The 117,432-nt window shown below is 38.8% G+C and overlaps 1 protein-coding gene and 1 long non-coding RNA gene across 9 annotated transcripts; one reads left to right on the forward strand and one right to left on the reverse strand.

Moving 5' to 3' along the window:
- Positions 1-21,931: 21,931 nt before the first annotated feature.
- On the reverse strand, positions 21,932-94,674 carry LOC121947483 (neural cell adhesion molecule L1-like protein). Of its 8 annotated transcripts, XM_042492558.1 has the most exons (30): positions 76,346-76,467; positions 73,593-73,663; positions 73,329-73,504; positions 72,871-72,979; positions 72,565-72,731; positions 72,302-72,424; positions 69,809-69,979; positions 68,517-68,555; positions 68,200-68,311; positions 67,807-67,988; positions 67,559-67,693; positions 66,612-66,752; positions 65,478-65,589; positions 64,614-64,777; positions 63,782-63,947; positions 62,685-62,809; positions 62,377-62,481; positions 59,395-59,592; positions 57,616-57,686; positions 57,302-57,524; positions 56,236-56,351; positions 54,704-54,908; positions 53,252-53,374; positions 51,336-51,518; positions 42,485-42,598; positions 42,031-42,192; positions 41,500-41,679; positions 40,209-40,281; positions 39,957-40,026; positions 22,368-22,432 (listed from the first exon to the last, which is right to left on the reverse strand). In XM_042492558.1, the coding sequence occupies exons 1-29, from the start codon at positions 76,358-76,360 to the stop codon at positions 39,957-39,959; spliced, it is 3,831 nt and encodes a 1,276-aa protein (XP_042348492.1). In that variant the 5' UTR covers positions 76,361-76,467; the 3' UTR covers positions 22,368-22,432. The 8 variants fall into 8 exon arrangements, with proteins under 8 accessions (XP_042348491.1, XP_042348490.1, XP_042348494.1 ...); XM_042492557.1 differs by lacking the exon at positions 39,957-40,026 and having other exon boundaries at positions 21,932-22,432; positions 41,548-41,679; XM_042492556.1 differs by lacking the exon at positions 39,957-40,026 and having other exon boundaries at positions 21,932-22,432.
- On the forward strand, positions 94,342-96,178 carry LOC121947486. The gene is made up of 4 exons (XR_006106080.1): positions 94,342-94,401; positions 94,590-94,746; positions 94,867-94,974; positions 96,077-96,178. It is a non-coding gene; the product is annotated as an uncharacterized LOC121947486 (long non-coding RNA).
- The last annotated feature ends 21,254 nt before the right edge of the window (positions 96,179-117,432 follow it).

Here is a 117,432-nt window from a genome sequence, read left to right on the forward strand (position 1 = left end):
ACCAAGGATTCACAGGTAGCAAATTTCACAGCTCATCATTGCAAAGATTGTGTTTCAAGCAAGAGTTAGCAGGAAACACAATAGCTCTGGAGAGATGCGATCTCCTCTGGGGCAAACTGAGGTTAATAATGATAAAATGCAGTGGCTTTCTTGTGTCTTGGGGTCAGACTGTGTGTTCTCAAAGTGGTAAGGATCCGTTAAACAGATTCATAAGCCAGACGAAAATTGAGTGATTTATGCGGGCATATAGCCAATACTGAGGACGGTGTGCTGATACAGAAAAAAAAGATTTGCTGCAACATCCTGGGATGTTGTTATCTATCAGACCTCCATGTGATTTTTCACTCTGAGCCTCATGGTGCAGCCAGCTTGATTCACTGTCAGACAAATCTTAGGGCTCTGACAGTCAAGGTTTCCTTGCCGAGGTTTGCAGTGAGCAGAAAACTTTCCAGCACTGTATATGTCATTGAGATTAAATATACATAGCTACTAATATGACAGCTAATTGACTGAAGGTCAGCCTGCATTATGTTAAAATAAAATGCTTTGTTAGATGTCATTTATAGTTGCAACATAATGAAAGCATGTGCAGCAGCTATTCTTGAGGAGTGGAGGAAGTTATGTGTCAGATTTATAGCCGGTCTGTGTGATGTGAGTATGCTTAACTTCTCCAGCACGCAGTAGCCCACATTCATTTAGGATTAAAGAAACATTTTAACTACAAAGTGACCATTCGTATATTGCTTGGTAATACCATGTTACCTTGAATTCATGAGGAGAACTTTTTTTTCCACATGCCTCCACAGAAAACAGCGAACCGGACCACGTTTAATAAATGCAAAACTATATCAAAACATCTTTTCACAAGTTTTCATTTTATTGAAGGCAAAAGTTACTCGTATTTTAGGGGAGCACCGCTTGAGTGACAGGCTGTCTGTGAGTCATTGCTACATCGCTACAATCTGTGAGTCAGACTTATCCCTCACTCCTTCACAGCTCCACCCTCTCGTCCAAATATGGTCACTTCAGATGAAAATGAAAATGAAAATGAAAATGAAAATGAAAATGAAAATGAAAATGAAAATGAAAATGAAAATGAAAATCCCCGGATTCAAGGTTTCAAAGGGGCAGTCCAACATAAACAAATCAATCAATAAATCAGTTTATTCACCGTTTTCCATGTAGGCGTGCAAGAAAAACTTTTTATTCACAAATTCAAGGCAACACGGCATAACTAACTGATAACCAAATGGTGATGTTGTGGTTGACGTTTTTTCCCTTAAGGCATTAAGCAAAGCAGCTTCTATATGGAGCAACTTACACAGAGAAATAAGTGAGTTTTTCTCTATGTCAAAAGGCTAAGCAGAAGGAAAACATCAAGTGTTGCATCATCCATCATAGAAAAGTAAAACAGTTTCATCTGAAATAATAAAGCAACAGCATGAATTTTATATACAATATATGATCCGCAAAAGGTACTAATTGACACATTTTTCCCCAGACCTTTTAAAAGTGCATGTGTCTATGAGCTCCACTCAGGCTAAAAAAGAAATGTCAAGCACATTGATTGGTAGTGAGAAGCAGAATGGAGATCAGGCACAAAAGTGGCACAAACTTTTAACAAGCGGGGAGTGTGATAAGATGTAGCTCCAGAATGATGTTTGAGCCACCATGCCTGCAAGACAGACTCTCAGTCACAGACACTGACATTCGCAGTTTCCATAGCAACATATCTTTGATTTCTGTAATGAAAATATTACTTTTTTGGGAGGGGTGGGGGGGGGTTTTGCAAAGAAAAAACGTTAATGCATCAATCAATGGGAAGGATTGGTTGGATTTCAAATGTTGAATGTGTGAATGTTTTTATAACGGAGGGAAAAAAAGACATTCTTTTTTTGTCTTTTGCCTTTTTGTCACAGAGGAATTTGACAAAGTGACAAACTTCAAATGGCTTTCCTGGATGTGTTACTCTGTGGTTTCACTTTGCTTTGCGGCTACAGACTGTACAGTAGGACTCTGCTTGCATCACAGCACGCCATATATATAAAAGAAATACAGTGATGCAGCCTATGTATAGCTGTATATTTTTGTGTGTGTGTGTGTGAATCAAAACCATGATTGGTTTCAAGGTTGGTGTAACTTACACTTTTAAAATCCCTGTAACACCAAAGGATGTGGTGTGTATCACTGAGCATTATCATCAGTGTGACTTCCACCACACCACCTGCTTTATGAGTGCGAGCAGTGTTTCCTTTGTGGTTTAGCCTGGAGCTGTGATCTCTAATATGTGTGCATTGCATTAAGACATATTGCACAAACAAACCAACTTGAAAATACACAGATCCAGGCTCACCAGATGTTCCTCTAGAGCTTTTGTTAGCACAATACAAATATATATATATTTAGTGAGCAATTGTCAACATCAGGACATGACTATGAATAGAGGCTGTTAAAAAGCATCGACTGCAACACATTCAAAACTGTTTCACCAGTTTGCTTGCCAATTAACACGTTTACTTCAGGTACCAACTTCCATTCATTACTGATCACTTTCCTTCAGACTGTTCTACAGCCCTACAAGATGTTCCGTGTCTACATCCATACTGCATAGAATCTGCTAGTACAAGTATATCTCATACTGTATTTAGTTTTTGTAAAGCTTTCTTAGCGTTAGCCACTTACTTAAAGGTCTAGTGTGTAGGATTTAGGGGCATCTATTGGCAGAAATGGTATATAATCATATTAAGTATGTTTTCATTAGTTTATAAATCACCTAAAGATAGGGATTTTTGTGTTTTCATAACCTTTGAATGAGCCGTTTATATCTACACATGGAGCGGGTCCTTTTTCACTGAGTCCACCATGCATGAAAGATTAATGGACAGGCCTACTGTCCATTACACAGGCAAAGGCTCAGGGGCCCAAAGTGTGCACTCAGATTAAGATGAGGAAGAGACTCAAAATGACCACAAAGAGACATTAAAACAACTACAAAGACACTCAAAACAACTATAAAATAGGGCAAAACAATTACAGACATTAAAAAACTACAAAGAGATGCAAAGAGACTGACGAAAACTACAAATAGGCGCAAAACAACCACAAAGAGTCTGAAAATGACTACAAAGAGATGCAAAGCAACTACTGTTTGACGCAACAAACTACACGGCCATTTGCGTTTTAGTGTGGTCCCGTGGTCATAGTAGTTGTTCTGCACAGTTGGCACAAAAGAAGTAGTTTCAATTCTGCAAGTTCACAAAAAAAACCACACACATATATATATATATATACATAGATATAGATGAATACAGATAGATAGATAGACATATACATACATATATGTATATGTATAATTACATGTGCATATATACATACATATATATAGGACTACTATGACCATGCAACCACGCTAAAATGCAATACATATATTCACACGTATATATATATTTATAAAAGGGCCAAATGTGAAGACATGGAAATAGAGATTAATTTAATATAAGTAAATCATATTTTGTGTAAATCAGTGATGCATTTATATTCAAGTGTGATAAAATGTACCTGCACTAATTATACTAACTGTATTACTTTACACTGCTTATATTACATGTTCAGAGTGACAAGATATTTATTTACTTTCTCAACTCCCATGAGGTTCGCCTGACAAATGACAGAGACTCCAGAAATTCATCGCATCTGACCAAGAACTAGTCTTTCACATAATCCCTTGTAACACAACAACTTGTTGTTTTTTGATCAAACAGGATATATGGTGGCCATTAGTGAGCGTTAGAGGTCCTGGTAGATGGATTTTGTTACTTTTGGACGCAGGCAGGCTGTTTCTCCAGTCACTGTGCTATGCTATGCTAAGCTAAGCAAACTGCCCTCTGGTTGAAAAGCACCATGTTTAGTGCACAGACATGACTGTGCTGTCACTCCATTTAATCCTCTGCCACAATGCAAATCAGCATTATTTCAGAAAATGTCAAATTTGAAAAGCGCGGGAAGAATCAGCCTCAACAGGTGCATTTTGAATCGTGTCAAGAAGCTCATTTACGGCAGGTTTGAGGAGATTTTATTCACAAATTCAAGGCAACAAGGCATAACTAATTGATAACCAAATGGTTATGTTGTGGTTGAAGTTTTTTTCCCTTACAGCATTAAGCAGAGCAGCTTCCATATGGAGCAACTTACACACAGAAATAAGTGAGTTTTTCTCTATGTCAAAAGGCTAAGCAGAAGGAAAACATCAAGTGTTGCATCATCCATCATAGAAAAGTAGAACAGTTTCATCTGAAATAATAAGGCGACAGCATGAATTTTATATACGATATATGATCCGGAAGAATCAGCCTCCACAGGTGCATTTTGAATCGTCCAGTGTCAAGAAGCTCATTTACGGCAGGATCGAGGAGAGTGACAAAGTGTGATAAATTCTATGCCATGATGTTTGATTAAACAAATGAGACGAATAAGACTGCAAACAGACCGCCTGTTCTTTTCCAAGCTGCTGTTTCACTTCATGAATATCAATGAGGAGGTGGTAGGGGGTTATTTTATAGTTGAAGATTGAATGCAGGGTCTGTCCCTCTGCCTGATAATGCCCCCCTGTTTGTCTTCTTGTGAAGATGGAGAGATGTTTACGCTTACAGCTACAGAGTCCTAGCATCACACCCAGCACCCCGACACAAACACAGGCAGAAAGGATAAAGAGAGTGAGAGGAAAACTAAGAAACAGAAGGATAGAAGAGCTTGAGTTATATTTGTAGGCAATGCCTGTAGCAGGGGCACACAGACACAAATAAACATGGGCGCGCGCACACACACGCAGACGGCACAGTGCGTGTTAATGCAAGACAGTGCGCGGGCCATGCCCTTCTTGTGACGGCAGCTCGGTGGACACACAGCATGCAGGAGTCATCGCTGGCTGCCATGGATAATTACCATAATGAATGTAAAGGCCTGGACACACAGACACTACTGCAAAAAATAGCCCACGAGCACTCACAAGAGAACAATACTGACTGCTGTCGTCTTGAAAAAAACATTAGACAAGTCAGGTTTGTGGATATGTGGCATACAAAGATATCTGCTCAATAATTCTGTCATCTTATTGACATTTTGTGCATTATTCATGGTCAGCGGTTTAAACTAATGATGATGGAAAAGCTCGAGAATATAATATATTTTGAGTGAGCTCAAATTTACAAAACTTGTATCTCTTCTCAAATGCTGAGATATTACCTCTGGGCTCTACAGGACATGCCTGCAATTGCCCTGCCATTGCTTTTCAAAGTGTAAATAATCTTGAAGCTTCACAGATCTTACAGCGTTGTTGAATAATGCATGCTTGAAATTACAGTTGCTCTGATAGCTGCCTCTGTTGTATCAGGGCATCCTCTCTCTCTCTCTCTCTATCTCTCTCTCTCTCTCCGATTGATCGCAGCCCATAATTCCCTCTGTCTAAAAAGTGGGATGTCAAAGAGAGGACTCCGATAAGAGATTTCTGCTTTGTCACCCTTTGAAAAAGGTCCCTCTATCTGTGGTCGCACTGCAAGCGGAAATTGCACACTCCACCAATCCCACAGTGTAAGGTTTAGAAATAATGCCTTCGGAAAAGCCTGAAATAACCACTCAGAATAAATACATACTGTTGCTGTAGGGCATTTCCTCTCTATTTAACCAACCAGTTTGTGGTGTTAACTATAGATTGATCAACCAGAGGTAAGTTCCACAACTTCCTGCATGTTTTAGCCCATAAACAAACCTATAATTCTCCTCTGAGGGCCGATGATGAGCATTTTACATGAGATGTAAAAGTGAGAGTGAGAGATAGGGATGCAAAATAGTGATTTTTTTTCAGCCAATACCAACAACCAATAGTTACCTGCTTCTCATGGCTGAATAAGATAACTGATAATGTCACATTTTTGTATTTTCAAAAGAAGTTCATAAACTGGGTGTATGAGCTCCGTGCCGGGGACAGCTGGAGAGAGCTGGCCTCACAGTGACAGGGCTAACAGTAGCACCACACCGTTAGCGCTACCTAAAGGAAAATTAGATATTATTATAATTTCATTATCGGGATAATACATAATAATAATAATAATTTCCTATTATCAGATGATACTTTATCAGCCCCGACATATTTCATGCATTCCTACTGGGAGGTTCACAGCCAATTTTAGTTGTACTCCATAATTTATCGTAAAAAGAATAACTAAAAAATATCACATTATTGCTCAAAACAAGACATTTCTATGAAGTAGTATTGATTCCTCTGTGACTTTTTTTCACTTTCATTTCTCATTTACACTTCAAAAGTAAAATAGATACAATTACTTTGGCTGACTGATAATGACATGTTTTTGTAACATCATATTTATAATTAATTATTTTCAAAGCTTAAATAGTCCCTCTCTTTGATATTAGCAAACAAATATTTCCATCAAATCTGCAGTAACATCATCCACCTAATATTTAGAAAGCAGCTTTATATATTTAATAAAATAATGACATTCATAGAGTCAGTTTGTTTTCAGATGTAGACCAGACTTAAAACTTCACTTTAAAGCTAAAATCATTTGGATTTTCCTCAAATCAAATGCCTTTTTGATATTATAATTGTTCTGCCTTTTTCCAAGCAATGTATTGTCACAAAGGTTAGCACTGCCAGCAATATGAATCTCCAAAATGAGACAATTAGAATATTTTTTAATCGCTGATATTTTTTTTAAATCCCGCTGAGAGCAATGAAACAAGATTGAGAGAAAGAAACTCCTCAACAAACTAACCAACTCCTTTCCCTGTGGTCTGCTGTTGTGTGAAAAACTACACTGAATAATGGGCCAATTATTCACTGTATAATTTTGAAACATTTTTCTTTGGGAAAATCACATTTGTTATTTTACTGCTAAAATAATTTGTTGACACTCTGTGTGCAGTACGACATGATGCCCCTGTGACCAAAGTAGTGATGAAGATTTGCAATTGTGTTGAAAGGCTCTGGAAAGTTTTCCCTGTTCTCTGCAGAACAGAAACCAGAGCACCACAGCACAGACAACAAATTTCTCTGTGATAGTGCTGTGGTTTTATGACCTGCTGTGTTGTTTTCTGATTATACTCCACTCAGTGGCATGGATGCTTTCCAAGAACTGTATATACCGCTGAGCTACCTACTGTCTAGGGAGAGAGAAACACATGGTCCTTCAATAAAAGATAATAGAAATGACAATAAGATTTACCATCTTCATTCATCTTCTTCATTACCATCTTCAAGATACTGGGAATAAGCCAACCCACAAGACTCACTAGCCCACCAGGTCTAGTGGAATACTGGTTATGTAAGGCAGCTGGGTAATTCATTACATTTAATAGGATGCTCTCTGCAGTTGTGCATCAAGGCTACTACTTATACCATCGTTGATAAGAGTTATAAAATCTACTCCTTATGAGTTCCTCTGTGAATCTTCTACGGCTAAATCTCCGAAGAACTCCCCCTGTATAACAAATATTCCTGTTGTACAATAAATCAAGTATACTGCATGCTTACACAATAAAACAAAAGCCTGTACTTCCATATATTTTGCAAACAGAGCTTATTTCTCTGTCTCGGTGTGCGGTGCCAGAGAGCAATGCCACCGCAGCCGCCTTTCTTGTTTCCTACAGCACTCAGCAGCAGACAGGAGAAAATTGGTCTCTGAGGACAAAAGCAGCATTAATGTACTGTAACTAAAAAAAGGTGCAGAGTACAGAGAAGTTTCTTTCCAAAGACATGACCCTGTCGAGGTGCTAGTGGCAGGCTGACACATAAATGCCAAGCAAATGCCTTCTCCCGGTGCTCTGAATGTTGTCTGAACACACTCGCTCCATCCAGGAATCATTACAAATTAATAATTACACCAGTGAGGTGTGAGAGTAGGGCTCTTTACTGGAGCAAGAAGAACTCAGGGGGCGAGAGGTCAATGATACTCTGCACTACCTCGGGATTTTTCCTTCATGTCCTGGTAAGGTCTTGTTGGTTTAGCAGCATGGGGCATTTATGTGTAGCCAGTCCAGAGCCACCAAACATTGCTTGCACAAGTCTTTTTACGTGCTCATCATTCTTCTGGGGCCTTTTTTCGCTATGCGCCAGAGGAATAAAGAGGGAGGAGGAAATAACTGACTGAAAATAGCTGTTTCGGGCGCGCAAAACATGTCCATCCACATACAGAAAATGACATATAGAAAAGACAGAATTTTACACTCCGCCTTCTATAGAGCAGAATTAGGCTCCATCACAGCTGAATAAGTATGATGGGAAAGGACAGTGAGAGGCTTTCTAGTAATCATGCATGTCAGGGGAGATTTCTCTCAGGCAGAAAATGTGGAGTTAAGAAGAAGGGTGAAGTACAAATAAACGAGGTAGGCAGGACTTGATGGATTCCAGAGGAGGATGACTGACCACTAATTGAGGAAGAGGTGCCCCTGCTGTGTATCACTGCATGTCGCCAAGACAATGGAGGGCAAATTAGGTGTCTTGCAGTCACACAGGAGATATATGGTGTGATGGAGTATAATGGAGGCAAATGAAATGAGGTGATTTAGACTAAAAGATGCAAAGGACACAGCTCCTTAGGGAAGCTCGCAGCCACTGGGGTGTGAAAAGTTATAAGAACTTGGGTATTATGAGCCCAGAAAAAAAGTCAAACACTGTGTCCTGAACTTCTTATCATGGACAGCAGAGATGTCAAATCCAACGTTACAGGTAAAGTCAGCATGGATGCCAGCTCCATCCAATTCGTGCCATGTCTACAGTGCTGTGTGAGTCATGAATGTGTCACTGAATGTGTATGTGTGTGTTTGCATGTGAGTGCAGTGCATATTAAAGTCAAGTTAAGTTTATTTGTGTCGCCCTAAAATGTCTCAGTGGGCTTTACGAGTTCAAACAGTGTAAGATCCCGTCCTGTACGAGAACAACTCGACAAAAACACACAGAGAGAAAATAAAACTTGCCACAAGGGGAAAAAAAAGGATTTCAGACAGAAACAACCCCTTTGCACAGCTAAGGTAGAAATATGTGTTTAAATGTTATACTGTAAAAAAAACGAACAGATATTTAAGATATTTAGGAGAAAAACAAAGCACAGTGCTATAATAATCCAACAATTGGATGATATTAGTTCAAATACCATATCAGTAAAGGGAAAAACAAAAAAAAATACAAAAAGTACATAGAATTCAGTCCAAGAAATGACTCCATTGTCTTTTATCTGTGCCTTATAAAACCTTACAGAGCTTTGGTTGAAGGTTTGGTTAGATTTAGGCACAAAAATGACATGAAACCACTGCACCACCAAAACTCTATGTCTAAACCAACAATAAATTCCAAGTCTAGAGACGCACTTTGCAGCCTGAGCTTACAACTGATGATACGATCCAATCTGATACAATACGATAACCCTTTATTAGTCCCACAGTGAGGAAATTCTCAATGTAATCAAATGTCATAAAATATAAATATACAATCACCTTCCTGTGTATTGCCTCATAAGGAATAACCAGAAAAGAGGACAAAATTAAAAAATTAACAACTAAAACCACAGCGGGCACAATAGGCAATATTGGGCTACAGAAATGAAATAGCCAGACACATCTTATAGAATCAAAAGCAGAATGAAACTCCATCAAAGCACACAACACAGACATATACATCAACTTCACAGTGACTGCCGCCATAATCCCACACACATAAGGAAAAAAGCAATTGCGATTTTTAAACACTGCATAGAGCACATGCACAAAACTTGATTGCTGATGTCCTGCACAGTTTAGTTACAATTAACAATTTGTTTTTGTACTCACCTGCCTGAACATCATTTTTCAGTCTGGCGTGGTTTTCCCCTGAAAAAGATGTAATAATTATCACAAGACTGCAAGTGATGTTTCCTCAGCAAGAACTTTACCCCAATCTTTTTTTTTCAAAAAACCAATTAATAAAAAAGTACAACCACAGGAAACATGTCTTTTTGGAGAAAATGCACGCCTATTTTTTACGTCACAACAGCCAAAGTATTTACCTGAGATATGATTCCCACTTTCTGAAATACCTTAAGCTCAATAAACTCTCACAAAAGTAACTTTAGCGCACCCATGATAAAGTATTATACAGATACATACACTACAACATGTGTACATATATCAGGTTTGCAGCAATATTCTGGTTTCAAAGTATACTGTGGTACAAATATTGACAGTTAGCATACTTTGTGCATTTGGTTATCTACAATATGCGATAAAATATGCGACTTGATGGACATTTTATGCAGACTTTAATTGTTTTTTTTAATGGTTTCTATATTTAATTATAATAATACAACGTTCGTTTAACTAAAACATACCTTTGTTTTCATTCCTTGGAGGGTCGCTGAAAGTGATGATAATAATAATAATTCTGTAATACCGTGACACCAAAGATATTTTTCTAGACGGTTATTGTTCTGTGTCAGTCTCGTTTTCCTGTTTGTGAGTTTTGTTTACACACAGTGTTAGTGACATCAGCTCCATGCTACAAAACTCGCACACAAGTTTTACCAGACCTGCAGAAATTCAACTCTAATTCCCACAAAATGTCACACTTAACGCTTAAAAACTCTTGACGTGTTGACGAGTTTTTACAATCATGCTAACTCTGTTTTAAAACGACAACATACCTGAAAAGGGGGGAACAATAATCACGAGGGAGTCATATTTCCTACGCCACAACTTTAAAGTACCGCGCGCACTTCCTTAGGTGTGTGTGGAGACAGAAGCAATCGATCTCAGCATCTTAGATTAAGACCACCTTGCAGAGCACAGATAACACTTTTTTACATCCTAAATGAAACAATGCGGTATAAAGTAATTTAAACATGTTTTATTGAATTTTAACCATGTGATCATTTTACCAAATTATATGATTCCGGTCAATCCTCATGAACTGTTTTTTTTTTTTTTTTTTTTAACCTTATTACAGATTTTGACATTACAAATCATGAACAGCCAAGGCTTTTTGTCTATGAGTGTATTGTCACTTAACACGTCACATGAGCGCCATTAAGCAAGAACAAGCTTAGTGCATCACTTTTTAGTTTCCCCTGGAGGCAGCTTTATTTGTGTAAGCGTGTGTTTTCTGTATTTGCAGCATAGGCAGTGAGCATGGTTTTTGGGGAGGAAGCACAGGACATGTTCCACAAAATATTTAGAACCCCCACCCCCTATTAAAAATATGAAAGTTGCTAGAACTGCGAGAACACGACTTACAGATGCAATAGCGGTGGCAGTATGCAAAAATCTCAAAAGCAATTGCCTAGTAAATAAACCTGAGCTTATTTTGAGTGTAATTCATTTTACAACAAAAAAAGACACAAAAATGCACAATAAACAGATGAATGAACAGAGATGAATTCAACTAAAAGCATTGTTTTACTATTATTTTATTAATTTATTTATTTTCAAATTTTCTATAGCCATCACCATAATATCATTATGGTGAACTTTTTTCCCCACAATAATTGTGTGATGAAAACCTGATTTTGTACCAGACATTGGTGAAACCTGCCATAAAAACAGATAGAAGATGAAGCAGCTATATGTTTTTTCTTTCTTTTTGTTTTTCCTTTTTTTTTCTTTAACTCATATTTTACCAGGTAAGTCCCATGGAAATCCATTTTCTCTTGTTCAAGGGACATATAACAAGTAGCATGTATAAATATTAAAACACCTACACACAACGACAAGTTTCAACCAATTCATTGACCTTTGTACCTATGAGAGCTTTACATTCAGGCTATGCATGTATTGATGAAGCAGAAAGCACCATTACATTTCCACCAAAATTTGATGCAGTTAAGGCACTAATTGGTACGTGAAAATTCACGAGGAAAAAAAAACCCTTCCCCTTTGCTTTGTAGTGTGTATCTGAACATGGTTGTGTTCTCTCAATCTGTAGCTGTGTGTTGTCAAATTGGTGAAGATGTTTTCTTAATTTGCGGTATGTTGAGTTCTCAGGGCCACCATAAAAATACTCATAAAACCTGTGGTTGGAAACACACTTACTGTATAAAGCACTTCCAATCAGAGAGAAGAGAAGCAGAGAATCCTGGGAGTAGAGTAGACACAAATGGTCTGTGGTGTAATATTAAAAGTTTTTGCTAATTAGTTAATTACAGGCAGTTACTTACTCACACAACATACTGACTTTAATTATATACACAACCTATAATTATAAGAGAACATTTTGACATCTGCCTTGTATCACCCTGTTCCCAAAGTGCTCTGCTGAACAATAAATCCTCTCTGAATCATTAGAGACATCAGATGCTGTCTCTGCTCTGACTCCCAAATAACTTTTGCTGGTTGCTGCCATTTATCTGAGAGTTCATTTAGTTTGCTCCCAAATGTTACAAACTATTGTCCACATGTAGCAGAAGCTCAGCGGCATTTTACAGAGAAATCAAGTTTGTCCATGCCGTGGTACTGCAACAAAACATTGTTCACTGCATTAACTATCAGCCAAAGCTTTTAACAGATAAAAGTATTTGAACTGTGCCTTCAGGGGACGACATGATTATAATAAAGATAGTAATAAAGAAAGACAGTGAGAGACAGAAAACCCCACTAAAAACATAATACCCATCTGTGCTTATTGCTCCTGTGTGTGTGAGTGTGTGTGTGCGTGTGTGTGAATGCTTAACAGTAATAGTACAGAGCATGCAGAGGGATCAAGTATTGTCATGGTGTAGAGGAGGACAAAGCCATTACAGTAATCAGTCTGCGTTGAGTAGAATTGAAAGAACCAAATATGGAGGCTTTCATGTTAGTGTTCCACCAGGATTTAAGAGTCGATTGTGTGATTATCTCTGGCCAAATGATGCCTTTTGCACATCTAGTTGCCATTTTCATCCATTATGCTTTCTGGCCTGTTCACAACAAATCATGATGTAAAAAGGACAACAAAATTGGGGGAAAATATCAAAACCTCACAAAAGCACATTGGGTATTACCCATGACTGTAAGATTTCTACTTTGCGAAAAGCCAAAGATGGACAGCTTAGGGAGGAATAAGTAAACAAACCCAATGACAGGTATCGGATAAGAAACATTAAGATATGGTGTCCCTGGTGAGAGCGGTCCAACTCAGACTCTCATAATTCAGATCTCAGATTGTGATGACTGCGGGCAACTTTCATGTCTGGTTCTAAAAAACAGAATTTGTGGCAGCAGTGCAGTCGCTCCAATATAACATCAGGGAGTTCAGCACAAGGACAGTGAGGTGTTGAAACATAATTATTCATAATGTTAACCAAATCAGAACTCAAAAACACATTATCAGTGTGTGTTTGAAAGGAGAGATAAATGGAGCCACAAGAGAATGTGGCTGTGATATCAGAATTAAAGCTTTTTCTGATGATTTTTTCATGGCAAAATATTACCTTCTAATTTTTTTGTTCAAGTTGACTTCTTCAGGGTCTATCAAAGTATTTAGTTTAACTTATGACATCGGTTATGGGTCTATAATTCCAATGGTGGATCGTACCCAAATATCTCGGACTGTAGTGCTTGGCAGTGATGTATTTACTTTTACAGCCCTTTACCAGTGGGAAAATACCCCACTAACATTTGGCTTTTGTATTTGAAGGCTCATTGTGTATGAATGGGGAATATATATGGGCAAGACAGGAATATAATTTTTTTTAGTGCTACAGTAGCCCAGACTCCCAAACCAAACACTGGCTCTAGATAGGGCCATTTGCTTTTTCACATTTTTGCATTAGCCACCATGTTATCAGCTGCTCTACAATGAGAGTGTAGGAAAAAAACACTGATTTTTTTCATGTGGAACCGTTTAATCAGTGTTTTTTCTTCCATATAATAACTGGGTCCATTTGTTTTGGAGGAGAAGAGACCTCTGCGGATAATGTGGCTCCTGGTAAAAACCTTCTGAACAATTAACACTGAAGGAATTCTAACTGGAAGCTCATGCTTGGCACATGGGGCAAGTTTAAACTTTTTGCCATCTTCAATCCTCCCCACTAGATGCCTCTAAATCCCCCTAAATCTTATACACTGTTACTTCAATGCAAAAGGTTAGAATGGGCAATTATTCCCAGGACAAATGATTCCTCAGTAGATACTGGTAGTTATCAGCTCCAGCACCAATCAGCAGTGATGGAAACATGATACCCAGTTTGATGCACTAATTTCTCCCTTTTTCTGGTGCAAAGCGATGATGCCACCACTAAATACTTTGTCCAGGCAGAACTCAAATATCATTCCAAATTCGTCTGCACCTACTTTGAAAGAGAGACTGAATAAGTAACAGATGTAAAAAAAAAAAAAAAAAAGAAGTAACCACTGTAACATTTTCACTGGCCTCCATGCTGCTTTCTACTAACCTGCGTTTCACCGTATTTTTGACGCTTAAGTTGGTACACACGCAAAAGAAAAAAAACAGAAATTCATGCTCGTCTACTGCAAAGCTGTGTATATGGCTCTGGTTTACTGGCAATTGGAGAGGAGTTTTAATGCATTAAAAAACCCTGCATATTCTCATTACTTTCTCATTGTGGTGAAAAAAGAATACTAGCCATGCTAGAAATTGGTGGCTCTAGGGCTGGTAAATTTAGTACAGATATCCATGATACCGAGAGGATGGAACTCTCTGACTTTGGTTCTCTCCTGATTTGGCCATGATCAGCTCACAGAGCACACAATAGAAGATCAACAAGTTATTTAGCACGACGAACATGACACACTGGCTTAGCACTTCAAAATGCATGACATCAATGTTTTGTGCATCTTTGGTGGAATTACAATGAGTCACACTATGAAACATGTTCACACATATGTTTACATGAACTTGTTACATTTGTGTGGAGTGCAAAGCACATCTCATGTAAGCAGGCATGAATTTTCACAGCTACAAGCCGCATTTAGCTTCTGAGAGAGCGACCATGAACCACTAAACCTACACTAACAGATACATGGCAAGTGAACCGATGTCACATACTACACAGAGTCTGTTAGACACACACAGATGAACATGACTCAGAAACTGGCTCTTTGTGTGTGTATGTGCATGTGTGTATAGCAGGTGGCATCTGAATCCACACTTGACATGTCCCCAGTTGGAGCTACCAGTATTAATGAAGCTCAGCTGTATCTATGTTTTGGACACAGAGGCGGGTGGTTACACCTGTCTTTCCAATGCGGCTTTTATCATTCAATCTGTGCTCATTAGCCTGATTACTGCTGCAACCAGGGAGGAACAACCAAGAAAGCATTTAAAATTTGATGGATGTTCAGATGAGTGTGTCTGGGGTTGGATCGGCGTAGGATGGCAAACTGATGTGATTGAAATGAAAATGTAACAAAACTTGCTCCGTCATTATAGCTACATCTGAAAAACCACATCTGACAAACAACTGTCATTGCCTCCATCAAAATAATTATCGTAATAAATCACAACTCTGCAGCTTCTCCTGAGAAATGCTAATGTCCTCCAGAATGATACTTTATCATACTTTATTTACTTTTTCAAGTGGGTTATTGCACCAAAGGGGTCCACTCTGACCCACTTACATCTCTGCATGATAATTTTTCATTTTAAACCTTAAGTCGAGTAAGCTTTCTTGGTTTATTTTGAAACATTTAAAGTCTTCCATGTTGCTGGGCTATTTGGTGGTCCAGTTCTGTGTTAAATTATTTGACATGTACACCAGGATCAAAAGCCCTAATGCATCTTATGCGGCCCTGTGTGTTATGCAAATGAAGGTGTTTTAATGAAGGCACGATGAATAATTCAGAAGTGGTGTTCCACGAGAAACGCACCGCAGGAACAAATTCATAGAAAAAAAAGAATTGCTTTGGAAAAATAAAAATTGACGTTGAAGTATCTCGCCCTTCTGTTTGATATCCAGGCCGCCTCATCACTTGCTTATTAACAAATGTCCGCAAACTGAAAAAAACCCCCATTTGATTATTTTGTAAAGCACAGGAGATGCACTCCCTCCGTGTCCACTTCTCTCTTGCTGTCGCCGCCAGCCTTTTGTACTTTAATAAGACTAAAACTGAATATCAGGGCGAGGTTTCAAACTCAATTTGTCCTTTTTCGGAGGGGTTGTTTGTACAATACCAGAGAGTGATTACTGCCTACAAAGAGAAAGAAAAAAAGGAACACACACTGCTGCACTTTGTGTTCTGACATTTTTTAAAATAGACCAATTGAATTGTTATTAACGAGGATTTTGATGCACTAAAAATAACATTAAAAACATCACTGCGGGTGAGCAGGTGGAGTGTTCAAACATGAACAAATAAGAAAGTCATTTTTGATTATGCTCCTTCAGCTCTGTGCAAGTTAAGGATGCCATTTTTCACAAGGCTCTGTCGCAGAGACTTCGTGCTGACTTACGTATTGTGTGTGGATTGTGGTTTGTGCCAAGTTGTTGCTTTGACAGCCTCAGGCTAAGAAAGGAAGGTGAGAATTACTCACCACCCACACAGCACTTACAAGTCTCTTATCTAATCCTCCAGCAGTAGTCTTGATGAAATCCTTTGCTGGATCAAACTCAGGACGTGGTGACCTAAAAGAGGCCAGACTGCATTCCTTAATGATACGCACACCTGAGTTGTTTTAAATCACCATTCATCAAGCTCTATTTTTGTGATGTGAAGTGTTGTCATTATCTTAATGACTACATAGCAGTGTGAGTAACAATTTCACCATCTCTACTTGCTGCCATTTACTTGCAGGAAGACACTTCCCTTATAAGAATAATGACTGTTTTTTAAATTGTTGATTTACCATTTGAGTATCAATAAAATAATACATGCTGCAGTGCATGCTCAAGTTTGTGTTAACCACAGACTATATTTCAGACCAAAAACCAATTACAAAAAACTCATTGACTTTGAGAAGTTGGAACTAGGAGTGCTAAAATGCTAACTCATTTCAAGATTTTAGGACTCATTCCTGCACTACTTTTTACTTTCACATGTTACAAAAAGTCTTTGTTATTTTTTGTTTAAAAATATGGATCACCCTTTATGTAATTCTCACAATAATAGTAAACACTTATTTTGTACCGTCAAAAAACATCAACTGACCTCAAAATCACTAAAAGATTAGCAAGACTTGTACCATTCTAGAAAAGATTTGAATCGGGGTGGCTTCTCATGCCGGGCTCTACGCTACAGTAATGTAATGCAGACACAATACAACTGAATGTCCCGGTGTCCACTTTGTCCTGTGCAGATGTCTCCAAAGCGCCCCCCTGGTCTCTGACACAGCCAGGCTGACTTTGTAATCATATTACCGATGCATGTCTCATTAGTTTCTGCCATGGCTGAGTGTCCCTGCCTCATCCTGCTCTACTCATTCCCTCTCTCTCTTTAACACACACACACACACACATCCACTCAATTGCTGGCTGGCATTTGAGAGTGTCTGGGCTTGCATCTAAAGCAGTTTACCAGGGAAATAATAGCCCTCTAAAAGGATTCTCTGTATGCAGAATCATCCCATTCCATTTGCATTCTAGTGAGACAAATTAAATTTTAGCAGAAGGTGAGTGTAGCACCATGTTGAGACGACAAAAGAATGAGCAGAAGCGGGAGGAGGTTGCTTGAGACCTAAATTAGATGGGAGTTTTTCGGGTGTTACTGTGGACTAGGAGAATTTTTAATTCAGATACTGATGCATGTAAAGTGGAATCTATAAAAGTTACAGGTTAGAGAGATTTAGAGAAAGAGATAAAATGCATTTTAGACTGTTCTAATATCAGCCTCATGTCTAGATGTTGATGTCTCGCTCGACGGTTGTCTTTTTTTCTCGATCGTCTGCTGTGGCACTCAATAAAAAGGTAGGCCCGAGCATTCATCCCACATCCACTTCAAAATATGCAGACAAAGAGTGAAGGCCATTGGACGAATATGCAAGATAAAAACACTGTCATTCTGCTTGAAAGTCAAGGTCATGAGCCTTGAGCTGCTTTTCTTCATCTCTGCTCTTGCTGAAGCAGGTTTCAATAAAGAGCCTGCAGTCAAATAACCTTCAATATGCAACCCCTGTTTTCTCCACCCACCCTTAACCCCTCTCTCTGCTAAAGTGCTCAAAGCTCGTCCTTGAGACTGTTTGCGTGATGCTCTCAATAGGCACGACTGACTGTTTGTCCCTTTAAGAAAGCGGGAGCTGTGACATTGGTTTAACTCTTGGTGGAGATTCCTCTGCAAATGCTTTAGCTGCATTCCTTCAAAAGCCGCCAGTGAGAGCGAGGTCTTCCATAGGAGCATCTCCGGAAATACCTGTCACAGTTCCCCTCTCAGTGAACCCAGCGGCGTTCAATATTGATGAGATTTTCATGGCCATTGAGCTACCTTCTTCTTGTGTGGTTACAGGGTAAACTAGCACCCTGAGAAAATGTAAATCCCCCCTGCATGCTACGGTTTTTGCACAGTATCCTGTCCTTGCATTCGGTTCATGCAACACTAAGTTGTTACAGCCCATGGTTACTGGGCTGATCTCACAGCATGTGTCAGTATGCTATCGATTTCCTCCCACCCGGCAATTTCCAGGGTACTTAGCCTAAATATCAGCTCCGATCAAATTGACTGAAAGGGAGTGATCCGCTCTGAGTCGGGATCTGTGAGTTTGTGTGCGAGCCGAGTAGCGATAACGTGAGCAAAACACCACAGCAACAAACAAGGCTGTTCCATCTAACATGGATTCAGGTGATGTAAACGTCCTGACCTTTTCTGGCTCCAAAATGGGGCTATTATCATTTTTTCTAAAAGGGTCACCAGCATGTCCGCAAAATCGATTTAGCAAAAAAGCTGCTTGTGTGACACTCAGAAGGGGGGGTTGACTGGAGTAATCTTATGTTGTTGTTTAGAGGTTTTAACGTTCCACGGAGAAAGCAATTTTAAAACGGATGAGGGCGTAATCCCCAACAATACAGGGATTATCTCTTTAAATGACCTTTATCTTGCCATGAGGCTTGGAGTGCTTTTCAACTCCACTATCCAAAGTCTGGTTTGATTACGGTTTCAATTCCTATTTATAAGCAGCCGGCTATAGTCAGCCTATACAGCTGCAAGAGGGCTGAGTTTTAAAAATGGAAGATAAGGGCCTCCAAGGTATTTTAGAGATAAGTGAAAAGTCCGGTGACAGAAGTGAGAGGATTTGAACAAAGCTGAAATAAAATAAAATAAGCATCGTTTTCTCATAATGGTTTGTCCTTTAAGAAATGCTCAGACTGTGACTGAGGGTGTGTGTAGGCATCTTCCTGCCTTTGAATGCATGATCAATTTAAATGTTGTGTTTCAGTCACAGTTGTTTGTTTTGGAGTTTCGGGACAAACAAATATGGTAAGTAAGGGGAAAAAACTTCCCTCTGAACCTCTGAGCTTTATTATTGAAAGGCTCAAAAAATAATGGAGTGAATTAGAGGGGCTGTTTTAGAGGCTCCCACCGAATGATGGATGAGTCGATCATCTCCCATCTTTGTTAGTTGGGATTTCTGCCTCATCAAAGGTGCTATATTTTCCCCTCAGAAATTGAAGGGGAGAGTGAGCACTGCTTTGTTTCAGATAATTGGAGCCATGGGACCTGGCTCCAATTATCTGAACCAAGTAATGGGGAAGAGATTGACTACAATGTTGACTATATTTCATAGCTGAACTTTCTTCCACATGACCACTTTTGTTCTTTTTGGTTTGAAGCAAAAACTGTCTTTACTGTCGACTATCGTTTTCTCATGTTGTTTACTGTGTGGGAGGATTCTTGTCTTTAATATCTTCAAAGGAACTCATGCAACATGCAGTCTGGTGGTTCAAGTTTCTTGGGTTTGAATTTCTCAAGACCAAATGTCCTTTTACTTAAATATAAAAGTATAGCATACAGTATACTGTGATTTGTCAAAGTTACACATCTAAGTGGATCTCTTTGGTTTTCAGGAATCGTCTTTGTTTTTACAGAGGTCTAAGTGATGAATCTTAAACATAAAGAAAGAAGCCTCTAACCAATAAAACATTTAACACTTTGTAGCCAGCACTGCTGCTTTATTACATCTGTTTAAGTAAGATTGTTGAATTGGACAAATCTCAACTTTACTTGAGTTATATCCTTGATGAATATTTCATCAATATGCATTATGCATGTGAGGATTTACTGCATGTATTGCATAGATAACGGGAAAAATATTTTTCGGGATTTGAAATGTGACCTTTGAGAACATCTCGCTTAATTCAGCCATGTTTGTCTCATTCCGATATTTTGTGAGCAAAATTTGCTGTATAATTTGTAAATTGAATTTTTAATCTGCATCAGGGAAGGATTTCTTTTTTTGGTAATGTATTCACGTTTTATGTACAGTGGAAGGACATCTCAACTTGCAAGTGTGAACTTACTAAATAAGTGGGTGCTTCTTCAAATTACAGAGAAGAAGCAGCAAATAGAAACGGATGAATCATTGCGACAAGTTTAAATAAAAACTAGGAAGGAAGTACCCAACATTAATAATTTCCACATAATAAATAGCCCAGCTGCCTGATAATTTTAAAGGAACATAGAGTGATTCATTCTGTGATATCCAGCAGAATAAAGGCCCATGATTAAAAAAGTCCAAAACAAGTGGGAGTATGACAAATTGCTTTAGTTTCAAAACTTCCTCTTCATTACTGGGTCCCTAAGGTGAAAGCTCCCCAATTTAGAGTTTTGACAAGTTCCTTAAATAAATGCATTCATGGTTCCACTCCAGAGATAAATGCAGCAATACACTTATCACTTTAACCTTCTCACTAAACAACTTTTATATCCTTGCTGTAATTCCATGGTTGGGGGAACTTGATTCATGAATATCTTGTTTATGTTGTGGTCTTCTAACAGCATTACAAAATAGTTCAAAAACATGTCTGATATTATACTAAAGGTCATCAAGATCGAATATCATCAACATTTTGGTTATAAACAAATGATCAACTTTTACACATTTGCATGTTAACACACAAAAGGAAATATATTTGTTAAAATATAAGGTAATGGACAGGCCGTGGCGCCCCCAAAAGTGGGGCTGGGGGGGACCATGGCTCCATGGTTACAATTCCTGGCCTCCTCACCAGCCTCTTCCTGGTGAAAATAATTGTAGTCTGACATAACTGTCTTTTAGAGCTGTTGCACGCAAAAGTAGTGGCATCTTGTGTTACTGCTACCTAAGGCACCCATTGGTGGCTACCATGTCGAAATCTCTCCCTATACTGAGGAGGGGTTGAGTGTGTTTAGACTCACCGCCAGGACACCGCTCATGCTTCATAGCCACCAGCTCTCTTGGACCGGGCGAATCCGCTGAACACACCCATGGATGCCGCTCCGTCGGTCTTGTTGTCGCTCTTTTGGTTGTTGTTCAGTGTGAAGGTGTATACACATTAAGTGTTAGTTGTGGTGAGCATGCCAAAAGATCTGTCTTTCCTCTTCTGACCTGTCTTGCCTCCTACTTCTGCCTTGAGGCATGCATTGTGCTAGCTCCAGGGCTTATCACTCTCACACACCTCTCCAGGTGACACTGATGATGGCTAATGAGTCAACTGCACTGATCCAGAGTGTGACTCAATGCTGACCCTGCCTTCTAAACCACACCCACATATACAAGACACTAAAATACAGATAAAGCTATCATAACATCAGTGTTCTCATTCAAATCAAAGCAGTATTTTTTTAAGACAAATTACATGATATTGATTCCAATGTTTGATAAATAAATAAACAGACTTTAGATGCATACGCATTACTGCAATGTTTTTTTTACCCACTGTGCACAATATACTGCTATGTTGACATTTTCAGTGTTTTCAATATTGTATGAAATAATTGTTGATATTCTGCCTTTTGTGAATGAATCATTATTATACAAAGCTCAAGATTTTGGCTGATAGGTACAAAAAACACTTTATTATCATAATTAAAATCTTGAAAAACTCAAATGATACATATCATTCTCTTACAGTATGTACAAAGTATCATATGATTTGAATGTGTGTATGGTGGGTTTATTCTTTTCTCTCCGGTCCCTGGGCAACACTTCTGCACATTTGAGTCATTTTATTCCCCCATATTTGGCTATTCGAGCTATATTTAATGCCAGGATAGCTGAATTTAAAGAGTATCTTGAAAGGATTTGAAGTAGACCGTTTCAACTGGAGCCTAGCTTTATGCAGTGACTGGTCTGGGTCCACTGGGCTCGCTAACAGAGCCTCGGTGCCTGCGCCCGGAATATTCTCCGATAAATGAGCCGTCCTCATTGAATTCTCCTCCACCGTCGGCGTAGTCAACCAAGCTGTCTCTGCTGACGCTGTCCCCCAACATGTCATCGCCATTCCGGGAACACAAGCTACTGCCCTTCAGTGGCTTCTCTTCGCTGTCACTGCCATCAACAACAACAGAGAAGGATGGTCAGGGTCAGTGGTGCTGTGTGTATTTTCAGGAGTAACATTTAAGGTACTAAGAGGCTGACACACAAACACACTTACACGATGGGCCTCATGCAGGAAGCTGTATGCAAACAAATCCTCCTACTTTGTTGTTCATATTCATGATTTGCTCTTTTGTTAGTATCCATTGATTTTTGGGATTCGCCAATGGTTTATTATTTTTACTCTTCTTTTAGGTGAGAGAACATTTTCATGTGGTCAAGAGCATGCTGATCATATTAATACATCTTGTACAAACATCTTGTTTTCACGGTCCACAAATTGTTTGCAAAATGCAAGGACATATACATTTTAAATACGGGGTATATAAAAATGCATGAATTTCCAGCCCACTCTCTTTCACATAACGTCAAATAGCAATGCTTTCTCATGCCCCCCAGTGTGTGATTCTGATGTCCAAGGCAGCTTTGGGGTTCTTTATGAGTCTCACGGGGCTGGCTTTCAACTAACTCCAATGTAAGCCCGTCCACAGTGATAACTGACGGTGAGAGAAACTGACATAGTGAAAAGAGCGAGAAAGTCCATGTAGGGTGGAAGTGGAGGACTTGGATGGTTAAAAAACCCAAGATTTTCACCCATGAGGCCACAGTTCATATCCCGTTTGAAACCAAAAGTTAAATGTTATTTTAACGTAACATTACGTCACTTACCTACGTCCTATCAAACTAAAAGTCAATGCTGCTTTACCATACAGTTAAGCAAATTATGTACAGTCATCACACATGGACATCACTCACTTACATTAGATACTTCCGTAACAAAAGTGCTTACTTTAAACCAAAACATGATCTTTTATCTAAACCTTACCGAGTAGTTTTGTTGGCTGAACCACTAACCACTGTTTCACAACATTAACCTCATGTTCCAATGTGTTTCAGCTGTGCGTCAAATATGTGCTCGGGTATGTGACGCCAAGGGTCGAGACAAAGTATCATGATTTGATGACCTCGGGATGAAAATTGGTTTAAATACATATACTGAGATCTAGAGTAATATATATTTAAAAGTAATTAAGATGACTGAATCATTAAGTTCATGTTCATGTTGTTAATGACACGGATATCATCCTTAGATGCTTCAGTCCTCTGCAAGGTATATCAAATGTACTTTGTTTACTTCAGAGAACGTATGGATTTAGAAGCCTTTTTTTGGTAGCATCTTTAATGTTCTTGAATACATGCACAAGGCACAACATATGCCGTCATATAATGTTTATGCGACATTACTTATACTAATAATAATCAAGCAGCCATTCCCCTCCAGTTTACGTTCAAGTGGGATTCATCATTCAGCACATCAGTAAGAGCAGATTTGGATGGTTAGAAATGCTTGGTGCATCTGTATTTCTTACTCATTTCAGAAGATTAAGATTAAATATAAGAGATATTTGACAAAATGTCACCACATGAGGCCCAATATTACATATAGCCAAACCACACAAACACAGACACACCAGCTGACAGCTTGATTAGTACATAGAGACAACTACAGTACATGCTTGGCCACGCTAACACACACACACACACACACACACACACACACACACACACACACACACACACACTCCCAGTCACAAAGCGAGTTCTTATGGTTTCAATACATCACTATGGGTGGTAGGCAGGAATGGATGCAGTGGCTGCACAGCAGGAAAGAAGCACGAGGGAGGCGGGAAGGGCTTGCTACAATCACTTCACTAATTGCTAATTGCCAAGGCTTCAGGACCAAAGGCAATTTCAAATCTCTTTAGAACCAGCGATGGAAATTGCCGGAGCGCAGTGAGAAAAAAGACGAGTGGGAGGTGTGTGTGCGTGTAAGTGTGTGTGTGTGTTTGGGGGGAGGTGGGGGGCTGAGATTGAGAAAGGGAGAAGGGGGGGGGGGCTGGAGAGGTGGGGCATATGCAATCCCAGACAAACAGCCTGTCATTCCTGGTATTCCCGAGGGGCCCACACGCGGACCGAGGAGATTAGATGCCAATTTGAGGCTGGGCAAGTGGCCAACTTGCAGGTGTCTCACTACAAGACGCAGGGTCACCTCAAAACACTGAGGATATTTTTCCTCCCTGTCCTCTTTTCTAATTCCCCAAACCATCCATGTTTGGTAACACATCTCTCGCTCTCTCCTTTGGTTTAGTATTCATAACACAGAGCGACTGTGTTCAGAGACGACGCTAAGGTGGCTGGTATATGATAGTGCCATTTGAGGCGTACTGTAGTTGACACCTGTGTCAAATACAAGCTCGGCATTTGGAGCAACATTTTAGAGCAGAGACATGGTTCAAGCTTAGATTACAAATCAGGTCTCCTTCATGGGGATTTTTAATAACCAATCTTATCTGTCCTATTTCATGAGGACGTTTACCATGCAAGCCACACAAGGTCCGCATTTCAACTCTTATCAAACCTTCTTTCTCTGACGACTCCAGAGCGCTGAAGATAAGTGGCTGTTATCTAACAGCAGCGGAATGCCATAGCCGCCGCAGCCCGCCCACAATGACTTTGAATACAGTGATAAAATGGGGCTGAGGGCTTTTAAACCCCAGTTCTCATTCAGGACCTTGGTTGGAATCCAGCTCAGTCGCAGCTGTTGCTGTGAAAAGGCTCCTTAAGCCTCACAAACAGGTAAGAGATGGAGGCACATCACCAGGTAGAAGGTAATTAAATTTGTCTTGCCATTGACCCATGCCGACTTGGTTTGGGGGCAGCACAGAAACGTCAGGTGGGAAGCAGGATTTCCCCCCTTCCCTTCTTTGCACCTAAAGTTGTATTTATTTTAGTTTGAAAGTGTCTGGAGGAAAACTGCTAGATCTGCTGCCATCTCCCTAATTGCACATGAAAAGGGAGACAAGAGCTAAGACGAGAAAAAAGGAGCAGTGGTTAAAAAAACCAAAAAAAAGCAATAACAGATAAAGAATCTGCAGAAAAAAATCACATCACACTATTGGCTACTCAAGATATGACACCTGCTGTTCTTGCAGTGGACAGAGGGGCAAGGCAGCAGAGGGCTGTCTCCAAAGAGAAATCATATAAAGCATAATTACCACTTGTCACTTCCCCAGACATGTAACATACAAGTGGGTGGTCTATTGCCGTCAGAGATTCAAAGGGCACCGGAGAGCCCTGAATCCAGCTCTAAAGCCAGGAAAACAACATCATAGTAAGGCTAAGGGCACTCTGGGGGGACAGTAGTCAGAACAGCCTCATGAAACCAACCATGAGAGGCATTTTAAACAGGTAGTTGAAGCCAAACATCTACATCAACTCTTAAACTCATATTAGCAGAGCTCCACCTGCCTATAAACATGGTATCAGAGGCAAAATTAATCGTGTATTTATTAATTAGGACCGCAGCATTTTGTATTTTCCTGGGTGTTCCATCCGCAAGGGTGAAACTTCACTTTTTCACTGGGGGGACCAACCAAAACCAGTTGGTACAGTAAAAATTTGTATATGTAAGGCAGTTCAAAAACTATGAAAAAAAGTAGTTCTGTACATATTTGGAAGTGGAAGTACATGTAATTGTAACCAGAACCTCAATAAAAAACAACAACATTGTGCTCACCAATATAATTGTTGATATCTGAGAAATATGCTGAAATCTCTGAACTCAAATTCCCACCTTGCAGTTATATGTCTCAGCGAACCAGTCAAGCTGCAGTAAGAGTTAACATCCATGTCTGTCCAGACTCATATGTAGCTATGACAGACATCTTCAACCCAGCAGTACAGATCAGAAACAATTACTGCAGTTTCAAGGTGGGCACCAGACCAGGCCCAGGGTAGGGTGACTGAGGGGGCTCTTAAAAAGTGCAAGGGCAATTTGTCATCAATGCCACTAATTTGGTATCTCACCAAATGTCTCCATTTCTGTTCCTGAGGCCAGAAAAAGATTTTTTTTCAGTGATGTTGACCTTTGATCTTTTGAATTTAAAACGTCATCACTTTCTGATTTTATCCTATTTGTCATCTATGTGAAATTTTGTCATAATTTGCATATGAAATATTGAGTTCTGGTTGAAAACATGTTTTGTGAGGTCAGTCATCTTGACCTTTGACAACCAAAATTGATTCAGTTCATTCTTGAGTCTAAGTGGCTGTTTGTGCCAAATTGGACGCACTTGAGACATTGCATTCATGAAAACACAATGTCTCTATTGCAGAGGGATTGAAGGATAGACAACCTGAAAACTTAATGTCTCTGGCCACAGTAATAGCCAGCGCAGAGCCATAACAAGCCAATGGAGCAAAAAACATGAGGAAGATGATTTGAACAAAATCAAAATCTTATCCAAACTTGGAAATCTAAACATAAGTTAATGATAAAAGAATTACCCAAACAACCAATTAAAAAATGTCTGCAGTTGTTTGCGGACACAATACCTGCAACTTTGAGTGACCATATTCACTGTATTGTGCACACACATACACAGTATCTAACACTTTTAGTGTGCTCACTTTTGGTTTTACCTCTAAATGAAGTAGTTTAAATAATCTGGCTGAACTGTGCATGGCCATGTCTCAGTATTTTTAAAATCTGAGTGTCATCAATTAAAGCAGTGAGTAAAATGTCAACATAAACTGACAGAAATTATGACAAAAGTTGCAAAAATAACTCACAAGTCATAAATCTTTACAATAAAATCTTTAAAAATGTATCTGTTCTTTTCTCCTATTTGTATCCAAACGCAGGTACATTTTATAAATAAGAAACAATAATTACCTCTCTGCATTTTCAGTATTTACTCTATAACCATCAGCTGTGTGTTTAATGGCTGTAAAACACAGGACACAGGGTGGCTACCACAGACAGCGTGCAGTCTATAGCAGCACAGCTCAGTCACACATCAACGGGAGACCCAGTTTACTAAAGACTAGTGACAGAGTGAATGTCAGACCATCCTTCAGCTGGTTACAAACAGCTGACCAGATGTGTTCATCAACTGCAGCGATAATTGGTTTATGTATAACATGTGCATCAGTGATACTTCCATTATTTATTACCTGTGTGTGTTAGACCTGTTAGTGATGCACAGCTGTTGAGTTCACTTTCACACTGAGTATCTTCTTTTTTTTCTTTTGTGGTACGCCACTAGGCTTAAGTACAATCAGTGAATGCTGCCTCCACCCAACTGAGTGTAATCAAACACAGAAAATGTTGGACGTCAATGGAATTTGGAGGGATTATTCTCTGTTTTGTACATTGTGCAGGAAGTATCCCCCATGGCAATTATGCCCATGTGCATCACTGTTATATCTCACAGAAAACACTACTTACAGTGTGTTTGAAAGCCGCCTCAGCATCTGCACAGCAATCATCGAGTCATTGGTATCGATCAACTACGCCACCCATTCACACAAACAGTCATTTGGAGCTATGGGACATTAAAAACTTTCTTATTACATCTTTAAGCTATAAAATCTATAAACAGGGCTGTAGACAATGCGTATCTTCCTGTTCAACAGAATTATAGTCTTGGCAAGAATCAGAGGGAAGCAATTGGCAGCGACCACACAGTTGTGACTAATCATGCTCTGAATAATATGATGACGAGCAGAATCAAAGCGGACAGAAGAGGCTATTTTAGGTGATTTCTGTTGCGTGTGCACAAACAAACGTGCCATTGTCACACAGTTGCTGCGGTGCTGTCAAGCAAAATAGGATTCAGTCGTTTTCCCTAAATTGTCACCGTAGCAGCTCAACAATGCAAACAATGGAAATTCAACAGCTATTATAAAGTACAACAGCTGTCTGCTTCAGGCTTAAAGGCTCAGTTTATTTCACCCATTTGCCATGCTAAGTCTATGCCTGTTTCACTGAATGTAAGATATTTTCCATCTGCAATTACTGTACGTTTAGAATCAACCTGTGTGTCTGCAGTAGAAGCTGTTAAAGCAATTAAAAATGTGGCCTGTATTGAAGATACTCCACAGCATACCCCCTTATTCACAAGGTGAATCGGGGGGTCTAAACGTAAATCTACATCTGTCAAAACACCAGGTAATCACAGGCTATACAACAACAGACAGCAGCGTTCATCCAGGCTCCTCAAACACATTTCTGCATTACAGATGCTTAAAACATAACCTTAATAGGTTCAGCAGGCAGCTGATATAAGTGCTTAAATAATTAAAAGCATTACAGCTGTTGTCTAAGAAATGTTTTACAAAGTGAAGTTACACTACACCCAATCTTTTTGCCCCATCCTGCTATTCACTTCCCATAAAGTCCTATCAACTGCAGAATTTAAGTGTCCTGTTTTGCAAGCTCTAGCCCTCCAAGAAACACATGCACAATAACTACCCAGAAGGCAGGAGAGAAATCAGTATTTTAGAGCCTTAAAAAAAGCAAGAAAAACTATAATCCAAGCAGAATAAACCTTTACATAAAATGATCAGCAGTAAGATTTTTTCTTTTTAGGTTTAATTATGTAAAATGATGTAACATCAGACCTTGACTAGACCTTTAAAGTTGTTCAGTCCCTGACGATACTGACCTGACCAGTTTTCACGAGCACTGAATGTCAATCAGTTTTTCAATATACTTCAATATACACTCTCAGTCTGTACGCATAGAAATGTAATTTGTTTGTGGGTGCACATTATAGAAAACATGTCCAAACATAGGATAATGCAACATGAGTCCACTGTTGGCTGGTACATAATGACAATTAGTTCCCTCTTGGATAGCATGGAGTGAACGTTCGTTCACACTCCACCATGTAAAGAATAAATAAAATGAGATAGATAAGACTTACACAAAAAGAATCTCACCTAAATAATTCAAAAAATTATTCCTCAACTATGATTACAATGACTGTGATTATTATAATTATAACTAATATTTTATAACAAACTATAAAGGCTCAGTTTTAGTGGATGGCTTAACCATCTAGCTTGACACTGTTTTACAATACGGCTTCCCCAGAGGGCAAGGAAATATTTTTAAAATCTAAAAGAAAGGAAAAAAGGAATAAATAATAATAAATAATAATAAATAATAATAATAATAATAATAATAAGGGTAGGTAGAAGAAAATGTGGAGAGAAAATACCAGCAAGATCTTTACTAATTTTAATGAATTGCTTAAATTAGTTTATTATCAGAATTTAACTTAACCTTGAGATTAGCTCAATCCTCCAAAACTCCCTTTGAGTTTTTAGATGCACTAGAAGCACTAGATTTCTGTCAATCTTACAATGTACATATGTTTTTTTTTTCTCTATAATCACAGGAATGCATTTTATTTGCTGATCTACTCTACAGGCAAAAGAGGTCCACACTTGTGTAGTATAAAGCAACAGGGGTCCACAGTTGGCTGGTACATAATGACACAAGTTACTTGTAAATATATCTAAACTAAATCATGTATTTTTTTTTTTTTGCTTCTAAAAGGATCTGTAAGTATGTATTTTTGTAACTGAATATAAAGGCTCAGCCGTTGTGGATGTCTTTACCATTTTATAGCTTGACACTGTGTTTAAAAAGGGAGCTACCCCAGTCCATTCTCATTGTTAACTTTTCAAATACATTCCCTCTGTCAGTGCTTTTGGCATACCTGCATCAATCTGGATCATGGCAGATGATGATGTGAGATGAGAACATAGCCGGACAGAGCCAGCGGCATTGTTATTATACGTCAGTAGACAGCCAGACAGCACGAGGCACATCTGCATACATCTTGCGTGGCTAGCATCACTTGAGAATATGGATGGACGTACTCAAAACTTCCATTTAACAGTTTTTACAAGCAAAAAAAAATGCCATGCAAGTTTTAGGTTTTATTTTTGAGGATTTAAAGTTTTTTTTTTTTTTCTATTGGGAAAAGAATATTAAAACAAAAATGTTTTTTTTTAAAAAAAAAAAAAGGAATAAAGTTTTTCATCATCATTGAATGATGCCTTTTCAGAGCCAATATTTGCATAAAATGAAGCAAATAATTTAAAAATAGCTTTGCTGGTCCAAAGTCTTCTTTGTAAAACATCAGAGCCACTCAGAAATACTTAGAGGGCAACTGAGGAACTGAGTGGATTAGTTGTGGGCAGACATACAGTGAAAATCAGATTTTAACCGGTTTAAATAGTTAAGAATTCTGTATAGTTGCAGTGATTTGACAAAATTGCAGGGTCTCCCAGAATTCACAGGAATCAGCTGAATTTGGCATTTATTGTTATGGTTGAAATCCAATGTATGTGTGCCCATCTATAGGAATCCATTTTATTTGTCTCCCACATTACAGAAAAGAGGTCCACACTTGAGTTGTATAAAGTGACATGAGTCCACTGTTGGCTGGTATATAATGACACAAGTTCCATCTTAGATATATAGTATAGAGTGACATTCCCATTTCAACATGGATAAATGACAAAGAATAGGAAAAAAAGAAGTTAGATGCATTATTGTTCAAAGAAAATAATCTTACAAAAATGTAATAATAAAATTATTTATTTTTTTAGGAAATTGGAGATAGAAATATCATTTTAGTTTTTTCGTACATTGCTTTTTGAATCGTGCACCTGAATAAGTTTTTGAGTTGCTGTTTAAGAGTGTGCTCCTTTTTACCTTGTGTTGAAAACACATTGACAACCCATCATGATATAAATGACTAGAGCAATCTTTAATGGTATTTATAATATGGGAGGTTTTGTGAGCAATCAGTTTGTCTCAGTTACAGGGATAAGTCAGTTAGAGGAATGATTAACCTCTGAAACCCTCTGTTCAACTGCTGATGAACTATTTCAAATTCTATAGGTTTTTGGCTGTACTTTTGGCTGTACTTTAACTTTAAATTCTAAAAAAGGAAAGTCAGTCCACACTTTGTCCCCTCTTGGCCTGTACAAAATGACACTTCTTTTTTGTTTTGTTTTTTTTTTTTTTTTATATTTTCTCCAATGTTTTAAATTAATCTTAAATCTGCATTAGACAGACAAAATTGTATATACACATTACTAGATCTCAAGAAAAAAAAAAAACAACTACAACTACTAAAACAACTAAAGAAATATAAAACAGCCAACAATACAAAAACTGCAGAACTAGGATCAAAATAGGATTCACTTTCAAGTAAAATAAAAAAAATAACGCTGAGAGATTTGGATTGGATTGTCTGCTGTGTACGACCTTTAAAGTCTTCTGTTGTAGGAGAGGGAACTGAGAGTTTTTAAATGGGTGTACTGGCATGCAAAATTACCAGCACATTTATGGATTGTGTCTTTAACGAGGCTGACTACTCATTTTGTATTGGATTAAATGATTTGCCATCTCTCTGTGTGCATGCTGCAGTGACCAGAGGGACTTATTATTATTCAACACAGTTTTGGTTTATATGAAGAATTTCAAATTCCTTAAAGGTTTTTTTTAGTTTATGATGTAAGCATTAAACAATCCTCCACATTGACTGAGTGGAGTGTCCAGCACCCATGTGCCTTTAAGGTTGCCTCTGAGAAATGAGTGACTTGGAGAGGGTGAGGGGTCAGCGTGTGCAGCTCTGTGCCAGGCCTTGATTCTCTGCAGTGTGGGGGTTGGTTTCTTTGTTGTTGACGATGGTCAATAGGCCATTCCACATTAAGCTTCAGAGATGCTAATTTATATTAGCTAGAATGTTACATCCAACTCTGACTGACTGCCTGAGACATGGGTCTGTCCCCTGTCCTGGGTTAAGCAAGTGGCACACAGTGCTTATTTTAGCTGGTACAACATCTCTGGATTATGGAAGAAGAACATCCTAAAAGTTTACAGATTGGGCATATAATTCTCCACTCAAATTCCCACTAGCTTGAATACTGATACAAAAGTAGTACTTTTTTTTTACTGGATAGTTAAATATTTGAACATATTTAATCACCTAATAATTACATGAATTTCATGGCAAACCATTGTGATGTTACATAGTTTATTGTGCCAAGTTAACATTTAATTGTTCTAATCATAATAAAAGGTTTGGTTTCAACTATAGGAGTAAAACAAAACTAAAGAGTAAGAGTGATCGTCTGATCATCATGTTAAACATATTCAGGAAACAGAAATAAAATGTCAGAATGCAACATTGAGCCAAAGAAAAAACATGGTGGATTATTGTAGTTTTGTAACATAGGTTTTGTTATTGATCTGTAATGTTGAATTTATGTAGTCCATTTTTCACCTCCTGAACCCTTTTCATTTGAGCTGCAGTGATATAAATTTAAAAGGTTTGGTCATAAATCAGTTTGAACTTATATATGAAAATAAATAGTTTTCTAACCTATAAAACATTTAATGGGGGCAAACGTGTATGCATGCTTAACACAGCGCTGAGAAACAAAGCATTTTTTAAGTGACTGTAAGATTTAAAACAGCAAATGCAACTTTAAAATGGCCTCCCAAATAATATGTCAAGATCCACTACATGGTATTTTTTAACAGTTTAACAATATACCATCAGTAGTGTATCAGTGTATCAGCGTACCATCAGTAGTTGCAATTTATTTATTAGTTATCAAGTAGTATTGACAAAAGTGAAATTAACAGTCTGTTAACAGCCAGCTTAGGAAAGATGACACTGACATGTAAAATTACCAGCACATTTATGGAGCGAAATGCATCCCTAAAGGAGGTTAAATATTCATTTGTTTGTGAAAAAATTGTTGTTCATCTCTCTAAGATGTTAAACATTTGATTCAGTGGTGCTCTGCATTATTAAGTAAGCAATCACATGGTGTTATAGATATATTGTTAGATTTATGAGCCTTCAGTTGATGAAGCTGACAAAAATATGTAATTTCCTCTACACTGAAGAGGTGGAGTGACCAGCACCCATATGATTCTCAGATCCTAACTTTGAATGTTGAACAGTGGAGACTGCTGCCACTGAGAAGTGAGTGACCTGCAGTGAGTGAGGGGTTTGACTCTGTGCAAGTCAGTCTGTGAAAATCTGTCAGGCCTTGATTCCCTGCAGTGCGGGGGATGGTTTCTTCTAGCTGACGATGGTCGTTAGCACATGACACATTGAGCTAAGGGGTTGCTAACTTCTCATATCCAAGATGCTGTATCTGATTTAGACTGACTGAAACGTGGCTTATTCCCCCATCCTGGGTTTAACAAGTAGCACACACTGCTTATCTTGGTTAGTACAACATCCCTGGATTATTGGGAAGAACACCCTGAAATTGTACGGAGTAGGCATACAATTCTCCACTTTAATTCCCATTTTAAATACTGTTTTTTTTTTTTTCAAAACTTGTACTATTATGGATATTTAAGTAGTTGAACATATTCAGTTACCTAATGATTACATCTGTTATTTCATGACATACCATTTTGATGTTGCACAGGTTATTGCCTCAAGTTTACATTTCATTATTCTAATTATAATAAAAGGTTCTGTTTTAACTAAAGAGGTAAAACAATACTACAGAATTAGATACTCTGTAAAGCATCTACAAACATTATTTAGATAGTTAAAATGTTGTCAATGGTTATTGATTGTATGGAGTAAAACTAATTTGGCCCTTTTAAATGTTTTTTTATAGGTGAGCTACATAAAGAGTACATGTTTGTGTCCTGATTGTGTGATTATCATTTTAAACACATATATGAACAGAAAGTCAATGTTGACATGCAACTTTGAGCCAAAGATAAATGTAGTGGGTTATTGTTGTTTTGCAACTTTTGTAACCTATTAAAAATTTAATGAAGGGCAAACATGTATGTATACCTTACAAAGTGCTTAGAAAGACATTATTTATTAAGTGACTCAAAAGATTTAAATAGCAACTGCAACTTTATAATGGTCTTCCAAATAGTATTTCAAGATCTGCTACATGGTATTTGTTAACAGTTTAACAGTTTATTACCATTAGCAGTTGCAACTTTATAGAAACCATCCAAACAATGTTTATAAACAGTTTTCAAACCAACTATTAATAGTTAACAAAGTGTTATAAATATTTGGTCTATCTATCCAAGAGATATTTATATTGTATAATTTACTTTTTTTTTGTTTTTACAAAGGTTTACAAATTAGTTGGAAACCATTAATACTTAGTTTATGTATTTATACAAGACTGTATAAGTCTTGGTATTTGACTAATAAAATAACAATCTATAACATTACTTATAATGGGTAAAGTTAATTAGTTATCATTTCTTCATTGGTTATCAAGGAGTATTGACAAAAGTATAATTAACAGTCAGTTAACAAATTATTAATGATGCCTATAATACAGTTTGCCAGCTTCAGAAAGATGATACCGACACGTAAAATTACCACATTTATGGAGTAAGATGCATCCCTAAAAAAGAGGCTGAGTATTCATATGTGTGAAAAAAAAAAAAATGTTATTCATCTCTGTATGATCTATGTACATTTGATTCAATGGCTTTGTGCATTCTTTAGAAAGCAATCTGTCTTTATTACATTCACACACAGTTTTATAGATATATTTTTTATATTTACTTGGCCTTCAGTTGATGAAGTGGACAAAAATATGTAATTTCTTCTACACTGAAGAGGTGGAGTGACCAGCACCCATATGATTCTCAGATCCTAACTTTGAGTGTTGAACAGTGGAGACTGCTGCCACTGAGAAGTGAGTGACCTGCAGTGGGTGAGGGGTTTGATTCTCTGCAAGTCAGCCTGTGAAAATCTGTCAGGCCTTGATTCCCTGCAGTGCGGGGGATGGTTTCTTCTAGCTGACGATGGTCGTTATGGTCGTGAGGACATTACACATTGGGCTTCAGGGTTGCTTACTTCTCATATCCTAGATGTTGTATCTGACTGAAACATGGCTTTTTCCTCTTTCCTGTGTTAAACAAGTGGATGTTGGGTAAGATAATGTTAAACTGTAAAGAGTAGAAATACAAGCAGAATTCCACATTTGTCGTCAATTGCACAATTGACTACAAGCTATTCAAAAAAAGGAGTTAAACATGTTTTTTCACATGAAGAAACATCTGCTGGGAAGTGACATAATAACCACATGTATGTAATATCACTGAAATAATTGAAAGGTAATTATTTATTAAGTGGCCCTCTAAAGCAGTAGGGCATCTTGGCTCTCAGTGGCTCTGTTTGTCTGAATTTTTAACGCAATGGCCATCAGAAACACATTAACATTAGTTAAACTTTAAGTGCTAAAGAGTTGTTTCAGTTGACAACACTGGAATGTAAAGACCTGTAAAGCTGAGTGTCAATGTAAACTTATTTTAGCAATCTCACATGCCTTCATGCATGCACACTCTCTGTGCCGCAGTGACAATGCTGTATACCAGCCCTGTATTTGCCAACTAATTTACAACTCTATGTGTTACCAACTATAGTTATCAAAAACAACCAAAAAATAGATATAACAATAATAAAAACTTAGTTCTGGGTTGCACAAACCTCTTTGAATGGGGTCAACAGAAGATAACTAGTGAAGGCCCATTCATAGATGTGTATCCTGCTGTGATGGTTTTGAGATGAGGTGTTGGTGGCTCATCACCATTTCAATGCCCATCAAAAACACTAACATACCAGTTAAACTTTAAGTGCTAAAGAAAGGTTTTAGTTCACAATACTGGAATTTAAAGTCCTGTAAAGCTGAGTGTCATTGTGAACTTATCGTATTATTATATTATTTATTATGTGCCTTTCACTTCATGCACACTCTTTGTGCACTGTGACAATGCTGCATGCCAGTGTGTGTAGTATATGTTATAGACTGTAGTCATTAAAAAACAAACATCTTTGAATGGGGTCTAGATTAGATAATGCTAAAATACACTTACAAACACAGGTGTTTCATCCATCACTAAAAAACTATTCATTTTGAACACAATGGAACACATTACAAAACAAGATATTTGGTGTTCAAATCCATTACCTATCATAATAGCATGAAAAAAAGGAGCCTTGAGAAATACATAAAAGAGACAAGGCTAAAAACCAAAAATGAATGGCCATGACCTTTGACCCATAAAGCTGCACTGCATTAAATACCAACATGACTGAAGGATATCACAAAATGAGCTCGGGGACACTAAAAACCACTGACAGTGGACACAGTTTATCACTGTATCTATAAATGCAAATTAAGACTTAACTATGCAAAGTGAAAGCCAGATATCAGCAAAATCCAGAAACACTGCCAACTTCCCCGGACCTGAGCTCATCTGTCACGTCACAGTGAATATTAAGACAAGTTATAATTGTGTTCACATTATAGCCTTTATTTTAAAAAGCTACAATGGGCAACATTTCTGGTGCCAATTTACTAAACAATGAGAAGCTTTACTGAATAGATACATTTTTGTATTAGATATTTTTTCTCTTTACAAAATGCACCTTTCTATTTCTTTTTCATTAATCTATGGTGGAGTGTGAATATCACTCTGTCCTATCCAAAAGGGAACTTGTGTCATTATGTACCAGCCAACTTGGGACCACCGTCGCTTTATTCTATATGTGTGGCCCTTTTTTCTGTAATGTTGATCAACAAAGAAAATGCATTCTTATGCATATAAATTGAAAGCACGCACATACATTGTAAAAGAGATCCTGTGCTTGTAATAACTCTTAATGGGAATTTCCAGTAAAAGTCTGATAATAAATCTATTTTTATGATTAATCAGCAAATACTGTTGCTGACCTTTATATCGTTTTGGTCCTTTCTGGGAAACCCTTCATTGTAAAGGTGAACATCTAAAGTAGGAATTCCAGTATGTTTTTTCCATGGCCAAGGGATCAGCCAGTATGTGTGATATCTCTGATCTAGACACTAGAGAAAGAAGTCTCAGACTTGTAATGTCATGAAGTATAAAGTCTGGAGCTGCTCCTTCTGCTCATCGAGAGCCTAATTTTGGGGACCAACAGAATGTTTGTTATCCCTTAAACCCAAATGAACTTTATTATATTGGTGTTGTCAGTTCTGTAACAGAAAATGTTCCCATATACTTATAACATTGTTCTGGCTGTTCTCAGTGTCATCTAGAAAATCTTTCACAATTTCATATCAATGGAGCAACTCTACACTTTATATCACATGACATCACAAGCACTCCAGTTTTTGGATATGGGAGCGAGTTGCCCATGTTTACTAATGTTTTTAGACTGCCTTAGATCATAGAAATAATATGTATGTATTTTAGAAATGGGCATAATTTCCCATTAATACAGTATCAAGCCATAAAAAGGTTAAGCCAGCCACTAAAGTTGAGCCTTTATATTCTGTTACACAAACATACTAAAAAAATCATATTTGAAGAAGAAATGTAACATTATTCAGATGAGATTTTTTTTCACAAGTATTATTAAATATGTTTGTATGTGCTTTACATGGTTGAGTGTGAATGTCACTCCGTGCTATCTAAGAAGGAACTTGTGACATTATGTACCAGCCAACAGTGGACTCATGTCATTATATCCTACTCAAGGGTGGACCTTCTTCTGTAATGTGCACCAACAAACAAGTTGCATTTCTTTAAGTACAGACTGAGAACACAAGTATATTGAAAACTTGATTGACATTCACTACTTGTGAAAACTGGTCAGGTAAGTATTTTGGAAATTGAACAATTTTAAAGGTCAAGTCAAAGTTTGATGTTACATAATTTTAATTTAAAACTCCTTTTTTAGTTTTCTTACAAAAGGAAATGGAGTGTGGACATTTTTTTTTTCTTTTTAGAGTGCAAAGTTCAAAGAGTACAAACAGAAGTCGACTTATGAAGGCCCATTCATAGATGTGTATCCTGTTGTGATGGTTTTGAGATGAGTTGTTGGTGGCTCATCACCATTTCAATGCCCATCAAAAACACTAACATACCAGTTAAACTTTAAGTGCTAAAGAAAAGTTTCAGTTTACAATACTGGAATGTAAAGTCCTGTAAAGCTGAGTGTCATTGTGAACTTATCGTAACATTTATTATGTGCCTTTCACTTCACGCACACTCTCTGTGCACTGTGACAATGCTGCATGCCAGTGTGTGTGTGTAGTATGTGTTACAGACTGTAGTCATTAAAAAAACAAACATCTTTGAATGGGGTCTAGATTAGATAATGCTAAAATACACTAACAAACACAGGTGTTTCATCCATCACTGAAAAACTATTGTGAACACAAAGGAATACATTACAAAACAAGATATTTGCTGTTCAAATCCATTAACTATCTGCCATAATAGCATGAAAAGATTTAGAGAACCTTGAGAAATCTCTGCATAAAAGGGACAAGGCTAAAAACCAAAAATGAATGGCCATGACCTTTGACCCATAAAGCTGCACTGCATTAAATACCAACATGATATCACAAAATGAGCTTGGGGACACTGAAAACCACTGACAGTGAACACAGTTCATCACTGCATCTATAAATGCAATTTAAGACTCTACTATGCTAAGTGAAAGCCAGATTCAACAAAATCCAGAAACGCCACTGACTTCTCTGGACCTGAGCTCATCTGTCATGTCACAGTTTGATTTCTTTCTTTTGGAAGCAAACAGCTTTTAAGGATTAGTCACAGACTTGTGTTAAATCATTTTATAGTGATTAACTAATTAAAATAAAATAAATATATTTATTTATTAAAATAAGTAATTATATTGCTGATCATTTTATGTATAATGTTACTCGTTTATAGATTTATTTTTCTGAATTTTTGGTGATACATTGGTAGTTACAATTGGTCTGGTCTAAATATACATATATATATATATATATATATATATATATATATATATATATATATAAAACAAAGACAACAATAAAGTTATTAACAGTAAATAGTAACTACACCCAATCTTTTTGCCCCATCCTGCTATTCACTTCCCATAAAGTCCTATCAACTGCAGAATTTAAGTGTCCTGTTTTGCAAGCTCTAGCCCTCCAAGAAACACATGCACAATAAAATTAGTGAGTAAGTGAGTAAGTTACTAACTTGCATGTCAAGGCTGAGTTTTACTTTAGTTTTGACCTACAAATTTGCATTGTCGGCTATTAGCCTGTTTTCATTCATTGTCCATAAGCGCTTGTCTTTGCAAGGTCGCGGGGAGCTGTCATCGGGCAGAAGGCGGGGTACACCCTGGACAGGTCGCCAGACTATCGCAGGGCCGACACATATAGACAGACAACCTTTCACGCTCACAGTCACACCTAAGGGCAATTTAGAGTCACCAATCAACCTGAGCTGCATGTCTTTGGAATGTGGGAGGAAGCCGGAGACCCCGGAGAGAACCCACGCAGATAGATAGATAGATATAGGGCCAAGCTGACTAACACACTCGGATCAGAATCTGACAAAAAAATAAAGCACATTATCAGCAACTAAAAGGGGAGCACAGCACAAGATATAGATATATATAGATATATAGATAGATAGATATAGGGCCAAGCTGACTAACACACTCGGATCAGAATCTGACAAAAAAATAAAGCACATTATCAGCAACTAAAAGGGGAGCACAGCACACATTTTTGTTGCCCACTACTTTTAACTACACGGTCTCGTTACCTAACCCAATAAGTGCCGAGAAGAATGGCCTCTGGGCTGATCCTGGTAAAGCTCATGAATGCATGGTTTGCTTTTGGGATGGGAGAGAAAAACATTACTGTGACACATGACAAATGAGTTTCCCAGTTGGAAAATATTTAGCATATGGTTATAAGATAAATATTGCGACAACACAATGCATTTCAAGTGGATAAAAAAGTGTAATTTCCTCAGCACACATTGGCACTGCGGCAGAGCAGGAGTGCAGCTCACCTGTATTCACAGAACGTGTCATCATTCATTCCTTGTGACTCTACATCGGGGTGGAGGTCCTCCTTCTCTTTCACTGCAGGGGGGGCAGGACACACATTTCAAAGAGCGGCACTTTCATCCATAGATGCGATTGCATATTACTTGCACTGTTGGGAAGCAACATCATTTGTAATGCTTCAAATCCAAATAACTATAAAGGATTATCTTTAACATATTTTCAAACAGGGGATCAATCTTTTGTTAGTTTTAATAAACCTCGGTGATTTTCTGTAACACAATTCTTACAGCAGACTAAACATTAATGCTTAGTAGGCGTACAGGAATAAGTGATCTGAACTTTTACATCACTTGAGTGTATGTAAAAGTTGAATTTCAAAAGTCTGGACTGAAAAGCTTTTGAGAAAAACTAAATATGAGAGTGTAAACATTCTATCAAGTCTGCACACTTAAAGCCTCTCTCCTGTTTGTCTGCCTAAAGTGCTACACAGCAGCTCTTTGTGTAAATATCCTTAAAAAAAATACCAGTTGCTTTCAAGATAGACAAAAGAGAGGTTTCATGAAAGGCGCTGGACGGGCAAAGGGGGAATCCAAAGGAGCCAATGAAATATTCAGTGCTTCATGTCAAAAGCTACTGCAGGCAAAGAGGTGGAGTGGTGGGGAAAAAATGAGAAAACAGGTTGAGAGAGGAGAAACTGTGAGTGAGGAGACACTTTGCAGGTAGGAACCATTGTGAGGCTGAATTTGGCTCTGATACAAGTCAGCACAAAGGCGCCAGGGAAGAGCTGGGAAGGTCTGCACAGGTGAAGGGTTGGTAAGTGTGGAACACAGCCAGCTGGCCCACTCGTCTGGGCTGACAAGGTATGTAATCAGAGGTACAGAGCAGAACTAACAGGGCCACACAAATTATTTCACAATGCAGTAAAGCTGCAAGCATCTTGTGGAGAGTTCATTTGGGGTTAATGATATTGGGTTTGGCATGCACCGTTGTCCAACATGCATGCATAACACATTTCTGAATGGGGGTGGGAGAGGGGTCAGGATTGAGGCCCACTGCACATTTTCATTCTTTCAGGAGGTCAACCAAAATTATACCAAAAGTCAAGCCAAGTGTCATCTTGTAAAACTGCTAGAGATTTTAAACTGATAATTAAACTGCTTATAACCAAGTTAGACTGATATCTCCTATGTTGAATTTCTCCTTTTTCTTCTATGACTGAATTACATTGAATTTTGGTTCATTTCCTGAAGCAAGATGACAAGGGGACCCAACCCTGGTCAAAGACTAACTGACCTTTTTCCATGGAGAACATGTCTTGTCGCTGGGTTGGCGGTGGCGTACCTGCATACTTGCCACCTTTGTTTCTCCGCACAAAGCAGGCCATGAGCACGACCAGGGTGAGGAGTGCCACGGCACACATGGTCCCAATGAACCAGCCCTGAGTGGAAAAGTCACTCCGCTGACCCTCCGCACCTGAGAACAAAAGCAGCGGAGAGACACAGAGCTCAATAATCTGCTTAACACGTCGGTCCATTTGAGGATGACAGCCCCCTCCAGCGCTCCCCATACAACTTTATCTTTGACTGAAAACAGAAAAACATGATGGATTCCAGTTGGAGAGGATGTTCTCACGTCATATTTGACTCACATTCCCTTCAGCTATAGCACTCTATCTCTACTGAAAGAATATTGGATCTGCAAAATACAAATGCAAGATGCAAAGAAAGTAAACAAACTTACACTCACCACAGTCCATATCTATCTGTCATTGATATGCGCAAATCACTATGTTCTATTGACTACGATGCGTCTCTCTCCTCTCACCTTTGACTCGAGTCTGGATAACATCTTCATAAATGCTAGCGTTATCGAGCAGCCTCTTGGCCATGAGGCGTACGGTGTACACTGTCCCAGGTTTGAGCCCATCAATTACGTGGAAACTTTGAGAAGCATTTACAGCCTCTGAAATCCACCAGTTACCATCACCTACACAGCCAAGCACAAGAAGTGCACAAGCAGAATTCATGCAAGCAGAAAAAAGAAGATAGGATGAGCTGTTGCCAAGAAAAAAACACATTTTAAACTGTGTTTGTTGTGCTAAATAACTTAAATGCATCTTAATACATGTTGAGGAAATCATGGAAATGATGGAAGTAGCCATGTGGGCTTAAAATATATTTTTAGATGTTTATATAAAACATTCCGGGTGCACCTACACATGATGCTACTAAAATTCCTATCAATGTTATGCAAGGCGGGGACAGGAAAAGTAGCTTACGGTTATTCATATAAGCCACATAAAGCTCCGAGTCCTGCTGCTCCTCTCTGGCAGTCCAGCTGATTTTGGCAAAGGTGTCACTCACATAAGAGCTTATGTTCAACAGCGCTGGAACTGATAAAGAGAGAAGAAATAGGGGGAGGAAAATAAGGAGGAAAGGAAAACACAGACAGGCACAGAGAAAAGGAGAAAGAAGGCAGAAAAAGAGGATTAGCAGAGGCAAATAGGTTTCCCCCCGCAGCCTGAGAACAGTGCAGCTAGCAGAAACCCTTCAAGACGACAGTTCAAAAGGCAACACTGGGGCCCAGACTTAATTGAGTGGAGCTGGATTTTGGCTCATAAAGGGTAGATATAGAGATCGTGGGCGGGAGTGACATGTAGTCTTCACTCTGACTTAAGCAAAGCTGGCATTTCCTGACGCCCCCCCGCCATGAGCGAATATCAGAATAGATTGATACGATTCTGTGTCTAGAATCCCATTGTTAGTTGAAAGTTGAAGGTACATCAAGATGAGATCACAGGGACCTCATTGGCTGCACATGTGTGAGTGTGAGCTGTATACCTAAAGGAGGATGAGTAGAATTGCCTGGGATAGAGCTGGGAAAGGAGAGAGAGCAGTTGTGGTCTGAAATGAAAGAGAAGCCTCAGATGTTAGATTCCTGCTGCAATGCTGTCGGGTCTAATACTCTATATTGTGCAACAAGCGAGCTCTATAGACTACATGAAAAAAGGATTGTTAGAGCAACGAAGAAAACTGGATTAATGGAAGTAACTGTGCAAATAGTAAACACGGTGTAACTGCAGCGCATAACATACTGCAAATTCAAACTGAAATTGCCACATTATGACAAAGAAATGTTCTGTCTCTCTTGAGTCAGACATTTCCCAAACTACATCCATACAACTACAAAGGACAAACCTTTACTGAGGCTACTCACTGCACCAACACACCTACAACCTCTCTACTTCTACTTCTCTGTTAGTGAGCTGCAGCAGCTACAGGCACTGATACATACTGCTCTGAACAGGGGCCACAGCTGGAGTTGGGGACAAATCTTCAGAGGGATAAAAAGAAAATGAAATACAGCAGAAGATTACAGATATATGGAAAGCCAGCTTTAAGGACGTGCACGCACGCACACACGCACACGCACACGCACGCACACGCACACACACACGCACACACACACACACGTGCATGTATATCTATACACACATAAATACGTGGGTAGTAAATCCTCACAAATAAAGTGCATGTGGCTGTATTTTGTAGTGTGCGGTGCTTCTTAGCGGTGTTTTAGACTGTGTTACTGGTGGACAGCTGCACCACCAGAGGGCAGTGTGGAGGACAAAGGTCAAACACTCTGTCCTGTAATGTGCTCACTAATGCAAAGCGTGCATGCTAAACAAGAATTGAGGATGTCGTGCATGTGCTTAGTTGCTGCAATGATGGACAATAATATACCACAATGCAATCCAGGTTTCCAAATGTGTATTTGTAGGTTAACTGATATCCATCGGAAAACACACATATCATTTGTTAAACTTGCAAAAACAGATTTTTTTTTACCACTTGGGTGCAGCTACTGTGTCTGTTTGCTGTTTGGTGGAGATCAGATAGCATACAGTGGCTTTTGAGAGTTTTTCCACTGACAACAGCTGCTTGCTTCGGGTGGAAATTCTGCTATGAGTGCACGAGAGTGAACTACAACGGTAAAGTTGTGAGCTCGACCAGAGTCCTGCATCATATTGGGTGCCAGCTGGGTGACCCACAGGAAACGTCAAACTTTGTGTTTACAAATATATTTTGTTGCCATGTATTGCCTTTTTCAACTTACCAATTTCTACAATTGAACAACAAGGAGGGATCAGAGAATGGGTTGCTCCATGTGAACCCAGGGGATCAACGGGCAAATACTATAATTTAAAAAATATATATTAAATGTACCATATGACATTACATTTTAATCTACTAAGGAAGATCAGAGCCATGTGGGAAAAAAATAATAAATGTTGACTGGAGGAAAAAAGTCAGGATATTGCCAGATGAACTCACAAATTTACAAGAAAAAAAGTCGGAATATTACAAGATTCAACTCATAAATTTACAAGTAAAAAGTCAAAATATTATGAGTTTAAATTCATAAATTTACAACAAAGGAGTCATTATATTATGAGACTAAACATAATAATATTACAAGATTAAATTTAGATATCTACTGGAAACAAGTCATATTATAAGATTAAATCTTTTTAATTTATTTTAAAAAAAGGCATAATATGATATTAAACTCATAAATTTAAACAAAAAAAGTCATATTACAAGATTAAACTAATTTAGTCATCAAATTAACAAGAAAAAGGCAATAATATTATGAGATTAAACTTGTATTGTTGACAAAAAAACAGCCACAGAGTAAAGCCAGTTACGCCCTGTCATATTGATATCCCTCCTTTATAGGTGAACTATCCGGTAGGTGATGGGTTTACTCACAGGACCTTTAGCTGGAAGTTTAGGGTTCAAGTCCCACATTAGGTTGTGCATTAAGAGATGTGAAGACTTATTGTTTTTAAGTTGTTAGTCTAGAGTTTATGTTAGTGTAAATAAAACTTTACAAAACAACTAAATGACCTGTTCTTAACTTTGTGTTTTGACATTTCCAGGACAGCCAGCTGATGGTCAGCTAACAGTAGATCACAGAAAAAGATTTATTTTCCTTTTTTCTAATAAAGTCTAAAAATATTTGACAAGTACAGAACATGGCTGAACTCAAACCCCAAACTCTAGCATGAAGGTCTGATACACTAATCATTCATCCATCTTATCTAACAGAGTAAAGGTTTTCTTTGTTGCTTTTTAATATCATGTTTCCTGACTTTCCAGTTTCTATCTATGGCGTTTTCTCATATTGTTATGAGTTTAATCAGGTATTATTATGACTTTTTTCTTGTAAATGTATTTTTCCCAAAAAATTTTTTTAACGCTGTTATGAGTTCAATCTCATAATATTACAACTTTTTTTCTTGTAGATTTATGAGTTTCATCTTGAGATATTCCAACTTTTTTCTTGTAAAGTTACAAGTTAAGTCACGTAATATTACAACACTTCCTTGTTAATTTACAAGTTTAATCACGTAATATTTGGGTGTGACTTGGGAGTGAATGCGAAATTTCAGCGAGCACTGCAGTATAGTATCAGCTTTTCAACAAGCTCTTACATATTACACATCTTATTTTTACATCATTGGTACCAAACATATTACTGACATTCATACTAATTTATCCTATTCCCACTTTTCCAGTTATCCCTACTCCCTCAGGTTATTCTTACTCATTTAAGCCAGCATTGCAGTGTAGCGTAGCGTTTCAACATTGAGCATTCACACCCACAGTTTCTTCAGAAACTGCATTCTCTTATAGTATTCAGATACTGTTTGGAACAGACTCTCATCACACTGATATTTGCAATAAAAAGGGAATAAAACAATGTGCAATGAAAACCCAATTGATTATCAGCAGTATGAACCTCATACAAAAGCTAGTACCTACAACCTTTTTTTATAATTTATAAAAATTTAAGTATTTGTACTTAAACAGATGGCATCAGGTTAATACTGAATGGATCTGATTAAGCTGATTTTAATACGTTAACACTGAATTATTATTTTGTATGGTTAGTTCTAAATGATCTTAAGGCAAATTTATCACAGTTTGATTTTTTAGTTTTCACTGTGTTGGTATTGCTGTGATAAACTGTGTTGGTCATTTTCAAGTGATACATCAATACTCTGTCTGAATTTGCAATCACTGGAACAATTGTTTCATTGTCTATGACACACCAACACATCATTTCATTTGCATGATGCTGCCTGTATTATTTCTCACATTGTCTAGTGTGAACCAGGACATATATATTAAAAATGACTGCCTGTTCTGCACTAACTGCTGGATCCTGAACAGACTGCAGTGAAGATGAAGCCAGCTCTTGATTATCGTGTTTCTAACTAAACTTTTTCAAACGTTGAGTTCAAGCCATTGGCAAATATGTCGGCGATAACAACTTGGGTGTTCAAATGCTAGGGAGCAAATAATTTAATCTCTGGAGGAGCCGGTTATTTTTGTATGACTTAAGAGGTATATGCTCCTCTGTGCTTTTTGTCATGTTTGCAGTCCGCTTTATCTTTGCTGCTTTGTTATCTCATGAGACCTGATGGAGAAAAATAGATATTTTCTTCTCTGTCTGCCACACTCCTCTGCTATGGCTATTAGCTGTTCTCTCTTAGTTTTCCCTGCTCCTCTTTCTCACAGATGCTTCACCCCATCCGTCTGTTTTTTTTCTCTGTCTCTCACTTCAGCCACTTTCTTTTCATTACAAGCCTTTCAAACAAAGACGCACATCTGCTGATACCTCTATGGCTGTCTTTTTTATTCCGGTATGTCAGTCTATTTTTCCAGACAATTTTTAAGCTAGACAACTGTTTATCCTAACTAAATGGGGATAAGCATTAAAAGCTCATTCAGTCACAAAGGTGAAATCTAAAAGGAGCACTCCATAGCCTCACTAACTCCCATGCATTCATTCTTTTCACTGTCACTCCATCACTCCCCATCAACGACTCTAAATTCATGGTGCCCCTGCTCTGTGCCACTGGCATCCATAAATCTGCTCTGCTGCATTGTGACTAACATGCCCCGAGGACAGCGCTCCAAAACAGAACCATTTTATCTCCCCACCGAGCCTCTTCTCAACCATATTTACAAACAATGCATCTAATGGCTCTCAGGCTGGACATTCACCTACAAGATGCAGAGCCTCTCAAAGGAAATATAAAAGCCAGAGAGGAATGAATAACATTTATTAAAACATTCAGAGATAGTGGAAGCATATATTCTCAAGCACTCATGCAAAGTAACGGAGGGAGCAGGTTTGAACTGTTGGGAAATTTTAGTACTCACTTTTACCGTTTATCGTGCACCATCACAGGACTGAAATTATTACCTGCGAAATGCAGCAAAGCTGAATGGTGGCAGGTAATGCTGTCAATCTACTGACCAGATTGGCTGAATTAAAAGTTAAAAGAAGTATTAACAAAGTGCTAAACCAAAATAGGTAGAATCTGCGTGGCTTTGCTTTATGGAAGATACAAATTAAAGGCACCCTCTGTGTGGAGTCAACATTTTTGGCTTTGACACCTCCTAGTGGTTGAATTCATATGCTGAAAGCTACACAAACAGTGGACTGCACCCATTTTTACCAGGGTTGTCTTATCTTTCTACAGAAACAACAACAAAAAAGGTAAAATGAAGAAGAAAACAATTAGTAATTTAAATGATGCTACAATTGCATGATAGCTTTAACAAATAAATGTTATAACATGATAAAATAGACATAATATACTTGCTCAAAACTAACAGTGTAGCAGAAAAGCTACATTTTACTGTTCAGGAAAGGCTCAGAGATGCTGCAGCAGAGGTTTTGTTCTCTGAACTTATCATCTTATTAATTCAGTCAGTGTGACCGACCCTGTGCTTGAAATGGATGACACCCTGAACAACAACCTGATAAACACTCTAGGTCATTACAGGCTTGTGTGACAGAACATTGCCGTGATTTATAAACTCTATTCGAATGCGAGACAGATCATGCAGAGCCACTGACAGGAAATGCAGAAAAGTTGGAGGTCTGTGTTGAATTTAAGAGCCCATAATTACTTGTAATAATGCAGTATGCACTGAGTCTATTTTTCTGAGATAATCAGAGAAAACAAGTTACTCAGTATTGTTCTCTATGTAAGATCAGCTGCTAAAACTTGTCCCAAACTCTGACATTTACTTTCCAGAATTTGCTGCAAAAAGCAAGATATCTGCTTCGTAATTCAGAAATATAGCTACTTTCAAAGTTGGTATTGTAGCAAAAGATGACAATCCCTGTATTCAGCTCTTTTTAAGGTTTTTTAAGTCCATTTCTGCCTCAAAGCTATTGAAATTTGATAATAAATCCTACAGTCAGTTAAAACTATAATGCTTTGAGTGTCTCTTTAATAGTGGCTCAGATTATATTATTTCCTTAAAATCATAAACACTTACCATCAGACTGAGTTTTTTTGGGCTTTTGTTAGGCTGTTGAAAAAAAACCCAAACACCTTGAATGATACTGTTCTCATTTCAGTAGTAATGACCAAAACCTCCCTGAGAGAGTGCACTTTAAATAAACAGCCCTCTGAAATTTACCAATATTCTGAAGAACTTTAAATAAGATTTTAGGATGAACTACAACACAGTTATCTAAATGGATCTAAATGCTGGATTTGCCTAAACTGGTCAAAACACAGGCATTACTGTCTGAAATGTCCTTTTGGTGATGTTTTAAACTTGTTTTGTGCATCCACCACTGAGAGGAAATTTTACATCCTGACAGCTTTTCTTGTCCAGAAAATAACACTTCTTTTGTTGCAGCACTAAGAAGCTGCTTTGACTCCATGTGCAATATTCTCGCTTTTCATGCCTCCTTGAGGTGATGTTTTCAGAGTGTGTAATGTTAATTTACACAGCTATGCAGATAGCACAAACTATTTAATAGATCCAGATTCACAAAATACCTTAATGTCACCCACATCCTGTCTTTCTACAGTCAAAAAAAGCTATAATAATGTATATCTAAGGCTCAAATACAAAGAGTCTGACTATGCCTCAAGGCTACAGAGATGCACTGTTCAAGAATCCTGGATCTCTGGTTCCCCAGATCAGATCAGAAGTCATATCTTAAGCCTGTGTCTTTGAATCCGAACTAAGCTTTAAATCGCACATCAGCAAATTGGTCAAAATAGCATTCTTTCAACTAATCAAGTTCATGTATAAGCCAACATCTCAGACAATGTGAGAAATACCGCAGAGCCACTCCTAAGATAGCAAGATGCCACAAAGCTAATTCAAGCTTTCATCTAAGGCAGACTATTGTTACTCTTCACTGGTCTTTTTTAAAAGGGTATTTAGGGGATAAAAATTATTCACAATTCTGCTGTTAGACTTCAAAACAAAACTATAAAGGGGAAGCGCAGCACTCCAGTTTTAGATGGGCTACACTGGCTCCCCGTATCCTTTAGAAAATGTCTACAAGTAAGTCCTTTAGCTTTTAATAAAAGCTCTAAATGGCTCAGACCTAAACTGCAGACTCCCTGTTGTTTTATGTGACTTCGGGTTCACTTGGATCCTCTGCTGCAGGTTTGTTAGATGTTCACAACCACTGTCATGTGAAAACTGGAGACGCACATTTTTATGTGGAAAGTGTAGAAAAGTATTCAGTATATTAGAGAGGCAATCTCATTGAACAGTTTAAAGCAACCGCTTGAAACATAATTTAGCTATTTCAGTTCGTTCCCTTCTCAATTAGTATCTTATTTCATAACTGATCTTGATGTTGTGCTGCTTAATTCAATGTTACTGAACCTACTTTGTGTTTATTTTTGCTCATTTTCTTGTTTTTATTGTCACTGTCTCTTGTCATTGTAAAGCACTTAAAGCAGTAAAGCAGCTACATTTGTGTGAAGGGCATAACTGAAAAAAACAACAGTTTTGACAAGTGAATATCCAAAGAAGCAGGGAAGTGTAACAGAGAACTGATGCAACGACTAAAATCTTTGCATCAGATGATTTATGCAGTGTAGGCCAAACTCCAACATCACTGGTTCGTCAGTTCCCACAATGCAATTCAATATCAAATTACCACCACTCTTTAATTAAAAAATTGTCAAATAGCGTAATTTTTGTTTTAAACTGTTTTTAAGCTGTGTCTAAATGTCCTTTTATATTGAATTGCATTGCTACCATTCATTCATTTTCATTTTGAATGTTCATTTTCTCAGACATGGCAAATTGTCCTCCAGAATCAACACAACTGCTTTAAAAGGCTGATTAATACTCCTTATTAGAGTTGTCGTGATATACCGGTATTGGCGATAGCTTGGTGATGGTTTGGTCCCAGTCATTTCCATTTTAAGCCACACCCATTTCAATTCACACTTTGCCCATTCTGAGTACAGGCATAAATAAAGATAATTTAGTATACGGGTACATTTCTAGGTAATGGTGTACTTCCTCATACCTAATGATAATATCATGTAAATAATCCAGCACCTCTTCATCATTCCCTTTCTTTCCGGTCTTGTTTTGTCTCATTCTCCACCTCCTCACACTCCTAATTTAAGTGTATTTCATTTACCAAAAAAAAAAAAAGACAAAATGCACAATAAACAATGTTATAGATTAATTTGACTGATAGGATTATAATTGTTGATATTTAAGAATTTCCTGCAAACATCGCAATGGTTTTGTTATTGTGAATTATTTTGGCCTCCCACTTGAAATGTTTATTTAAACGTTAGACGTCTAGACTCCAGCCTCATAACTCTCTGCAGATATGTTTACATGAGATATTGGGACGTGAGGATTAAACATCCCCCCAGCCCCCCCACCCCCAGCCTGAGCCTGCAGGTGGATGTTGGGGTGGAGGTGAGGTAGAAGGAGCAGGCAGCAGCACTGATGCAGGGCAGCAGCAGCATTGACAAGGCAGAGAGCAGGGAGATTTTTGCATCTTGAATAACCAGCTAGATTTGGAGGGTGTGTAATGCAGATTATATATTGAGAGTAAGCTATGTGTATGAATGAGTGCAGCTCAAGCTGACATCGTGCCATTCATGGCACAATAAGTCATTGTAAATATCTACAATTTGTTTGTCCGTAGTGTGCTGCTGTATGTTTCAAAAAGTGGTGCAGCTTTTACACCCAAACCAATTCAAATGATATCTTATTAGCTGCACTACCATGACAGGTCCACTGATTACATCTACTCACGTGCTGTGACAACAGTGCTACTCTCCAGGGCAAGCGGAGGTCCACAACCTGCTTGAGTGCAGGCACTGAGGTGGAAGCGGTAGAGGCTGCCTTCCTCTAAGCCCTGAAGCTGCCACTGGGTGGTGTCAGCTCCAGTGATGTTCTTCTCCTGGGAATCAACCACCTCCAGTGTGGTCTCATTAACTATAGAGGAAGGAGAAAGATGTCAGGTCAGTTCACAAGGCATGAGTGAGCCTCCGACGGATACACGCAGGAAAAAAAAGTCATCACTGTTGGCTCGTGTTGTATGTTAATGGGACACAACTATAATGAGGGTCAATGGTTGAGGGAGGGGGAAGATGAAGAGATGTCATGGTAACTCATGCAGAAAGTGAGTGTAGCAGATACATGTCGTGACAGGTGAGCTGAAGAGGAATACATTATGAAGAAAGGGGAGAGGAGATGAAAGGAGGAGATTGAGAGCTCAAGAGGAGCTGGGGGGGGGGTTGAAAACAAGGGGCAAAAGATGCAAAGAGGAGGAGGGGGAGAGAAGGAGAAATACAGGAGGAGGAGAAATGATGAAGGGTAGGCTTAAAAAAAAACAACACGCATGTAAAAGGAAGGAAAAAATTGCAAGAACAGGTGTGGGGAAAAAAAAGAAGGAAAGAGACAAAAGAAAAAATTAAACATATGGCAGAAGAAGGAAATCAGAGGAGTCCCAATCACAAGCAGCATAATGTATCACCAAACTTGCATTATAGATCAAAGTACAGTATGTGAGCAGACTGTAGAAAGCAACACAGTTCTCCTGAAACCCCCCACATTGATGTCATTAGTGTGCCAATGTCGAAATGCAGGTGAGAACTGAATGTGTGCCAAGCCTGCGATGCCGCTTCGGAGAATTGATGTTTGTTTGCAGCACAGAAAACTGGATATTGCATGTGTTTGTGAACACCGTCACAAATAATCATTGACTAATTACATGGCAGTTTCATTTCAACTAGATGTGCATGTAAAATGTAATCACAGAATTAAGAGGACAACAAAATTTAGAATATGCTTGAGTTGCTTGGTGAATCAATTTAAGTGAAAAAAAAAACCCCTCCAACACCCACGGACTGTGTTGTGTGGGTATATGTGTGTATAGTCTGACATCTGATATGGGAAAAAAAAGCAGAGAGGAGAGGGGGACAGAGTGTATTGAAGAGCTGGCCAGACTCCGTGGGTGCTGGTGGAGGCGGCAAAGGGCTGTCTCTGCCTTCACATTTTACACAAAAGATTTCAGAAATGTCAGCCAACGAGAGTGTAGGCTTTGAAAACAGAGAGAGCGCGATGAAAGCCCCTCACTCACGTTTTCACCGAAACTGTTCTCAAGCATAAAGGTGTTTTTTTTTCTCAGTGATAGATGCCAAAGAAATTTGTATGAGAGGCACAAATAGCTATGACTTAAATGATCTTTCTGGAAGAGAACCTGAAATCCAAGAGGATATGAAATGAGAAACTCTGAGGAAACTGTCAAACTATAATCTGAAGTGGCCTGCACAATTGTCTATTGGAGACCTTTGTGAAGCATTCAGTGTTAAACAGTGCAACCTAGTGTCTGGTATTATAAGACAAAAAAGAAGAAAAGAGGGTAAAGGGGGTAGATAATTGTGCATGTAGTATATTTTCAGGTTTATCATCCGTAGACTCAAAGATAAACTGTCGTATCCCAGATTCACCCACTCTACTCTTCCTCCCTTCCGACCTCATCTTTCTTTACCTACTCACACTGCAGCTACACTCCCTGCACTTCGCCCACAGCACCTAACACTACAGACAAAGCACAGAGCTACAGCAAAGAGAAATCTATTAATGAAAAACCTTGCATAGGGCCAAAGGTCTACACTGTGTAAGCCACTGAGTAATTAGTCAAGCAATGTTGTGTGTGTACATACTGAGGTGGTACTGCAGCAGATAACCAGTGAGGATGCCGTTTGCCTGCAGCGGTGGCCCCCACACCAGCAAAATGGAGTCTTTCTGGGCATTAGAGGCAGTTAGGATGGGCACTTGCACAGGAACTATGAAAATAATGAAAATGACAACATTGTAAATGCATCTACTGTACAGATATTATTCTCTTGCGGCTTGTTATTTTATTTGGAGGTGGTTAAACATGACCATGACGTGTTCAGCTTCCTTTTCTTATTTGATAAAAAACACACTGATGTGGTCTGTGACAGTTTTATTGTTTTAAGCTACTTTTTTGTCATTTCCCGTAACTCTGAGCAGCCTTTAACAAGTATTTTCATGAAAAATGTTCTTATGTTGACTTCTTCTTTGTCCCCTGATCTTAAAGCTAAACATTGTATTGCAGCTTCTTAATTTCAGACGTGCTGTGAAACAAATTCAAAATACTTCGATTATAATATAATTTACGTCAATATTGTTTCTGTCAATATCCTGGGTACATTTTTTTAAATTAATTACTTCTCCCTCACTAAAAAATCCTAACTCTATGAATATGTAAATGTTTTTTTCTTTCCTAGCTACTGGACTTAACTTTTAATTCACTGAAAAGATCATCTGCACTGTATGTGCATCAAAGAGTGCTAGTGTCTGCATCACACTTGTGTAAAATACATACTGGTCCATGACTGATTTTCAAACTAATTGCAATGTTACAAATCATACTTGTAGGAACACGCCTTAAATTCAGATCTAACATGAGCACAGAGACAATTTCCTCCTTCACTAGATTAAAAAACAGTCAAAACATCCCTCTGGTGTCAAACTCATTAGCACATTTATTGTGTTTAGCTTAACCATCCAGGTGAAGTAACAATAAGAAAAACACATTTTTAACGTTAAATAAAACATGTGCATTTGTTAAAATTCACTGTCTCGTTGCCTGTGCCACTTTAAAGGTATAACATGCAGGATTTTCCAATGTATAGACTCATACAAAAGTAAACCCTTGCAGTCATCAATTATGATCTAGATGTGTGGCGGTGTATTTATCTGCAAAGCCCTCGGCCTGTATTTTCTGATTTTCATCTTATTTTCCTGCTTTCTGGAAGTTTTGGTGCATAGCCCACAGTTGTAAGGTAGCGACCAGATGCCAGAGCATATGCAACACGCATCTAAAATGAATCAACAAAAACTGAGGATACAGCTAACAAAAAGCATGACTATTGCAAGGAGAGGTGCCAAACAAACAAAGCTTGTTCCAAAACAAGAGGGAATCTTGGGTTGGCTTTCACCTTTAGTTTCACGATGCTCTTTACAAAATGTAGCCGACAATTCCAGCATAGTATACCTTTAGATGTCCACCATGTCATTTTATTTTATTTATTTTTTACTTAGCACAACTATTTATTAGTTGATTTTGCATGTTTGTGTTTACTCACCTCCCTCTGGAGTGTTGAAGGTGACTGGGTCACTGTTGGGTCCATTCCCCTTCTTGTTGAAAACATTGACGGTGAGTCTGTACTCAGAGAAAGGCTCAAGGCCTGGCACGAAGGCGTGTGTCCTCTTCCCAGGAAAAGACAGGGACTGGCGCTCATCTAAAATCTTGTTGGGATTCAGCAAACTTCGTTTCCTTAACCACTGAACCTTTGAGAGCAGAGTAATGGAAAATGGTGATGAGGAACAAGTTTGAACAGAGACCACAGACAGGAGAGAGGGAAGAGAAAAGCAGAAAAGGTGAGACAGAACAGTGAAACAGAAAATGTTGAGCAGCAATTAATGCCTGGTTTCTCCTTTAATGAGGCACCTGTCTGAAATCAGACATCACATATGAACTGTGAATCTGAGCTGCAGCTTTTGTACGATTCCCCTGAAATGATGGTATGTGGCAAAACACTTCACAAAATCAGTCACTGACACTCTGTCAACCAATGTGACATCTACACACTTTTAATAACAACACCTGCGCAGGTGATACAGAAAAGGTAAAAGAAACTGTGCCATCATTTTATTATATAGGTATTGTATCATATTACCACAATTAAGTGCACCTTTAAATTGAATTATAAACACAAAAACTGTCAAATTTAATTATATGCCAGTTAAATAAACAAAATAAAGATTAGAAATAATACATCTGTCTTTTCAAATTCCATCAAGTACTTCTCTCAATACTGTGATGACTCTGAAAGCACATGCAGAAATCTGTGGAGTTCATCAGGTGGTGCGCTACTGTTTCTTAGCTAACTACTGACAAAATCTTTCCACCAGAGAAAATGCACCGTTCAGATAAGGGACATTAGAGGAGTTTGAAATACAGACGGTGACATGAGTCAGGTTGGGTGAACCTCACAATATATGACAATTTCAGGGAATAAACTTTCTTTGTGATCATTACTATAATGATTGTGTCGCCACCATATATACATTTTCCACATTTAACTGGCATCTTTATTTTTAGATAGGTGCGCATTTAATGCTTTACAAGCAATGTCAATGTGTTACTGTAATGTCTTGTTATACTATATAATCAGCACTACATATTAACGCTTTTTTGGAAGCTTTGCTTGAAAAACATTTTTATCAAGGTCTAAGGCTACTGGGATATATAGCTCTAAAAAAGAAATATTCACAGTTGTAAAATCGCATAATGAATATTTTTTGTATCTCTGTCTCAGCTATACCCTGCCTATTAAAGCATTAGTTTGCTCTGACATAATTGGTTGAAGTGAGTACTTATAAAAGACAAACAAGCAAAAGTGAATCATGTCTCCTTCCTGAGGTGCTGTCTCTGACACAGTGAAGACGGACGAGTAAAAAGGGGTAAAGACTGGAAATATCTATGATAATGACACCTAGAATAAAGATCTAATTGTGCCAGGTAATCCAGGTAATTGTACCCATTGCCACTTAAAGTCTTCAGTTATACAACGTAGTCTGGTAGAAATCAGGTTTTTGGACCATGAAAACTTACATCGTAGCCCCCGAGATGACCTCTCACTGTGGCAGGTGGAGCCGGCGTCCAGCTAACTCTCAGAACAGTGGCGTTGATCACCTCCACTGCTATGTCCCGTGGTGCTGCAGTCGGGACTAAATAACACATAGAGGAAGGTCAAGAATACAGACATGCTTCAAACAACAGGCTACCTTTGCAATACCTCTCAAACGCTGCCATAAAACATGTTTAAATAAAAGAAAATAAACTGAAAAACTGTTTGGAGATACAGTAATTGAAACATCAAAATGACCCTGTTGGACAAAAACAGCCTGATTTAAAGGTCTGAGTTGTTAAGGGCAGAACAGGTTCCTTTTCTAGTTTAGATTGTGCAAAAATAATCTGTTGCTGTTTATGGCAGTAAATAAAAACTGTGATGCTGGTAGATCATCATAAAAGTGCACAAATACAAACTCAGCTGAACACCAAATGAGGAGCATTTTTTTCTTCTTTCAGCAAGGACAAATACATCACCAAACATGCAATGAAAAGGCTCTCGATATTTTCTGCTCTACATGTTACTCAAGTGGAAGTAGAGAAGGAGAGAATCACAGCAGACACTAGAGAGAGAATCCACCATTGTGCTTCAGTAGGCCTACAGCGAAAAAGTGTGTCGTGATCTGTCAAATCTCCCACTGCTTCTGAGACAGAAGTGAAAATTTGACATCTCTCTGCTCTACAAAGGTTATTTGCCACCTGCTGGATTCTGCAGAGGATTTTTTTTTTTCTTTTTCAGAGGGGAGGAAAAGTCACTACTGCACACCTGCGCGGGGTTAAAAACCATGGGCAAAAGGAAGAAGAGGAAAGAACTTAACCTGACACATTTTCCCGCAGACAATGCCAAAAGACGACTGAAGACAATGTGGGATAGGATAACACAAAAAGTTCACAGTTAGTCACAAGCAACAACACCTCCATGTGTAAGTTCAGCCTTAGGGTATGTTTTAATGAAACAGTGAAGTAAGTTGCATATCTTGAAATAATTCTGAATTAAATGTATGAATGACATGAATACTGTAGAGGAAGCATTACATCTCGGACTCACCATCTTCTCCAGAGTACCCAGTAACGACTTTAGGATCCGGTCCCCAGCCGTGGCTGTTTCTGCTCTGTATTTTGATCTCGTAGGGTATGAAAGTGGACGTGTTCCTCACAACAAAGGAGTGTCTTTTAACCAGATGCTCCTTCCAGACATCTTCCACCCCCAGTTTCCTGTAGCTCACCTTGTACTCGAGGCCTGGGCCATTGTGTTCAATAGGCAGCAGAGGCTACAAAAGTGTCGTGACGATTTAGAAATCTAGGAAAAAGCTTCCATACTAAAATGATTGGTCTTAAAGATCGATGTGCTCTTTCTCTCACCTCCCAGCTGATGTCCATTTGATGAGGAAGATGGCCTTGAATTTTGATGTTTTCGGGGTTTCTATCAGGAGCTTTGAAGAGAAGTTGTGTAATCATGCATTTATAATTGAAAAAATCATATGGAGTTCATCTTACAATTTTTGACTGTAGTCATTTACTGTTAAAATTGACATTTATAAAGCCCTCTATACAATCTTTTACTTGCTCACACTTCCGTTATAAATGTTAGTGGAGACTCAATCATCCAGGTCATGGTAATTCTAGGTGCTTAACTGTAGGCAACTGGACTTGCTTGAGTTTCTTTAAGATGTTTTACCTCTCATCCAACAGGATTTTTCAGTTTTCAAACAAGTGCCTACAATTTAGCATCTAGAATTCCTTATGAATCATCTGGAGTGGAACTGTGGGGGTCAACCTTTAAAAGTAAAGTGTGTAAGATTTGGGGGCTTCTAGTGGTGAATTGCAGATTGCAACATGCATAGAATACTTTCAGGGTTCATTGTTCAGGAAGTTTTTAGTGGGAGATGAATTATCCACAGAGATCTCTTCCCCTCCAAAACAAACAGACAAAGTTAATTAAAACCACTAAAGAAACCGACTAAAGATGTTTCACATCACAAATCAGTGTAACTCAAGCGTTGCTCATTGCAGATGGGCAACACGAAACGTGAATGGCCCTGTCTAGAGCCAGTATTTGGCTTGTTCATTCTGGCCCACTGTAGAAACATGAGGGGGCAACATGGCAATCTACAAAAACGAAGGCCCTCTCCTTATATAGATATAAACAGCTCATTCTGAGGTAACGAAAACGCAACAATCCTTATTTCCAGGTGATTATGCAATAAAGAAAACACATTTATCATATTAAATTATTAAATTCCACTTCTGCCAATAAATGCCCCAAAATCTTACACACTGGTCCTTTAGAGTGACTACAAATTCAACAGTCTTAGTGCAAAAATGAGCCACAAGTATTATTTATAAAGCTTCTTATTTTGATTAATAATTCAATGCTTCTTAATCCCCAAACTGTGAAATTTCATGATTTGATTTATAATAAAATAATCCAAATAATGTTCAAAGGAAAAACAAAGTTGCTCCTTGAGCAAATACGACTTGAGAGGTATTTGTAAATATAAAAAATAAAAGGCAAAGAAAGAGATTAGAAGGGGATGTACTTCTATTGTTGGGGTCAAACTGTTGAGCAATGCCAATATGAATTAAAAAAATGTGTAATTCATTTTTTGGTTTCAAAAGGATGGATTACAAAGCTATTTCTGTGAGTTACTACTTTTTATTCATGGAGGGTAGCTTATATTGCTAATGCAGGACAGTTATATATAAGATTTGTTTCTGCCTGAGCCTTTTCAGTTGCTACATTTTAAACAGATTTATCTTTGTTTGTACTGTTTGCATTATGCTCGATGTATTCTGTTTGAGGCCTGAAAAAAATCAAATACAAATACCTATCCACACTGTTCAGGTTAAACAGGCTCTTTTGCAGTTGCAGTATAAGTGTCCTCATTTCATGTACAAGCAGATTCCAATGAGAGCCACGATTAGGCAGCAACATGTGCTGGAGCTACTACTTGGCAACTTTAAGGGTTTCTGAGACCCAAAAATATCCACACCCCCTACTGCTACAAAGTCCTGTGGCCAAAAGCTGGCCTCCCTCCACATAGCAACTCTACACATTTAGAAAAGGTTAAAACTTCCCGTGCTCCTACAATCAACAGATAACCACAGCAGAACATGTTAATTAAAGGGAGCGAGTCTCACCAGCAGGGGGTGTTTTGTATCTCTCAGTGGGCTCACTGGGGGGTCCAGGTCCAACAGCATTAACAGCATACACTCTGAACTGGTAGTTAAGGTGTCCGTGTAGTGCCAACTCGGCTGTTGCCTGGTTACCGGGGACTTTCTGGAGCTCCTTCCACCTGCCAGGCTCCCATTGGCTCTCCTCGTACTCCACTATAAATTCTGTGCTCATGGAGGAGACGGGAGATGCATACAGTCAGTCATTACCACAGAACTGATGATCACCACAGCTGAAAAGTCATGCTTTACACTCTGTTTATTTGTTTCACTTACTGCACAGTCCACCATACATATTTCTAAATAATCGACAGTACATGTTCAACACTTTACTTGACCAAAAATAAAATAGTTCAATATTATATTATAAAAAATATTTTGTTTTTTTCTTTTTTTCTGAGTTAGAAGAGAGGATTCTCATATCTGTTCATTCAATAGAAAGCTTGAGTCAGGGGCAATTAGATTTGCTTTGCATAAATCTTAAGGGGTGTTAATAGGCTGATTTTTTTCACTCTGGAGAAAACAGAGCTGGCTGTTTCCCCCTGCTACCAGTCTTAACGCTTAACTAGGCTATTTGCCTCCTGACTCCAGCTTTATACTTTAAGAGGAGACATGAAAGTGGTATTGATCTCATCTAACTCTTCAGGAAAAAAAACTAAATTTCCAAAACTTCACAATTTTGAACTATAGCTTAAAATGTTGCTTTATCGCATATTCAACCTTCTTAAATTAAACCTATTAAGCAGAGGAAATATTAATTTTTTGCTCAAAATGTGAAGAGAAATTTGAAATATGCCAGCATGCAAGCACTATCCTCAAAAAGTCCTACATTGTTAAAATACATTATAATGCTTTAAAAGGGCTAGAATCAATGTTTTCATTGTAGCAGTCTATCAAATTTCACTTATAGTGATGAATCTACAGAGAATTGTCACTTGAATCTTTGTTTTCATTTCATTTCATGTATTTATTTAAATAAATGAAGAGTAACATAAGACTAGTTGCAGTTAAAACTAGCCTGACTCAGCAGGTTCCTGCTCTGCAGCACAAAAATATATTACAATACAAAATAAAAACAGAGACAGTCAACAGAGACGCAAAATATAAAACAGCTAAATAGATATTATAGTGTTTAAGGACTTAAGTGGCAATGTGGTTTATGACATTTATATTCCTGGTTGCAGGTATGTCCTTCCATTCATTAGGTTTTATATGTATGTTTGAAATGTGTAACAGAAATAAATGCTCTAACGTAATATGGGATCTTGTTCCAGATTTGAATGTAATTGTGAAAATGTGATCTCTGACCATAATTGTTTTTTAAAAATCTGCTGCTTGACTAGGCTATAGAGAGCATTAAAGTGAGTTTTAGCTCATCGTAGCTGCCCGGCCCACAACTTCACTTTGTTTGTTCACTCTCACTGCTCTTAAAGCCTCATTTTGGCCACAGCAGGCAGCTGTTTTCAGCAAAAAAGCTCTAAAAATTCACAGTACATACCTGCTCTGCATCAAACAGAGAACTGACACAATTAGTGGCTAGTGAACTAGATGTATAAATGAACAGCTTTTTGCTAATAAATTTGCCATATCAACTTAAAAGATATGTCTATGTAAAGTTCATAACTGCCCCCAAGTGGCAAAAAAAATCAATCATTATTTAAGGTTTAAATAAACTAACTACTTTTTGCAAAAGATCCCCTCATGCATTTCATGCAATTATTTCAGAAATAGCACTCGTAAATTCACTATCCCACACTACACCTGTAAGTGTGTCAAAAATTATGATAATTCATTAATGTCCAAAATCTCAGTTTGCTACTTGCTATCATGTAGGGAATAATAAATGAGTAAACAAGGGAATGACTTCAGGCACAGCCATGGCTTTTGGCAATTTCCATGGCAAATTAATTATATTAAATTAACATCTCTACACACAAATCCACCTGGTGCTGAGCCAGACTGATCCACAGATATCGTTTAGAAAAGAGCTGGCCTCACAAGTGAAGTCTGTTGCTCCAAGATGTTTAATTAACAAATAAAATGACTGCACATTTCAGCCGAACAAAGGATATTCTTCAGGCCTGTCTATTCTAATTTCTGATCACAGACAACACGCATCAAAGCTAATAAACACTACAAGGGTGCATTTATCAACTGATATGAATTCCTATCATCATGACGTCCCAAAAATAAATGAGTCCCTTTTTGAAGAATAAATGAGACACAAGCTTTCATGCCAGGATCCTCAGCACTTCACAGCTATTTGCAGCCATTGCTTGTTTAAAAACTTTAGTTAGCACTCAACAGTGATCACAGCGGCAGAATCTGTTAACTCTCAGAGGAGACAAGAAAACTGTATTGATGTACAGTAACTGATTTAGAACCTGCATCAAAGAACAACTGGAATACAGTTTATAACAATAGTCTGCAGAGTGATACAGTTCAACCTATTTCTGTGTGAGAGATCTTTTATCCACACAGCTGTCACAAAAAACAAAATCAGCTGAAAATGCCAGGCCTCTGTGAGTCTGTGCTGGTAAATACTTTGTTTATAATCTGTATACTATTATGTTTTATATTGTCTCTGTGGTGGGTGAAGAAAAGCTTCTTGCACCAGCTGAACAATAAAGTTGGAATCTATAATATATTCTTTAATATTTGCTCAGCCTGGGTGTGTCTTTGGGATGCCAAGAGTTGACAAATGCCCACTTGCCTGATTTCCTTGCTCTAGTTATTTTGAAATTACACCATAATTACATAGTAATTACATCCTTATGTAGGCTGAAAAAATTAAGTAACATGCAACTAACAACAAACAGTCACAACAGTACACAGTTATACAAGGAAATGTTAATGGTCTCCCAGAAAATGCTGAATCTCTGTTGCATTAGCACCACCACCACATCTCTCAGACTTCAGATTTTCCCCTTCTTTTACGCTAAATCCTACCTGTTACAGAGCTGTTGTGATCACTTCCAGGTACCCAAGACAGGTAAACATTTCTCGGACTCTTTAGTTCTGATATCTTCACTTTAAATGGAGCATCAGGAACATCTGCAACACAAAAAAATACATACAACAGCATTAGATTCTCAGTAGCATCTAATGTTAATGTAATATCGGAAATATCTGCAGGGGTTAAACATAATACTGACATTTAAACCACAATACAATATAATCTAATTCCTTCTGGAGAATTGGTAATTAAATAATCATTAATGATATTCCATACTGTATTATTTAAAAGAGCATCTTACCCAGCACGGTTAGAAGAGCAGTGGCACTGTCCTCATCTAGGCTGGTTCTAGCAATGCATGTGTATATTCCCTGATCACTCAGGTTCACGTTCATGATCTGCAGCATGTCATCATCTGCAAAGTATCTGAACATAAGAGCACAATTGTTAGTACATAGCTGGAATATAAATTCAGTCAGTCAGTGAGCAGAACCTTCACCAAAGCTACACACTCCTGCACACATAGTTGTTGATTTTAATAAATGGAAAAGTTTTTTGTTTTTTTTAACTCAGTCTGGATCTGCATCAAAATGCGCATAATGACATCAGTCATGGTTTATGCCTTATTTTCCACTATCACCACTGGTTCTCTCACTCTTTCACTGTACAGTAGGTGCTGGACAGGCAAGCGGAGAGGAGACACCACTTGCTGTGGAAGTTCAGTTGTAGTAAATTTTTATGGTTACATTGATGCTCCTGCTCTCTGGACTGGCAGCGTGACAATGTGGTGCGCTGTTGTAAAGGCCATCACTCTCATGCCATTCAAAATGTTTTGTTGAGAATTCTTCTATTGAGTCTAATTTTAATACTTCTATAAATGTGCAATGACATCACCAACATGCAAATCAGCGTAAGTCATGATCTGACAATTTTAGGCAATTTTTAGAGCTAGTGTTACTTTCATTGAAAAGAGTTGTCAACACTGAAAGAAAAGCCACCCTGCTGACAGAGCTAACGGTGTTAACCAGGGAGGAACTGGAATCTAGGGTTGCATGTGCAGCTGGACAAGTTTATCACAACTATAAATCACAATACACACAGAGGTAGCACAATGTCATTCTTTGCTCAGGATGCCATTACTCCACTATATCTTTACATAGCAAAAAGTGGTTTGCTGCCAATTAATGCCCTGAATGTTGCATACAGAACCTTTTAACAGACATAAAATCCCCTGACTATGACCCTCTACTGAGCAGGATAAGACACAAAGCTTTTGGGATTTTTCATGTATTATTTCTTTCCTATCATTAGCATAAAGATAAAGACACTCAACAATGCAATTTCAGCAAAAACACACCTGAAAATTGACAGAAACATTATCAAACCACATCCACCCACCTGGAATTTCCCTCAAAGGAAAGTGGAAGCTCCTCACCATCCTTCCTCCACACAATCTCAAAGGTACCTCGCAGGCTTTTATCATACTCCGCCTGGCACATCAGCTGAGCTGTGGTCCCACTGATGATCTGCACATCCTCAGGTGGAAATACTATTTTTGTAGGGTCTAAAGATAAAAAAAATTACATACATTAAACAGATAAGATAATATATGTCTCGTTAGACTCTGGCCAGAGAAAATAATTATTCATAGTTTCTGCATGCCTCAAATAAGATGTGAATATATGAAGTCGAGCCAAATTATTTACTTTATAAATGAGTCCCTCTTGCAGTAACTGCCTCTTTGATTTGTGCAATGAGTAATCAAAATGGAAATGTCTTGATATTGCTCAATAAATTTCCATGGTGATTTGCATTCATGAAATGTCCTCAGAAAACAGTTGTCTAAATATCTACCACCGCATTATTATTTATGCTGCATCTCTTCATAACATCAATGAAAGATGGATTTTAAGTATAGATGCTGAGATATTTATTGGCTGTTCAGCACAAGTATGTTTCAAAAGACAAAACAGGGACAGACCAGCTGGTTTTTAACTACGTGATCAGTCACAGCGGTGTGTTGAAAAATCTACTTTCCAGTTCTTAAACTGAAGCCAAAGCCGTCTTGAACAATGTTGAAAAATGAAACAAAAAATTAACTTTTCCTCCACCCCTCATCAGCCAAGCAAATAGAAACATTTAAAAAATGTTTGTCATATGTGTGAACTGGCCCTTGAATATTGAATAATCCTTTGCAAAGACAAGCGTACTCATCATGTTGCCAAGGTACCTTTCACATCCAGCACAGCAGTGACAGCTGACTTGCCCTCTGCGTTAGAGGCAACACACACATACTTCCCACTGTCGTTTTTTTCTGCATTGATGATTTGCAAAGATCCACCCACAGAAAAAAATCGTTCCCCTTCCATGGTTTCTGGAGTCTCATCTCTGGCCCTAGGAGAGAAAGTTTTCACACCTATTTTAGCACGTGTGTAGAACTTAGCAGCAGCAGAAGTGCAAATCGTGCCTTGCCAATTAAGGTGCAACAATTTCAGCCTGATTTTTTTTCAAGCAAGTATGGTAGTATCAGATTTGAGCCTTGCTATCCATCTATTTTATTTTTGCAATCTTCATGAACAGTGAGATTTCTCTCCCATAAAGTATCATCTTCTGTGTATTATTGTGCCATAATTCAATTGAAAGAAAAAAAAGTGTAATATTATCTAATAGAATAAGAAGAAGTATCCTCTTCTGAGGTTCTTTGTAAAGTGTTTTGTCATGGAGTGCCCTAGTGAGATCCTATTTCCCTCTTTGTAGAACTGACACAGAGCTGCAGTGATAGTTAATAGGTTTAATTAGCCCGAGTTCAAGGAACAGAAGAAGATGATCTCATTAAACAGACATAAATGTCAACACCCATTTAAGGCAGACACCTGAAGCGCTGAGGGATTGTGCAATCTGGTTTATTCTTCGGACTACAGCACAGATATCTGTACACCAGTGATGTGGTGTAATCTGTTCCCTGACTAAAAAAAACACACTAAATAACTGCCGTGAAGTTCTTCTGTTTTAACACTGAGTGTAAAAATGTAAAACTTCTCACAGACAGATGTCATCCACATTAATAAACCTGTTCATCCTGGTAATCACTTACCAGGTGATGGTGGGGGGTGGGGAGCTGAAAACACTGCAGTTCATGGTGATGTTCCCTCCCACTACTACACTGTACTCTTCATAGTCCCTTGTCAAAATCTGAGGAGCCATATCTGTGAGAGGGGAGGGAGGAGAGATTATAGCTGCCCAAATGTCAAGTTATTGCCCATGAGAATTTTTTCACAAGAAATGGGGACAGAAGAGCAGATTACTGAAAACACATATAAGTCAGATGCAGGCATCACACCTCCTCTACCACCTTAAGAGATATAAAGTAAAAAAAAAAAAATCTCATCTCAAATTGATAAAAAATGAAAGAACTGGACTTGCTCTACAGGATGACATGTTGTTCATGCCATTTCTGGATTATATATATATTTGTGTGTGTGTGTGTGTGTGTGTGTGTGTGTTTGTGTGTGTGCGAGTATATGAATATATACATTTATGTATGTACATGCATGTGTGCTGTTGTGTTGACAGATTCTCGTCAGAGCTGTATTTTAATTTGTGTGCTGACAAATTAATCATTAATATAGATACTCATTTATGTTAGATTACTAATTTTACACCTTATCCTTCAGATACACAGATAAAAAGGGAAGGCTAAAAAGGTTGCTTTGAGACACAGAAGATAAAGGAACAGAGGCCAGCAGGGACGCGATCTGTCTTTGTGAGCCTCTTTATTTGGTAAACCTCCGTTTAACTTAACCTCTACTCCTCCAGACTATGACTCACATATACTGAACAACAAAACCTTGAAAGGCAAATTGTAATGCAGCCATTTACAGTATGACTTCTGAAGAACTGTAGAGTAAATAGAGGACAGTAGAAGTAGAAGAAGAAGCTACAGTAAACATATGGAGAAAGCTGTCCGTTAAGGTTATTATCTAATGTTATGCTTTCAAAATAATAATAATGTGCCCTAAGAACAATTGGGACCAGATAAAGCAAGGTTTGTAAAGAGAATGAACCACCTCAGAATCTGAAGGAACCCTGAAATGCTATTGAGCCCACACAAACTCCATTACATTTCCCAGAGCCAGGTGTAAAGCTGATAAAGTGGCTATTGTGTTTGTTATTTAATAACTATGTCCTCTCCAGCTGTTCTAGATTTAAGTCTTGCTGTGATACTCACTCATGACCATGATGTTAATGTTGGCCAGAATTTTGCCATGACTGTTGGAGGCTTCACACTGATAGACAGCACTGTCCTCTGGGCTGGCATCATGGAGCACCACAGTGTCATCAAGCACTCGTCTGTTGCTCTTTGGGTCATCTGACAGCAACATGCAGACAAAAACACATGACATTAAAATCATGTCATAAGGATAGACCAAAGAGAAACCAACATTTATTAGGCTAACGCTGATGTTAATATTTAAAATTTAAAAAAAAAAAAAATCTGATAAACATTAGAGCTGAAATGATACGTTGATTGATTAATTAATATTAACAGAATACTGAAGTTGTTTTGGTTTTTTTTCAAATAAAAATGGAAAAGTGGTCAAAAAAATGTATTTAGTTAGGAAATGTTAGAGTTAAACAAAAACTTTCACATCAAATACAATGTGACAGTAAATGTTAGATAAAAGTAAATCTTGAGAAGTTCTGAGCAAATTAACTCATTTTAAAATGATAACTTTAATTAATATCACATTAGCAAGTAAGGAAAATAATTGCAAAAATAAATTAAAAAATACTTTAAAACATTTACAGTATGGACCTTGAAGTTACACCACTGCTGCATGGTGGTGCTGCATTCCTTGCTAAGACATTCAATAATAATTAGAGTACATAATTATTATCCATAGATTTGTGCATTATAACTCTACTTCTGACATGTACTAATAATCAGTAAATAAATGGCCAGCATTACTTTTCAATAGCATCACTGTATACTTAGTGTTGTCTCTGTTATTCACTGTCTAGGAATCCAGCTTGAGCTTTGAAGAACACTTTGCAGAATAGCAGCTTGTCGACTTGAACTGGTGTGGTTGAAGTTTGATGTAGCGGCTCGCTGCATCGTCCTCCTGCCCAGTGGCAAAAGATGCACAAACCACACCTAGCATTATTCCCACTCACCTCTGAAAAACTCTCCATTCCTCCTCCATGTTATGTCTGGCGGTGGTTTTCCACTGACCGAGCACTTGATGTGAACATCAGACCCAATCACAGTCAGCTGGCTCTGAGGAGGCTCTGTCAGCCACTTTGGCGGCTCTGGGAGATGTTAAGAAGACTTGTGTTGGTCTGAGTCAAAAAAAACTATCAAAAAAAACTTGTCCCCGTGGAAACAGCTTTCACCAACAAGTACATGCATGATTAGCTCCTACCTTCCACTATTACATCAAAGTAGTGGACAGCCTCTCCAGCAGAGTTCTGGGCTCTACACATGTACTTCCCATCATCCATCTCGTCGACAGAAGATATGAACAGCAGCTTTCCGAAGTTTTTCAATATTTTCCGTGGAGGCAGCTTGTCCCCCATTTTCATCCAACTCACTGTCGGAGTGGGACTACAGCATAAAACACATTATGAGACACAGTAGCATATATATATATATATAGAGAGAGAGAGAGAGAGATCGATAGATAGATAGATAGATAGATAGAGAGATCGATAGATAGATAGATAGATAGATAGATCGATAGATCGATAGATCAATAGATAGATAGATAGTGATATTATACAGAGTGATAATGTGATGCTATAGCATGTATACATACTATCCCTCTGGTATGCACTCAAGCTGCAGATTCTGTCCCTTCAACAGCACCTTCTCCGTCTGAACACCAGAGGGCAGCAGCAGGCCAGGTATTCTCACTGGGGGGGCTACAGCTGCATCCAACATAAAGAGAATGGTCTTCCTCAGTCATCTTCATACTTTTAATCAAGTGTCAGATAATATATACAAAGATGAAAAATCAATCTGTCATTTGTACTTCTTTGCAACTTATAAACCAACTATGTTGTCTGTTCTCTTGACAAGAAATGTGCTTTGATTTATAGTGTGTTAGGGCTTTGATGTGTGCATATTACTCACTGGCATTGCCGCTCTCAGCAGATTCATTGTCAGGTTTTACTGGAACAAAAACAAAACACTGTGAGAATGATACTGGTAGTGATGGTTTGCCTCCATGTATTGCTCAATTCAGAGTCATAAGTTTCCTTGAGCATTAACGTGACAAGGCAAGCCCTGCTTCTTGGCTTGCATGAGAGGAATGTCTTAACCATAACCGTAAAAATACCTGGACATAAAACCATTTACTTTTCACTTCTAAAGGATCTGTCCTTGGTGTCATGATTCAAGGAGCTGTATATGACATTTAGAGCATTAATATAGCAGCAAAACACTATTTACCATGTAAATATATAGTGGAGTACTGGCATCCTGAGCAGAGGATGAATTCACGCTACCTCTGTGTGTGTTATAATCCAAGCTTCTCTGTTTTGCGTTGTGGTAAACGATTGGGCCAGGCATGCATGTTAGTGCATGTGAGTCCAGTGTGTGTATCCCACCGGCCAGCTAATCGCTGCTGCTGTGAACTGTGCTCATATGCTAGTCACCGGTTGTGTCAGGATGGCAGCAGTGCGGAAGCTTAGGGCCTACCTTTCGGTTGCCCCCTGGTTAACACTGTTCTGCTCTGTCAGCACTGTTGCTGACTTAGCACCATTCGTTTTTAACTGCTGGCTATGTCACTGCTATCTTGAGAACTGTGCGCAAACCACAGATTGTTAGAATAATGGATGTAGCTACAATAAAGTCACCCATTGGTTTGTAAACTCCCAATTTGAAGCCTCAAGTTTGGCACTTGGTTTTTTGGAAACACAAGTGACCATATTTAGGCAAGAAGGCGTTGCTGTAGAGAAGTGAGGGGTTGATTTTACTGAGAAGCCAGGGCACTATCTTCAGACAGCCTGTCACTCAAAGCCGCCTGTCCATAATTATGCATAACTTTGAGCTGTTATAAAATGTAAAAAGGTAAGTTATATCAAAGCCCCCCCCCCCCCGGCACAGTTGACATGGTGGGAGAAATTAGCTACGGAGACCATAACAGTTTTCTGTGCCAAACCTTACACATTATTATTAGATGTAAAGTTAGGCATATTAATGTGCGTATACAGGGACTGACTGGCTTCTGAAGCCTGCTCCAAGTGGCCATTGTAGGAACTGCAGTTTTTGGCACTTCCACGTTGGTTTCATTTTTCAATGCTTGTAACAGCTTGGTGCAAACGGACTCAGACTGTCACATAAAGCTCCTATAACAAGTCAGCTACGGTAGCACAGCTGTCTGTGTTTTGGTAAAAGCTACACAGATTATTTTGTAAACCTACAGCTCTTGACCACGACAGCCATGGCGGTTTTCTGGACAATGGTGCGTATTCTGGAGAAGGCAGCAAAGCAACAGTAGTCCAGTCGACTGTCTTTCTGTAAGGCATTAGAGAAGTACAGGTTGCCATCAATGCCCATGGAAACCCTCTCATCCTGCTCAATGTGTTGGAGACCTGGAAAAGAGCATATTTGTATCAATGACATGATATCGAAGTAGACAGCTTTTGTTTTTGAGATTAATTTTGGCTGGTTAGAGAGCACAAATTGGACAAAAGTTCTTAAATATATCCATCGGGTGCACTAGAGGGACAAGTGTATGAATTATTTTAAAAATAACGTCATTATGAGACCCAGGTCACATGATAGCAATTTGCAACACAGTGAGGCCTCATGTACAGTAAGATGTTAATGGAAATACCCTTAAGAATTTCCTTTTATAGAACCAGTAGAGTCATAAGTGCACTGTGACAGCGTATTTGGTTTACATAGAGCCATTATTTAAGTTACGGGTCAGCGACACTCTGTATCACTACTTGGTCAGCCCATTCACAGTACTTAACAGCTTGATTTAAGTCATAGCCTTAAGTCATTGGATGTTAAGTCAATGTTCAAGGTAAACTTATAAAACATGTTCAGTTCTGATTTATGTTTTATGCCGCTAAAAGAAAGTGGAAGATATTTTTTCAGCTAATGCACGTGGACTGCATGCAGAGAGCTATGTTCTGCTATGTTTTCTTTGATGTGGTTGTATTTTTCAAACATCAAAGAATCTTTTATCATTTGTGATGTATCAATGTGACATGTATGTGACAATCCCTAGAAATATCAATGTGTGAAACGAAGACTTGGAGTAAATAAAAAACAAAGATTTTAAACACAATTTTTAAAAAGAATTGTGCTCAAGTGTTTTTATTTACTCTGCTCCATGCCTCTAGGCCCCCCTCCACTTCAGTACCTAAAAACTGTTTTTCTTTCTGACATCAGTCAGGTTTGTTGGAGACGGCTGAGGAGCTCTCAAGGGGTTGGACACAAAACTCAGCCCCTATTGACAAAGCACTTCAGACAGAACTGAGGTGACTTCTTACACAGTAAATCAGTTTCTTTGGCAGTGGTGGGAATAAAGTCGTGGGCCTCAGGTGTGTACTTTTCCTTGACTTTCCTTCTTATTGTCACTGATAACTTCACTGATGGCCAGTGGAAGGTAAGGACAGCCTTGTGACTCTCCCAAAGCACATGGTGTTGCCAGCTACTTGTTTTTTTATTTGTGAGAAACTTGGAAAAGCTGTGACGCTGACAAATCCTCACACTATATCCACACTATCCCACCCGAGAACCATGCATAGCACAATGAAATAGATGCACTGTTGTAGTACTCAAGATTGGTCTTGAGACTTGTGTCTGATTATATGTCAAGATAACAATTGCAGGGGTATCACTAAACTGCCTGTGCAGAAAATGAGTGTTAAATAAAGACGGTAAAGTTGTCTTTTGATTATTTCATTAAGACATTTTCATGGTACACTTATACATGCATACATATATAAAATATGTATGTACACTGCATTTGTTTTCTGTGGTTGTTTTTGGGGGGGGGGTTGTGGATCTTTCCCATCAATTTGAGAACTGCCTATTTGTACATTCCATGTGACATGCAATGTGGGACTTGCATTGATATGTTCTTAGTCTTGACTTGATCTCAATTCGTCAAAGTCTTGGTCTAGTATCAGTCTTAATAGACTCTGGACTTGGTCAAATCTTGGTCTCAGTTTAGGCGGTCCTGACTAACATTAATTTGTGATCCTTTACTGGCTGACTGCAGTGGTGGACAAGTGTTTTGCCCCTAGATGTATAGAGGGAACTAGATACAGTGTTGGAGGCAAGGCTCTGTTCATTCCAAAGAAAGTTGCTCAGTGGTGTATAAAATCAATAAAGTTCGACTTTGTGGGTATGAAATTCTCCAGATCTTCCGGATCACTGGTCCCATAGAGCAAGCGCACAAGAGACTTAGCCAGTTACTTCCAGTTTATCCCTCCACTAACTTGAATGGGAATAAAATGATGTAATTATTCTACTTCTAGACTTCTGTAGTGTTATCAGACCAAATGCATAATCCAAAAAGTGAAAGTGAGTAATTTTATATGGTGTCGTGACACTAAAAAAATGTATCCACTGATTTGAAAACATTTTTTTCCAAAGTAAGTCTATGGGAAAAAAATTTTGGGGCCTTATGGCATCATGGACCTACAAGTTGTAATTATATGGTCTGACCACATGTCAAATTGCCTTTAAAGTCCATTGCACTTCCTGGCTGCCTTGATTTACCCCTTCAATCTCCGCACCATCAATGTAACAAAAGTAAAGCACAACTAAAAGTCACGCAGAGGCTTGAACAAGTTGAAGAACATTCAGTGTTTTTTCGTGGGGGGTCAATCAATCAACCGACAAACATATAATTCATATCAAGCACAAGCATAAAGAGTTTGTTCTTGGCATACCAAGAGTCATCCAGTAGATCTGACGTGGGGCCACACCTTCTGGAGGCTTACACTCAAGGGTGATTGGCTCTCCCTCCTTAACAACAAGGGGGAAATTCACCTCCTTCGGGAACTTGGGGACACCTAATACAAAAAGACATTTAACAAAAGGTAAATCTTCCAATGAAAACTTGAAAATGGAAATTCACTTATATGGTGACTTTGAAATGTCTTAATCAGCAATGTGACACAATTGATGAGTTTCTCATGTAATAGTTACTTACTAGGAACTTTCAGTTCAATCTCCTCTGTCATGGCAGTTCCCAGATTGTTAGAAGCGTAGCACCTGTATTTACCCTGATACTGGTCATGGCGCTTGTTGTGAAGCACAAGAGTACCGTCTATGATGTGGGGAGGGATAAAATCTTTGCCATCTTTTGTCCATCTGTATCTGTTGAAACAAAATGTACAGCAGGTTTTCATCAATCAAGCATATACTGAGTATTATGTGGCACAGATCAAAGCTATAATGTCTTGTTACAATTCATTTTTAGTCAGTTATTATGAGCGATCATGTTGATGTCACTTACTTTGGTGGTGGGTTGCCCCTGGCTTCACACGTGATAGTAATGGTGTAATCAAAAGGAAGGGCAATGATGGGACCAGATGTGTGGTTTATTATGGTTGGAGGCTGCTCCACTATAATATGAACAGTCATACAAACACAAGTGTTAAATTTTAACATTGGTGATTCGATTTCTGATATAAGATCACACTGCAATCCTTTTTACTGCCCAGTATGAAGCTGAGAAGCCAGTAATAAAGCAAAACTGTGTGCCAACAACACGATAATCTGGAAAATTGTAAAACAGACAAAAGAAATCACAGGTGCCAAATAAAGCAACCACTTAAATAAACAAATAGGATAATTAAGATTTTGTCTTCCAATCAAATGTCAATCAAACCTTGTAAACCAGCTTCATCTTTACTGGAGGTTAAGTACTGATTATGTAAGATTTACCTTAATCAGTGTCATGAGTGTCATTACCTTCCAGAGGGATGTCCAGGCCTGTGGCTCTGGAGGTCAAGGCCAAAAGCAGAACAAGCTGCAGGCTCCCCACCAACCTCATCACCCTCCACTGGTTAATGAAGACCGTATAGATCAGGAGAATGTGTTGATGCAGAACAACTGGCGTCACTTGGGATTTGTAAGGCACAGAGGACCTGGAGGAGTCAGAATGAGATTTTGTTTTAAACTACAATTACCACCTCACAGCTGTATGCCTCCTTACACCAGTCACGTTGCAGTTACAGTTCACATCCATGTCTGTCCAGACTCTTATGTAGCCGTGATGGTTGACAGTGCTTCAAACATGGATGTTGCTGCAAAGAAAGTACAAATTCTAAAACTTGGATCCTTCAAACAAAGATCTATACAATCAGCACAGTTTCAGGTGGACACCCAAGATTATAGTCACCAATTCAGTATCTGACAAAATGTCTTCCTTTCAGTCATGGTGTTGAGTAATGGCCAGAATAGTGTTTTTGCAGAACCATATAATGTCATATTGAACTTTCACCTTTTGTAAATAAAATGTCATCACTCCACCATTTTATCCTACATTTGTGCAAAATTGTGTCATAATTAGTACATGAATTCTTGATTTATGGTCAAAAACATGTTTTGTGAGGTCACAGTGACCTTTGACCACCAAACCCTAATCAGTTAATGCTTGATTCTTGGATGTTTGTGCTAATTCTAAAGAAATTTCTTCGAGGAGTTCTTGAAATACCTGGTTCATGAGAATGCCATGGACAGACAACCCAACACATAATGCCTCCAGCCACGGCTATCACCGGTGCAGAGGCATAAAAATAAAGGTCATAAATCAACTAATTTGACTTGAGGAAACTGACCAAGAATTGCAAAACAAGAGCCACGGGCATCTGCTCTAATCAGACAGAAGCAGCGGTGGATAGGAGGGAGGTTTGTTTTACTCTAAATTGGCTGTGAATAATCAAAGTTAGGTAGCATTGTTGAAAACAGCCCACTTTATAACATGGCTGACTGCCAAGAAAAAGTTAAGAAAACCAGAAGGCAAGCACACAAACACAATATGACAACATAAAACCTGTCAAACCCATTTACTTCACAGAGGGCTTTTTGGTCCAATAATCCAAATTACATACATTTAAGATCCCCTCTGTTACATTTTTTTATATTTTCCTTTCAGATATGCTGTGCCTCAGGGTGAGAAAAATGTTCTTCATGATGTTTTGCAAGTGATTGTAGACTTTCTAAAGGGCATTTATTGAATGGATTTTAAGTCTTAGAACTCAAAGGCAGAATAGTCACAGGGAGTAGTAGAGAGCGATCAACAAAATTATTTCTAATTACATATTTAAAATACTTCATTTTTAGTTCATTAGAATAATCTAGGCAGTTTGTTCAGCAGTTTGCACAATGAATATCTTATATTTTTCATGTATAAAAAAGAGAAACTTAAAGTTCTGCAACAAGTTGTGAGAATTTGTGCTTAATGTATGCAAAATGCCCCACTAAGGACAGAAGCCATTTAGCGATAGTTGTCGCTCATTGTTGCAATGTCATAGCACAACACAGCACAGCACTTGTCTGCAGATTACCCTTTGAACTGTAAAGCCTGGCTGGTGGCATCGCATGGCATGCTTACAGTAAACCCAACTGGCACAAAGCCGCTGTCTGCGACGATCGCTAGATCCAAGATGGCAGACTATAAATTGGTCTAAGCCTGTCAGTATTTCACAGCTTAGTTCTCACAGTGCTGAGACTGTGGCAGAAGCACTGGCAATGCCAAATGGGTTCACCCTCCAGCTAATCCTGCTATCAGGAGAATGAAGGCGGGGAGCTCCGGCAGTCATACAGTACGCTGCTTAACAATGACTGAGTGCTACTCAGGGTTCTTCTAAGGACGCAAAGCTGCATGTGTTGTCCCTGCTTAGTGAGAAAGGTTAATGTGGTAATTGTTATAGACTAGATGCAGAATTAAGCTGCTTGAATTTAGAATCAATTAAACAAATTGAGAGATTGTGGTAGAGTATTATTTGCAATAAGGACTTTTTGAGATTATCTTCTAACAGACAGAATAGTAAACAAAGCTGACGAGATGTTTGTTCCAGTGGAGTAAACATACATTTTCATGTTGTAATAAAGCTGTAAGCCTCTCTCTTTCTCAGGCTATTGCAATTGTATAATTTAATTCACAAACAGAGGCACACATACACTCCCTCACGTGCACGACTGCACACACAAATACAGCTTTGCATTCAAGACCACCTACAGCACTGCTGCACAAGTAAAAACTTAAGTGGCAGTATTGTGATTTAAATCACAGGCAGAAAACCACATCAGCCCAGCAGAGCATACTTGTTAAGGTGGCAGGCCCACAGTCCACCAGTGACATGAGAAGTGGGACCTTTTATCCAGATTTGTGTTGATCCTGGCAACACGACAACAACCAACAGGCAACTTTCATTCATGCACAGCAAATCCACTGCCTAATGCACACCCGAGGAACTTGTGTGTCAGGCAGATTACTAACTTTCATAGACACGTGGTAATCTGTAAACCTTACACTTTAATGACAACTCAAACAAAGCTGACAGACCGTTTAAAAGCCAAAATCTTTAGAGCGTGAAAAATGGGGTGGAGTCCCTATATAAACAGATAACAAAGCATTTGTTTTGGGAGCAGAGGGATCTGTTACCTGAACACATGGCAGATCATAGCCAGAAATCCGCAGGGATTGTGTTTCCTAAACCAATAGTTGGCCAGAGCACTAAGAGTGTGACTACTACATGACTAATCCTTGCCAACACTGTATACAATGACCCCCTCCCTTTCTGTAAACTCGAACTTAGTTCAACCTCCCTCATAAAACTACAGACTATGAATGTGTAGCCGCAAATCAAGACTGAAAAGTTATGCAGAAATTATCTGTACATGCATTTTTCTACTCATATAGATAAGACAGTTAGTACAGGAAGGGACTGATGTTAGCAAACTTTTCATGAAGTTATACTCACTGGTTTTTGAGTCATTCTACATCTTAAGTCCACCTCTAGCAGAGGGCCCAAGGCAGCCGCACTACAAGTCCATAAAAAAAAGTATGGGACAGGACCATCAAGGGATCATTCCAACAACTCTCTCTGAACCAACATCTCTGACATGTCCTTCCTCCTCAACCTCACGTTGTTCCTCCCCCACAGGGGCGGGCACGCCTCCCTGCCCGCCCCTCCACTCAAGCAGCTAAAGGAGCGACAGCAGACTCACTGAAGTGACATATGTCGCCAAAGCCTCTCACTTGGCAAAGAGGCTCTCTAAGCCTGTGACAATGACTAGGACAAAGCCTGCACTGCAGGGCTACTCAGTAAGCATTAAAGAATGGGTGGAGAGGAAGTACAGGCATATCTCCCCTTCTCTTTCTCTCATTATCTCTCTCTTTTTTCCAGGATCCCTCCATTTTGCCTTTCACAAACTATACACGCCCATTTACACCCAGCTCCTTCTCAATGATTTTAATGCAATGTGTCTTAGCTCCATTGAAAAGAAAAGGGAGTCATATTCTCTCAGTGGACCAGAGGCTTTGTGTATTTTCATCTCCTTGCATTGCTCTAGGGTATTGAAAGATGGAGGCACGGGAGAACATGCCTGAAATAGACATAATGTTGTTGATAGCAGGCTACTAGGATCTTTATGATTTTATTTTTTTCCATTTTTTTTCTTATACAGATTTTATCAAGCCAGCACAGTGATACGTAAAAAGATAATTCACTTGAATATATACATTTGTCTTGCAACCATTCAAACAACTTAAATATCCCTTTTATGCGGAGGTGTCTGGATGTTATCCGCAATACAGGTGGCTCAACAGACACAGTTCAGAGTTTAGAGTTTTTTTCCAGATTTGCATTGTATTTAAGAATAATGGGGATTTGATCTATAACATTGTTTTGACTTAATGGAGACATAAATACCATACTATCAGGGTAAGCAATGCACACACAGCCCTGCAGGGTCATCCAACCTGCGAGAAAAGAGAGTTGACATTCACAGCCAAACGAATTAAAGCCCGAAATTAGGAAGTGCAAGCTCTTTACCCTGAGATGAACTATTCTAAAGTGGAGAAGGTTTGGAGGAAAGCTTTGGTGAGCAGCTCTACAGGTAAAATGAGCTTACCTGCATGACTCTGCTGAATAAAAAAAATATGTCTTCCATAAGTCAATTTGATTTTGTGTTTATTTGCAGATAAATAAACTGACATTACCTAGGAGACCATACTTTTTATTCTGCCTTAAATTTATAAATTAGTCACGGATTCCGACTTGCCTGCAATTAACTTAAGTCATTGTCAGTTCAGAACGGCTGGCCATAATTATACAGTCCATTTTAGACAGTGTCATCACTTCAAAATGATCCTTTTCCATGTGTCAGAGAGCATGGCTTCTGTAAATATTGAGAAACAAACCTTCAAGACACAGCTTAACGGACTTGCATGTTCACTCAAGGCTTGGCATGCTATGTAGACATGGGAGCATGTGCACAAAGGATTAATGTAAATCAAAAGACAATAGCTGCACTGTGGTCAAACAGACTCTGGTCTGGTCTAAGTAAATATAGAGGCACCTGGCTGTATGTTGTGGAAACAAAAAGGAAAGGAGACTGAATATACTACAGAACAGATCGATGATAAAGGTTCAGTATGCAGTTCTGGAGAAAGAAAGTTGGTTGGTGAGTCTCATTCGTAGGTTGAAAAATACCAAAGTTTGAGGTTAGTGGTTCAATGCGACTATCAAACCACGGTCATCTGTATTTGGCAACCCAATAATGAGACTCACCAATCAACGATCTTTCTTCAAAATTACATAAATAATCTTGTGTAATATATATTTTACAATATAATACAGAATGTTAAGTCATATATTTCAAGAGCCGAAATAATTTGTCACTTAATCAGTAATTAGTTAATCAACAGAAGACTAATCTGCAGCTTTGCTGATAATCGATTGATCTCATCCTCAACTGCCTTTGGAAACAGAATATTTGGGGGCTTTGGACTGTTGGTCAGACAAAATGGGACATTTAAACACATCTCCTTTTACACTGGAAAACTGTGATGAACTGTTTTTGCTACTTTTGTCACTTTATCAATTAAACAACTAATTAATGAATTGAGAAAATGATGGCTGCAGCTGTATCAATGATGACACTTTCTCTTTTCTCTGTGTGTGTGTGTTTGTGTGAAATAAGACAGCTCAATTTTGTGTGGAATTTAGATTTTGTGAACTTTTGTCCTTAAAAAAGTTTTATGTTTAGCCTTTCATTTTTTTTTTGTTGTGGAAATTATTACAAAAAAAATGCTGAACAAACATAAAATAATGTTTAAACTAGAATACAGTTCACTACATGAACAGGAGCAGACTCACCCACCCAACGGTCAGAGGTCCACTTACTGACATTGTCATACTACCTTGGACAATACCAAATATTTGCAATTAAATGTGTATTAAAATACACATACAAAATACGTGTATTAACATATTTTAGATTCAAAGTATCATTGGTCTAAATATGACTCACAGCTGACTGACACTCACACAAGTGCGTAAACAAATGAGAATGAGCAGGACTATGCCAAATGTTTTCAGGGTCTCTACTCATGACCCATTTCATTGTGCTGGTGAAATTAGCGTGAATGTTAAAACAAACGAGAGACGACATCATTTGTGAATTCCGACTTCACGTCTCCATTGGCATCTCAATCCCCTGTGGTGACTAACTGAATAGGTTGCCCTGCCCCGCGCTTTTGTCACAATGCATTTCCTCCCCAACAGTCCTTGCCTCTGGTGCTTTCTGATAATTACAAGTCTTTTTCTTCTGTCTTTATGCACAGCTACAAATGCATAGCAATTTCAAAATACCTTCCAAACAAACTTGCGAAAAGCTTGACACACTGCATCATGAGATGACTGGGTTAAAATATCTGTAAACATAAGCGTGCATGTAATGAGTATAATTAAAGAGAGGGCAGAAGGTCAGCAGGCACACCTACTGTAAGTATGTACTGTAAATCTATTAAAACGGCAGCCACGGTTGTGACCCATTCATCACTCTCTTACACTGTCTGAAATCACAACAGAAAAGATGTCAGCGAGTGTTAACTGACACAACACCATGTGTAGACACTTAACACAAGCAGACATACGACTGCAGACAAGAAAGACACACATCGTGACAAGCTTTGCTGTCAACGCAAACAATGACAGCAATGATTGAGGAGGTTTCAGACACCCATAAAAATCTGCTGGGACTGACAGAGAGAAAGCCAGCCCTCAGACAAACTCTATACATAAACAAATACTAGAGTGCTTTTCCAAAAAAAACCCCAAAAAACATCTCTCTGCTTTTTTTTTTTTAAAGGAGGCTACACATAGTTCAGGACACTTAAGGTCTTATTCTTGAAATCCAGGATGTAATAGTAAAGAATGTTTAGTTAAGCAAATTTTCTAGCTGCCTCAGGAAAACTTTCATGCATGTGTTCACGCTGCTGAGCTTTTCAGTAAAAACTATTATACTGATCTACTGAAACCCCAAAACCACATGCAAAAGAATCAGGGCTTTGAGAAGCTTGTTTCTGAATATTCTGCACCTGACTGGTTTCTATGTGTATTTCTGGTACATCTGACGTGGTTACCATCTTTGCTACATGTTGCTATGTGAGTGACAGATCTCTGTAGACGCTGAGTGATTACCTTTTGTGAGTCTAATACATCTCTTCATCTACGCTCATTATCTAGGCTTCTTGAAAAATACTCTTTGATTTACAGCTTTTCTGTGGATGATAGAAGTCTCACTTATTGTAATCATATTTGCACATATTAAAACAACAGTTGTACTACACTAATTCCAAAAAGTCTTGTAGTGCTATCTATATCTGAATGATGATATCAAATAAACTGTAAAGTAGCCTCCTAATTTAGGACAGTAATCAATTCTTTCGGTTTTGTCTAGACCAATGAGGAGAGAAAACATTCGCCTTTCAAGTGAAGTGAGGTTTTAAAAATGCAGTATAGCCTAACTGACATACCATGTGGGCTTAACAGCCATAGCTGAATTTCTCTCTAAACAAATCAAGGTCTTAAGCTGGTCAAGGTCATAAATAACAACAAGTAACCTTACCTGGAAGGTCAGTGCATCCTCATAATTACCTAATGGTGCAGTAACGTGTGCCGTGTCTCTGTTTGAGTCCCTCGAGCATTTCAACAAGCTTGTAATCATGTATGCCTGGAATTCACACAAACAACTCCACACACATCCACATTGAGCCTGTGCTTCCTGTATTATGTTAAGCTCTACACTTTTACATGGTATACAAGCAAAACAGGTTTAAGGCCAAAGCGTGTGCAGCTCATATTTCAAAACCTTGAAACACTCAAAAACAAAAACAAAGCATGTCACGTTTACCCTGCTATAACTTTTATTTCACACTCCGTTGGCATATATATGATGTTTTTAACCTAGACACACACTTATACTGATACACTATTTGCTTCTGATTAATCTCTGCATATCACATAGGTTTTGAGGTCATTAAGACATGCTCATTCAGCTTTTTAACGTCAGAACAGTGTTTTTTTCCCCCGACCATTCTTTAAATGTAACCAAATGTTACTTTTACAGAGCACATATGTTGTGTGGAAATTTTTGGAGGTCTGTTGCTCATTTGGTGCCACCAGATTTTTTACGTGGGGTTGTATGAGGTATTTATTCACAGTCAGTCAGTGTATTACACAGTTGATGTCGGTTGGCATGCCTTTAATTTGGAGAAGCAGGTATGGGTAGCACCTTTGTGCTGCTGTGGACAGGGGCAGCAGCAAAAACATAATTTTGCCAGCTAATAAAAATCCATAACAGTTTAGGTGTGTATCTTCTTGAGAACATTTTTCGCTGTTTACCTTGCAGCCCTTTCCAACGTTAACTGAAGCACTCTGTCCTATGCTCTCTTCAAAGCCATCAGACTCCTTTAATTTTACATCGCAGAACACAGGAGTCGCTGGTCTACTGCTGCCTCCATCGGTTAGTCAGTTTGTGCTCTTGTGTGACTTTGGTGTCTTAAAGGGTTAGTTTGGATAATAACACTAATTAACTAACTGATCTAGAAAGTGATAGACCAACAGCTCCCATGTTCTTCGAGGTAAAATTATGGTGTTTGTCAATGGAGTCTGGCAGTTTTGAAGAGTGTATAGATGGATATAATGGCTTCAGTTCAGAAAGGGCTGTCTAATGGCAAGTTAAAGTACTGGAAATATTCCAGATACAATGTACACTTAAACTGATGTTGATTTTTTTTGGGTGGAACTTTTTTTTAAGGTGGCTGAAATACATTTTGCTTCTGCCCCCGTCCACAGCAGTACATTGCTTAGCTTTCGTGGCAGTACACCAGCTTCTTATTAATTAGGACCATCTGACTGACCTCTACTGAATGCTATACACTTACTATGAATAAGTACCTCACACTTCCCTAGCCACTTAAAAAAAAACCCTAACTATCCCTTTAAGTACTTCCTGCGCTGGCACACAGCCCTTTGTCGAATGACATGTGAAGTGTTGCCTCTATAAACAGGAGTCAGCCTGGCACGCAAACAGTCTGCACGCTCTTATAACCTTAAATACCTGATACCAAAACACAGACCTATAAGGTTGGGCATTTCCTGCACAAACCCATTTTCTCTCCTCTACTCCTTTTGCTTTTGTGGAAGAATATTTCCCCCTCACTGAAAATGTGGAGATATGATAATGAATTATTGCAAAAACAGAATTTCCATTAAAACAAGTTACAACAACAACAACAACAAGAATGTTGAGTGACACAAGCTAGGAAACAACATGAATCACTATAGAAACACGTCCCTCACAGAAGTGATGAGTAACAAAGGGCGGCATTCAGGGGCTTAATCAGTTTGCCACAGCAAGCAGCAGAGAGAGAGAGAGACAGTGTGGAGACAAACAGTCAAACTCAGCTTCCTCCTTTCAAACACTGAGGCCACATGAAGACCTCTTCACACCTTCCTTCATGCTGACACATTGTTCATCTCTGTTGCAGAGCGCCAGATAAGGGAGCAGTGCTGTGCTCTATGGCCTGAACTAAGCTAGTAATTAGTTTATGGGATAATCTTGAAGGCCTAAAGTGGCATTTAGTTGGGTTGGTTAAGTCTTTTTTAAGAAGTCCAGAAAAAAGAAGAAATTTTGCATCAAGGCCACTATTTGTATATGTTCAGTCCTTTAGTATTTTGACCTAAGATAAATTTGCAAAAGTTTGTCTTAAAAGAAAAAACATTTTAGAGGATGAAAGTGCTGTGTTTATAAATTTAACTGTTAATAATGACAGGTATAATGGAATAATAACTTACTAATAACCACAATATTTTATTTTACAGTGGCAATGTATTAAAAATCGTCAGTTAGTTTAGGTCTCATAAAAGGTCCCAGTACTTCTTACGTTTTAAATTTTGGTAGTGGGGAGACTATTCTTCTTGCATACACAATAAGGACTATGTCTTTAATTTTCTTTAACAATTATTTTTGTGTCTTTCGTTGCTCATGACAGAGGACCCATGAATACAGTGCTGTCACTGTGTGTGTCTATTTATGAGCAGGATTAGCACCACTGACATAAAACGCTACAAGTGAGAATTCAGTTTTTTGAGACAATACATTCCTCACAGACAACTTGAAATGTGCCGGAACTTGTGTACATAATTATTACCAGCTGAGACAATGTCGCAACGGCTGCTATTGTCACCTTGTAAGCTCATGTGTGCTTGTGTATGTCATCATGGCAAAACGTGGTCCACGAGACTCCTATTGTAGCAGGAAGTACCACAGAAATAATTTTGAGAATTTTCCCAGGTGTTTATGTCTGTCTGCCTGTCTGTCTATTTGTGGACAAATTTTGTCACTGTGATACTGTAATTGTGCAAGATGCAGTCCAAAACTTCACAAGTATGTAGTTCAGATCAACATGAAGGCTGGTGTACTACTGGGGTGCCCAGAAGCTCACCTGGTAGAGCGGGCAACCCATGTACAAAGGCTGTGTCCTTGCCACAGCTGCCACAGATTCAGTTTCAAAATTGGCCCAAAAGCCAATACACAATCTTAAAAAAAAAAAAAAAAAAAAAAAAAAAAAAGAGTAGTAAGAATGGCCGTATCAAAGTAATCATTTCTGGTCTCTAGTTTTTATACTTTATTCATTTAACTTTTTGTTTAATGGATAAAGTGGGATGTGATGGTTCTGCTTTTCTTATGAAGCTCCATTTGTGTCTGAGTATATAAGGAAATTTGTATGCATTTATTAATCAAATAACTGCTCTCCAGCTATTGGTTTAGCTATAGCAAAATATAACAATTAACTCAGGTTTGGCAAATGGATGAGCTGACCATCCTGATTTAAAAGCCCCAACTCCCCACCCCATCCATCCGTCTGTCCATCCACACCAACATGAGCTGCATGTTGCCGGTGGTGATAATGGCATGTCTAAAAAGTAACAATTTGGATTAATCTAGATTAGCTGCAGGCTACCAGATGGGCAAAATAGTATATTTTTTAGCAACCAAGTTTGTCACGGCCATCGTAAAGATTTGCCATCATCACAATCATTGATCAGAATCTGCTCACATCTCCTGGGCTGACTGCCAATTCTCTTTTTCTTTAATTCACTGGTGCATAAATATGATGGGTCATGGCAGATGGATCAAAAAGTGACAAAGCAGTGTACCAAGTAAGTTATTAGTAACTTTCAGAAACACCATGGTAATAATTCTCCTGTCCTCCCCCCTTTCTGTCACTCACCGTCTAAAACACACACATCCCCCCCGAAAACAAAAAATCCACCATGCATCACAATCTTTCATTGTGCCAATAAGCTAGACATCACCCAACCCTACAATCAACAGTACGTCCACCCATTACAAATTCTTTTGTCCATATGTAATGGCAGTACATTTTCTGTTTCCAGTTGAGACAAATGACTGTGAATACACTTGTTGACACATTTAACTCCTCTCATCTCACTACTCTTCTCATTGGTGAACTGACAATAACAGCCACCCATGAAGCTTCAGAGACTTCCATGTACATAGTGACAAGTTGTGATAAATGCCATTTCATGTTGTTTAGAAATAACAGCTGTTGTTCGATCCTGGGGATTAGCCGTCATCTCCAAAGGGCTCAAACACAGAAAGTAGTGAAGCCTCACCTCAGGGCGAGACCTGTCTGGTCTTGTAGCAAGCACACACCATTGTTAACACTCTCACTCTCCCACATGTCCGCTCCCACCCTTCCCGTTTAACACCAAACATACAGTTTGTGAGCGTCATTACTCAAGCTTTAGGCAGACTAAAAGACAAGAAAAAAAGGAAGGAGTGATTTTCCTGTCACTTTGAAAAAAAACACATTCAGGTCTTTCTTCAAAGGGCTCGCACCTGCGGCTTAGTTTCTTCTCAAACAAGACAGAAAAGGATGAGCTGTAATATTTCTACCTTAACATCTGTTTGTCTGGATGAAGAGAGTCTGAGCCAAGACATCAATCCCATAAGTGTGTGGGACATTAAGAAGTATTATGCATAATCTGTGCAGATTAAAAAATATGATTTCTGGCATATGGGGCAATAATGATACACAGTCAAATGCATGATAGCTTTCTAGAAAATACAAATAAAAACTCAAATATTTCTGAAGCGGCAGCAGTTAATTGATGAAGTTCTCTAAATTAGCTACATGCCTGTGGGAGAAAAAAAATCAGCAGAGGCAATTTATCTGGCATGGTAGCTGCTGCATTTACAGAATCATCACACTTGTGAGAAACTCATCTGAAATAAATTACTTATCCGCTTACTCATGATGCGCTGGCAATCACTGAGTTATGAAGCATCTGCTGCAACATGTCAAGAGACACTGAGTCACTTTACCCAAGTGCACACTTTAAGCTATTCCTTAAACATCATCACATGTGAAGCAAGCGCCGACAAGGTCTCACAACACATAATCAATCTGACAAGAACAACCTTTTATTTAAATTGAAATGTTTTGAAGAGAATAGAGCTCTGATACTTCATTTATGAGTCGTGTCATTTCAATCAGTGAGAAAAGTCAACTAAACACAATCAGGGTCATTCTAATATAAGGGTGACTGATGGTGGATAAAATATGCTACAATTGCAGCACTAAAGGCAGATGAGGCTTTTTATGTGGAAATTAACTCCAATTTCAGCCTGTTTTAACCCAGTTTGCCCTTAATCTGGTACGTCATTGGTATGGCGCAGAGCCAATGGCGCTTGAGAAGACTCATCAACTCAGTAGGGCTAAATTACTCTTGAGACAGGAAACAGAGGAGCTGTACCTTGCATCACCCTGTGTGAGTGATCACTGCTCACTGCCTCACTGCTGTCTTACACAGGCCCATGACAGGGGTACCCCTGTGAAAGTGTCAGGGCCTTGCTTCATTTGCATTTTTGGAACACCATGAATGAAAGTGTTTGTTCTGGTCTGCGCGCCCAATTGAAAGGGTCCATTAAAGAGTGTTTTAGGGGTTCCACTGTGTTGGGTCGGAAGTTTGGGAGCTGGTGTACGGAGGAAAGTGCCAGAGCAAAGTAAAAAAAATTGTTCTGAAGGACATGGTGGCCCGTATCAATCTGTATGCAGATGAGACACTGCTTGATGTCTTTCTGCATGTGAACAGGTGGGCCACATAACAAGTGGCAACATCAGTCAGGTTTGTAAATCAGCACTGAACTTGTTGGCAGGTTGTGATTGAGCCCACAGTGGCTGTTCTCACATTCAGAGCCAAGTAACAACTGAAGCCTGTTTACTGTAAGTCAGAGATTGCAACATCCCCCCTGGCAATTCTGCTGGCTATCAATTATCAAATACCTCACTTTCTCACACCATGGTGCTGCTAGGAGTAAGGAAGACATTAGGAAGACACCTGCAGTGCACAGCCCTTACTGCTACTAATGAATGTGTTCTGTTTTTTTCCTGAACATTCAACATGCAGCTGTTGGTTAAAAAATAATACTGGAAATATATAGAAATTTGAAAAAAACAAAAAAAACAAAACATGCTCATATACAGAGTGTGGGTGAGGTGTGTATGGTACAGGCACAAGTCTCATTTCCCAGATCAACAACATTGACCATTAGCCATTGATGCTTTATTTTAATGATTAATGGCTGTTTATTATCTGAATCTTAAAGTTAGGGTAGACAGAAATCTGGAAAAAGCAGACTTTTTTGTTTATTGTCAGACTCTTTTAGTCCATCTACCTTTTTTGGGTTGCTTTGCATATAGGCAGTTATTGTCAGTAACTATCACTGCAGGATTCTTCATCACTGAATCAGGCTGACCTCGAAGGAACGTGCACACGCATCTGTATTAGTACAACAGCCAATAGGAATACCCCGTCTCTGAAATGACCTGTGGTTGGCCAAAGTCTCCCATTGCAGGCTAGATTTTCTTTAGATTGAAAACAGAGCCAAGAGGGGGTGCAAAAGTCTAGATCTCTCCCAGACCACTTAAATTATAATATGCTCAAAGTTTATTATGAGTAAAGTGGAGAAGAAAAACATCCAAATCTATTGGGGCATTTCCTTACAAGTTACCTTGTAGCTAACATTTCACCAGTAAGAATTAACAAATACTTCAGAAGGAAACAGGAGGACTCTTGCTATGACTGTGCCTACCTATGGTTTAACATACTTTTAACGCAGATTAATGACAGTGGTTTAACTGTATTACCAGAATTTTGTTCAGCATTCTGGTATAAAATTTCAGCACACCCCTATAAACCAATCAGAAAGTATTTATGTATCTCTTTAAAGTGTTTTCAGGAGCCAGGGTATTATCATAGTCAGCAGTCCTTCATTTTTAATGTAACAAAAATAAATAATACTGCACTGCGATGTGCAGATTTATACCAGGGGAAAGTCAGAAATTCAAGTCAAAACAAATGTTTCAAGCTGCCTCACCTTTTTCTATTCAAAAGAGCATATCTGACAAGCAGGGGGATGCATGCTGATTTGCCTGAACCTTTACATGGCCTGATGACAATGCAGATGCATATGAACACCTGCTCTAAAGGTAGAACTGCAAACAAGAGTCTTGTGTAAGATTAGTGTGAGTGAGGTTGTGACCTGGTGAATGGTGCAGGGAGCGAGAGAGAGATTATAACAGACAGAAAGCGAGATGGGGGAGCAGAAAGTTTTGGGGGGTGATATCTACAGCGCAGGAGAGAGAAATCCATGGGAATTCAGCTCATTTGCATATGAATCAAATTCCAGCAGCAGGAAAAGACAGACACTCAGTTCAGAGCTCGTTGTTAGGAATGCCAGCGGTGGATGAGCAAAATCATTGGGCTGAGAGCAAGGGTCAAAGTTAATCCTCCCATGGTGTGGTATAAAAGTAGAACTAAGGATTTCAGAGGCCTGGGGGATAAAACAACATACCATGACACACTAAATTCAAACATGCTTGTCCAATCTGTACAACGTACCCAGTGGTGTTAGCACCGATGAATGTATATGAAGATGGACAACACGTCTTCATTCTCTTCCCACAAAAATGAAGCCAAAATATCCCAGATACAGTCGCTGTCATCTTGCACTGATGAGGTCATTTGAAGCCTGAGTCTGCACATTAGTTATCCCCACAGTATCAAGTTTCGAGGCATACACCCGTCCGACAGTTGCGAGCAGCACCACTGATCATGAGCACACTGATCGGCACATAGTTATCAATCATGTCACTAAATCCCCTTTTTTGTAGCATCAAATAACTAATTAACGTATCAGAAAAATTACCACTTGAACATATGTCAGTGTGATAAGAACTACCTTAAATGTCAGAAAACAATTTGGAAAAATAAGCGTACTTTGATCTTTTAGCTTGTCCCATTTGCTAACATGGAGGGGCTGGGGTTTATGACCTGTACAGCAGACAGCCACCAGGGGTCGATCAAGTTGTTTTGCTTCACTTTTGGGGAACTGCTCATTTGTCTTTATATACAATCAATGGTTTGCTTAAGGTTAGAAAAAGACCGTTTACACATTTCTACTCATGTTATTGTTGCATGAGGGTTGAAAACGCAATCGTATTTACACTTTTCCTCAATGTGGTCACATTGTTCCCTGACCACCTCTGAGGATAATTTGGCCAATCACATCAAAATCCATCCTACATTGATGTGGTCAAGCACTATCCGATTACAGAAAATGTATTTTAATGCAAGGTGTAAACGGGGTCTTTGTCATTCATTCTAATAAACTAAATGTTTATTTTTTCCTGACTGTTGGTAAAAAAAAAAAAACAGTTCATTTGTGACATTTGAGAAACAGTTCACTATTTTCTGGTGTTTTATAGCTAAAACAATTAATCCAATTAATTATTTCAGTACAAATATAAATACTCTGATACTTAAAGCACATTTTGTGGATGTCCAGTTTTACTCAGATAAAATTAAGAATGCAGGACTTTTACTTGTAATTCACTATTTTTGTCATTATACTACTTTCAATTAGGTAAAGGATGAATACTGTTAACTTTATACAAAACTGAGAATCAAGGAAAACACTGGGAATGCTGCAATGGATGAACTAAAACAGAGGTGTTTTGAGCCTTCAATGACTTGTTTAGGCTCATGTAGATCATCCGCAGGAGAACATGTATGAACATGAAAACCATGCGTCATAGCCAAATTCTTTACTCCTGTCAAACATAAAGAACCTCTTATTATGTTTCCTCACACATGCTCGCTGTACAGCGAGATTTAATGTTGATTGTGAGACATGTCTTGATTTTGAACAAGACTATCTAAAGTTGCCCTCCTCGCCACAGGTTCTGGTACCAAAACAAAACAAAGTTTGTGATGATCCACTGAAAAATCTGCAGGTGGTGACCACAGGCAGAGGAGGATGTTTACTTCATAGTCTGGCAACTGGAACATGCTGTCACTGTCAACAAGATGATGTGCTGTATGTCACAATTTATTTCTGTATTTCTATCTCAAAGTGAGCGTTTGTCTTGAAAGAGGGGTCTCAACAGTGAGGGCACTGTTCAAAAGCAGGACTCCATATTAATGCCATGAAGAGCATTTCGAGTGCCAGCAAACCATGTTCCTCCCTTGCTAGGAGGAATGCAGCCTATTGTCAATTGAACTTGCACAAAAACTCCTGAAAGTGCAGCATGGGGGGTAGAGGGAGGCTACATGACCGCCCTCGAAGCCGGATCATCCCACTCCTCTTGTGCTTGCTGGAGAAACTTCAGTTACTCCATTTCAGACAGGGTGCAAAGTTATTTGTGCCCCCTGTGTGAGGCGTTGATTTCACCAAACAGTTGTTGGCTGGAGTGGTCACGACCTTTGCTCTGGGTTGTTAGGAGGTGCCAGAGTTGAGAGGCAGAAAGCCAGACACCATGGTAACAAGACTGCTGGCATCTACGCTGGAAAGATTGACTAGGAATTTTAAAGACATTTCATACAAGCTTAATCCCTTGATGGGTGAAAGTTTTGATGCCAACAAATCTGTCAACAAATGTGAAAAGGCAGACATGCTGAAGACACAATTAGTTTCTGACAGTGACCCCTCTAATTTAAACTGATGTGTTGACGGTGGCAAGTTCCTGTGTCAGTGACTCCTGTAAATATTTCACAAGCATTCCAAATGGGGACTGGCCGTCCTCGGAGTACAGCAATAAATTCCTGCACCAAATACACACATCGGTGCACAACCCATTTAGTTTCTCTTTCACGGTCATCTTCTGACCAACCAAGCATCATTAAATTATCAAGCGAGAAGTGGGGAAGAGATTTCTGTGTTTCCTTTTATGGCACAGAAGCAGGGAGTTACTACACAAACTAATACTCACAGCAGGAAAGAACATGGGAACGACACAGCAGAACCACCTGCCAGTCTTTATCAAACATAAAAATTCTCCTTCAGATTCTTTTTATCTATATTTTTTTGTTTTGGCATGCTGGTTGATGAAGGAAGGCACTGCCATACTTAAGACTGGACCAAAAACAAAAAGACATACTTAAGCCAATTTTAGTTTCAACAAGAATCTGACATGCAAGGACTAATTATGACATTATGTTACTGACAGCTGCTATCTTCTCAAGTGCACAGGCTGCTAAATTTATTCATGTATGCAGTATTCTCAGATTATCTTCTTAAACAGTACTTAAACAGTTAATCCACATGAAGGCTTTCTCCGAGGCTACTGATATGCAAAATATGTGATTATTGTGCTTCTCTGGAAAAAGCAAACACAATCACATTTCTTTTGAGAATTCATTTTTTTGCTTAAGGAATAAATGATATTTTACAACCTTTGCCATATAAAGCACTCTTTTGCATTTGGTTTTTCAAATGGGAACATTGTAGCATCTCAAGAATATGTTCATTTACACATAGTTGTTTTTCCTACTGTAATTAGAGAGCTTTGCACACATGGAATAATTTTGGATCATATACTGTAGCTGTTTAACCCTTTGGACTCTACAACAGATATGGCCTGCTTATTTTGGTCTGCTTATTTTGATGGCATTTCTTCAGATTTCAAACACTACATAGCCCTACAATCTGCCTTACCTAAGCTAAAAGCTCATGTAAGTCAATACATCATAATCACTGATAAAAGCATTGAAATTGTGTCATCAAAAAAATACAAAAATCAGCCATGTTATTTCTTAGGATTTTACGAAATAAAAACACTAAACACTGATTTTTAAATGAAGTAATATAAAGGAAATATTTCTTAACAATCCATAAGTTATTTGAACTATGTACATGATTTAGTTCTTAAGATATGCTCAAATTTTATGAGTTTTTTTTTATCGATTTATACGCAAACAACAATCTCCCGCAGCTGTCCAATGGATGTTTGTTTTTAAAGGCTTTGACGATTTTTATATTTTGCAAGAATTAGAACCCTTTAATTGCCTTATATTAAGTGATTGTGTTTGGCTTCCCTCCTATACCTTCTAATTAAGGGAATACCCGACTGCGTCTGCCTCGTCAATAAAGTTCCAACACAGCGATCGATTCCTCAAAGCTCTCAGAATTTGATAACAAATGCGCACATTAAACCCAATGAATTCCCTCTGGAAGTAATTTGCAATCTAGACGTTTTCTTCTACAGCTAAATTAAATCATTAGCCCACAGTCTTACATGTAGTGGCTGCATGTTGTCTGCATGTTGTTGTTGACTATATAATTGACTGTCCTGGAGTTTTACTCTTCACAGCGCGTCACTGATTAAGTGGCTGAGAAACTCACCCCCCGCCTGGTAAGGCTCTTACACTGCACTAGCTGCGTCTGATGGATAACAATGAGCTGCTCAGTTGCTGACAGCAGCCAAATATACTCTGCTCTGTCACGACATATTTGGCTGCATTTCAAACGCATTCAGGGCATTAAACAATAACAGGATGTTGCATAAACAACATACAATATTTCATAATCATACAGTATTCATATAATATTTATTCTACAAAATATCAAGCTCTGGAAGTGTTTGTTTACGACATCTTCAAAGTCAGGGTTTTACCTAGAACTGCAATACTGAGTCAATACAGTAAAACTCCTCTGACAGGCTCTAATTATGCAATTAAAGAGGTTGCTGAAAGGCTATTATCTCTTCTATGTCTCTTGAAGCCAAAAAAGAGAGGTGGAGACAGCATGCCTGGCATGTGGCAACACATGCTGGACATACTTGTCCCAGGGTGACTGTGTGTACAACCTCTACAAAACCAGTAGGAACTGATACACTGAATACACTCTTTACATTTATGTTCTCTCATTGTTGCCACTGGGGAGCTATTTGCCTACGAAAGTTTTGATTTCCGTTTCACGGTGTCAAAGCATTATGACATTTCCAGCATGAATCCCCTGTCAGTTTGCATTCAATTGCTTGCTTCGATAGAAGTGCACTCAGACAAACCACTCACCATCTGACATTTAGAATTTATCATCCTTTCTCTGCCTCTAATAAACCAGAAAATGCCGGTGAGCCATGGATTTGGGAGGTTCAATTTATATTTGTAGAGTACGCTTTAGTCAAAACAACCTGCATGATACAGTGTTTCTTAGAGAGAAAGAAAAAAATATATTTAAGTCTTCACCCTGAAGAAAGCAGACCCAGAAATGTCAGTGTGTTTAAATAGTTGGCTGGATCCAAATAGAGCATGCAATGATCAAAAGAAAATAATTAGCAGCTATTTGGTTAATCTACATTTTTAAAGCTGAAGTGGCAACATTTGCTGGTTCCAGTTTCTCAAATATGAAGACTTGATGCTTTTCTGTGTCATAACTGAAAATATATCTTTGGCTTTTAAGTAGTTGAACATTTGAAGACATTACTTTATACACAGGTAAACAGTGATGGATATTTTTCATTGTTTTGTGGCCGACAAGTGCAAATGTGCCACTACAGCCCTAAGCATTTCCATTAGGAGAAACGTGCTGCAAATGTGAAACAATGCCAATCAAATAACAATTACAAGACGTCACAACAAATATGATCGAAACATGCAGTGAATTTTTAAAACGTGTTGCAGAAAGCCAAAGCAAATACATGAAGAGCAAACATGCTGCAAATGCAGAGATTATGTAAAATCAATAACACACAATCTGTGAAAACAAATGAGAAAGAAAAACACTGCATATCCCTTCAACACAACAAAGGTTCTCCAGACCTCTAAAGGAGCACTCAGTGGAACAGCTTGAATCAAAGATGTTGCCTATTTGTTTTCTATCACTCAACTTGTCGATTAATCAACTAAGTGTTGCATCACTTGTGCTTACCCTATTTATTGATATAGCTGAAAATAAAAATTCTGCAACCGTACTTTAGGCCTGTTATCATTTGTATTGTACATTCTGTGGTTTAGAGTTAATCTCTCTCTCCATGATCAACGGACTGACAGAGCCATCTCCACTGAGCCAGTTTTTTAAGACCACATGACCCTGTATATGTGAGGGGGAAAGAATCCGAGTGAGACCACACCACGCCTGAGTGATCACATAACTGGATGTTTATCAAACTTTAAATTAAAAGCTGACCCGTTTCTCATGTAACAGCTTGTTGTACTGTACAACAGATTTATTGAAAGCTTGGCCCGAACCTCACCACAGGGAGTGAGGATCCCAGGATTCCCCAATTACCACATTTCAGTCAAGTTGGGTCACACAAAGAGAGAGAGACTCGACCCATTTCACTATGACAAAGCTACAGAGGCTTGAATGGGCCGCCTTCACAGGGCTGAGCGTCGCCAAAGCACTGGGCAACTCACAGCTTCTCTTCACTTTCTGAGTGGCCAGACAGAGGAGCAGACACATAGAGAGATGTGATCTCACTATGAACCATCTGCATTCATGAAAGGCAGCCTGACTTCTGAGAGAGGTAAGCAAGTGGGTTTAACATGACTGTTAAGCAAAATCCCTCACATTTATGTAAATCTATGTATTTATGTAAACCATCAAAACTCAAAAACACTTCTATGAAATGTCTATTTAACACTCTTATTAAACCTGCTGTAGGAAGTGTAGTGATAAATGTTGCCCAGCAGGAGGGATAGGAATAAGACCATGCCAATTGTAATCAACACAGCCTACAAGAGTGAAAAGTGGCACAAACTCTGCATGCACCTCACTTTCATACACCTCTTCACAAACCATGAGTCACAAAATCCAGTAATGGAAAAGTTAAAAAAAATCACTTTGAAGTTCATTCTGGCTGAGAAGCAGCAGGAATAGCTACAATATGGTGGTTACAGGAAAAAAATCACATGAAAGAGATCACAGATTATTAAGATATGACATTAATTTATAATTTCGAGTTTTTCCAATACTGATGCCCGTGACCGAAATGCCTTCGATAATGCCTAATAGGCTATGCAGGATCAGTTGTCGTTTGTTTGTTTTTTTAAACCACTCACAGTAAGATTTTACTCACTGGCTCCAGTGACCTGCATAGGCACGGAGCCATTTTGGTTGTTTTGTCTGAGGTCCTCTGAGATCAGACAGCTTACAGGTGAAGTCTTTACCCGAGAACTGCTCCTGATTTACGCTGATTAACAAGATCTTGCAGGATGATGGTGTGATGAGTGTGGTGGCTTTTACCAGTTCTGACTTTATGCTAGCATCCTAGTTTACCTTTATGTGCCTCTACGTCTGTCACAAACTTGACGGGACATTAAGCTAATTTTGCATCTTACCCAGGAGAGGAGCAGCTGCGGTGTTGACAAGTCTTCCACCTCGAGGTTTCCTCTTCAGGAGAAGCTCATAGTGTCCAAAACTTAAAAGTTTTGACAACTTTTAGTCCGCGAAATGTCAAATATCACAACTCGTCCAGGAGGAAGACATTGCAACAAGCTAGGTACGTACTTTTTAACCTCAGACGCCCGCCGTGTGAAACTGTTTGACTGACGGCCAAAAGTGCGCAGTCAACAACTGCAACTATGACTCAAGTTTTCACAAGGTCCTTTCTCTATTTTAGAAGCGACAGAGGTCAAAGGACACGCGGGGACTCTGAAGACGGTGCGCGTGGAATGGCTGCTGTCATGTACTATAACCGGCTGGCACCCAGAGGCTTTGACTCAAATATGTGAGTATACAAAACACGGGGAAATATTTCATTGCGCGTGTGTGCGCGCGCGCCTGCTGAGTGTCAATCAAGGGGAAGGCGCGAGAGCGGCGTCACCCCAATACCCCAACCCAAACCCCTGAATTAAGACAGTACCTGGGTACAGTTTCACTTCTGACATTCAGCAAAGTTTATCCTCTTTATTAACCCTCTATGGTACGCACTATGATCCCAGTTGGTAAAAAAATGTTTGGGGTGTTTTTTTGTCTTAAAATAGACCAAGTAAACATAATGAAGAGACATTTTCAAAAAATATTATTTTTTTAGTAGTTTTTAGGGTTCGTTGCCATATGGCAACACCGTACCATAATGGAAAGTAATGAAAACATGAGAGTTTTGTTTAAAATTGTATGTAACATTTATTTTAAAACTCATGTTATAGTATAAACAATCCCCAGTAACCTGAACAGGCGTCAAGTAAAGTGTTACCCATTTTACACTCTCTTACTGGTAATACCTGTCACTTCACTTTCATCCTCACTGTCCTCCCTCTCCTCACTGTCTCCATTGCCCTCACTGTCTCTGTCCTCACTGTCCCCACTGTCCTCGTTCTCTGGTTCATAATCTTCATCCGTCTCACTGTCTTCATCACTCTCACTCTGTGTTTCCAGCAGCTCATTTTCCTTGTCACTGAATTCTTTGTCATCTTCACTATCATCTACTGGGAGGGCTAGTTCAGCCTTTTTCCGCGATGTACCATAAAAAAAATTTGCATTCATTCTGTAAATGGAAGAAAGATGTGTCAAATATCATCATATGCAATGTGGAAAGGACTCACAAAGTGCATTATTATAGTTTATAGACTATAGAAGATCAGTGTACACCAATGCAATTGCAAAGTAGGCCTATATACAAAATGTTATCAACATGCCAGGCTAGCAATTCATAATGGTACAGTGTTGCCATATGGCAACGTACACATTTTTAACATTTTCTATTATTTATTGATCGACTACAGTGCAAGAAACTACGTGATAATGAACTTAACTAACCTATTGTTGAGTGTATATTTTTTTTCCCGTTGAAAAACTTCAAAAAACCACTTTTTTTGTTGAATTTTTAGGCGTCAAATGGTGAGGCTCCTCCCGTCGATGATGTCTGCAGAAAAGGGTTTCAAAATGGCCTATAGAAAGTAATGTGACAAATTTAAACACTGCTATTGGTTTACTTAGGACCCCACCTCTTTTTTAATGCATTGCATCATAACTTGGAATGTATTATCTGTGTGTAGAAGGCTTAAAATGGGGTTGTTGCCATGTGGCAACGCTGTACCATAGAGGAGTCAGTTACATTCGATATTGGGGATTTCAAAGGTCAATCATTGCTCATTCATGCACATCATTGCCTTTTTTGTACATCTAAAGACAATGAATGTCTTCTGAGCGGACTTTCCTCTCACATCCTCTACTGTATTTGCCTGCCCAAATGTAAAGGTGACACAGCTAAAGTACAATAACATAGAATTTCAGTGGACAGATACTGCTGTCCAATGTGACATCTCTCATGCACACTTAGAAAGAGTTGGTGAAAACACATGAAACTGTGCCAGTGTTGGCATGGAACGACACACCCATCATGAGTTCACTTCATGCTCCAGCTGCAACAGAGTCATATCAGCTTTGTGAGTGAACAAACACAATTAATGCTATAAAAAGGAAAAATGTGTTGTGTATTTTACTGTTCCAGAGGGCTGAAATATCCTGTCACCTGAAGTGTTCTTCAGTGCAGGTATGTTGAGAGAGAGCATTCTTGAAGATAAACAATAGACAAGCAACATAAGGCACTTTCAGATGCTCTTAGCTTGAGATTCAAGAAAATGTCAATTGAATGACATAAATCCAGACCATTGGAGCACAACAGCATTGCAGAGGAACACCATCTAAATTAAGAATACCAATGTGTTAGGCTATTTTCATGACCTAGGAGAGTTCAATCAATATTTGTGAACACGAGCGGCTCTCTCTCAAAGCCAGAAACCAGAGAATAAAGTCTCAAACTTGTGATGACATCAAGTAAAGTCTGGAGCTGTTCATGTTTATTTATATTGTTGAGCTGTATTTTTTTTTAATCAAAGCTTCTTAAATATGAATATTTCCTTCTCCTAAATGGTTGTAAATTGAACAACTTTTGGACTGTTTGTTGGAGAAAAAGCAGATAGAATATTAATTTAAACTTAAGAAAACTTTTTTCAATGTTTCATTATTTCCTAATATTTCATAGATCATTCACTGATTAAACAAGAATATATTAGTCAAATCAACCACCAATGAAAATAAGAATTTGTTGCACAGCTGTCTGTGATATTAATTGTATGTGTTGCACTCTGGCAATAACAAAATTGAACTAATACAGTGACATTTATATATGTTTTACATCTGACTCAGATTAGCTTAACTTGATTCACCAGACATATACATTTACCTTATTTTGTCGTCAACATACCGACAGCACAGACTAAGCATTTTGTTCTAGACGCAGTATATCTGTGTTGATCCTCACTTTGTAATCAAAGGATGTAAATCACAGTGAAGGATGCTCTGCCTCTCCTGTAAACTCCTGTGTAAAAATAGACTTATGTTGACAAGTACTCTTAGTTTGACTATATATTTGAGATACCAATTTCCAGGCTCACTTTGGCATTCAAGGTTAATGTTTGGCTTTTAAAAATGCTCTTGTGGCAAGGCCCTTTTATACAATTCTGCTTTTTGTAAAGCACAACTGCTGCAATACAGTTTCTCCAATTTTCGATTAGTTTATCAAAAGAAATGTTTTCTTCTCAGTCTTATAAAACCTTGATGCACTCAAACACTAAAAAGGTTTGCTCCTATCAACAAGCACAGACCATAAATAAAGCTCTTCACTCTCAAGTTCTCCATGCCATGCTCAGTTCCCACAATGTCCAAACTTAATTGTAGTGCTATAGAGAAGAAGCTTACATTCCAATTACCACTCAAACCAGCAGTGAAAACTGTGTCCTGAACCTTGACATTGCCCTCCATAGAGAGAGACACCAGAGGACAGCTCAGAGATCACACATTTTCACCCATTATAAGGCTATTGTGCTGCGCTGACCTGTAAGCTTGACCTCAAGTTGTGTTTCTGTCCGACTCAAAGCACTTCACTGCCGATAAGTGAGATCTATAGATTCCTCTCCACCTTTGTGTCTCAGCATGTATTAACAGAGGTAATTCCATAGAAAAACAATGTTTCTCCCAAACTGAAAACTCTTTATTAGTGTGTTTATCCTGACATGTCATAGAAATTCATTTTTTACCAATATATACAGTCTCAGCGGTAGTTCACATTGACCTCTGCCCTGTGTTTTCGAGCTACAGCAAAAACATGCAAAATATATTCGACAGAGGACAGAGAAACGCTAGTTGCCATAGTAATGGATGTACATTTTATTGGTGGCAGGTCTCGCCATCCTGTGGTATAACGATGCCCCCTAGTGACATCTCTGATGGCCTTGCACACCAGGGAAGTAGCAACACTATCCACAAAATAGTATTTTCACAGTCTCACTCCAGCCAGCTCAAAACATTAGAAATAATTTAACCAGGTTTAATTGTAATTTTTGGTAAATATTAGACACCATAACTTGTTGTTATCTGATTTTAGGGATTATGGGAAATGAGAGTTGACTGATTAATCTAAGTGAGAGTTCAGATTCATGTCCAATGTTAATATTACATAACATGAAACTTGTATCTATATCATCATGTCAATCTCATGCAGTAGATGGACAGTGTCTGTCTTTTCTAAGGTGCATTTGAGCATGAAATATGATGTCCACTAGCTGCACCTCCACTGCTTCTCACTTTGTTTGTGGGTGAATGTGAATGATATCCATGGATTTTTCAAGTAGTTAAGCAAGAAATATTATTTTGGTGTTTTGACTGCTGGGTCTGCTGTGCATATATTTTATTTATTGGAGTTAAACACTGGAGGGAGCTTTGGACCAATTTTGTTTGTTTCAATACTGCTGTCTTTTTAGATATTTTGTCCATCCAGCTGGTTTTTGGGCAATAAAATATTATGTTAGAAATCACCAAATCTACTGACCTTGTGTTTGAAGAAAAGATTATCCAGCTCATCCAAAATAAGTCTTTTTTGTGGCCTTGCAAGCTGGACTGGGGGCACCCTGGTGGCTTAGCAGCAGGGGCATTCATAGGATTTGATGACATTGAGAGTGGTCCATGGGGATCCTCACCTGTGAAATTTTTTGATAAACAAGCCCTATTTTGATGCTTTTTGTGCACTTTGGCATTTAATTTACCCCTAATTATACCCTTAATCCAAATTAACTATGAATTGTGATGTTAAAATGTTAGTAGCTGTGTGTAATCAGTGTTAGTAATACCCTACTTTACAACTGCCCTCATTAAAAATCATTGACAAAAGTTGGAAAAATAGTTAAATGTATGTATTTATGTTAACAGTGGTGGGATGTGAATACATTTACTCAAGTAAAAGTATAAACACAATGACAAATTATTAGATGTGGGGCTTTTTGTTATTATTATTAGGCTCATTTCTGTTTTTGAAATATATATGTACATACAATATGTACATTTTTAGATCTGGGGCTATTTAAAAAAACATTTTGGGCTAAAGTCTCAGATGCCCAGGCCTAAAGATGCCACTGCTCAATGGTCTAAGACCCACTCAGTATATACCATCTTATCAAACTTGTGATACCATTAGTGACCTCCAGTAAACTTTTGTCTTTCTGTATTATTTTTTCAGTCTAACCAGAAAACAATATAGCACTGACCTTCAGGCACATGGGAGAAGTTTACCCTCTGGCAATGGTGTAGTGGAGGGTGTACACAGGTTTACAAGTTATATCCATGTTTTTTTATGACTGTTAACAGTATACCCACCTCTCAGAGAAAAAGAAATTGGATTGTATGTCAGAGTATACCCACTTCCTCCTGGGTAACATCTTCTATCATATTCTTTCTATCAGAAAGCATTGAAGGCAGCAACCTTCAGATGATTGTCAAGAAGGATGAATGAAGCAGAGTGCAAAGAGGAGAAAGAGGAAAATGGACAAAATACAGAAAAAAATGTTTTTTCTTTTCAGTTTTAAGGGTTAGAGTCACGTTTAGGGTCAGTACTTGAAAACAATGCTGTGTATGTATTTAAAAATTATTCAGATACTGGTAATTTTGTTGCCCATTTATAAATGGCACATTTAGACACCTAATATCAAACAATCAGTACCATTATTGGTGCAATAAAAATCTTGAAAAAGTGACTGTAAGGTTTGATTTATTCCCTATATGACATATCTGACTGAAATTCAAACTAAATGCACTTGATAAAAATGTTCAGATTAAATTACAATCATAGCACAAAGGATTTACACTTAAAGAGATTTTTTCAGCCATATAACAAAATTTCAGCGGGATTCTGCAGTGTCATCTGCTTTTGACTGATAGTCCTTTTGCCATTGCAAGGCTGTCATGCAGACTGTGAATATTAGTGGTGCTTCAAGGATTATCCATAGTACAAGGCTAAACTCCTGCACACTGCATGAAATCATCCAATTTTGAGTTTCTTTGTATTGAGGACCAGCATGTGGGCGCATCGACCTGAAGATGTCAGAGATCTTTCTCTGTATGCATTCCTTTCAGTACAACTTTTTGAGATCTGCCTGCCACACAGAACACAGGTGTTCTTTGCAGTGTCTGATCTGACCAACCTTACCTTTAAGTGTGGAGGAAAGGGGTGTGGAAAGAAAGGAAATGATGCTGTGTGGAGCAGAGCTCTTTGTGAATCAGAATGCTTTGGAGAATACAGAAAATGTTTTTTGCATCGGAGGAGAATGCTTGTGCTGCATGCATGTTTTTAATGACTGATCTTATTGTGAAGGCTACAGTGGGAACATCAAAAGCCTTGTGCAAAATGTCACTTTTACTGGCATTGGATTATCTTATATTTGCTGGCCAACAAGATAACAGTGTTGCAGTCGGCGCTAAACGGACATGGACTGGGAATAACTGTTGACTGATAAGTGCAATCAAAGTCAGCTGCCTTCATTTATTGACTTGAGACCCAGGGGTGTGAGCGTGTGTGAGAATGTGCGTAATATCAGTGTTGCAGTGGAATACAAGATGTTACATCATCACCACTTAACAGTATTACAGGCAGCTCACTAGACTATTGGTGCCCAGGGGAAAAATTTAAATTGAAATGTTAAATGACTTTAATACACGTGCACATTGGGAATATGTGGCTAAGGGTTGCATTTATGCTTCGTGATGTTGTTCTGGGCTCTGCTTTGGGGGTGTGTGTGTGTGTGTGTGTGTGTGTGTGTGTGAGAGAGAGAGAGAGGAAGAGAGAGACAGACAGACAGACAGAGGTATATAGCAAGTATGAGCGTTTCGTATGTACTCTTGCTTCACTTTATATGTAAAGTACTCTTGCTTCACTTTATATAGTGCAGAAAATTAATATATTTCTAGCTGCCATGCAGCTAGGAACAGTTTGATATAATAATGATAAGTTTACAGTCATGTTGCAGTACTGTGATTGGGTTAAATAGTCAACACTCATAACTGGTACACTTCTGCTTAATTATTTTAAATGCAGAGTCACAGTTTCTGACTAGGTACAGGATCAGTTTATAGAGAAATATTACAAATTATACACGCTTTGTCTAGATGGGAGCAAAGTCAAGGCCTAACTGCATTGTTTGTGGGAGTTTCAAATCCTTCTACAATAACAGCTGTGAGGGATACAGAATTAATTATTAGTTATCTGTATAATCGCTGTGAAAAAATCTTTACATAAAAATTGAAATACTTATGTAAAGCAATGGAATTATTACAAGCACAATCAAAGTAACAATGTGCATGTAATAACGCTCAATGAGCATGGGCAATCACATCAGTTTTCTTATACAAAGAAAGTTTTATCTTCATACATTTGTAACAAAGATTTTCTCCTTCATGTAACTCATAAGTCAGCATTTTGACCATTAAGTGATCCTTTATGTTAATTAAGATGTTTGAATAATTCATGTGTTTGACATCCGTAATGCTAAGCTAGGCAAAGGCATCAGGAGACAGATGTGTTCACCCTTAACCAGCTAATGATCAGCCATGAAAATGAGAGGCAAGCAGCTCTAGTGCTGTTCATGATGGCTGTAATGAGAAAACATTGCCATTTCACACTATTTCTGCTTCATTTGTCACCAAAAAATGTGCAAGTTAACACTTCAGAAGTGCAGTCATTGCTCGTTACCAGCTGTTTGAGGATGATTGTGTTTTTGTGCTGATGACATTGTTTTGTGTAGCCTTGCTGCATATCGCGTGTTGATGCTGGTGTCTAATTGCAGCTAAAGCACTTTTCGTTAGAAAATCAGCTGGGATATTTTTTGTTTTAAACACAAGCTAATAGGAATGTATGCTAATGCTGAATGCAGTGGATCGTTGTGTCAAGCAGAGAGTGAAACCGTTCTTTAGGAAGACACATCCTACAGGAGGGAAATCCATACAGTGGTCTGAACCTTGGACCTTTACATATCCAATTCCCAGTGGCCTCAGATAGATTTTTTCATTGAACACTTGAGAACAATGTGTGAAAACATATGCCAGCAGCACTGGGGCTCGGGCTAGCTGCACATCCAAGATGTGTGTTTATGTGCAGCAGCCTTCTCTGGAGAGAAAAAGTATGGGAGAGAACCCATTTGGGTGACATCCCCATTGTTTGTTCCATTATACTGCAGGGTTCACTCACATATGAGCCTCTAATGCTCTCAAAATGAAAGTAAACACAACTCCCAACTGACTCCTTTTCTCATGAAGGAGGCAAACATTTCATTTTAGGAGGCACACTCCAGAGCTAGTCAGCACTTGTTGGGTTAAGCAAGTTGAGTGAAGTTGGAGAATTTTCCAAACACATTTTTCTGCAGATAATAGATTACATGCGTTTGCTCAAAGATGTTTTTTATGGTTACTAGAGCCCTGCATTTGATTTTAATATATAGATTCTATTTGGAAGGCATTTGAAAAAAGCCTGCATAAATTCAAATTATATGCATGTAAGTTTATATTAAATCATAAATATTTATACATTCATTTGCTCAGTACATTTCTTACACATAAGGGACTGTTCCTTATTTATGAGTGGGGACTAAGTCATTCTGTGGGGTACAGATATCTGTCAGAATATACCACAACTTGTGTAAATGCAGTTAAATGTGGAGTAGGTCATTCTCTCAAATACAAATATCTATTGGAATAGACCACAACCTGTATAAATGTCATTAAATGGGGAGTACATTAATCTTTCAGGTGAAGAGGGTCATTTTTTCAGGTACAAATACCTTTCAGAATGGACTGCTTCCTGTATAAATGTAGTTACATGTGGAGTAGGTAATTCTGTCAGGTATATCTTGTATAATATATAATAAATATATACCAGAATGAACCACTTCCTGTGGTCCATTTCCCAACCTATAGACCCATGGTGCTCCTGGTGAACCTGGAAATGTTGAGTATCCCAAAGTTTATGTTATAAATGCATAGTATGGGTCCCCAACATTAGGAAACTGCAGAATGCATATGTTGTCCAATTTGCATACATTTGCATAATAGCATATATTGACAGTATTTCAGCCACTGCTTGGGCAATTTGAACACTATGTAGGTGGCTTTGGGTTTTTTTCTGAGGATGCTGAATCAATTTCTGATATTATCAATCAAAATGTATGTTTTAAACCAGATATCTGCATATTTTAACTGCATTTGGACTAATTCAGAATTAATATTTATTCATTTTAGACATTTTAGATGACATTGAATTGACTGGATTGGACAGGTAACTTACTCTTTATATTCAATGTATTTGAAATAATTGAAATAAAATATAAATGTTGGTATGACAGGCAGGCATGGCAAAGGAAGTATAATAAAGCCATGTTTAACAGGTGGGACACACAAGTCCTAAAATCATTTTTGTTTTTTTTTTTTCAAATTAAATTATATCCAAAATTATCAGAACAGAGAACTATATGTACACCAGTTAAACATGTCATAACAACTGATCAGAAATGGACATACTGTCAGTATATATGATTATGCACATTTATAGAAACTAGGTAAATTATGCAAAATTCCCAGATTGCAGACGCCGCACCGATCCGCCTGTCGATCTCCCGCTCCATCCTTCCCTCACTCGTGAACAAAACCCGAGGTACTTTAACTCCTCCACTTGGGGCAGGATCTCGTCCCTGATCTGGAGAGGGCACTCCAACCTTTTCCGGCTGAGAACCATGGCCTCTGATTTGGAGGTGCTGATTCTCATCCTGGCCGCTTCATACTCGGCTGCGAACCGATCCAGTGAGAACTGGAGGTCACGGCCTGATGAAGCCAACAGGAAAACATCATCTGCAAAAAGCAGAGACCCAATCCCGAGGTCACCAAACTGGACCCCCTCAACACCCTGGCTGCACCAAGAAATTCTGTTCATAAAAGTTATGAACAGAATCGGCGACAAAGGGCAGCCCTGGCGGAGAGTATTTGGATTTTTTTTTTGATACTTGCTGGACTTCAAAACCAGCTAGTGTGTTTGAAAGGCATGTTTTCTTTTTTTTTTTAAAAAATTAAACTCACCAAAAGTACACAATTAACCATAGCCTGAAACTGTAAAAAAAAAAAATAAAATAAAAATAAATAATACAGCTTGTGTGATCATGATACGATTTGTAAGGAGGATTTGCATGTAGCTCTAGAAATTAGCTTGCTGTTTCGGTATATACTCTCACACCCGTGCCTTCTGCTTGTTGCATTGGCTCAAATACCTACATTTGGTATGAACATTAAAAAAATCTGAATTTACACAGACAAATTTTGCTAGGGCCTATTTATGGTGGAGGGAGGGTCGTGCCTATCCCCCCAGTCAGTCAGGGAGGCTTTTGGAAAAATATTTGTATATATTGTAAACAGTCCCTAAGTAAAACAAGTATTAACAGTAATTGTATCCTTATTTTTTGTCCATGTCTCATCTCCAGAAATATAAAAAGAACAAAATATGATACTGCAGCCAACCAAAGGCCATGTGTGGTTGTGTAGATTCATGCAGCTTCATATAACAGAAAAATTGCCAATCTCATGAGAAGTGGGCTGACCTTGTACTTTCAGTAGCTTTATTGATTGCAGATGTCAGACAACCTAATATTGGGCAGCAAAATTGAACCCTGCAAACAGCGTACCCACGTGTATGCACACGCACACACACACACACACACAAGATGAGTCAATGGAACGCTGGTGAAATGAGAGCTAAAATATTTATAGGTAATGAATATTCAGCTGAGAGTACTTTTGTATCATCCGCCACAACAGTTTTACAGTTAAAACATTTATAGCTGCTAAAATAAATGGAACAGCCACACAGCCTAAATATTGGGGATGTCTTGGTAAGTATAAACATGCGGTACATGAGGCTTGTGGGCCTCAATAGATACAAAGGGTGTCAGTTGTCTGAAAGCATGATATAAATCTCATTCATGCAAATAAAGTGTCCCTAAAGATGAGAACAGGGCAGACTTCCTGTCTGAGAATTCATAACACATGGCAAGTTGTTCCATTTAACAATCTCCTCTTCCCACCCTTTACCACACTTAACACCTCCCCTCCCCCTGACTGAAACGAAAGCATTAAAGCAATTTTGATTCGGTTATCACTTTATGTGTCGCCATTGGCAGAATTTATAACCAAATGAGCCGTGCTGAAAATGCCTGTTCAGACTGACATGAGGACGTGGGCAGTAATGTCTGCTGCCACCTGCTCCTTTCCCAATGTTTTCTGCTCAGCAGTGCAAGGCCACAGGCAGTGAGTCTAATTCTGTCTGCAGCGCGAGTTCAAGATTTAGGGACCTTTTACCAGGGCCGTAAAGGCATCGGGAGATGATGATGTCAGAGCAATTTAATCTTGTCAAAACTTCAAGGTTGGCCCAGAGGTAGAGGTTCTGATGATGAACAAACTACTGTAAGAAACTCTAGGTTGAGTCCTGGCACTGGGTGAGCAGTGTGGGCCATTAAATTTTGCACACTATCAACCGCAAGGTGGCTGTTGTTACAGACAGCAAACACTGTTTAAGAGCCCTTGAGTAAGACACTAAACCCCAAATTACTTCAAGGGTGATGAACTGCTGCTAAGAGTAACAATAAGAGACTGTTTGGCCTCTTTGGGAATCCTTCAGCTGCCTCATTTTGGCTTGCAGCCCACTTGCCAGAATAAATGTTGTACTTTTCAGCAAACCAGAGATATGTTACATATGTTTCCTATGTAGTGGATGTTATGTTTTAATTTTCAGTTTCATGCTTTGGTAAAGCTGTGTTTACTTGTGGTTAGGTTTAGGCACAAAATCAACATGGTTGGGGCGAGGAAAACAAAATGTTTTGTGTTGAAATACCTAGTTTGGTCGCTACAATCATGGCTGGAAATTTCACAACCTGTTGTTAAAAAGATAACAAAAGGTTCTCTTTTGCTGGTCTTAAACAGTGGTCTGCTGCTATCTCCTGCTTGGTAGCAATCTCACCTGAGTGTCTCGTCATCCAACATCCCCTCCTCCACTTTGATGAGAAACTCATACATGTACTGTGAAAACATACAGATGCAACATATCCATAGTTTGCAGAAACTTACAATTGAAATATTTATTATCACAAAACATCACAAAATCACTGCCAACCTTGTTTGGGGGAAAGAAGGTAAATGGTAAATGGACTGTACATAGTGGTGGTAGAGGCTACCGTACAAGGTGCCACCTACTAGGTAGTAACCATTCATACGCATACACACTCCGATGACGCGGCATCAGGAGCAATTTGGGGTTCAGTATCTTGCCCAAGGATACTTCGACATGTTTCCCAGAGGAACTGGGGATGGAACCGCTGACCTTCAGATAAGAGGATGACCCACTCTACCTCTGAGCCACAGCTTAGCTTTAACTAGTGTCTGTACTAGTGGTGTGTCGAGACTTTTTACTGGGGTGGCCCAAGTGGGGGACTAATTTATGCAGTAGTGGCATCAATTACGAGTGCTGCTTCAGGCACAAACAGTGGCATAGCTTTAATTTACCATTTTTTGTCTCCATTATCGATATCTACTTTAATCACTAACATTGCTGTGTCTTCCATGCCACACAAATGTAGATTGTGACACCACAAAAATGTAAAATAAAACCTCCATGCTTAATTAAAGAAATTGCTCCTCCAAACATAAATAGTACAATAGCAACCATAGTTACATAGCAACAACAGGCTGGAAGTTGACTTCACTGGCTTGAAAACTACTTGTAAAAAATGTATATTTTCAGATTTCTGGTACAATAAATTTGGCACACTTTGCTGGTTGGTATTCAACTTAGAGACAACTTATTTTTGTGAGGCTGCCTGTTTGTTTTAACAATTGTCCTTGCTGAAAAAATTGCTGCTGCATCAGTTATAAACACTGTGAAATTATATAATTTAAAAGGGGCTTCTCAATAAACATATTCCACACGCAGGGAAACTGCTTTAGCAAAGAGAAGCAGTGGTCACAAGTAGACCCTCAATAACGCCGACTACAAAACACTTAACAGGACATTTGCTTAATAACACTACAAACCACAGCCTCTGAACGACCATCGAGTTAAATCAACACCTCTGACAGCCTCGAGCACAACTGACCACCATGAGCTTCAACAAATTTGTCTGTATTTTGTTGTTTTCCCATTGTGTTTAAAAGCATTTATTTAGAGCTCTTACTGTACATTATCTGTGTCATTTTCATCGGTTTATGTGCCATTTTTACTGCAATCAATCTATGTCATTGTTGCAGTAAATTACTTGAGCTACCTTGATGTCATTAATGAAACTGTGGTACAAATAATCAGTAGTATCCTCTGTTTCACAGCAGAGCTATTGTAAGTGCTGGTAAATTATGATCCAGATTATGACCACATTTCCAATAAACCATATAGCTTCCTGTTGTGAGGGAGAATGCTACCGTCTACTCCCCCTAGCATCACTCTGCATGAGTTTGTTTAATAGAGTGAGATAATGCTGATAATGGATAGAGTCAGTTCTTCCTCACTCACACCACCATCTGTTGTTGCGAGAAAGCTTCAGTTCACTTAATGCTTTATGAATATTGTCCTGTCCATCCTTTGTGCCATCAACCCATCTCTTTGTGCTATAAATGTAGAATAATAATATAGAATTTCTGTACATATTGAGTCACAATGTAAATCCACTAAAAATCATGCAGAGGCATCCAAATTCTTGTGTTTTGTTTGGTTGTTCTGGATCATGTGTGGCTGTGTTGTTTCTGCTTTGCTGAGTCTGTCTTGTGAATGTATCTTTTTCTTGGGTCTCTCTCGAAAGGGAGATTAAATACAGATTGATTTAAAAAAAAAGTGCAATCATCTCAAAATGCTGTCAACAATAGGTGATTCATAGTAAAATTCTACATGTATGCAGCACTTTTACTGTAATTCATGAAAAATTAGGCCAACAAATGATGCCAACAACTGCAGCTCCTTAAATGGCCACTTGAGGCTTGTTCTTGAGGCTTGTCTGCCAGTCAATCCCTGCAGACCCCCATGTTAAAATGCCCAACCTTACAGCAGAAATACACATGTTTACAATTTGGTACAAAAAAGGCTTTGGGCCCTATAAGCTATTTTTACCATTCCTGACAACTGTGAGGCTATTTTTTATGTAACTCACCCATTTAAATTTTATTAATATTAATATTAAATTAAGTTATGCATACTTAAGGGCAGGTAGCTTTGAGTGACACCCTGCTTGTGAGTTGTTGCTTCAGTATGTGAGGCCAATGCAATTGACTGAATAAAATAATGGACTACCATGATGTCACCTATTGGTTTGTGGACTTTTGCTTTGAAGCCTTGAGTTTCCCATTTTAACCATTGCCAAATTTTTTGGAGCCTAATGACCATAGTAGAGAACGGGTGGCTCTTTGAAGGAGCAAGGGGTTTATCCCACGCCGAGTACACTATCCAAAGACAGCCTGTATATCAAAGTAGCCTGCCCTTAATTATTCCTAACCTTAAGCCTTATCAGAATGTAAACATGTGAGATCCCCCCTATACAGTTGTCATAAGTGCTGAAATTCAGCTTCTTTTTTTTGTACCAGGTCGTAAACATGTCTACCTCTGCTGTAAAGTCGGGCATTTTAACACGGGGGCCTATGGGGAACTCTGTTATGGAGCCAGCCTCAAGTGGCCATCCAAAGAACTGCAGTTTTTGGCACTTCAGTGTTGGCTTCATTGTCCAGCGCCTGTGGTTGCTGCTTGGTGAGATCCAACCTTTCTCCTCCGTTGCTCCAACCTCTTGCCTAAATATGGTCACTTCTGGCTCCAAAAAAAACAAGATGGCAATGGCCAAAATCCCAAACTTGAGGCTTCAAAACGGCAGACAACAAATGATGGCTTACATCATGGCAAAAAGGTCTGTTATTTTATACAGTCTAAGGAAGTGATGCATTTATTATAACAAGGACACATCAAAGTCATGAAAAATACAGGTTTAATTCAATATACATTAACACAGATAGATAGACAGACAGACAGATGGTGCATCTCCCTACTGAACTGACTGGACTCACCCCAGGTCAGCCCTCACGAGCTGTTTTCTAATTGCAGGCTCTTCTGTAGCCAAGCAAATTTTTTATTGACCTACAGGAGGATTTATCTCAAAGTGGATCTTTCCCGTCATTAGCCCTTAGCAAGGCCTCCCTATCAGCAGCAGTAGAGAGTAAATTCTTGATCCTCCCAAAGTAATGGACCTCCACAGCCATGGAACTGCAGTGTGCAATAAAAGGTATGCTGGCCCATTAGTCTTCTATGCAAGGCTGTTGAAAACAGCCTGGCTAATGAACTAAGGCTACTAGAAACATAAAAAAACCCAAGAAACCAAGGAGTGAAACTTCCTGAGTTAATATAAGAGAGAGAGTGAGAAAGAGAGCATTTTTATGAGCATCTGTGTGATTTATTTAAGTGAACTGCAGACAACACCCAGACTGTTTTAGACTGACAACTATGTCGGTGAGAGATGTTTTTATGTTCAGATGTATTATAGAATAGAGCAAAGGGGTATGAAAAAGGAACAGGATTTATGGTTTTTGAAAAATGATCACAACAAAAGTGAAAGAGATGTAAGTTTACATATTTGAAGCAATAGCTGCTAAATCTTTCATGAAATAATAAAGTAGGCAATATAGTGTTTCCTCCAGTCCTGACAATTTGACAAATTGTCAAATTACTTTCCATTTACAAGTGACATTTCTACCTGTGTGTGTGTGTGTGTGTGTGTGTGTGTGTGTGTGTGTGTGTGTGTGTGTGGTGTGTGTGTGTGTGTGTGTGTGTGTGTGTGTGTGTGTATGTGTGCGCACATGTGTGCATTCTTTTTATTCAAGAGCCTCCACTTTCCACTCTTCAAATGCCACATTTTTCCCCACAAAGCCCGAGGAATGTCTTTCAGGTGTGCAGTCAGGAATTGAGCAATGTTCTGTGATGAAGAAACATCATAATTAACATCTTAAATCCCATTTGAGGTGTGTGCATTTGAGATTTCCTCTGCTACTTTGTGGCGGAAATTGCTGTGTTTCACTGTCTGTTAACCAACCTGCAGAGTGAGCAAATTAAGCGGCAATGTTTTCCTCTGCAAAACTGGGTTAAACATGGGGGTCGCTGCATTGTGCGATAAGCACAGATCTTGCAACCATTCGCACTTTTCTTTGTGCTCTTTCAAAATTAGACAAGCTAGTAATACGGGAGAATTTACATTGAGTCCTCTGAATGGTTGAGAAATAAGACCTAATGACTTTTGCAGCTTAACACACGCATTTAAGGCACAATGCTCATTGCCTCATAGACACACACATAGCAAAATGCGCTCACACTCACACACACACACACAATAAAGGAAGTAATACCTTCAGGGGGTTGCTATTAAGATGGTTAATCCGTGGGCGTCAAGAGGAGCAGGATAAAATATTCCTGGAGGAAGCTTTTCACAACAAGCTCCTAGGATCAAGTGCATGAATAAATTACAGGCATAATTAAAGGAAATGTCAAATGGCTGCTGTATGGAGCATTATTAACGATGCCCTGGCCATGTTGGAGGAACCTGGGCCTGAAATGAGCATGATCAATGTAGGTTTAATGGGGCTCCTAGTCAACTGAGGGACTACGGGACCTACATTAATACAGTTGGGCTTAACTGAGGCCCAGAACACATATTGACCTGGTGCTGATGTACGCAAGGGTAACATGACTGTGGTAGTAAAGAAGACGGATTCAGTGTTTGTGACTTATAGAAAGAGACACAGAAAGAGAGAGACAAAGAGTAATGAAGGGAAGTCGAGATAGTATGTGTTTGTGTGTGTGGTGTGTGTGCGCTTGTGAGTGTGTGTGTGTGTTAGTGAATGAAAGAGGGAGGAAGAAATTGGAAAGAGTGCAGTTTCTTTCCAGTCTTGTCATGGGAAATACATCCTTTCACCATGAACCAAAGCTGTCAGCCGATGCTTATCAAAAAACACTGAAACGTCAGCCTTCTGCAACTCAGTAGCAACCCAATTTCTTTCACTCGGCAAATGCAGTTTTGAATTATAGTCAAGTCCAGTGAAGTAAATTTTCTTTATAGAGCACAAAATCACAAATTTGTCTCAGAGGGCTTTCACAATCTGTACAACATACAACACATTTTATTTATCCTCAGACTCTCCATTCTGATAAGAGGGGAAAACAAGGAGAGGGAAAAAGAAACCTCGGGGAGAGCAAAAGAGTTAGAATCCGTCTTCCTGATAGCTGATGTTTATGGACAAGAATTGAATTTTCAAATTTCAAAGTAAAGAAATGTAATCCCAATTTTAAGTAAATAGTGTAAAAGTAAAAGAAGTGAGGTAAATATTTCAGTAGATATTAACTAAGCATTTAAGGCAAAATGTAAAAATGTTGGTGGGAGGGGCTTAGGACAGAGAGGGGAGAGCTGCAGGAGGAGGGTGTATTTTTTAAATCATTCGTTTTTTGCCTTTTTCAGATGTCTGCCTACCCCAGCTTTAACAGTGGCTTTGTTCTATTCGGTAACAGCATCCTGCAACTGAAACAGCGAAATTAAATTCAGCCGTCTTTCATTTCATTATTTATATCCATGTGTTCCCTACTGTGACATGTCAAATTTTCAGTGAAAAGGGCCAATTAGAGAGGGAGGAATGCCACCAATATTAATATCATCAATTTGTATTTGTGTGTTTTAAACCGCAGGTACCTGCTGCATTACATTTCCATAACAACCAGGTCCATTTTTTTGTGCAGTGATTGGCGGGGTGGAAAACAGGTTCAGTTGTACCCACAACACTTCAGTCTCCTCCAATCACAAAACTAGTCTGAGTGATGTCACTTAGCCCACATGCATGCCCCACTCGCACACAAAAAAGAAGCAACACTCACACATTTTTGAGTCATTTTAACACCCCACTCTGCAGCTCGATGTTTTCAGCTACTTGCAGCTCATTATACTGGTTGCCTGGTACATGTATGCTTCAGTCCTGATGGCTCTTACTGACCCCTCATATTATAACTGGCAGCCAGTCCTATCTCATAATCTCACACAACCTGATTTTATGCTGCCTGTCTGGTGAGAAATAAACAGCTTGCAAAAGTAAACAAGAGACTGGCAAAGAAGGTGACCCAGGCCCATTTTTCTCAGGAGTTTGTTTTGAAGACTTTATGCCCCCTAGTGATCAGAAATGTCTTATTGCTACTTTAAAACAATCAAGAAAAGCCAGCCATCAGCATTGAAGCTACACAGGCTGTCCTCGCTAGCACCTGGAATTTCTAGTATTTTTTTAATCTTAGTCTTTAGTCTTTCTGAAAAGCTGAAACATGTTCCTGTCTACATTGTTGTGAAATAATACTAGCTATGTACTGTATATTAAAACCTTGTCATTTTAACTTATTATTTTGTGTGCATTTGAAAATATGTTCTATTGGCACCTGCTGTCAAAGTGTTATATATTTTTTTTTGATGTTATGTTTTGCTAAAATGAATGTTGCTGTCCTACAGCTGAAGATACCAATTTAATACTTGACAGAAAATCACAGTATGTTTCAGTTTTTCAGAAAGGCAGCTGATTAAAGAGACCCTCTGCGAAAAGATCCAGCTCATCTTAATTATTGGTATAAAACTGGAAGGAGCTGCAGGAAGTATTTACTTAACCACTGTAAACTCCCGTTTTTTAAAGCCTCTGGAAACATAGTTTCAAGTCTTATTTTTGTCTCAGTAATACTGAATTATAACCACTACATGCTGTTATAAACAAAACCATTACAGTTTAAAGAAAAAAAAACATTTGTAGTTTATCATTTGTTATCATTTGTTTTACACTCAAAAACTCAGTTTGTCTGTGTCTTTCTTACAATAATGTCACCACATTATAATTCACATGTTGCTTTATAGTGATTGGTACATGGAATAAAGTAATGCCACCTTTTTATGTCCTGATGATGGTTTAAGTCATAAAAATGCTGCAACTAAAAATTAATACAACCTTTATTCATGAGCCGTTGATGTCATGAGACTGCTACAGTTTGCAACTCAAACTCGGTGCTGACTAAGGTTTGAATGATGTTCAAGCACTATCAAGACAGAGTTGGACAGAAATCTGCGGCCACCCATCATTGTAAGGGGTTTAAGTTAGCACTCCACCCCAGGTGTCTTATTTCTATCACTGCCTATTTACTTAAGCCCCGCCCCCGGGCGCCATGAGCCAATCACATTTCGTGCAGCTACATAACGCACTAGCACGTCCTGCGCATAGACCTCCATGGAAAAACATCTGAAATGTTTGATATTCCTGCGGTTTTGTTTAAATTTATGCCGTTATAACTTAAAAATAGTCAAACAATGAATGGGTGAATGCAGCACTGACGAAGTTTCCTGAAAGGCTAGAGAATGGAGTGTATTTAATCCGGCTCACCAAAACCTCACGTAAACAGCAAAGTGTCTCCTTTAGATGAAGCTGTGTGGCAGGCTACAAAGTTAGCTCAACGTAAAGAAGATAAACGAACAAGGATGTCAAGGTGAGGCAACATCGTTTTAGCAGACTTTACAGCAAAGTCACAAGTATATGACCTCATATATGTTGACAACATCTTGTATAATGTCACCTTACAGCAAGCTTTGCTAGGTAACGTTAGCTTATTAACAAAACCAAGTTTTGTTTTTTTTTTTTTTTTTTTTAACGCTAGCTTAAGTTAGCTAACAGCTGCTAACATTATGGCCAATTTCAGCTTTGTAACATTAGGTCATGGTGTTATCTGTTTAACTTAGTCTCAGTATTTTTGTTCTGAAGTGACTGGACAGCAAATGGGTTGTCGTTAAAGCCCACCCAACTGAAAACCATTTCTGTTAACTTAGCTGTAACGTTGCAAAGAAAGCAAAAGCTGGCTAATGCAAACACTGAGGCATAGTGAAGACCCTTTTGATGGGTGAAATAAGGAGCTTCTGTCCCCAAAAGCTCTGTATAGCATCTTTGGAAATGTCTTTGACACTGACAGCTGCCATTGTTAGTTAAGGCTGCGCCTAATTTTTTTCCTGGTACTGAATGCCAGTTTTTAATTTTCCCGGTAAATACAAAAATGAGATGTTAACTGGTGTTAGTGGGTTTTTTGTAAAGTCAGAAAAGTGCTATATAGTATTTGGCTGTTGTTTTATTTTAGTTTAATCTATAAAGTAGCCCTCTTCTTAGTCATTCTATCTAAACCAGGGAGAAATGCCCTTTAATAGAAAATACAAATGACCCCATACACCAGTGATACTTACCAACCACTTTCTAGTTCACAATGAAAATAAATTGATTCACAAAAACAAAATGTAGATAAGGTGCCAGAGTCCAAAAGCATCAAATTAGATCTTGTTTGAATTAAAAAAAAAAAAAAAAACTGCCAGGAGAAGTTACCCCAGACACCCCACCAGAGGTCTGGGCTAAGCCCCCCCAATGTCCTCAAATCCTAGAAACGCCCCTGCAGGCTGCTGACTGGATATGCTTCTTAGGGAAGATGAATGATGACAGCAAACATCGAAAGGTTGAAAACACGTAATTCTTTTTTTACATTCAGTAATATGTTTGTTTATTAGCTGGTCCCTGAGCCTCTGTCATTTTTCAAGTGTGGCACCGGAACAAAGCAAGTGAGTCTCCCTGCCGCACACTGCTGAATCGTGGAGGTTTCTTTGTACAATTGCGGTGTGACGCAGGGGGGCGCAGTTCTCCGCCAGGTGCGTCTTCCTCCCTCCCGCACCTTCCCATCCCAGCGCTGCTGCTTCTGGCTGCTCCATCTCTCCTCGCCGCCGTGCAGCCCACTTCTTCTTCTTCGCAGGGGGAGCTGACTTGATGCGCATAATAAATCATCTCTGCAAGATTCCCTTTCAGGCCCAATTTCAGACCTACGCGTGTTGGATTTAGGAGCGTAAACACAGGCGAGAGTCGAGCCTCTTAACTGGGGATGTTTCAAATGTGATTCAGCACGGCAAACAACGTGGGTGTTGTGTGTGTGTGCGTGTGTGTGTATGTTTTTTTTTTTTTTGGTGGGGAGTGGAGGAGAAGGGGAGAGCAGCGATATGAAACGCGTGTGTTTATGCCTCCTGCGTTACTCGTTATCTCTGACTGACCACCGGCTCAATTTTTCACCTGTATGAACGACCTTGCGATTGTGACCGATTTTTTTCCTAAAAGGGGTTTCCATGGAGGATCAATGTGTCGCTTTTTCCGTAAGGGCTGAATTTGGTTCCTGCTGGTCTCAAGATATTTCAAGATAAGAGGTAAGACAAAAAAAAAAGCCCATGAGCGCGCTTGGCATTTGTGAACGTGCAGTAATACAGAAAGCTAAATTATTTACTTAGTGATATTTATATGTTAAAATATTTATTGAGGCTCACATGTCGGCGATGCTGTCCCGAATTGGCCAATCAATTCCTAATGCCGTTTATTTTATGATAATTGTTTAGGCTGGAGTAACGTGACGTGCCCTCCCAACTGCAGCCAATTCCACCACACCGCTTAGTCTGAATTTTAAGGGCATGCACGCAGATAGACACTTTGATATTGTGTTTTAAATAAGGAGTTGCTTTGTGGCTCAGCCCTTTCTTTGTCAAACTGATGCTGTTATACTCACATGGCGGCATATCAGCCTATAACTGCTCCTACCTGGTGTGGTGCCAGCCACACTGCAGCCTGGCTTCACTTCACCTCTGAAATGTGTTGCTACAGGCCAACAAAAACACATTTTAGGGGCTAAATCATCCTCTGGTGGAATTGCATGCATGGTGCTTGTGTGGACAAGAAAGTCAATATATTCAAGTGTTACCAAGGACCCTCTTCCAAAAAAGCAAAGAATACCTTCAGCAAACCTTGAGAAGTGTCACGGCAATGATTGGCTGCATGCCTCCTGAGATACAATAAGTGTAAAAGGCATACACACAATTTCTTCCCTGCAACATTCACCAGGTAATTGCATGCTGGTATGCCACAATGTCAGCTGGAATATCTGTGATGAATGCAGCTAAGGCCTTCAAAGTAAGTACACTCCCACTCTACCAGCTGGGCTATTTGTTCAACCAGCGTGTTACTTGGATGCAGGCGGAGTGTGATGGAGGTGGTAGATATCGTGATTATACATTATTTAACCCAGTGGTGTCTTGGTACAGGAAGGTACCCTCCGTTATTGAGACTGATTCACCCTGTGAAGCTTTTCTCACCACCTTCCATCCCCATCATCGTTAGCACCATTATTCATGGGTGCAAGCTGTGAGTTTGTGTGTGGGTGCCTGCGTTCTTCATATCTGCATGTGTGTGAATATTCTTATACAGTACACAGAGCACTAAGCTCTGTGTCACATGACTGAGAGAATTCTGAAAATCACTGTTTTGCATTTGTAAATGATTTATTGCATCTGCATTGAAAAAAATGGGAACACATTGCATCAGGTGTTACACAGTGCCATCCCTGACAGAACCCCATTACAAATGCAAACCATAACATGCAAAGTCGACAGTAGTGTAATACCCACTGTACCTTCCACACACCAATCCTCAGTCCCAAGGTGCCAGCAGTTTTCACACTGTGGGCCTATCACTGAGGTATGGCATGCAGGACTCGTCTTGAGAGGAAGCGTACCAATCCAATTTTGCAGACTTTGCGGGGAAGAAAAAGGACAGAGCAAACATGAAAGGTAGGAGAGAAAATTCTGGCTGAGACCCCACATGTCTGATTTGACATCCAGGCAGCTGACAAACAATTAGACCCTCCTTAAGTAGCGCTCTGAACCAGGCTCGCCCCGGGATTAGACCACAAATGAGCCGCACATCATGGCTTATGTCCCCTAAATGGAAAGTG

The sequence above is a fragment of the Plectropomus leopardus genome, chromosome 8 (genome assembly GCF_008729295.1).
Source record: "Plectropomus leopardus isolate mb chromosome 8, YSFRI_Pleo_2.0, whole genome shotgun sequence".
In the NCBI taxonomy this organism is placed as follows: Eukaryota; Metazoa; Chordata; class Actinopteri; order Perciformes; family Serranidae; genus Plectropomus; species Plectropomus leopardus.

What these genes read in the sequence shown, in the direction of transcription:
- LOC121947483 (XM_042492556.1), bottom strand. An exon ending in ATACAAAACACCCCCTGCTG is followed by an intron (nt 57,687 to 59,394) that starts GTGAGACTCGCT and finishes TTCTCTTCAAAG; the next exon opens with CTCCTGATAGAAACCCCGAA. An exon ending in GACACGTTCTGTGAATACAG is followed by an intron (nt 22,433 to 40,208) that starts GTGAGCTGCACT and finishes TGTTGATGGCAG; the next exon opens with TGACAGCGAAGAGAAGCCAC.